This window comes from Polyodon spathula, chromosome 8, assembly GCF_017654505.1.
Source record: "Polyodon spathula isolate WHYD16114869_AA chromosome 8, ASM1765450v1, whole genome shotgun sequence".
NCBI classification, from domain to species: Eukaryota; Metazoa; Chordata; class Actinopteri; order Acipenseriformes; family Polyodontidae; genus Polyodon; species Polyodon spathula.
Genome location: NC_054541.1, coordinates 11,064,382 through 11,208,560, shown reverse-complemented (window position 1 = coordinate 11,208,560; position 144,179 = coordinate 11,064,382). Strand labels below are relative to the sequence as shown.

At 40.0% G+C, this 144,179-nt stretch overlaps 1 protein-coding gene across 4 annotated transcripts; it reads left to right on the top strand.

Moving 5' to 3' along the window:
• The first annotated feature begins 31,756 nt into the window (after positions 1 to 31,756).
• On the top strand, positions 31,757 to 139,856 carry LOC121319376 (disks large-associated protein 4-like). 4 transcript variants are annotated; one of them, XM_041256759.1, is made up of 14 exons: positions 31,757 to 32,065; positions 56,110 to 56,179; positions 90,992 to 91,047; positions 99,149 to 99,356; positions 106,060 to 107,274; positions 107,467 to 107,708; positions 109,984 to 110,137; positions 112,217 to 112,454; positions 131,698 to 132,098; positions 132,776 to 132,864; positions 133,756 to 134,207; positions 135,529 to 135,620; positions 136,532 to 136,684; positions 137,243 to 139,856. In XM_041256759.1, exons 5-14 carry the CDS (start codon positions 106,132 to 106,134, stop codon positions 137,459 to 137,461), a joined length of 3,183 nt encoding a protein of 1,060 aa, XP_041112693.1. In that variant the 5' UTR covers positions 31,757 to 32,065; positions 56,110 to 56,179; positions 90,992 to 91,047; positions 99,149 to 99,356; positions 106,060 to 106,131; the 3' UTR covers positions 137,462 to 139,856. The 4 variants fall into 4 exon arrangements, with proteins under 4 accessions (XP_041112693.1, XP_041112692.1, XP_041112695.1 ...); XM_041256758.1 differs by lacking the exon at positions 99,149 to 99,356; XM_041256761.1 differs by lacking the exon at positions 99,149 to 99,356 and having other exon boundaries at positions 31,758 to 32,065; positions 107,482 to 107,708.
• The last annotated feature ends 4,323 nt before the right edge of the window (positions 139,857 to 144,179 follow it).

The following is a 144,179-nucleotide window of genomic DNA, read 5'->3' as shown; positions in this document are numbered from 1 at the left end:
GCCTGTGACAACAATAGAACTGGTTGCATTAATTTACATTTACCAATAAACATACAAGGGTTGTCGAGATGAATTTTGCTAAAATCAGCTCTTGAGAACCCTCTGCATTTAACAATTTGTGCCTCCACACGTGGAAATGCAGTGTTTAACAAATAGGGTTCAACAAAACAATGGGCTCTACTGTCCCTTAACAACAGTAGGGATATTATAACACACAGACCATTACTGAAGTGTTTGGACGAGTGACCTCATAATTTCTCCCTTTTCAGATCCCAATGATGGAGCCCTTTTCCAAGGCAAAACATAGCTGTTTTGTAAATCTACAGGGCCTTTTTATGACCCAGAGCAGTGGTCCTAGGATCTTGTTGCATGTTATCTGATGCCCCAGTCTGCCATTACCCTGCAGTAAATGCCCCCCACCCTTGGCATACTGTATATAACCAATCATTGCCATTCAATAGTTGCCTGGCAATACCATTTTCAGTGATATGCAATATACATCATGTACACACTCAAAGTACCTCGCTACCACGGTTAGCTAAAACAAGTCTGAATAGGGAGACTGTGGGTTTGAACCCTGGCCAATGTTTTCTCAGACTTCAGTAAGTGTGAATGAGTAACTGTTGCACAAACTCGCTGCGATAATCTTTGGCAGATATTAGATGTGAGTGCCCAGTCTTCTATTTGTGTAAAAAGAAACCTTTAGCAGAGAGAAACCACTGGGAGATAAAACCCCTGGTTTTATCTACTGAGAGAACGGTCAAACTGGCTATAAAACAAACCCTTTTAAAATGTACCCTAGTAAAAGTACAGAGAAGGATAATAAAGCACAGTGAAAGCATGGTAAAGCACAGAGAAGCATTGTAAAGCACAGAGAGGTATGGTAAAGCATATTAAAAACATGGCAAACCAGGGTAAACTCTGTTAAATGCATAGTATAGCTAGGAGATAGGCGTAGTAAAAGTGCAAAAATACGATGCAGAAATACTGTGGTAAACTTTTATAAGGTAAGCTAGCTAATATTTTTACAAGAATCTGCTACTGTATACAGAACAAGCTTCAGAACACAAGGGTCAGGGTCAAGTTCAAAGTTCAAGTCATGATTCTGCTCTTTTCAGTAGAGTTCAAAGCTGGTGAACATATTTACCTTTAACAATAATTTCTACAAACAAATATTTGTCCCAGCACTATAAAAAACAAGACTTGCACAGCAGTGTATGTAAGCATGTCTGTGTCATCAGCTGGAAAGCAATGGAAGAAAGAGTGAGACCCCAAGTCTCAAAACAGCAGTAACCCAGACCACCTTAGATTCACACTGAGAAGAAACTTAAACAACATCTACACTGCCAGAGACATCGAATGTCTGTGTCAGACCATAAAAACACATGGCAGAGGATACTATAAGCTGTTCAGATCACTCTACTGACCAACTGACTCTAACCAAGCAACTGGTTCCACCAATCACTGACATGACTTGAAGCACTGGGTATACTGCAAAACAAAATACACAACAAAACTGAAATACATGTATTTTACATATCCAACATCACACACAAACATGTATCCTAACTTTACCTGTAATACCTTGATGATAGGAATTGGATATAGGAGTACAGATTTCCTATAATGAAGGTTCTTGAATGGAGGGTTTCATTTTAAATAGCATGTGTCATTAAGAAATATAAATACCTGTTTATCATGATGTATGCTTCTCAGTCTCTTTTTTTTCAATTTAGTCATTGCCAATGGTTTTTCCCCCGGTTTTCTCTCCAGTATGGAATGCCCAATTATTATTTTTATCCCGGTTCACCACTGCAACCCCCGGGCGACTCGGGAAACAGAGGCTGAAACATGCATCCTCAGAAACATGTTCCTGCCAATTCATCATGTTTCTCACTGCAGATCCACCACAAAGCGACCAGACCTACAGTGCTGTAGGACAACACAGATCTGAATGGCTCCTCTGCAGACCCGCAGACATCCTATCAGCCACAGGGGCCACAGGGGTCACTGGTGCGCAGTGAACCGTGGCTTGCCCTGTTGACCTAATCCTTCCCTACCAAGGTACAGCAATTGTGTGCCGCCCCCTCAGAACCCCCAGTCACCCTCGGTCATGGTCGGCAATGACAGCCCAGATTCGAACCTGCGATCTCCATCCTGCACTCTATGCGGAGAGCCTTTACTGAATGCGCCACCGGGGAGCCCCCTTCTCAGTCTCTTTGAGAGATCAACTAAAAAAAAAACACAATCTTCTAACCTTGAGGTACAGCAGACCTGCTGCCTGCCAAGACTCCAACATCCGTTTACTGTACTGTATATACAAAATTCATGATTTGCATAATACAATGGAAGAATCGTTCAGCTGTAATTATTGTGCACACATGGACTTTAACCAATCAGTCATCACATCACATCACAACTGGACTGCACTGCAATACATTAGAGCAGAATGGGATTTTCAACCAAGCCAAGAAATGCACACAATAAACTGGAATGGGGAGGCATTGCCAAGGTTACTGCTTGCTTAGACAGGATCATCAATTAGGTAATGTGTTTATTTGAAGAATGATACAGTGTACAATACAGTACATACCCTATATAGAGCATTAAGGACAGCAACCTCAGAGAGTACGACAGCGATGAATAAGAGGCTATGGTTATTATAAAAAGTTTGCAGTATCAGGTCTATATTGAGTCATCCCGCGCAGTGTGTAACAGATATTGCCTGCAGGCTTGGAATGTTGCATTAAGAAATGTGTACACTTGTGGTTAGAGACATGGTGTCTGAAGTAAGCTGCCCTGGGGGAATTTCTTTCATATTATGATAGTCAACGTAAGATACCTTTCAATATTGCTCATTATACATTGTATTATTATTTAACTACAGCTATTCCTCCCAGTCCCACTGAGCTCGGACGTTGTATAAATACGGTCTCAGAAATGTATGATGCTGGTAGAAGCAATTCAGTATGCTTGGGTTCCTCTAGCCCCCCCCCCACCCCCCATCCTATCATTGATTTACATATACTGGTGAACAGTGTCAGAATCTAATACAATGCTGGGCAGTCACACTAAAATTCTGGCTTTTTATACAGCAACTCTTTAGTAATATGGTACCTAACACATTGTTATTTTAAAATGCAACTTACAACGTTAACAGACTGCAAAAAAGCCATTCCATTTACAATGAAGTTTGGGCACTGAGGCACGAACTTAGACATGAAAGAGCTGAGCTATACTTGAGCTGCTCACCACTGTGCTGGTGTAACAAGGATGAGAGATTGAGAACTCAGAATACTGGACACAGACTGGATTTGAAACATTGTTTTAGAGACATTGGTTCTCTCGCACTAAACCATAGAACAATTCCACTGGTGTACTTGTCACATGGACCCTTTGTGAACTTTACTTTTTGTGACATAAGGAAAAACACCACTTTCAACATTACCAGCAGTAGTGAATTTCCCCTGCTTCGGGGTAAACAGGAGATGACAAGAAATAGCAGGCGGCTGTCTAGCTATATCAGATGCCAGTTGTGCATGTAATTTAAAAGCTCTTCAAATCGCTTGCTTTGTAGTGTAGCTGGAGAAAGCACAGACTCTTTGGTTTTACTGACTGAAGAGGTGACTCATTGGTAATTGTGGGTTAGTCTTGTTCATTCCTGCTGTGGAACACATATTTAGCCATTTATCACCTGTGGGCAGGTGGCGAGTCTGCATTAGACAATTCATTTTCAATTTACGTCCCACTGTGAGATAATTTCTGGCCGCTGACTGAACCACCAACTTCCCTGCCCTAAAGCACCAATAATACCCAGCAACCACAGAGACACTTGATTACTACCTGTAAAAAAAAAAAAAATGCCATGTTTTAAAAAACATGAAACAAACACTTAAAATCAAAGTCACGATGCGTCGACAGTCAAGCTTTCTAATTGCAGTAGATTTGACGATGATACGAACGCAATGGTTCATTCCTTGTCAAACTTTTCAGACTTACAATTATCCCCAACCCTAGCATGCAATTATATTTCATCTGGACAATTCATTCACAGCAGAACATTTCCATTGAGAGGGGTTTTCCAAGCATCTCCAAAACCGTAATACTGATTTTCAAATGCTGCTTTGGACATTTAAAATGTTTTAAAGTTGCAGCAAATTGTTGTTATCTGCAAAGAGTCCTGTTGAGTCCACTGAACAAGGCTGGAGTCAATTCCTGCTTTTCAATTCCAGTTTCCATTCCATTTTAATCAATTCCAAGACATCACTGATCAAAATTGCAATTATTATAAATTGCATAATTTTGTTAAAATGACCTTCCCACAGTTGCAACAAATTACTTAAAGTCACTGCTAGTCTCTAAACTATAAATTCAAAGGAATTGGAATTGATTTAAAAAATGAATTGGAATTCAAAAACAGGTTTTGACCGCCCCACCCCTGTGTGTGAAGAAGCTGAAGAAGGGTACAGCTTAGGAGGCACAAACTGTTGTCTGCGTCTCTCCAGGGTGGGGGTCATGACAGATGCAACTCTATGGCTTTGACCTCTTACTGTCCCTCCCAGGCCAGCAGCAAGATAGGTCCTACTCTCCTCAGATAGAAGAGACCCAGGCAGCCCTGCATGGCAGCACCAAAGATTCCATTAGTATCATCGTTGTTATTATACATGCATGTATGAACCCCTTGCAAAGTGGAAAGACACTCTTAAAATGCAAGTGCTTTAGGTATATACTGTAGGTTATAAATGACCACCTAACCTTCCACACTTCCACCTTGTTGTCAGGAAATCACTTTGGCAATGCCTTAAGTTACAGAGTCCATATTATACAGCAATCATGAAATAAAGAAAATGATAGACGTGTAGGCTGTGTGTAATTGTAATGGGTATCCAGCAATGTGTTTTAGTTTACTTAACATGGGGCTGCATTTGAAAACCATTTGCTGTCCAAAGGGAGACAGTAGCTACAATGTAACGCAACAATGTTTTTTTTCCTTAAGTTACGGGCGAACATGTACATTCCTCTGAAGCGAGATGATAATTCCCATTGCAAATGCTGTCAGATTTTCCATGGTATTTACCACCAAAATCCTGTAGACTAATAATTAAAAAAAAAAAAAACCCAGTCGAGACCAAACACCTGCGACAGGGTATGAGATAAGTGTTCTTCTCTCATTCTTGTAGCATGCTCACAATCTGAAGCAACAATGAATGTCTGGATTATGACTCACTTCCGTTACAGGTAGAGCAAACCCTTACCTCCACTCCCACTGCCCTGGAATCTGAGCAGAGGCTATCACTAGACAAAACACAACTAAAACAGTACCAGTAAGCTTTACTTTCACTGTTGCTAATTCAGTTATATCGGTACCTCCAGTCTCTATGAATACTTTAATTTAACCATGTAGTTTTAATAATAGCTACAGCTCCAATACAGTATCTCAGTAAGTAAAGTACCTTGATTAGTGAATAAGGCTACTTGACTATGCAAGTTATAGTCTGTTAAAGCTTTAACAGTGATATATATATATATATATATATATATATATATATATATATATATGTGTGTGTGTGTGTGTGTGTATATATATATACACACATATATATAGCGTATATATAGATATATATATATATATATATATATATATATATATATATATATATATATATATATATAATATATATATATATATATATACTATATATATATATATATATATATATATATTATTTATATATATATTATATATATATATATATATATTTATATTTATTTATATATCCTTTAAAAGGGGCTTCCGAATGTAACTTTCTTTAATGGCACTGTATAATGGCCCCTCCCCCCTTCAATAGATGAACCAATGCACTGAAACTCTACAGTGCATAGGGTGGTGTTATACACTGTACTTTGGACATCAGCACTACAATTATTATTATCAGTATTACATATTCAGTATAACTCAGGATCTTGTTAGTTGTTAAATCTATGTGTACCAAAGATGTTTCTTATTAGTTTAAAAACACAAACAGCTTTTAAATCAACATGAAGGCAGATGGCTCAAACATTGCACTGGAGCAAAATATTGGTATCTGGACCACTGTAGTAAGACATACTGTTTAAAGGATAGATGAATGTTACCTGTGCAACATTTTTTTGTAATTTTTTAAATTTTTTTATTTTTGGCAACTGCTTTACTCATCCCTTCGATTAACTTTGCCGTTCACATTGGTATAAGCCGGGCCCTCTTTTGTAACTAAAAATCAGACGTTGCCAGATAGTATTGCTTTATTGAAACTTGATGGGATAAAGCTGCCTCATGGCTACAGTATTGCTAGTCTCATCTGCATGCCACCCGATTCCCTGTCTGCATGCTCTGGACACAGGCGCACGCTGGGCTGGGTATAGCTAAGCCAGCGCAAGGAATCCACGCAGCACAAGCCGAAGTGACTGAGCCACTCTGTAGGGCGGCACCTCATGTTCAAACCTTGACATAAGCTCCGGGACTCGGGTAAATAAAAGCAGCACTGATTCACAATAAAGCAAACACCCTCAGGTGAGTATAACTGACACCAGGGTGAGTTTCTTTTGTTCCTATTGCACTGCTATTTTTCAGACTGACGTGAATCAAGTTCCTTGGGGTAGAATTACAACCAAAGATGTGCTATGTATCTCACAAATGAAACATGCTGTACGTATGGCAGTGTTTGTACTTTGGCTAGGTTTGTATTGAGCAAATCACTATCATTACAAAAAAAAACCAAGTAAAATAAAATAAATAAAGACGGTTGTCAGAGACACTGGGGCTCCACCGCATTTTGCATGCTTGTTCTCAGTCGCCCTTAACTGCTGTCGGCATCTGTCTGTCACCTCTCAGATAGGAGAGACGCAGGAAGTGGCTAAATCGGGTCCGAGTCAAGATAAGCGTTTATGCAGTTTTGATTCTGAGAACAACCCTGCTTTTAACACGAACGATGCGTCGTCCTTCAAAACTAGATCCACAGCAAAACCACTTCACCATTAAGACCAATCTGCAGTACTAATGTAACAAACTAAAACGAAACACACACACACACACACACACACACACACACACACACATATATATATATATATATATATATATATATATATATATATATATATATATATATATATATATATATATATATATATATAAATATAGATAATGTACAGCATGCATAGGTTACGGTTTTCAATGTACTGATAAATTCAGTTCTTTACACCACAGACCATGGTGGTGTATATCATATATATATGTATATATATATCGGATATATATATATATATATTATATATATATTGTAGTAATGTCCTACATTATCTGGTCATTTATGTCGTACGTATCTAATATATATTCCATGAACTATTTTAAGTCAGTTGATGTTGTGGTGTGTCAGTGGGGTATAATGTATCTGAATTTATATAGATTATATATATACTCCCACACATAAATTATTTGGACGCAGTTGATTGGTGATATTCTGGGTGTGTAAACTAACTAGGGGACTTTCCGGGGAAGACCAATTAAAACGTCTGCAGTATACCCAGTAGCTTTTGTTTTGACAGTCAAATCGGTGCCAGCACAGCTTGAATAGGAAGCAACAGCACTAGTACAAGCCAAGAAACAGCGTTACACAGCTGACAGGAGATCAAGTTCACAATGAACCATGTGCTGTAAGTACAAGGATAAACAGAGAACAATGAGTAAAAAAAAATAACAGTAAACTTACAGGAATTAAAAAACAAAACCAAAAAAAAAATCTGGATTGCCTGCAGTATTCTGTAAAACTCCTTGTAAATACAATAAGTGCACTTCAGTCCACAGGAAGATTCCGTTTACAGTTTGCTGTCTGTCGGACTACTTCGCTTGATTAACTCCTGCCTCCTGAAGAACGCAAGGAGACAGGCAAAAGAGCCCTTTAACAGGTGGGCGGTTTTGGAAGATTAGATAGAACAAGCCCTCCTTTCTTCAGCAGGGGGGAAGGGAGAGCTCCTGCAAACAGCATTATTTAGTTATCATGTTTCTTTTGATGACTTGAACGACTGGGTGGTTTGGAAACAGACAGACAGACCCCGGTAGCCTCCCCCTTTCCTATTTCGGGACTCAAGTGAAGCGAAGGTGTATTGTTTCATGTGCATGTAAAACGCAAGTTTAGGCGTTTCCCTAGCCCCACCGCTTTCTCTCCAAGTGCATGCGACCAGAGCTAATAAAATTAACTGCGGGTAACACATTCTCAGTTGCGTTTTTGATCAAGAGGCAAGTGTCAATCAAACCCTGCTTAACTGTAAAACTGCATTTTTTGGTATCTGTAGCAAAAACGGGTTATTGTTTGCATAATTAATGGGAAATATTTTAGGTATGTGCTGCAAAAGCAATTATCTAAACTAAATGGTTACACTGTTTTTTATCTTATTTTATTGAAAATGTACTGGACAACACAACATGACTCTTACCTGTTTGGGACAGTAACTCGTGACTCTGTTGATTTGTAATTCAAAGATCTGCCCAGGCACAACCGTGCTGTACCAATCTTAGCTTCTGAGATCAGGAATACAGTCTCCAGTAAATACTTTGTTGGACGGCTATTATACTTTAATTAGAAACATTATCATCAATGGATCAAAGTTAGACCAATGTGGACCCAGACCACCTTATAGACAAGTTTGAAAAAATACCTCTAAAACAATAAGAGCCATTAACAAAACCACAAGCAAACCATAGCAGAACCAGCAAAGGGAACACAATAGATTGGGAATAACAGTGGTCCTGATACGTGGTACGTCAATGCATTACTAGTGTCTCTTGGTTCACTGGAATATGAAAATATTAACACTGTTATCCCTGTGCTCGTCTACCTATGAGTACTCTACCATTGCATTGTAGTGTCACTGCTTTAAAGTTAGTTTGGTTATATTAGTTTAACCCACAGGGTAGTCTTCTGTTATGCTGATGAATGGCATAGCAACAAAAAGAGAGGTTATCGTCAAACACCATTGCCCTGTGACATCACAGGTTTACTAAAACAGATATTGACCTCAAAGTGGAAAGCTGTTCTCCTCGGGTTGAAAAAGAGGCCTCCAGTGAGCAATAAAATGTCTTAATTCTCACTATGACTGTCTCACTATTCATTATGAAAGCTACAATAACCCACAATCAAGTGCATGTTTTTCTGTACAATTTATTCAATGTATCTCCCAAAGTTTAGCCTTCTGTCCAGAATCTTGCTGACAGCTAATAGTACATCAAGTGTATTTTTAACTGTCAGGACACATGTTTTTTAACCCTGAACCCCTGCTTGCTGTGACGCCACTTTGGGAGACAAAAAGGCCAGCACTGGCTCAGCCTTGCAGCAGGTGCTGGAACTTTAAATTCACAACAGCATTCTTCCAAGAAACACAATCAGAGCTGATATCTTCAAAATGATTTAAAACAGTCCCAACATTCTTTAATGTGTAATACTTAATGTGTATTCCATTGATCTACAGTACACACGAGATCTATCTATCTATCTATCTATCTATCTATCTATCTATCTATCTATCTATCTATCTATCTAGCTCAAATCAGTAAAATGGAACATCAAGGTTATGAAAAAAGTATTTTGAGCAGCCAATGCTTACATTCCTCGAGCTGCTTAAGTTTAACCTTAGAATGTGTTGATTTATCAGGGGTTCATCACTTCTTTAACATTACAATGACATCAGAAATAACAGTGCTACAGATTTAAAGTTTAAACTGTTGCTTCCTGGTACATAATCACTTCCTGTGCTGTTGGTCACATTTCCTGATCACTTGGGCAAATCTGAACTACAACACAGGAAGTAGTTATTAGGTACCAGGAAGCAATAACCAATGCTAATATTGCCAGAACTAATACAAGGTATGAAATTAATTTTGAAACGACGAAGAATGTCTGCCTTCCCTACGCAAGTGTTTAGGTAAAATGAGTCACAGAGATAGTAGACTGATTCAGCAGTCATCATGTGGGGCCGAGTAATGTCTAAAAATACACTGGAGTGGAAACTTGAAAAGATTCCACAGCAGATTAATAGCAGGAGACAGGGGGTGGTGGTTATTTAAGACTAAACAAAAGATAACGTTGCACGATGGTCACAGTGACTGAGGATAAAAAAAGACAACGCTTTCCAGAGATTTGGCAGAATTACCAACCAAAGGATTTTTTTTTTTTTTTAAAGTAGAGATTAACCTCTTTTCACTCCAAGAGGTGCTATATTGTTAATCAGACATGTGTTCTTAACCACAGACTCTTTTGCATTTAAAAAAAACTATACCTGAATTATACCTAAAATGCAAAGTTTTTGATGGTTTTAAATGTATTATGAATCCATGAACCCTAAGAATGGAATTGGGTTACTTTTGGGGTTCGGTTGGGGGGCTACAGTGAGGTCCCCTGAGGTCTTTCAAGGGTTTATTTAACCTTCCCCTGATGGGAGGGGCTGTAGTGAGAAAGTTACCCAGAAGGGGGCAGTTACACAGGGCATAGAGCTGATCTACAGTAGTTACAGCATATGGACAGGTTCTAAACAATTAGGAAGATGACTGAATGATTGAAAACCTTTTGAATTTCAAATGTGGTCATCACAGTCTGTAACAAAGTATTCATCTGACTCATCTAAGCATGGCGACCCAAGCAAGCAAGCAATTCATGACAATCTACCCATGAACAAAGGCTGTATATTTAAAGTAGCAATATTAACATAACCCCTAATAAACATTAGTTCCTAATTGAGCTATTTTACAATGTGAAGGTAATGGCACCGCAAATAATTCATTAAATAAACTGGTTTGACTGTTTAAAATAGCATGTGTATTGTATACATTGTATACATATATTGTATGGGAGGTAGGTAAAATTGTCCAGGTCCAATGGTCAATTAAATATCAAGGACTAATATTTTATGAAGCCAAAGTAAAAATCAGCTAAAGACTGCTCAGCAGTTGTTGTTGTTGTTATTTTTTTGTTTTGTTTTGTTTTTTTAGGTTTGACACGAAAAACCTATTTTCCTATTTTCCACTGCAGTCACTAATACAACCAGTCAAGCTATCATGGCCCTTATTAAGACAAGGTTTCATGATTGACCACTGCCTTAAATCAGGCACAGACAAAGACTCACCTTTGTAGCACACAACAATACGGCCAAAATATTGACAAGATTTTACAGCAGAACTAGGGGTGATTCATGTTTAAAATTCAAAAAGTGCATTTCCAAAAAAGTTACCCAAGTAATCTGGCAACCACCGATAAGCCTGATTCCATCAAGGATTACAAGGAAATGAACATGTTCAGGGTAGCAGATAAGGCAGCCATAGCATTGCAGTTTAACTAGTTACGTTGCGGCCTATGGAAGTAATTAAACAGGTAGGCAAACAGATTTTAATCCTGTGATTATTATGGGTTGGTTTTGTCTAAAAAAAAAAAAAAGAAAGCTTTCAGTGGTGCACTTCCTATGTGACCCCACTGGATGGCAGTGCCAGGCTTCATTTGGATTTATATGGCTCTGCATTTGCAGTGTCATTCTTTTCCAATTTTTTCTCCAGTCCTGCTATCAAATAATTATTTTTAAGCTATGAATACTGCCTGTTGCCTGGATGCTTTACATGCCAAGTTAATTTAAAAACAGCAATAACCCACTTTTGTCTTATAATATTTCCATAGCTGAAGACGTGTAAGTAGGACAGTCATGAGCTATTTGAATACCACCTTTGTAGAATTTTAAAGATTTGGTTTGCCTTAGTGGTTGACACATTAAATTCAACATCCAGTTTATACAGAAATATCAGATCAGGATGGTTGACAATTAATGGGTTGCCTCTATTCTAAGTCTCCATTCAATCACCTCTGTTCAGATGCTACAATGCTACTTAAGCTACAAATGCTGCCGAGCTACTCGAGGCGAGGCACAGACTGGCAAGTCCCCACCTGGCTTCATCAGACACCTGACAGGTAAACTTTCCCCATCCCGTTGTCCACCCTAACCCACATGAGTGCAAAGGCCAATGCTGTGCTCCCTTTTGGCCCCCAGATTAGAAATTCTAACAGGATTGGAACTGCGATTGCTTGGCTCACCCTGCACTTTAAAACCACTGAGGTCAAACCAGCCAGCCTCAAAATCAATCATAGTGAACATTACAGGCAGAGCTGGAACAATGTCTCCATCTGTGTACAGCCTCCAACTCGTACCATGCCATCTGCCTGCAGTGCTCTTCAGAATGAAGTGTAGCAATTGAGATGCAGAAGGAACAGGTGATTAGCATTTAACACAGAAACTCTCCAGGGCTCACACATTTTCCGGGGCAAATTCATGCAGATCTATTATATAAATCTAAGCGTCTGTTTATACAGATCACTTAACAAACCAGGTTAACAATGGTGAGTGACTGGAGCAGTTCAGACGATACAGCATTCTGTAATTCCGATATTCCTCTTGCCTGCTTTACTGGCATGCTTTGTTGAACTCCAATGTATACCTTCAAATACTCTCATACTCCATCAATACATTAGCCAATGCATTGTCGCCAGCATGGTCAGTATGTTCTACCTGAGGTGAATTTACCATTCTGCATGTTTGCAGGTGCACAGGTTACAGTTTGGATTCAATCTGACTATCACAAACATTTTAAATGAGATGCCTTTCTTTTCAGACAACCCTGGTCATCTTAACAATTATTCACTGCCTGCTGCTTTCAGTAGCTCCCAAAATACTTTGAAAAATGTCTGGATCCTTTAAAAAAGAAATGTAAAAAAATCCAGCAATGACTCACTTTTATGTTATAGCATTTCCATAACTCAGGTCGTTTAGGTAGTCGTGTGTTATTTGAATAAGACCCTTGTAGAATTTTAAAGACTTGGTTCACCTTGGTACAAGCTTTGCTATTGGCTCAATTCAAACCGAGCTGCATATTTGTGTTACATTATTTATTACTTACAACAAATTGAAATGATCAGGAAAAAGAAGACCTACATATTAAATACCGACACAAGTTGGTAAAGTATGGAGCTCAATCCACACAATCATTGCACTGAGTGCAAAGTGCATATATTGTAAATGATAACTACAGTGGGGCTACATTTTAAAGTGTATCCCAAATACTTTTTCTTCCAGTCATGTTCTCCACTTTGTTTTTAAAGGAAGATATCCCTCAAAATATCTTTCAATACCTACATTAAACACATTCATTGTCAAACAAGCATGGTATTTTTCTCTTTAAAAAAAAACAACACTTTTAGAACCCTATGTCCTGCAGTCGAGTTAGAGCAAAGGGACAAAGAGCTAAGGGACCACTGTGGTTCACATCCATAGCCATTTACCTTGAAACTGAGGCCCCATTTCCATCAATGTTGCATTCCTCAAGGGGTTGGCTATAAAGTTAAAAGAGTAATTTCCAACACACATTTCTTTCTTTCAAATACAAAAGAGCACGATTGGTTTCTCTCAATGTTGCCTGCTGCCAGTGCGACATACAGTACCCGCTGGACTTAAATCACTTGGCGTGTGTGTCTGAAGTTCTCCTGGGATTCTGTGTGTGCATTTCGATAAGAAAGAGGGCTTTTATATACAAGAAAGGAACTTACAAGTCAAAAATTCAAACAAGAACAAAAAAATCAATTTATAAATAAGTATAGCTGTTGTTCACACATTTCCCTTACTGCTGTTTTCTGTTCTATTTTTATTGTGTCTCAGTAACTATTGTGTTAAAAAAACACATAATAAAAAACTGTTGAAGGTGCTGTTGTTGCTTATTTGGGATGATGTAATGATGATGATGATGATGATGGTGATGATGATGGTGATGATGATGATGATGATGATGATGGTGATGATGATGGTGATGATGATGAAATTACACTATGTAACACAATTTTTGTTCCTGGGTAGTAAGTGTTATTTCCTGATTGCTTATGCCTCAAAAGTATAGAAAATGGTTATTATTCCCCACAAACTTTGCTTTTGTGACCAGGACAGTGATATTTTGAAATTTACCTATTTCCAATGAGAAAATGGGCGAATTTGTGTCTTTTAGTACACATAAAGTCAGAAAAAAACAACATATGAATCCAAATTGACATGTATTTATACTAAAGTAATACAGAAATGACTACAAAAGATTTAGAAGTGAGTAGTTTTTTGAGTTTTACGATTATACTGTAAATCACTTTCACGAATCAGCCCCCAAATGTAGTCTCCCATCATATTCTCGTTATACTGTCCTTGGTTGCAGCGTTCAAAGTCCAGTATATCCTGGTAGAAGCACTCGCCTTGCTCCTCCGAGTACGCTCCCATGTTCTCCTTGAATTTATCAAGATGAGCATCAAGGATATGGACTTTAAGGGATATCCTACAGCCCACTGTGCTGTAGTTCTTCACCAGAGTCTCAACCAGCTCCACACAGTTTTCAGCCTTGTGATTGCCCAGGAAGCCCCGAACCACTGCAACAAAGCTCTTCCAAGCCGCTTTCTCCTTACTAGTGAGCTTCTTGGGGAATTCATTGCACTCCAGGATCTTCTTTATCTGTGGCCCGACGAAGACACCGGCTTTGACCTTTGCCTCAGACAGCTTAGGGAAGAAGTCTTGAAGGTACTTGAAGGCTGCCGACTCCTTATCTAGAGCTCTGACAAATTGTTTCATAAGGCCCAGTTTGATGTGCAGTGGTGGCATCAGCACCTTCCGGGGGTCCACCAGTGGCTCCCACTTGACGTTGTTCCTCCCCACAGAGAACAGAGAAATCTCGGTCCGCTGTGGCCAGTCCCTCCTGTGGTAGTGCGCCTTGGTGTCCCTGCTGTCCCAAAGGCAAAGATAGCAGGGAAACTTGGTAAAACCGCCTTGGAGACCCATCAGGAATGCCACCATTGCAGCCTCTTGATGCCATCTCAGAAAAATGCAGATATGTATCCACTTAGGCAGCTGGAACTCAACTGAACTGGTGGGCTTAAGGCTCCTGTATTTATACTACTATTTATATTACTGGAAAGTTCTAGAAAGTTCTAGAAGTTACTCCAAGTTTACTCAGCACTGAATCTATCTGGAATGTTCTGGAAAATAGATAAATTTCAAAATATCACTGTCCTGGTTACAAAAGCAAAGTTTGTGGGGAATAATAGCCATTTTCTATACTTTTGGGGCATAAGCAATTAGGAAATAACCCTTACTACCCAGGAACCAAAAAAAAAAAAAAAAAAATGTTACACGGTGTTATTATTATTATTATTATTATTATTTTTTATTATTATTATTATTATTATTATTATTATTATTATTATTATTATTGCTGCTTTTGCAGTACAAGTGGAGCAAGCACTACAATGTATACATTTCACTCAACGTATATGCTTCAAAACGTGTCATTGTGTATGTTATTTATAGAGCAATGCCCAGATGTATGAACCCCAAACTCCCACAAAAGCAGAAGCTGAACTTGGTGCCACATTATTTGGGTCATCACAGCAGGGCTGCATGTAAGAAAAGAGAAACTGACAGATTCAATCCTCTCAACAGGGGTGCTCTAGCAGGGGTGCATGATGGCAGCATTTCACACCGAGAGATGCACTGTGCAAAGATATTGCACACCGAGAGATGCACTGTGCAAAGATATTGCACACCGAGAGATGTACTGTGCAAAGATATTGCACACCGAGAGATGCACTGTAGATTTCCTATTGATGTATTTTCAATATCCAGCCCTGGTGTTTTGTTAGGATCCCCATGGTCAACCGCACCAGAGGTTGCCCCTGCTATACGACTAGCAACAGGCTAATCACTGTGTAAACACGAGATTTGTGTCAACTGTCCCTGATTGTGAGGGATCAGTCAGTTTCACACACCTCTCAACTGTTCCTGATTGTGAGGGATCAGACTCAGTCACACACACCTCTTTTACAGTCATGTAATTCTATTTTAAAGCATAATAAGCTAGAAAGTTATAAAACCACTGCAAGTATGCCATTGGGAACATCAGACAGCCCAACACACACATAGCCTTAGTCTTTCATCTGTGGTTTTTAATTGCCACATACAGGGGTGTGTATGTGTGATCTCGTTAATGATTATGACTTTTACTCTTTTAATGGACAGAAAGATTACCTTCCTCTGACAACCTTGACAACATTGCATCTCACATCTCATCCTTACATGGTTTGCATGTAGAAGATGAATGAGATCAGGATCAACTGTATTCAGTAATCTTGAAATTCTATACAAAACACATAAAGGGCCATATGAGATGTAAGCTAGGACAATGTACACAGTAATAACATTTTCTCTTTTCTCTGTATGCCATCCTAATTTAAAAAAGGTCCAACCAAACAAATCATAACACAAAAGAAAAACATTGCTGTCTTAATTAGTGCTATGTATCTTGCTCATGAAGTGTGATTTATTATAAAGTGGGTTGCACTTTGTACTTCATGGTGTTTGCTGCTTGTACACTTCATGTTGCTTGTGAGTCATTCAGTTTATTGCTGATTCTGGCTCTGTCTGTCTCTTGGGGATCATTGGAAAAGGGAAACACATCTCAAACGATGTATCCTGGTTTTGAGAAAGCGTTTTGAATAGAATTGGATTCAATAATGATATGCTCTCACAGAGGAGACAAGGCAACAAGACAAGGAATCACAAAACTTGTCAGTCTAGCCATGCAAATAGACCAGGCTGCTGTAATTAGCAGCAGCTAGGAGAGTATAGCAGAGAGTGGGTTGAGCCCCACAGCTGAAAGGCCACGGATACACATGATATTTTGAAATGACTAGCAATCAGATCCCTTGATTTTACTGAGCGGTTCTTTAGTTGCCATGCCATCAACAACCTATAAATACAGGCAAGGTTTTGTTTAGAGTGACCAATTATTATTTTTTATTTATTTTAGTTTTTCCTCAATTGTGTTTTTTGAGTCCCCACACAAGTTTGGGTTGTACAGCCCTCTCTTGCTCAGTCCTTGTCACGGTATGTTAATCAATGCCTGTGAGAGTGTTCTTTAAGTACTCTATGATATTCTGAGTTGACAATGAGAGGCTGGAAGATGGAGCCTGCTGAATACTGAAGACGTGCTCTCTTCAGAGATATCTATGTAAACGCAAAACTGTTGTGTCCTGGGTCAACAGAGGCCACACAGGAGAAGCACTGAGTCAGACTTTAAGGGCAAGGAAGGAAATGATGCTGCAGAGCTAAGGATATTTAGACTGCAGCTCATTATTCATTCTTTCAGCACTAGGGCAACCCTTCTATTGTATGGTGGCTTACCCAAGGGGAGGGTGGTCTACTTTGTAGAGAGGAGTGATGTGGCCCAGACTGCTGTAGTGTTTTATGATGCTGAACCAGTTAAGCTGCTGAGGATGCATCGTACCCCAGACAGATTTCACGCTAATGTCAAAACTTATATAACCCTAGGAATGAATCCAATGACCTTGCAAATGAAGATTATCTCTAGAAAACTGTGACCCAGTCAACGATGTGGAGCATACGAAGATCATCTCTAGAAAACTGTCACCCAGTCAACAATGAGGATTTTTAGCATTGTTTCGATTATAAGACTGGAAATCTGGTGAAGACCAAGGGAGAACCAGAACATACTAATCCAGCTCTTGTTACTTGGCAATCTCACGGTGGATTTGCAGCAAGATTGTCTGTCACAAAATGACACGTCTGTCTGCTTGTAATTATAATATATAGCATTATTGAAAGGCATGTCGTGAAGGGGAAATTACCCATTTGTAGAATTGGAAAAGGTCACATGCTGTGTCTGAAGCAGAACTGCTGTGGAAGCTTTGATTCCTAACTGCAGAAAATCTGGACCTGTTCCATATTCTGTACTATCATCCCTGCGGGCAGGTTTGACTAAATCCATACAGTTTATTTGTTTGGAACTAAATGCACAGATACTGAACGATGAGCAGCACAAATTGCATATTGCATTTAAATAACATGTGGCAAAGTGTTGAATACGTGCAGGTGAGTGCAGTGCATTGTGGATTAATCAAACTAATGATTCACAGGTGCAAGGGTGTTTATTAATGATTATAATGTCCAGAGCCTTATGGCAAAACCTGTAAATAATAATAATGATGGAAGTGGTACAGAGGCGTGTATCACTTCTGTTTTTGTAAATCCCACGGGTTTGACCCACAACTAAAAGTCCCGTTCTTTTTCACCCACACAAAACACAAACACAGACAGCTCCTACAGTGTGTGAATTATGTGCTTGTGGTGAAAAGAGAAAAAGTGAGTGCTGGTGTCCAGGTTTGATGCTGGCCTGCGGATGCAGCTCCGGATCATGTTAGTAATCTTGAAACAGACAATAGAAGACAAACAGCGTTACAAGACAAACAAACAAACACTCACGGTTACTTTCACAATTCACAATACTCCTTCTAGGTTGTTTTTCTAACCATATACAAAGGTAAAGATCACTTTCACTACGCCCCCTATTTATACTCTCGCTCATGACCCCTAGGTTAACAAGAGCACCTGCTCCTCCAATCCTCGGACGCCATGTTGTCTCCCGTCCGATTCATTGCACTTGGGTGGCGTAGCTTAGCACCCTTCCTAAATGACCGACTTCCACCTACCCTAAGGAATACATTGTCGTGCCATTTAGTTAAGGGTACTCTGTTCCTTTTACATAGTGCCCTCACAGGTTGGGAAGGAGATCTAGCACCAAGAATTATTCGATCTCTGTCACACATGTGCACACATACACACACACGGAAACACTCACACACTGACCAATGCTAGTTTATGTTCAGCTAGAGGCCCACATGCGTGCTATTAAGATGCACATGTGAGCTACCAAATCACAATTACTTAATGGGCTGGGAGAGCACAGAATGGGTCTCGTCTTGCACAAAAATCCTCAGCAAATCCTCTCTTTATCCCCAGCTAATCCGATGTCGATTAATGACGGCAAACACTATTGTAATAAAATTTCAAATTTTAAAAAAAGTTTTTGATCATTTTCTCTCCAGCTTATGACAGCACAGTTAGAGCAGGACAAGGATTAGGTCATCATTCCAGCCAGAGCAGCACTTTACATAATGACTTTACTGAGCAACCTTTTCATTTATTTATTTATTCTTTTCTTTTTTGTCATTGACATTTTGTCCCAAATTTCATCTAATTTGTGAATATTTTTTGTCATTAATTTGAGCAGTGGATATGCATGCCTGCCTCTGGTGGCCCCAGGCCTAACAGATTGAAGTAGTTTTTAAAAAGAAGTGTCACCAGTGTCGAACTGAGAGATCCAGACTGGGGATTTAAAATAGGCTTTTACTGAAGTTAAGCCTGTGATTGATATACGACAAGGTTTCACATGGATCTCCTATAATGTTTCTCTTACCATCTCTTAAAATTGGCATACATAGTTCTCTTGAACCATTTTACAAGATCAAACCACTATTTGTCAAAGATTTAAGATGTAAGGATATATTGATTGTTTATATATTATAAACAATCAATAACACATATATAACACATCTATAATTGTGTTATAATAGATGCATAAGTCCTTACTTGATAATAACAACATGCTATAACAATACTGTGTTATGAATACATCTACCTAAGGCAGTTACAAGAAACCCGATAATTGTTTATGATATGAAACTTTGCAATCTTAATGTGTTTTTAAAATGATGTCATAATAAACTATCATACCCTGATAATAAGAAATAATTGCAATTCAATTCAGGGTTTAACCGAGGTAAATGCAGCCATTGCTCTCTCTCTCTCTCTCTCTCTCTCTCTCTCTCTCTCTCTCTCTCTCTCTCTCTCTCTCTCTCTCTCTCCTCTCTTGTAATCAGTTTAAAGGCAGTGCCATTTCATCCTGTTTGAAAGTAATTGAAGTGAGTTCGTGGAAGGGGGTGGACACTTCCTTCTTCAACACCTTGTATTTCAAAGGTATCCTCAGTTCACAAAAACTCATAGACAGAATCTTCTAATTAGACTGCATCTGTACAGAGCAAGGGAAAGACAATGCAAAAATTTGTCATATTAACAGGTGTTTTTCTCCATCCAAAATATAGAAGTAAATTAAACTGGAGTAAACGCTATGAAAAGAAATCCCAAGTGTACTCAAAATGCCATTATGCAGGCCAGAGTTTGGAATTTTCACCAAGTCTCGAGGGCATGAGCACTTTTTTATTTCCCCAAACACTCTACTCTGCATTCATTCTTTCAAAAATAAATAAGCTAATGAATAAGGTGAACTCTGGTTCAGCAAGGAAACCGTGTTTATTTTTTTTTCTCAGAAGTGCAGTTTTGAGACTCCCATAAGTAACAGAAAGCTATTTGAACAATGCACTTGGTGCATTGGTAAAATATGTTTAGCGGAACAAAACGCCATGACAAAACTGTGCTGCTGGCAATGGAAGGGAATTAAAAAATAAGTAGGTCATTGGGATCTGGGTCATGTGACAGTGATGTCATGTGGCTGCGGTGCAATGAGTGCCTTCAAATTAGTCAAGGACGTTTTTCTGACATGCCTTGAGTCATCTGACCTAACTCTGGACCTTTCTGCATGGAACATTTCAATCCTGTAAATAAGAATGGAATACTCCAAAAAATCTTGTAAGGGTTGCCTATTAAAAGGGACATCTCTATAAATACATTGACTTCCTCACCCCGACTCCATGGGAAGCCTGTAGAAATATCTTGCTCTCACAACCCAGCAACATTTCACTCTACACACCACAGCACCAACATAATAAGACATGATGGAGGGTAGAGAAGCAGCCAAATTCCCCAGGTTCATTAACATTCAAGATCCAGCTTTGAGTCACTGGTGTTCCTAGAATTTCGGTGCCCATAATTTGGTGTCTCAACCTATCAATTTTAATTGCTCTTGCGTGATTTTTAGCAGCATTGTAAAGTTCTACCAAATGCATTTCACAAATGACCTAAGTCTATTTAAATCTAGCCCAGCATTAACTAAAATCAGAGTGACAGCAGGGTAACTGTATGGCAAAGCAATGTAGGAAACAAAGTTAGATATAGTAAATGCATGCAAGCATGGGAAAAATGCTAATTTCTACATGAATTAATTTCTACATGCACTAACCCCCTGACTCAGCATGTTCCCTTGTTCCATTTGTATTAGTCAGCGTATTATCTCTGGCTGCCGTACCTTCCCCCAGGGATCAGTCTGAATTCAATCTTCATAAACAAATGAAATAATTAATCCCACATTCAAAATACCCTGAGTGTTATCACTTAATTGCCTAATACAATAACAATCTAATTTCGAGGCCGAATATCCACTAATAGTCATCATAATGCAACTTTAGAAACCCCCAATTAGTAAACAGATCAAATGAATGAAGACAATGCATGTACTGAACGGCAAGTCAGTAAAAAGAAACATGGAAAGCAGTCACGTTACAGAACGTCAAAACTAATTGTTCAGACATGACCCCGTTTTTGTCTCATCTGCATTTTTACAATATGCTCATTTTTTTCCCATTGCCGCAAACCATGACCATCAATGTTTATTAGGTTGATATTGACTTATAATTAGTAAACTAATATTATTTAGTATTCATTTTATGAGGTCAGGCTATTTTTTCTGAAGAAGGTTTTTACTATTTCAGATAGTTATTATACCTATGTTGCCTGCACCTGCTGTAAGTGGTTTCTACCTAGTGGTTTCACACCGGTATACTTGCAAGCAGCGTGGTTTGGCTGGGCTAGTCGCTTCAGCATCAGGGACTAGTTCTTCTGATGCATTGCGTATGCTTACATGGTCAGCAGGAGGAATGCATTCACTTGTCAAATCTGGGAGATGCCCCTGCTAAACTGAATGTCATTTGGGTTTCTTATTAGACTTACTTTGGGTCTATGATTAGGGATGGGTGCCGTGGGTGGTAAGGATTGGTTGCTCGAGCGTGATTGAGAGGGTGGTGTTTCAGGCTAGCACAAACCCTAGAGCAGAGTGGATATAGGGGGTGTTAAATATGACAACATGGTAGGCCTCCAGAAAGAGAACTACAGGGAAAGTGTACAGAATTAGGCCTCTTGTTCTGGGGCTTTGTATTAAGCCTGCAAAAATAAACTGTCTTTGAACAAGAGCCCTTAGAGTATCGCTACCACCCTGTCATGAATACTGCATATCCAGGACCAGTACATTTTTTATTCCTTGATGTGTTTCTACAGTTGGCCAATGGCAGATGGCTCTGATATAAGGACAAAACTACACATAACAAAACGTCCAGTGCCCATCAATGGTGGTCCATGGACAACCAACTTCATAAAAGCAGTGAAGTTTGCAGAAGTGCTTGTAAAAAGTCAACATGCCCTTCACACCTCTTTTGTCACATTTCCTCATGAAAATAGAATTCTTTCCACATGGTTATTAAAAACGTCAGCTTCTAAGGATAGAACATTGCAGCTCTTAATGCTAAGAAATGAGTGATAATTAGCTAAATTAACCAAATGCTTTCTTGCTTCTCTAAGGCGTTGATTGGGAACCAGTTTTTAGGAACAGGGAAAGAGACGAGAACAGAAAAACTGGTCCATTTTTAGCTCTCCAACAACACCAGCACTAAATTAGAACACACAGGTTTTATGATGTGTCACATGTTTCAATTGTGTTGCATCCCAGACTAAAATCAACTGATCTTCATCACTATCAACCTCAACTTTAAAATGAGCACTAGTCAAAGCACTCCATTCACAGCTGTCCAGCACTCTCTCCCAGCATCTAATATATCTGCTATACAGCTACTCATAAGAAAAAGAGGATTCAACATAACAAGCACTGCCATATATCATTGAGACAAAAAGAGATGCTAATAAGAATTCAATTTCTTAAACTGTACGAAGGCATGTGCTTTGACATTGCTACAAGATCCAACTCAAACACTGACATTTAGGCAGAATATTGAATACCTTCTCTACAGAGAGTCAGGTTTTTTTCCTCAGTTCATGTTAGCTCTGACAGGGACCTTATTAAAACTGGAATAGCCTTGCATTAAATTCAGCTTGAAATGAACAACCTGTCTACCAAGGACAAGTCAATCTGATCTACCTCAAGGCTACGCCTAGTAGTTGACATAAGCTCAGATTTCCACTGCTGCTATCCAGTCCTGGAGACAAGATGGATGAGTGTCTGGGATCATTGCAAATGAAACACCCCCCTTTCAGAATTTTTGATTTAGTAGATGTCAGTTATTTACCTTTATCCAAGCTTACCACATTTCACATTTCATTACATATACATTTTGTCAAGACTTCACTATTGCTATCATATACAGCAGTAAAGGTATACAATGCATTTACAGTGTCTTACTTCACTGTGGGGAAAGGGTGGAAGAGTTTGGGTATGAGATCAGAGAAGAGACCAGGTGGCGGTCTTCAGGACCAGAATAGGCAGGATTATAGGAGCTGGTAGACCTGATCACAAACAGAGACATAGAAGCCGTTGAACCTGAACTGAAGAAGAACAGTGGAATAATGTATTACACAGTCAGGCAGACTGGATCGCAAGGGGGTCAGGCTGGAGGGTGGTAGAGAAAAGGGTGCAAGGGGGGTAATAGCAGCAGACATATCTGATCTCAGGGCAGAAGAGTAGATTTCTTAATGATATTTCTGGGCCACATTAAGAAGACGCAGAGCTGCTCCTATTCAGAATCATGTTTTAAGATTTGTCTGGAGCCTTTTCCTGAGGTGGGAATGGCAGCCTTATTACACAGTACATGGCTCAGTTGGTCAATGTGAAAGTTGTTCAACAGCCTAAAGGTTTTACACATTTTTTAAAGAGCTGAAAGTGTCCCAGACCTGATACACTGTCTGACAGGCAAGCCCCACCGCTCAGTTTATTTTATTTGTTTTATTTTATAGCCAGTCATAAAATCCACTGGCTGTAACAGGGATATCAACATGAAATATAAATTTAATTCACTGACCAGCACACACAAATCTCTGTACCTTTGTGCAGTGGTCTTGTAAGTATCTGTCTTAGAGTTAATGGGTCCTCTGATGCTGGACACTCGGTGGATCCTCCATCCTTCACTAGGTGAAAGAGTAAATCAGGTTGATATAGCCTGTGGGATACTCCATGCTTGCAATGTTAGGTATTGTACAGATGTACTGGGTTTGCACAAATGGTGTAAAGGGTTGTACATTGCACATCCATGTTTGCATTGGACAATTACATTTTGGTTTATTTATGTACTGCATTAAAAGATTGACTACGTGCATCTTGAGCTTAGATGATGTCAGCCTCCTTTGCTGTGGTAATAACTTCATTTGAGAATATACTTCAATTTATAAGATTTGAAAATATGCTATTTACTTAAACTATGGTTCTTTCCAATATACTATTTTCCTAGCTTTACTGTGCATTATAATAAAACTGTCAGAGTTAAACTACGTGCAAGTGGTCTATTTCACCCCAAAACAAAAAAAGTAATTAGGCCAATAATAAAGGACTAAGACTATGATTTATTTATTCCTAAAGAAACATTTCATTATTTGATCCCATTTCATTGTATAAAATAGATGTGTCCTGAACCTAAAAACAAGGAGAATTTTGAAATTGTATTTTTGCTTATTTAATTAAAAATAGCATGTTTCTATCAGTGTGCTTTTTTGTAAACTTTCTAATAATTATAAAAAGGCGGAAGACATTTTGCTAAAAACCCATTCCCTGTTTCAGTATTTAACTTTTAGTTCAAAGAACTTAATCTAACTCTATTAATATCCATAATATCTTGTGCAGTATATGCAAAAATTATTGCTGTCCCTGGAACAAAATAACTACACAGAGAGACAAACACACACGTATGCACACACACACACACACACACACAAACATATACACATGCACACTCATGCACACACATGCACACACACGCACACACACGCACACACGCACACAGACACACAGACACACACACAAGCACAGATCCTTGTTCTACCCTGGGACTTCATAGCCCCTGCCTTGCTCACTGAGAATGATTGCATTTGCATAATCTGAGTAATTTCCTGAAATCAATGGTGTAATTGCTTAATACACGGCCTCAATTACACTCACTCTCAGAATCTGCACCAGAAATTGTTACTATTACCTTAATGAACTTGTGGATTTTGTGAGCATCACGCAGTGGAGAGCAAGTTCAGACCTCTGTGGCTGTGTTAGTACGTTAGCACACTGTTGACCATGTGATTGTGGGTTTAAATATAAAAGGCAATAACTCAAGCACGCGGTAACTAGAGGACACATCAAGTGTCCAAGGTGATAACAGTCTACAAAGTAAATACATGGTTATACAATAGGAGTGAGTAAGACTGTTGGCTTCAGACACATTATATGAGCACAGTACTACTAGCTATTACATTCTAAGTTTGGGCAGTTCCTTTTTTAAGTAAGTTATGTGCAACAGACTGCTGTTGCTTTGGATATTTTGTGTTCTGTGTTTATCCAAACTGTACCGTTTTTTGTTTTTGTTTTTTTGTTTTTTTACATGGGCAGTGATATATTGTAGTTAGTGTGTTGGAGAGTTTTATCCATTTCTAAATAAAAAAATAAAGTCTTTAAAACAACACCACACAAGTCAGAGTTTAAACAATCAGAAATAAAACAAAATTTTGTCTGCTAGAAATGCGATGTTGATTTTTGAACACTGCATTTTTACTGTGTGGAGTCTTTTTCGTTAAATTTGCCTGCAGCAGTAGAGTCTGTGTAAGTGCACTGCTGAATCAGTAACAGTAATTGCAACAAACGTCAGACCACTGAACACTTTAGCATTCTGCTCAATACCCACGACATTAAATGGAGACACACTTGCCAAGACAAGTTAGTCAAGGACATCAGGCAAACCATCAAGCATCAATGAATGCAAAACATTTGCAGATACTTTGTGTCATTTTCTTAGTTTGATTTGAAACACACAAATCCTCTGTGAGACTTCTGCAGGAAAGTTCAAACTAAGTCATCTCGCAGAGCATGGTTATCCTGTTGTTTTCTTCGAGCTCTTGTGGCAGCTGCCTGTTTTGTATTCATTTGATCTTTCAGCTCTATTTGCCCGTTGAAATTCCAATTCACCCTTTGCTTGAGCTGTTAATGTATCAATAGCAGTTCTGAAATAAACTTCAATCCCTCTGCCACTGCAGTGCCAAGCGCCCCATCAGAAACACCAGTGTCAACGTCTTTATTGCATTATTATTATTATTATTATTATTATTATTATTATTATTATTATTATTATTATTATTATTTAAATTTATGTGGTGGAAAAACTTGATAACCAACAAACGTTTCAGTTATCCGAAATTGTATTTGGTAACAGGGTGCAAGGTTATCTAAAAAGAAAATTGTGTCCTGTCAAATTTTTCCAGGGCACCCTGCTATTAATTATTTTAATCATTTGATTTATTTTATTTTTCCCTCATACCATACCAGGCTTTCCAATGTGAATACCCCTTTAAAAGGTTCACTACTTTTATAAGGGACATCATGCGAGGAGTACGGAGTGGCCATTTCACATAATCATATATTATACTGGTACTGTATAGTAATTTTTCATTGCACAAGTTAAGTATATCTAGAGTTATTTTCTGCAACAAAGCAACACGAAAAAGTACCTGATCTGGTATCTGGTGCAACCCAGCCCTGGTTATAAGGATGGTTAATAAATGACATTGATTATTAAACCGAAACGATTAAAAAGTATGTACCTGCATGTAGCCTGTCTGTGTACCTGCTTGCAGATACGATAGCACACATGAAAGTTCACTAAATCTCCCTCAGTCAAATTCCTGCACTGCCACAGACAGCTACAGTCTCTGCACCACCTGGTCCAATCAGTAGAAAACACAGCTTCCAAAACCACAGCGCACCTGACTTCACGTGAGTGCAGATTCATTAACAGACTTCATGAAGCTGTTTGCTCTAAACTAATTAGGCATACGCTGCTTGGAGTCTGATGTGTTATGAAAAATGTTTTCTAACAAACTAGCATTGCCAGCAAATTTTAAAAAGTGAATGCAGGCTCTTCATTTATGAAAAATAAGTTTTCATAAAGGATTTATCTGTGATTTCCACATCGATGGGGTGCAGAGTTTAATAGAAACAGATTTCAGTTAATTGTTAGTAGCCAGTCCAGGTGGAGGTGGGAAACAGGACAGTCAGTTAGACAGATCTGTGATATATTCCATGTTTTGATTGGCTTAAATATTTGTATCTAGCACATGTTTATATCCATATCTAAAAAACATAAACACAAATGCTAGTTATCAACAAAATAAATATACTATGTGTTTATATATGTGTATTATATTATGATATATATATATATATTATACTATATATATATATAATATATATATATATATATATAATATATATATCTATTATATATATATAACCATATAGTGCATCACAGAAACTCAAGACCTGGAATGTCTATGTATTTTTCAAAAAAAAAAAAAAAAATGTGGATAAAGAAACAGGTGATATGGGAAAAGACATTTGTTAAATATTGAAGAACTGTGACACTTAGAGCTCTCCCAGTTTATCAGTCAACAATATGACCAATATTGATTATGAAGACTGAAATAATAAATTTTCATGCCACACAGTGCATGCTCCATTTGAATAATGAAAATGCAAACACCAAAGGAAAACGTGGCTGTGCTTCAAAATAAATCAGCAGCAACGCAAGTGCAAGCACTTAGACTGCGGCAGAGAGATAGGAGTTCAGCCATGTGTGTGGAGTCCAAGAGCTTTCCCTGCAGACTTATAGTCAAAAACACACCAGCATATTTCAAAGGCATTTATTTAAACCAGTGGTTCTCAACCCTGGTCCTGGGGGAACACTGCCCTGCTGGTTTTTGTTCTTAAGTGAATTAATTATTTGCCTAATCTGATCTTTTTAAATAGAGTAGCTTACTAGAAGTTTAAGAATTTATGTTCATTATACAATTTTATACCTAAAGTGAATTCTCCATCTGTATAAAATAATTTAAAAGCTCAGATTAGGCAAATTATTAGTTCAATTAAGGGTTCAATTATGTAATTGAGTGCTTGGTTGGAACAAAAACCAGCAGGACAGTGTTCCCCCAGGACCAGGGTTGAGAACCACTGCTTTAAAAAACTCTTTTGAGACAACTTGTTTACATGACAAACAGAGATGTTTTTACAATTTAAACCCAAAGACCTAACAGGTTGGTTACTGTTAGATTCTTATACTTCTTTCTTTCTTTCTTTCTTTCTTTCTTTCTTTCTTTTTCTTTCTTTCTTTCTTTCTGGCCCATCACTATGCTGTAAATTCAGCTCTAGAAAACTTAATTCTATTTCGCAGAGCTGGTTTGTGTCTTGCCAGACCCATGGGATGATAATAAGATAACTGCAATTAGTGCCCCAAAGCTATTAATGATCTTGCTGCTCTCCACTGGAATATCAGCTTGGTTAGAGCTTATTGATCCCAGCCTTGACTCATCAATCACTTCTGACAGCTCTCTTAAGGCACTCAATATTGTGAAAGGCAGCTTAGCACCCAGGTGTCAATTAGGTTCAATAGCTCATACAGTTCTTCAAATGGGCTCAATGTGAGGTTCAAAATATGCCTTCATTTGTTATAATATTGTTGACACATGTATTAAATGGAAAGCAAGAAGCCCTGTGATTGTTTTATTTATTTATTTATTTATTTGGTCTTGAAATCAATTCAATATTTGATACTAATTCATGCAAACTGATTGTATTCTGTATGTAAAACCCACTACAACTTGCTTTCTATAGGTCTTTTCATCAAACTAATTTCTTTGTCTCTCATGCCATTTTGTACTGCCAGTTTCACTTTGGTGTTCAAAACGTACAAGATGATACTTCTTATACAATAAGAGAAACCCATAATGGAAGGCAAATACTGTATATCAAAACTGAGATTTAATTGCCTTCTCTACATTGTATTAACTGGCTTTGAGTTTTATAGGTGAATCCTTTTTGTCTGACCATTGTCTGTGCTGATTTCAGAATAATAATAGTCCTATGTAATCTACCTATACAGCACCACAGATAGGATTTTTGTTTGTTTGTTTGTTTGTTTGCTTTTTTTACTTTTTTGTATTGGATCAGGAAGCACAAGCTATAGCCAGGTGGAAAGACATCACCAAGCAAGCTCAATGCCAGGGATATCTATAAAGAACCATTCAGAATTATTGCAGGTATCAGGGAAATGATAATATGACATTTCAACAATTTAAACGATGCATTTAATCTGTAACCTAGACCATTTAAAAATTATCTCATTTTTAAATATTACAGTCCATGCTTGAAATGTTTAGGGTTTCGCTGCCTACTAGTTCACTAAATGGTGACTATTTGAATAGTATTTGGCTACAGTTAGTAAAATGTTGCTGATTTGCACATTATAATGCTGAGCTTTTTTCTATTTTATTTCTGTTGTTTTTTCGTTGATTCTTGGAACTTACCAAAAGCATTGACTAAACAGGTTTATTTAATTTTGAGTTTCAAGCCACTTAGTATGTGTTGTATTTGTTAATGGGTGTAATTGATTAGTTATGGAGCCAACCATTGCTAGAAGAGGGGTGTCTTGTTCAATCTGACCCTTTTATTCTTTTCAGTGTGCACCAGTGATGCAAATACAGTTGTGTGTCAGAATATGTGTTGTTTTGGTCTTTGTATTTGGTAATCTATTGTATTGTAGTTGAAAACAATTAAAAAGAGAACAGCAATGTAAATCAACTAAACCCTTTGTAAATATCACAGGACTCTGAGCACACTGTTCTGAAACCATTAAAATGGCATTTCCATCCTCCTTGCTCTTTGAGTGCTGTTGACACAATGGTGTAAGGAAATTACATTGCTCACCGCACGCTGCACGTTACATTACGAGGTAGCTAATAGCATCGCTGTGCTATTTAATGCAGTACCTAAACTATTGTTAATATTTAAAGATGACTCTGTCTCCAATGGTGCAGTAAGACTGTACTTGTATGTGCTGTTGTGTGTGTGTATGTGCTATATATATATATATATATATATATAATAATATATATATATATATAGATAGATAGATAGATAGATAGATAGATAGATAGATAGATAGATAGATAGATAGATAGATAGATAGATAGACATATTGGAGTCTCCACTGTATTTTAAACCTAATATTATAAACATTGGCTATTCCCGTTGAAAAAATAAAATAAAGAAGCCTCTTACTGCAGTATTAATAAAGATGAATTGCCTTCTTAAAGATATGACATTCATGTAAATGGATGGGGAATATTATATATGTTGTCTAAAAGACTGTGTCCAAACTGACACTTGGTTGTCCTGTAGAAGCAACTGGAAAATCCTAACAACAGTGTTCTGTTCTTTGCTAGAATGAAACACAGGTGACTTTCCGGGGGGGGGGGGGGGGGGGGGGGGGGGGGGGGGGGGGGGGGGGGGGGGGGGGGGGGGGGGGGGTGGGGGCAGACAGTTGCAGCAGAGAAGTTGCATGACTACAAGAGCGCAGCAGCCCTCCACCCACAGTTCTGCAACAAAATGAAATACAACAAATCGAATGCAGCCAGCAAAGCATCGAGATCCACACACCAAAAAATCGCAAACATGCCAAACAAGCCAGACTAATCAACTGATCAGGCCCACTTCCAGAGATCGACACATTTAGACACCGGTGCCCCTGCTTATTTTTGCTGGAGCCTGCGCACTTACTTTGCCCCGTTGTAGTAGGCAAAATAAAATTTCGTATTTATTGATTGAGGCCCCCCCCCCCACACAAAAAACACAAGAAAGAGAAAAAAAGTAAATTGTTTAAAGCCTAACTTGGGTGCGTTTAATCTGTAATTCATTCATTGATTTGCTTCATGTGTTAATGATTATATTGAATGTGATGTAGGCACTAGCCAACACTAAAAAGACCATCTCAGTTATGATACAAACAAATAGCTACAACAAAACAAACTAAAAGACTCACAATGTCATAAATTATACCCAATTGAGATTAAGACCGGTGCCTGCTATTTTTCTGATCTGGTCATATGCAGTTGTAGTAGGCAAATAAAATTTCGTTATAACTGAAAAAGAAATGATGGATACATAATTTGAGTTAGGCAGCAGCCTCCTGTATTATAACCGCTAACCTCTTTAACCCACTAGCTGCCTGGCTAGTTAAGTTTATTAAAACTGGATTGTGAATGGCATTATATATCATTATAAAGTAACAGTTACACATCTGTTAAGTCACGTATATTACAATACAAGATCATAGTGATTTTCGAAAGGGCAGTATGGAAATAGCAGTGTCTGAATTAGTCCACGTGTACTGCTTAAATAAAAAATACGCAACACGCTGTTCTTCTAATGGTAACTTTATTGTGTACTGAACACAATCTGTTAAAGCTACACTGCTGCATTATGCAATTTTACAGAATGTATTAACAGTGTGGATACAGATTATTTCGGATCTACAAAAAAAAAAAAAAAAAAAAAAAAACATACATGAAGTAGCCATAATTATAAAATAAGATATCAAATGAAATTACGACGTAGCAGTTGCTCTTCGGTTTTGAAAAGCGTGCGTGTGTTTTTCGTCGCTGTCCAGGGTCCTGAAAGATCCGGCTCCAGTCCTTCAGTGTAACGCCGTCCCGTTTTTTGCGTGCAGCCCCGTTTTCCTGCATCTCTCCTCCACGCTGCTCACTCTATAGGGATCCCAGGAGACCGCTGCGTGCTGCAGCATCACAACCTGCCTGCCTCCCTGCTTCACATAGCTCTGTCTGGTCGCCGCAAATCTGAATGAGCCGCACAGCGATGGGGATCACTATGGACCGGGGCTCAAATATCTCTCAACAAGGCGTTTGACAGAGACAGAGAAAGAGAGAAAAACAACAGAGCACGGAAAACAACAAAACGCACTGAGCCTGTTTTTATTATTTTTTTTTTTTTTTTTTTTTTTTTTGTATGATTGTTATTTATTTTTAAAAACTAAACATATTTGGGACGCACTGATAACCGTTATAGGATAACAACAAACGCCTGGTTTAAATTTGCATCTTTGATTCGGAAACCAAGGTAAGCATTTAGTTATTTCGTTTAAAACTGGTTATATTTCTGTATTTGCTACATTTGTACATTTTGCGAAACGTAATGGTCTGCTCGGGTTATATAGCCAGACCCTGTTCTCTGTACAGGTGATGCTCAGCTGTTCGTGGTTTAACATTTGTTTTGCTTCTTCAACTTAATGCAGTACATTTTATAGAAACTGATCAAGGGAAACAGCAATGCGATACAAACAGCCGGCTCGCATACTTGCAAAAGAGACGGGCGCGCGGATTGCATTTATATATCTATGTGTTTATTTATTTGTATTCCTAGAGCGTGCCAGAAAGGGGAGGGGAGACGACAAAGGCAGTTACATTAGAAATGCACCGGATCTCGTCGTCTGAGTCAGGATTTTGTTTTTGACTTAGTTGAAAATTATTTGAAGACTGGGGGAGCTGGGGGTAGGGGTTGGGTTAGGGAGTCCCATGACAGATGGCCGTTTTAACATCATCCATGGGTAAAGAGGTTGAGGAGGTGTTGGTCCCAAACGCTGTCCATTGGCATAAAATTGCCATAAACTGGACTAATCCACTATAATGACGAGAGAAGAGGGTCGGTAGCCTGGGTTTTGGAATTCACCCAAATTAGAATAGTTTTTGATTAATATTACCAAAATATGATAACATTGGTGAGGGAGATGGCTGTTCTTTCAATGTGGTTGCAGTGCCGCGGTTGCATGATGCACTTGAAGAGGATGAGAGAGGGAAGCAGTCTGCATTGGCTCTTGCACCTACAGATGTCAAAGTAAACACGGCCAGGCCGGGAGGGGGCGTCGGCTATAGCCTGCGAAGAGCGGGATAAAAAAAAAAAAAAAGGTCGCTTTTGATCTTGCTTGTATAGTTAACAAAGAGCGAACGTATTGTATGCAAATATAAGGTTATATTAGATTCTTTCTTTTTTTCTTTCTTAATCTTGTTCTTTCTGCCTCCCTCCCTCCCTGTCCTCTCATCCATTCATTCTTTCATTCATTCAACAGCACAGCATTGATTATTCGGTTTCTTTTCGTCGTTTACGTCATACCGTTTCCCCCTGTCATCACTGTTCAAGAGGTAAACTGACAGCAATATACCTACTGCATGTGACATAACATATTGTGCCAAACCTGATGCTGAATATGCCTATATGCCAGCAATATACCTACTGCATGTGACATAACATATTGTGCCAAACCTGATGCTGAATATGCCTATATGCCAACCTAATGGCCCGATTGCCATTTATATAAAATAAGAGTTGTATACCATATATATTTGAATTTATATTGCCCATTAGAAGGAATGCGGTTTTGGAATTGTTTCCAGTTTTATGTAATTAAAGCTTATTTATTTATTTATACAGTGCATTGACCGATTCTTATTATTTATACAGTTGAGATTGACCCCTTCATTTCATGATACAGAACACCCTCCGCCGAACCAAAAAAAAAACAAAAAAAAAAACAGTCTTCGTGAGATTTGCTCATGTTGAATAACATCACAGATGGGAATCACAGTCAGTGCTGTGCCTTTCTCTGGAACGGTACAAGCCTATTGTATTATTCTACAATGATTTGGGTGCACAGTATACCCATACCCTTGAATAGGTCAGAAACAGAACTAGAATATAATGAAAACATTTTGAGAGATAATGGATATGCAGAGCAAAATAACAAGGAAACAATGTTTGCAATTTATAAGAACTAGGTCGTGAAAATGTGTTCGCAGTCTGAATTAGGTCTTTAATCACTGCATGGAAACAGGGGAAATAAACAACATGTTAATAATTTCACCCTTTTGAAATGGATCCTGCTAGTGACCTAGGACAATATTGTAATGTGTGCCATACATGTTCTTTCAAGCTCAAGCAGATGCAGATTCATTCATCTTAGTTTTGCCCTTGCAAGAGCCTTGATGTCAGTCTTTGAGGAAGGAAGTCTTTAATCTATTGAGGGAAATTAGAACAAACAATGGTTCTGAAAAGCTGTTTTCTTTCTGAACAATCTCCCAAACGTGTAGCTCACTGTTGCAAAGGACATGTGGGAAGAATTAAAGATTCAATCCTGGGGCTGGAAGGTGGGGATATTAGGGGCTGGTGAATGTCATACCGTAATCTGGCCAATTCAAGGTGTGTCTCAGTGTTGCGATGATAAATGCTGGCTCTCCTACAGTCCTTCAGGTGGCGCAAGCAGTAGAATATTATATGATAGATCTATTACAGTATTTAAAGCTACACAATTAGGGAGAGTTGGAGGTATAGGGAGAGTATAGAGGGGTACAGATTGAGAGAAAGTATAGGGCGTTTTACCGTGAGGTTTTCGGGTACAGATTGAGGGCGAGTAGTGTTTTTTTTTTTTTACAGTGAGGCTTGGGGGTACAGATTGAGGGAGAGTAGTGTTTTTTTACACTGAGGTTTGGGGGTACAGATTGATGGAGAGTACTTTTTTTTACACTGAGGTTTGGGGGTACAGATTGAGGGAGAGTAGTGGGTTTTTTACACAGAGGTTTTGGGGTACAGATTGAGGGAGATTAATGGGGTTTTACAGTGAGGTTTGGGGGTACAGATTGAGGGAGATTAATGGGGTTTTACAGTGAGATTTGGGGGTACAGATTGAGGGAGAGTAGTGGGGTTTTTAGAGTGAGGTTTGGGGGAACAGATTTAGAGTCAGGCTGTGTTACAGGTGTAGAGGATTTAGGGAACATACAGACTGAAGGAGGGTGAGGTGCTGAGAGCCAATGGGTCTTTGTGGAATACTTGAGTACTTTTGCCTTTGTGTAATTGATTGTATTAATAGTACAGTATATATTTCCATAAATACATACATATTGTTATTGAGTTTTTTTTTTTTTTTACTTCATCAGGATTCATGTAGGAGGAGAGATAATATCCTCAGCTAAGTGTCCCCACTCTTCCTGTTGTGAAATTGCTAACATGCAGTAAACACATCTGAAATTACTTTTAGGTCAAAATTGATGGAAGACTTTGACAAGAGCATGTCCGGTAATTGAAACATCTTAATGTGCTGAATAGACATTCTGTCCGGGTAGCTGTGCTTTGTCTCTGTTAGCAGTATGGGAAAAGTCAATCCAGATACCAGGGATCAATGCTAATTCAAATTGTAAAATTCAGTGACTTGCAAGGCAAGGCCACTTAAGTCTGTACATTGTGCATCGCAGTGTCTGAAAGAGAAGTTGCACTGGAATGGTATTGCTTTTCTCTGCCTTTAGTGTCAGAGTTTAACAAACAGACTGAATATCTTGCAGAATAGAAGCTGGGGTTTGCATTAGCATGATAAGTTATGCAGTAAATTCAAAACAAAATAAAAAAATGTAACATTAAAACTATGCATTTTACATTTTATTTTAAGTGGCATTAGTAACATTATAATTACCTGCAGCACACATCTTTTGTGCTGAATGTCCCTCACATGATTTTTTCAACCTTTGACAGAAATGTTGTTGTATTTAAAAGCTTTTGCAAGTGTTGTCACAATGGACAAGAAAATGGAATAATAACAAAAGAAACTACTACACAGTACATTTCTACAGCGATCATTATTAAACTTTATCATGGTGTGGAAACGAATGCTGCTCTGTAGATACTGAGTAGCATCTGACTGTAAAGCATTTATCCGAATTGTGTAACAACACAGCATAATGTCTCGTAATAAATCCAAAAACAAACACATCCAGCACCTACATAAAACAATACATACAGTACCTGTCATGTACAAACATATAAGCATATAAGCATAAATATATACATTTATATAAACAGTGTTGTTTAATTCTGAAGGAGCTTGATATCGCCAAGCCTTTTAGATTTTCTAAATTTGGCTTTGTTCTGCTAGAAGTGTAACAGATTTTTTTGAAAGCCGGAAACACTACAAATGTACTGGGAGAGCTCTTGTCAGTGTAATCTTCGATTATTCAGATCTATCAGTATGATTTTATCCCAACCTACCAGACCATTAGTAATGAAGGGAACAGATGCAGACAAAGGCAGACACACAGAGAGGGGCTAATAAAGAATTTCAAATGGAATGAACCTCAATTGAATTAGCAGAACATACTTTAGAATGGCTCTGGTATGTGTCCTGGAAATCCAGTTAATTTGCTAAACATTATTTCTTTTTTTTGGTCTTCTGCTGCAGTTTGTGAGTTTAATATAATGATCTAACTTTAGCTGCTTTAAAAGACTAATGAAACAATTCTGTGGATCTTACTTGTTGTGCTGATGGCAAGACAATGCTAATGGGAACAGAACACAATAAAATAAGCAATGCAAACTAAGAGCTTTCCTTAACCTATGATGTTACTATATATATCTATATATATATATATATATATATATATATATATATATATATATATATATATATAAATTAAAATATGAAAATAGGTGGCTTGTCGTTTTCAGAACGGTAAGTATGAGACCTACCCTATGTTGAAGTAGACTACACATTTACAGAATGAACTGCTGCCCCTGATCTAGGTTATTGTATGCACAACCCAAGCTGTGTAGTCAAAGTTATTTGGTTTAATCGTGTGCATTAATATGAGCCACTGCAATTACTGTACAAAAGGCTTTTGATTTAGAATTCCTTTTGAGTGAGTGCATGAATTCAATGGGCTTGGTTTTCAAACAGATACAATGGCATGCTTGCTCAAAGGACTTGCCCTGGTCCATTCATTCAGTTTGAACATATAGCCCCGTGTGTAGAAATGAGTTATTGATTTAGATCTCTCCCTCCTTGGAATTCAAAACAACAAAACTCCCAAATGGCATGCTCTTGGCCATAAAAGGTATTTGTCTTTGTCGCCATTCATAATATCGTGTGCTGTAGGAAACACAAATTCAAGCTGGGGCGCTTTTTTTTCTGTGAACAATGTCTACCCTTTCTATTGAAGTTCTTGTTTTCTGTCAACCACTGATATCCCATAGTCACAATTGAAACAGATTTCTACCCCTGTGGGGCTCACCTGGTAAAGGCATGATCGCTTGACGTGCAGGGTGAGTCATGCAGTCAGGGGTGGCAGGTTTGAATGCTGGCTGTGAAAAGTTGCCATTCTTCCCTGAGGATTCCACAAGGTGATTTTATCTGCTCTTGCGTTCCACAGGATAAGTAGTCAAAGTTGACTGTTTCATCATGTGCCAATGGATCTCACGGGCTAGAAACCATCCTTGCTCAGTGAGTCTGAGTGCAGAACCACACTGCTGTTTCTGAAATATAATTAGAAATGACAGGATTTTCTAAGATGTATTAGAGGCACTACTTCAAGTTAAATGGCCACGGAAGATGACTATGGATCATAACCATGGAACACGACCACAGAACATGACCACGGAACATGACCAGGGAACACGACCACGGAACATAACCACGGAACACGACCACGGAACATGATCACAGAACACAACCACAACAACAGAAATTGTATTTTCTTCTGTTCAGTTGGAACCTATATAAAAAAAGAAACCAAAAACAGGCATGTCTGATGCAGGGAGGAAATAACCAATATGGGCATTTTAAAATAATTATCCACTCTTTCCTGTAAGCTGGCTTCTGTCTGTCTGCCTTCCTGCACATCTATCTGTCTATGTCTATCGCCAAATAGATCGTCAGATCAGCAATCCACACTGCAACACAGAAAGAATTGCTTTTTTCACGAATAACAAATGCCAAAACCCAGATGTAAGTGAAAACAATTCCGATCCATTATTTATGGGTAGCAAATGGTGCATGAAATAGTTTTCAAATGATTTATATGGAATCTGTACAGCGTGCACGAAAAACAACAAGAGAGAGAGCCTGGGCTAATCAAGGTGTTTTACTGTCAGCAGTTTGTCCTGTGGAAGCTGAACCCTGCAGCACATTCCTCAGTCTCGCTCTTACAGCATCACCTTGACACACTGATGAGTCTCCTGTAGGAACAGACCAGGATCAAGCACACACAGACAGATTCTCAAAGCTTCTCACGCCAAATCGTTATTAGCGCTTTTTCAGAAAGGAAAACTTAAATTCCAAAACAAATAAGAAAATAGTTCCACACATTCTTCACTGCAGCCATTCATTATTATATAGGTAAGTATGTATATACATATATATATATATATATATATAATATATATATATATATATTATATATATATCCAAATAAAAGTATAATATTATATACACGTCATAGTACCAAAAAAAATTTTAAAATGAAAATACAGGATATGTTTGCGATATCATGTGTTTCTTTCAAAACTGTGAGATCCTTGTGGCCCAAACTAACCACTCCAGGTATTTTGGAATAAAGATATTTGAGAATGTAGCCCAAAGTGACAATTATTAAAAAAACAGTTATTATTATTAGAATACAGAAAATGTGGTCCTTTTATTAAATTAGATTTTAAAATGTAGATTTACCCAGCCGAATTGAATGAAAAGCAGTGGTATTACTGCCAGAAAGGGATAACAATTACATGCAGCAATCATTTATACAATGTGTACTTTTCTGTAATGAATAGAAAAGATAACTGATTTGGAAAAGGCTACTTTTAATATCTGTAAACAAGCAGTTAGGGTATAAGATCATTCTTTTAGTGCAGTACCTTTGAACTGCTCTGTTACAGATGCAATCTTGCCAAATAAAAGTCTAAAAAAAAAAAAAAAAAAAAAAGTGTAAAAGGAACCGAAGAGCATCTTCCTCGTAAATGAAATGCCTTTGATTTCCTGCTGCTTCCAGAATGAGTTTTTCTTCACAGATTTTTAGAGAAGGTCTGTGCGGTTGGCCGTGGGTGTTTGGAGTTTTTAAAAAGAGTTGCTCAGAGTGCAGTGATTTTAAAAGTATTTCCTTCAGCAAAGCAGGGAATACTTCTTGAAGTTCGTACTGGACAGGATCTGCAGTGTCCCAGAGCATTAGATTTTAATGGAGTTTTGAGCCTAAATCTCTTGAAAATGTTATAATTTTCTAATCGCTCTGGGTGGGTTCTTTTTTTAACTTGAGATCCTATCAATTTAACTTGCATCATTAGACCCAATCAGTGATACTCTAGTATAAGTTAATGCATCCTTTGTAGTATCATCTCATGCAACTTAGTCCTGGCTGCTCATCTGCACAAAATGATTTCTGTTATAATAAAAGACACTCTGCACACAACATCTAACTTATTATAAATCACAGTAATAGTTATGCCTTTGATTACTATTAAACACTACTGTGCTGTATGTTCTACGCATGGGGTCATGGGATTACTCCTGTGCACTACATAAGATGGGCTGGAATTCGGACAGATCCTTACGTATGATTGGTTGATATGCAAACGCAATCATACCAGCATCCATAAATGTTTACTTTACTAAGTTTAGATGACATTATAAAGCCTCTAATGGGATTGTGTTATAACAAGCCCTTTCAAAGCTTTTGTTTTTCACTTAACAAGTTTGAACAGGCCTTGTTGAAATTATCAGGAGCTTTCAAGAGGTTTTTAAAGGGCAGGGTGCCATCCAAAAGTGTGTATATTACAGTCAGAGACTTATTAAATTACTATAAACCCACCTGAACACTTGTTTGCATTTTATGAGTTTTCTAAATCGGAATTGCAATACAATTGAGCAGTGTTTGGAGAACACTCAAATGCATTTTACAAAGTCGTTATTTCCGAGTTTCTCTGTGGACGTGTTCAGTATATAACTGATTTGGACATCCATCATTCACAAAGAAATACATCCTGTCCCAATAACAACCAGAGGCTTATTGCAAGACTTGGCTTAAATGATCTATCCAGGCCATAACAGTAATGCTGGATCCTTTTCAGGTTGATCACAAAGTATTTTCGCAGAACATTTAAACTGTCAGAGTTAGCAATTATCAGGAGACTCTGGAGAGTAGATTCTTCTTTCTGACCATCATGAGCTTTTATTTTTTTTTTTCTTAAGCCTAAAAAGAGAAAACATTTGAGTCTCAAAATTACCCAGGATAATTCTAAACCTCGCCAAGGTAGATCAAACTGTAGGACTCCCGTTAAAATGTAATTGTAGCACTACTTAATCTTCAGTAATGAGTCTAGTTAGTGCCCTGAGTAAGGTCAAGGTGGCCCAATCTTTGTTGTAATCATGAATCTTCCTGTGGCAGGTTGTATTTTTTTTTAAATTATTTTTTGTATGTGTCTCTGCTAACTGTCTCTGCTTTGCAGCCCAGCTCCAGCAGAGAGGTCAATTTGCAAATGTTATCTTCATCAGGGTAAATGAGAAATCCCCAATTTGTTCTATCCGCCACAGAGAGAGAGAGGAATAAGCTGATACCATGCACTGAGGTTAGCTCTCGTTTGAGTGTCCTAATTACCTGTAAACCATCAGATGAATTAATAAATACAGGGCAGTATTGCCTGTGCTCAAATGAAATACGGTAGGGAGTAAAGGGAGAAAAGCACTGCCTTGTGCAGACATCTGAAGTGGTGAAGCCATACAGCCACCTAGACCTCCTAGCTGGAGGGAATGTATAATTCACACACATCTCTCCCCACAGATACCCAGCATATCTGACCCCCTGGCTAGGTAAACTGGGTGTTACAAAGTAAATTGCTGTAAAGGTTATTAATGACACATTGCACATGTTCCTCTGTGAACTCCAGACTCAGCAAGCTGTTCTCACAGTCTGCTATTGCCGGCCACACAACTCTCTTTAGACCTGTCTTTAGAGCACTTGACCAGGTTTCAGTTTACTACACATTCACTCCCATGGCTTCACAAGCAGGGGCACAGACAGTCGCTAAGGCAGCATCCATCCCGCATGCCTTGGATAGTTTTGGGTTTATTAGAGTTTCAGTAGAGTAGAACAGGACAGTTTTAGTTGTCAATATTTAAGAAAGAATTAAAAGGTGCAAAAAAGCCACCTGACTAGTTCACACAAGGGACGTTGCAACACATGTTCTCATGAAATCATGAAATCTCTTTCCCTGTTCTTCTCCTTATGTCACTTCATATTGAGCCCTCAAACATCTTGCTGTTTCTGTCTGACAGCAGGTCACTTTGAGTTCATTGTACTTTCACACAGCAAGATTGGGATACCCAAGTTTACAAATCAGTCATCAATTCAAATATACATCCCCTCTGGGTTATGTATTGTAAGTGACCAGAGATTAGGAAGATGGGATTGGTGGAGTGGGCATATGTTTCAAATATGATCAAATACATATTCATATTTGTAAATTGTAATGCAATGGTAGGCTGCCTTGGCTAGTACAACTTGTGTCAACTTATTTCTCATTCTAAGTAAATAAAGAAATAAGGAAACAGTTATTGCTGTGGACCTCAGACCTGTACAGTAAGATATGAGACCCGTGACCTATCCTCTGTTTAGACCACAGCTGTGGATATGGTGACAGTGTTATAACTAAGGGACAAACCACAGCCTTCAGATCCATAGCAATGGTATAACTAGCGATGCCTGTCGCATGCCTGTGATCGCTGGCAGCTGTTAGATCAGGGTACCCTGCTGTTGTACTCATCTCTGTCAGTTTGATCTCCTGGTGTTTCAGCTCTCAGTGATCGTCTCCCTCTCTGCTCTTTCTCAAGGCTTCCTGTTGTGTGCTGCTTGCCACTTATTTCAATATCAACCCGATTGGTTTTGAAATACAATAGCAATACAGTGTCAGTTTACATGACCAGTATATAGCAAATGTAGGAAGTTAGTATCCAATTCCTCTAAACAGTTCAAATGATCCAAACTCTTCCTTTGTTTTGTTTGTATGCAATTCAATCAAACTTGCAGCGATAGGTGGACACACCTCAAACACACAATTGCATTAGTCAAATTAAGCCTTTGAATTAAAATACTCCCTACAGTTTAATTGAATACCAGACATTGAACAAGTTATTTTATGAGTATTGGATTTCATATGAATCCTTTGGGGGGCTGGCTGCAGATGGTATGTCTGGAAAAAGCATTTGTGTGTGTGTGTGTCGTTTCTTTACCATATGTTAAATTTTTTATTTGCTGTTGGATATTTATTTTTGTGTGTATAGATAACAAGCATGCCTGGGACTGAGGGCAGATTATAAGAATGAGAACTGCAATGGCAATTATGCACATTATCTAGCGTTTTTATGAAGTCAATCTCTTGTCATTTCATAAGCATTATCATTGTGTGGGGAGTAGTTTTAACTCAAATGAAGGGGCTGCGAGATGTTTGAGACAGGCTTAAATTAGTTAATTATTCAAAAAGGGTTCAGTATTATTTTTCACATTAAGAAGACAATAAAGAGGCTTTCATCAAAAAGATGGCTTTCCATGTAAAACGCTCTACAGAATCTCCTCAGCCATCTGGTTTATTATCTTTACCTGAGCTAGGAAAATAGATAGCTAAGAAAAATCACAGCATTGGCAAATTAATTTGATCAGCATGTGCTTCACAGCATTCCACAGCAAGCGAGGATTTTATATAGTTAGCCGGCAGCAGTAGCACCTTTCATGCCAATCTTGTCACATCTCAGAGCTAAGCAAGATTGGGCTTGGCCAGGACTTGGATTGGGGCCCTCTATGAGATCAATCCACACCTACAGCCATGCTTTTATAACCCGGCACTACCCTATTCTATCAAACATCTAGACCAATAAAGTAATTCTGTTCACACCATCGTGTAAACAATCATACAAAAACTCAAAATGATATCCGATTAGCTTTTAATCCAAAGCGCACACATGCCACGCCTTGCAGATGCTGTCTATTTTGTTCATTTGTTTGTTTAGGATATATTTTATTTAGTCATTTTTCGGCCCAATTTGAAACACAGTTTGCTGATCAAGGGTCCTTGAAGACCAACAAGCAACCTTGCCACTTTTCAAGCTCATGGCCTCTTTTCAGGCCAATCCCCTCTTTTCTCCTGCTCAACATAAATAAGAGATGCTACGAAAGCAACTGAACCCTGGACGAAAAGACTAGCAGTTTCAGAAGCACAGCTAAGCAAGTTATTCCCTGCTCATTTTAAACTCCAGCCCATGTGTGGGCAGCCAAGATTGCAGCTCAGCAATGCTAGGATTCACGCTAGAGAGCTTCTGATCTTCTTACCCTATACCCAGCCCAGTAGTGCCTGTGCTGGTTGAGTCACTGGGGATTTACATCACTGCAGTGCCACCCTTCCAATAGCTCATACCTCTTGGTGCAGCATACCATTGCAGTGCGGCTTCATTAAACATTGTTTTGTAAGAGAAGTATCCTCAGTAACAGTCTCTCATATCTGGCTGCATCTCAAACAAAAGTGCCAGGCATTGCAGTTCAAAATAAACATAATAGATAAAAAAAAGCATGGCAGAATATGTCATAGTGTGCTATACAGACGGCACACAAAAGGGTATTAAACAGGTAGGAATCAAAAGATTAGGAATATGCACATGCTATAAACAATCTTCAATATGGACTACAGTGCTTTCCAGCTGGGATAACTCTGCATGCAAAAAGCCAACTGTAATGTGAAGTCTTGATATGAGGAAAGCTTGATGCCGATCTGAAAGCGATCAAGCAGCAGGAGCCCTCAGAATGCCCAGCCCGGAAATGACATTCTGAGTGTGAAAATTGAGCAGAGCGCTGTGATGGTAGCATGGTTTGTGTCTGTAAGGAGCTGTTCACTTTCCTTTAGTCTCGATAGTCTCCACGTACATTCCCATGAAGACGAAGCAGTGCTGCCTGAATATAAATTACTGCCAAAGCTGATTGTTCTCTTCTTGGTATTGGCAGTCACCATGTCAGAAATCCATTTACATTCTGTAATTATCTGTGTAGTTTATCTTGCTAAACTGTAATACCTTTATAAAAACATGGGATTTTTGCACTTTTTCCCATGGTTTTCCTGTGCTTATACTACGCATTTACATACATAGCTTACCCTGGTTTGCCATTTTTTTTTATGTGCTTTACCCTACCTTTCTGTGCTTTAAATTGTGGCCCTATGCCTTCTTTCACTATGCTTTATTATAATTTACTATGGGTAACCTTTATAAGGGAAGGCAGAAAATATCGGTCCAGTAATAGCCACTCAGATGGAATGGACACTGCGGCAGGTCTACTCAAGATAAATAACATTTATTTCTGACTGGGCTGTTGGAGCACTTTTTTCTGTGTGAGTTTGCGTTCTCTTGCCGCAGTCAAGTCCAGGAAGCTCGTTTTCCCTGAGCTAGACATTTTACAGACGAAATCTCCCAGCTGTTTCCGTTTTATATTTTTGAACCATTTTAAAATCACATTGAAAAAAACAAAAACAGACATCTACAAAGCCATCTTGGATTTAACTTGCTGTTCTAGTAGTCAGTGCATGTGGGTCACGAGGATCTAGCACACAAAATAATAACAAGCCAAGCAAAATAATAATAATAATAATAATAATAATAATAATAATAATAATAATAATAATAATAATAATAATAATAATAATAACAATATTTTTGTGTTCATTCATTCTCAGTGCTCTACTACTACTACACAATTCCCCACTTGAATAACATGATACAAATATTCAAAATGACAAAACTGCTGTCAGACCACAACATTTTTCTTTTTCTTCACTGATCTGTGGGTGACATGTTTTCTTGTGTCAATCTAGTTCTATCTTGCACCACTGTTGCATTGTTCTTTACTCTAAATTCCCTTCTCCACAAGCACTCCTAATTTCCCTGACTGGGGTTTTTTGATTATGCCACTCCCTGGTGTTTCTGTTCTCTGCCTCTCTGATCATCGCCTCCTGTGTGTCAGCTCTGTGGCCTCCAGCTGATCCATGCTGTTGGTTTTCACTCATCCTTGCGGGTCACATTCAGACCGCTCTGCTGTGTTTGCACGCCACAGCCCCGTGCACATGACATTTTATAAGGCTGTTAACCCTCTCATTCCTGAATTATGTTTGTCAAGCTGAGTATACACACAGGACAACATTTTTTTTATATAAATGTATTTATACAATACCTCAGACTGGGATCTTAGGAATCCCTGTGAGGGGCGAGGCTAGTTTCCAAGTGAGGAAAGGACCTAGGGTTTATGAAATGTGGTACACCTTTTTGTAATATCATTCCCATTTCTGATACTGAGATTTTTTTCAGTTGAGTCTTACTCAGCTTAAAGAAATGTATATCTTAGGAATCAGTCACCTCCATGTAATTATACGTTGCATATGCATTTGTTAGGCATGCGTTCATCAAATTGAGGTACAAGTGTATATACCCATGGGAATGTGTCACTAATCCAAATGCTGTTATTTGTAAGCTCTTAAAATAGACTTGTTTCATCCTTAATTATAATTGCATTAGCCTTCATTCTGATGAGCATTGACAGCTAGATTAGACACAACTGAATAAAAGGAAAAATGTGTTAATCATTTTTTATTCAAAAGCAGGATATGTAAGTTGAAAATGAATTCATTTCCAAAGGATAATATTAATATTTTTAGTATTATCACTTGAAATCTTAAAGAGCAAGCCAATGTCCGGTATGCTAGTTTTGAAATGTAATGTACTGTGCTTATGTGTGATGGAATAACGTACCAATGCCTATGTTTAATGGCAGCAGTCATAAATGTGATTCATTTATTATAAAATCTATTACCATGTTGCACTCTTTTAGCGCCTACTAATGTTTGAAAAACAGAAATAAATCATAAGCATTACATACTAATGTTCTTCCTAATCTCGTATTACCTTAATCTATAGATTTTTTTTAAATGTTTTTTTTTTTTTAAAAAAACAACAGTTTGGGTACCTTAATGGAATCAGAAAGGTCAAGGGGTCGATGATAATTGTTTGCAGAAGGTTTGTGAAAACTGAAGCCAGTTTTCAAGCAGAGAGATGGACACATTTAGGGTCCATATCTTTAACAAATCATTAAATACAGTTCAGTGTTCATCCGCAGCTTTAAACATTTCATTATAACATTTACAGTTAAGCTTTAAAATAAAAACTAAATTGAACACCCACTAACATTCCGTTCTCCTGAGGGAATGTAATTGGCCATCATAAATTGGGCAGAAAATAATTGGGCACTCTAAATAAAAAAAAATAAAACAACAAACAAAAACAGTGGTCTGATACAGAAAGAAATGCCAGTATAAGAAATGCTAAATGCTTGTTTCATCCAGTACTCTAATTATCTGTATCTCCCCATGTGAAATAGCTTATTTAAAGGAGTGCCTGCAACACCTGGCAACCCGATGCAGCCCACATTGAAATAATCTGTCTCCGGTATAATGAATTTTATTAAAAGATCTCAAGTGTTCTTGAAGGATGTTAATTCAATGGGCCCTGTGAACTGTACAATACTGCTGAGCCTCAAGCTGCAATGGCTAGCTCCTGTAATATAAACAGGCTAAACATAAACCGGCTAATTAGGGATTTATATATATATACTATATATATAGTTATATATATATATATATATATATATATATATATATATATTATATATATATATATTATAGATTGCTTCTGATACTATCGAGCTTCATTACATAGGACTCTTTATGTTTCTAGTCCTGGATTTCTATTGATGGTGCTCAGAAATACAGGATAATCAATGCAGTGTGCTTGTGTCTCTCACACAGACAGCAGCAAGCCGTAGTGCTGGAGAGACCAAAGTGAGGCTGCAGGGTGTGCATTCCGCGGCACTGTTTGATTGATTAGGGTAAGGCGGGTATAATTAGTTTTGTATTGATTAGGGTGTCGGGTATAATTAGTTCCTCCTCACGGAGACAGTAATTAACTTAAAATGATGGGCGTGCGCAAGTGCGCGTTCAGACACTGCCATTAATTAGCTCATTAATACCAGCATTCAGAGCAGAGACTGCACACCTTGCATCCCTCGCATGGTTTAGGTGGCAGGGCATTCCACAGTGTATATAATGCTGGAGTTCATCATGCAATGTAGAGTTAGAGGGTAAAGTAGGCACACATATTTCTTTATTTAATTACTGTATGCATTTATTAATTTATTTATTTATCTATTTATTTATTTGTGTTTATTACATTTTTCTCTACTGCCACAATCTCCAAAGTTCCCAGGTAGTCCAGTGTATGTTTTTACACCAAGGTCCATAGTGTTCTATAAATGCCGTGAATTTTCACAGATTTTTTTCCAGACTTGCTCTCATTGCCTCCTATAGGCCTTTATCTGTGTATAATCTGATATGCTGTTGCTTTTATAAAAATGTTTAACCTTATATGAATGTTATTTAGAAAATGGGCTTTTTATTTCCTGGCATGTCATTGGCTAATACCCTGGGCTTTGGACGGACATCAATTTACAATAGAGAACCAGGAAATAAAAAGTACTGGTGCCTTTTCGCCTGGACAGATATCCTTGAGCCACCTAATGTTCAAGTTTAAGACCACAAAACATGGGTCTGTCTTTTTTTTTTTTTTTTTGTAATAGTTTGCCCATTTTCTAAGCTCAGTAAGAGCCTCCTGTCGGGTCTTATTGCTTACGTGTCACAATTAATTTTGTGTCATACTGATTAGAGCCGTGTAGGACCTACTTCTGAAATCTCCCTCCCTCCTCAAAATAAACAAACAAATAAATGGTCAAATAGACCACTAATGTGGGTTACGTTGTGACTACTGTAGAAAACAGAAAGTACTGATTAGAGGAAAAACCTCAGAATGGAGTGTGGTAACCAGTGGAGTACCACAGGGATCAGTAATAGGTCCTCTGCTATTCCTGATCTACATTAATGATTTAGATTCTGGTATAGTAAGCAAACTTGTTAAATTTGCAGACGACACAAAAATAGGAGGAGTGGCAAACACTGTTGCAGCAGCAAAGGTCATTCAAAATGATCTAGACAAGATTCAGAACTGGGTAGACACATGGCAAATGACATTTAATAGAGAAAAGTGTAAGGTACTGCACGCAGGAAGTAAAAATGTACATTATAAATATCATATGGGAGATACTGAAATTGGAGAAGGAATCTATGAAAAAGACCTAGGAGTTTTTGTTGACTCAGAAATGTCTTCATCTAGACAATGTGGGGAAGCTATAAAAAAGGCTAACAAGATGCTTGGATACATTGTGAAAAGTGTTGAATTTAAATCAAGGGAAGTAATGTTAAAACTGTACAATGCACTAGTAAGACCTCATCTTGAATATTGTGCTCAGTTCTGGTTACCTCGCTATAAAAAAAGATATTGCTGCTCTAGAAAGAGTGCAAAGAAGAGTGACCAGAATTATTCCGGGCTTAAAAGGCATGTCATATGCAGACAGGCTAAAATAATTGAATCTGTTCAGTCTTGAACAAAGAAGACTACGCGGCGACCTAATTCAAGCATTCAAAATTCTAAAAGGTATTGACAATGTCAACCCAAGGGGCTTTTTCGACCTGAAAAAAGAAACAAGGACCAGGGGTCACAAATGGAGATTAGACAAAGGGGCATTCAGAACATAAAATAGGAGGTACTTTTTTACACAGAGAATCATGAGTGTCTGGAACCAACTCCCCAGTAATGTTGTTGAAGCTGACACCCTGGGATCCTTCAAGAAGCTGCTTGATGAGATTCTGGGATCAATAAGCTACTAACAACCAAACAAGCAAGATGGGCCGAATGTCCTCCTCTCGTTTGTAAACTTTCTTATGTTCTTATGTTCTTATGTTTCAAACAGCATCACAAGCTTTCTTTTAAGGAATGTCAGAACAAGTGTGTTCTTTAGCAGATAACTGATAGAACTAAGATTTCAGTTCTTGTTTAGCCAGTGCATAAATGAAATAGACAATAGGACTCACCATTTTCAATTATCACTCACGTAAACGCAAAGCAGACGCAATGACACTTGGCATGTCATTAATATTAACAAGTCAGAAGGACAGGATCATTTGTATTTTGATATAGATGCGGAGCAGAGCTTGAATCAATGAATTAGTCTGCTGGAATGGAATGGACAGCTAATAATTTCATGCATACGTGTATTAAACGCATAGTCTGCATTACGTCCAATGTAGCTGTGGAGATGAAGATTGTCGTAATTGAAAGCATTGTGTGCATATTCGTGTCTTTTCTAAGGTTCGTGCCCCCTAGCCTCTACCGATTGTATGGAGTGCTTTACTGTTAGTGCAATTAAGTACAAACTTCGTTACCAGACGTCTATCTCACAGTGCAGTAGTTTAGACTTCAGGTGATTACTGCCTTTCAAATGCATCATTTTTCCTTGAGTGTAATGCTTTCTTTTTAGCTCAGGTGGACGATGTTTTATAAAGGTTCTCATTCGTGCAAATCTGTTTATTTTTTAATTGATTCTAATAAGAGGGCGCTGAGAATGTTAGCTGCTTGGAATGCAATTAATCGTAACCGTTGTTTCCAGCAGACATCTAATTGCGTTTCTCGCGCAGCCCACGAGACGGGCACGGTGATGGCTTTTCATGTTCTCATTAGTATTAGTGTCACTTCGTCTCGTTTATCTGAACCTCAGCGTCTGTTGCCGGGTCTCCGTTTGCATTTGTCATTTTCAAGGTTGTCAGTGTCGCAGGTGCAAGAGAAATGTTTACGAGGATTGCAGCTCTAGAGATACTGCCCTCCGCAATTCACTCTATAAATAACACGCTAGCTCTGAGGTGCTGTTGATTTGCAAACTGGCAAGGTTTTATTTTTTATTTTTTAATCACTTTACACGTAATCTCCCCTGTGGAAAGCAATTAAATAAGAAGGAAGTCATGAAATAATGAACTTGTAACACAGGCTTGGTAGAGCTGCATGTAACTTTTTTCACCACAATGGCGCTGATGCATTGTACAGCTGTGATAAGTAATAATTGGGCACAGTTTTCAAATTCAGTTCTGCTCTGGGGACAGGCTGCTTTGTAATTTTTTGGAGCGTTTTTATGTGTTATCTTTCATTTTCTCTATATTGTTATGATAACTTTAATTTTGCTAACCACAAGAGTCTAAATATAATGTATCAAGTTACATCAATACAGCAGGTGTTCTTATTTTTCCAAAAACAAAATGATTTGGAGAATGGAGTGTATAGTCATTAAGACTCTTGATCACAGCCCTTATATTTTAATCTCTGGATGTTTTGCAATGCATCCGCAGAGTGTTTAGACTAGTGATAGTGCTACTTTTTCATAGTGTCTGTTTTTGTTTCATGCAAGTTTTTCAAGTTTTATAATCTTTGCATGGAAAGTGGAGCAATGCGAGCTGGTGGCAAGGAGGGTCACCCAGTGGGTCTTAGTATATAAAGATTTCTATCTAGAGTGAGAGACTCTCTGACCCCTGGGGTGGGGTGGGGGGGGACAGGGAGGGGGGCAACCCCCCGTCCCCCAGGGTCCTAGGTTCCACTTTGCCCCAGGTCTGGATTTCCAGACACTGTTTTAAAATCCTTTTTCCAGCTCACTGGCTCCTTCGGTAACCTGCACAGGGCTAGCTCTGTGTCTTTTACTGTCTCTTGTCTTCAGGGTACTGTAGAGTGAGAAAAGGCATTACTGTTAGAATAATTCTACAGGGCTTGTGGTATGGATTAATTAAGTAACATTTTGAATGCACATAACTTATATCAACAAGAATCTAGAATAGTTTCAGGACTATTCTTTCAAAATTGAAGTAAAAGCTCCATGAATAGGTCATATGAACAGTTTGTTTTTCACATACAATGGGGTAAATCTTATTTCCCTTTGTATGACCAATAATAATCTTAATACATCTGTTACAGTAAAATGTATTATTGGTAACCTGATTCTCATAGTACCAATACACACACACATACACTCACAGACAGACAGACACACACACACACACACACACACACACACACACACACACACACACACACACACACACACACACACACACACACACACACACCTGTCACCTGTAGAAAGGAATCAATTACCACTAACTGCTGACATTCCCATTGCAATTAACAGCAGAACACTTCTAGATTGAATGCTGGATTTTAATTTCAGCACCAGGGACAGCACCTCATTCCAACCGAATCTGCTGCAGCTGAACTCTTCAACGGGCAATGCTAAGGCTGCTGTTCTCTGCACTCAGACACTGCAGCATTGCCTTCAGTGGGCATGCATTTTATATCACTGGATCGTGACATACAAAGAAACTATCACTACGGGCCTTTTTTGGAAGAGTATAGGAAAAGGGCCAGTTGCAACAGTAAAAAGAACTGCAACAAATAACCATTTTGCATGAAGAGTTACTGTATCTTAGGAACTTTTTTATTCTGGGTTTATACTATATATTATTTTAGTCCACGCTGAAAAATGCCCAAGAATAAGAATAAGAATAATTTAGGTCCACTAAGGTTTTAGATATTTTCCACTAAGGAAAACAAAGGTTATCACACCTGTTGATTGTGCAGCTCTCACATTCATCAAAGTTGCTCCTTACAGATTACAAACATATTGAAGAAAAATAACTAAATAAATAAATATTAAACCTGTTTCCAAACCTCACAATTTCTTAAAATGCCCATTTTTGGATGGCTGAATAAATTCTGTGACCTTTGAGAGATGCTGGTCTGTCATTTCAGTGAAGCAGAAATCCAGTTTGAAACAGTGTAGCTTTTTGCTTTGTGGCCAGCCTCCATCAGCACTGCCTCTTGTCCAGAGCAGAATACATTGATTATAGTCCTAGAACAGAAGATAGGCAGAGACAGGGTCATTTGGGTGAGAAATTTGAAAGAAGACTGGGTACCAGTTTTTTTTTTTTTTTTTTGAGCTACACATTTTGCCTTATACTGATTTAGTAGAAGAAAAAACATCTTAATAGTGGAAACATGTACTTCCATATTCGCAATGCTTACTGTATGTGTGTGTATCAAGAATTATTACCCTTCACAATGAAATGTGTTGGGAGGTCATTATCCCTCCAACTCATTTATGGGTAATTCTCACTACACATTGAAGACTCAGAACTTAACTTCTATATCATTTACTTTTTCAGTGTGCTAATGGGGTTTGATATTAATGTTTTTTGTGCATATTTGCAGAACAAGACCTGCAGATTAAAGCAATTGAAAAAGCCATTGCTTTTATTAAAAGTACAGTATTCCAGTCAGCTCTCACATTAGTGCTAAAATGCTGATTTGTCCTTTCTTGACATTGATGAATAAAATATGAACCCACGCTATATTGTAATAATGTAGTGTGAAGCTGCACAATTGAAAAAATGTATACATTCAGTGCAAAAAAACACAAATGGGTGACCAGTTTAATTCAAAATATCAAATTTACAGGGATATTTAAATCTATCTAGCTATCCATTTATCTATCTTTCTACAATCTATCTATCTACACTAACACTTACATATAGAGATATAGATACAGAGCTATTTGATTCTGTACACAAACACATACACATGCATATATAAATACATGCTCTCAAATGCGCTCGCACACACACACTGAAACACAGAACTATATGTGACGTGCTGTAGCTAGACGGAGGGAATGTGTTTAGTGGGCAGGCTAGTCTGCATTTGCACAGATTCCTTGAACACACACACACACGTAATCCCACAGGATACAAACACACACACACACACACACACACACACACACACACACACACACACACACACACACACACACACACCGAGCCATGTATCTTTGCATGGACTGAGCAGAGCATGTTTAATAATGGAGGGAGCCAGGAGCCAGGCTTGTTGACTCACCCACAGGAGCGGATCTTTAGCACACCACAGCACTCCCATCTCTGCTTATGTAGGCTAAGTTAAGTGAAAGTAGCTCAAGTAGAAAGAGTAACGATGCAGTGGGCAAGCAACACCAGTGACTGTGAGAATACAGGAAGTGACAACATTGGATACTGAAGGCTTGTACTGTATTGAGAGCACATGTGTACATTGCAGGACATATACAATCGCCATGATTAGTCTGGACTAGAGGAACACAAGGTTGCCCTAAAGCATCTGAACTCTATTGAATTTGTATCGCAACATGTGAACATTAGCACAGTTTCTTCTCATCCACCCGATGACCAATGATGTCTTGAAAGCTTATATTTTTATAAAACTGATTTAGTCACCTTGTTGTCTAGATTCACTTTCTTGGGTCCTTGTGACGACACTGAATGCATTACAACAACTATTCAATTAACTGTTTATTCCGTTTGCATTTATACTGAAAGAAATCCTTGCTTTACTTTAAAGTGCCTGCAGCTGAAATGTTGTTTTTTTATGCCTGGTTATGCTAGATTGACCTGAGCAACATTACTAATCGATCCCTGATCATACACAAAGCCAGATGTAGAATGGTACAGTATCTACCAGTATTGCAGAATGGCCACCATGTTTGCAAGTGATTTGCAAAGAGCCAGGGAATATTAAATATAGGCATGGTTGTTTTTTTTTTTTATGTTTCAGCTAGTTTGCACTGTACAGAAATATGCAAATCAGGTCGCAATGTTCAGTTGACCTCATTCCTTTTAGGGATTCAAATACATTAAATTAACAATGATGTGAATACCAAAGATACTGTAGGAAGTAAAGATGCTATTTGTGTTTGTTACTATTTTTGCTGGACAATTTGAATGAAGAACTATTATCTCCCTTCAGTTCAGTGCATATCCTTGTGTGTTTGTGTGTGTGTCAAGAAAACCACTTGCAGAAAGAAAGTGTGGGGTTGTTTCTGTTTTTAAATGATATAAGCCTTAATAAATCCCTTGCCCTTTTCTATGCACTGTAGATTAAGGTAGTGCACTTCACTGTGACACACTCACTCTCTTTGTGGTTTGAGAAGTCTGTTTAATAAACTGTATAGAACTTAACCTAAGCATGACTGGGGTTATACAGCCAGCAAAGGGAGCACAGCACACACCGGGCTAGAAGGAGAACTTACCTCTCGCCCCCTAAGAAAAAAAAAACCTTCCCCAAATGAGGGGCAAACATGGAGTGTACACTTCCACTGACATCAAACACAGGACTTGACCACTCATTACAGTATAATAATAGTGAACACCATAGATCTAACATGCAGCTCTTATTACAGTATAATAATAGTGAACACCATTGATCTAACATGCAGCTCTTATTACAGTATAATAATAGTGAACACCATTGATCTAACATGCAGCTCTTATTACAGTATAATAATAGTGAACACCATAGAGCTAACATGCAGCTCTTATTACAGTATAATAATAGTGAACACCACAGATTTAACATGCAGCTCTTATTACAGTATAATAATAGTGAACACCATAGATCTAACATGCAGCTCTTATTACAGTATAATAATAGTGAACACCATTGATCTAACATGCAGCTCTTATTACAGTATAATAATAGTGAACACCATTGATCTAACATGCAGCTCTTATTACAGTATAATAATAGTGAACACCATAGAGCTAACATGCAGCTCTTATTACAGTATAATAATAGTGAACACCACAGATTTAACATGCAGCTCTTATTACAGTATAATAATAGTGAACACCATTGATCTAACATGCAGCTCTTATTACAGTATAATAATAGTGAACACCATTGATCTAACATGCAGCTCTTATTACAGTATAATAATAGTGAACACCATAGAGCTAACATGCAGCTCTTATTACAGTATAATAATAGTGAACACCATTGATCTAACATGCAGCTCTTATTACAGTATAATAATAGTGAACACCATTGATCTAACATGCAGCTCTTATTACAGTATAATAATAGTGAACACCATAGATCTAACATACAGCTCTGGCCAAAAGTTTTGCATCACCTAGACTGATTAGACATAATTTAAAAAAAAAGAAAAAAAAGTTTTATTTAACATCATGTGATCAAAGAAACTACTAATTGAGATTGCAAAAGTGTACCAGAAGCCATAATAGTAGCATAGTATTTCATGTTAAATTTTTCCATTTTTGTCAGTTTTTTGTTAAGTATATGGAAAACTACAAAGCGGTATATAATTCAATAAGTTAATGTATTCAGCAGGTTTCATTCAACTTTATTCAACTAAATTTGTTAATTCTATAGAGTGATGCAAAACTGTTGGCCATAGCTGTAGATGATAGCTTTTTAATTTTAATTTATTTGAGTATCTCTTAATCGAGTCCTTTGGATTGTTTCATATTTGTGGATGATAATTTTACATTGTCACCGTCATTTAATTACATGTGTCTAGCCAAGTCAGCAGTGACAATATGAAAATATGTTTCCTCCGTTTCTCCCTGTAATGAATTAATAAATGAATGAATTCCTAATTAAACCTGCTGTTTGTGGTAAACATCTGATTTCTGACTCTGAATCTTTCACAACACTATATTCAGCATTCAACTGTGGATAAATAAACTTGCATAGCAGATAGGAGATTTTATACATACACCCAGAGAATAGGGGAATTTAGAGAATGGATTTATGTTCCTGATGCCCAAAACTTGAATATCCGTCCGGCGTTTGGCTCAGGGATTTTGGAACAGAGACATTTGACACCAAATGTAAAAAAAAAATAAAATTTTGAAAAAAGTATAACCCCACAATAATACCTTTAAAAAAAATTGGGTTTTAGTTTTAGCAAGTATTTCGCTTCTAAATAAGAGACAAAGAGTAGTTTCAATGAAAACCCCCTTTTTTATAGCTTAAATATCTACATTTCAGCACCCAAGCAGCAGGAGAGCTCCACTGTGTAAACAGTAACCCTTGCTCCCTACCCTTGTAGTGCTGAAGGGTTATGCTGTTGCTAACTACAAGTACCTTTGCATTCATACCCGTTCTAGCATCCCAGCAGCTAGTACAATCATTTTTCAGCTCATGTGTACCAGAAAGGCGTGTGGTAAAACTGTACCATTAATCGAATAAACACATTTGATTGCCAGAGTGAATAAATATTGGCTGGCAATGCGTTATTATTTCTGCTCATATATTATTCCAAAAATATAAACTGCACCATTATTATTATTTATTTATTTATTTATTTTACGAGATGAGAAAAATACCTGGTAAATTTTGTTTGCCTAGTTTTGCATTGGTTTCTCCTTGTGTAAGCTTTGAAAGGGTCTCTGTTCATGCCAGTTCTAGAGCGTTAATTCCTTGGTTTCTTGTGTTACAGGGGAGCCTGTGTTTAGGGATTACTGTGCACTCTTTCTGAAGACGGATTACCTTGTCACACTAACAGCCGGGTAAGTGTTCTTGTTCTTTCTTCATTTCTGCTGTGTTCTAGTGGCTTCTTTCCTTCAAGGACATTCCAACCTTGGATGTACTCCTTGCTGGTGGCAGAGACTACAATTCCCAGCATCCCCTGTCTACATGCCCCCCCTCCCCTCCCTTTAAAGAACATCGGAGTTCTGTGAAAAAAGGATCCTGGGATTTGTGGTTGATTGCTGTTGGAAATTTTGCACCGCTTGAAGCACTGGGAATTTGGTTGCTACTTGGTGCAGTGATTTAAGATTCTGGAGACTTTTGTCAGTGTTAGCTGAGCCCATTGGAACTGTGACAGGTTTGATAAGTATTGTGCCCATTATTTACTGCATTAGGTACACTTCTGTTAAACAGTTTGTGTGCTACCAGAGACTGTTGGGTGAAGCTGTCCTACTCCAATCAAAAGTTCATCGCTTGAAGGACTGATGAAATATATCCAGTCTGTAAGGCTTTTATTATGCTGTAGAGTCATTGCACCTCTTTTGAAAATGTCAGCACTACAGCCAGTTACAAGACAAAAAAAAAGAATCTGCATAAAAGCACTTTGAATAAAAAAAAGCCTTTTCAAGAGTGATATTCTGCTGATCTCAATGCACATCTCATAAACCACAGAGTGTTGGTTGCCGTGTTCTGCTTATTGATCTGTTTTTTTGCTGCATGGTTTATATTTTAATCTCAGTACATTTTAACCCGTCACAGGGGTTTACAGAGGTTCACTGCCCGTTGAGCTGAGCCGGGACATCATGTTGCACGGAACAGATCTCTCCTTGCAACATAGTCTCCTGGCTGTTGAGACCCATGTGGGTTTGGTGAGCACTCAGACAGGACAAGTTTGTGAAACTATTGAAAAATATGGTAGAAATCTCACCCTTGATTAAACCGCGTGGCAAAATTGGTTTGCACATGGCTTTGTCACTATGACACACACACACACACACACACACACACACACACACACACACACACACACACACACACAGATTCATCATAAAACAGAGTTCTGCTTTGTGTATCTTTGCCCTGCTCAGCACCTGACAATGCAGACCAGTTTGGATGATCTTTGTTGGCTTGTGCTTGTCGGTGTGGCAAAAAAAAAGTAAAAAGAGCAAAATTACATTTTATTTTTATTTTTTTTTGTTGTTTAAGCATCCTTCTCATCCTGAGACATTTCTAGCGATTCTTGGTGTTTTTTATTCTGTTTTTTTCAGGATCCCTCTATCTGGAATATTTTATTCCTAAATAATCTAAAGAGGCCATGTGCTGTTTCTAGAAAGACTTTTCATGCTACCTTCATTGGCAAAGGATCAGCACAATGCATAACAACAACACACAGTAACTTTGTATCTGCTCATCCTGACCACCGACGCTATAGTAGAGAAATCATTGTCCAGCATTAAAAAAAAACCTTCAAGAAAGAAAAAGTCACAGCCCGATCTACTGGACTCTGCTGTTTTTTGGACTGCTGAATCACTTGTATTGAATAACAGGGAGAATGTGGTACTGGTATCAGCCACAGAGGGCGCTCTGCCAGCTGCACTGCTTGCTTGTGCTCAGTCTGTGTAGATATTACATTAACATGCTTTAATCTGTTGAGGGCAGATTGGAAACAAATCCCAGGCAAAGCTTTTAAACCCTCTCAGTCCTGTCCTTTTAATTTTGCCACACGGTCTGTGTGTGCCAGGCTTGGAGGCAGCGAGGCTGTCTGTATGACCAGTGGGACGAGGGTTGATCTGGGGTAAATTGGAGCTTAGTCTAATCTGCCAGGGGAGATACTTTATTTTCTATTAAAACAGATTAAATGTCAGATGATTTGACACTTTTGGTGAGCTTCGGTCGATGCTTTCAATTTGTCCATGAGATAGACTGAGAAATCCAGTCCTGGTTTCCACAACTCCTTCAGAGATACAACAGGGTAGCTGCACTGGCCACATAGAGAATCCATTCCCAAAGTGATGAGATATTGTACAGGTTTTGCAGATCTCAACCAACAGGCTGGTCTGTGTACAGGGCATATTTGAAATGTTTCTGTATCTGTTCTGTAGATATTCTCTGTAAAATGTTATAAGCATAACAAAAACACCATCTGTTTACATGGCTGTTTCTTCCCCTAAGTGAGCAGAGCCTGCAGATTATATTCATTACCAGGCAGTTGTTGTGATATGTCTCATTAGTTGACAGACTGACATGAAAAACTCAAGGATAGAGAAAGCATGTGGTGTTGGAATTCAAGCTACCTTTAAACTGGAAGTGGAGTTTGACTGTAGACAAATCTAGTAAACAGCCTCCACAAAATCCTTTGCTAGTGCAAAATTGATCACTGATTGTTGGGGCATGCAGATGTGTGTTAATGACACCTGCATAATTATGTTTATACATAATGACTATTTATTGCCAGAATGAATAATATCCCAAAACACCTAAAAAGTTGATAGGATAGAGCCCTTGAAGATTGAAAAAAGAACCTTCAGCAGTTGTGCAGGGAATCCAGTTCCAGTGGATAAAACTCTAGTCCATGTTTTCACTGCAACTCTTGCCGTGTGCTGATGTGGCAGAACAGACCGATGGGGTTCCGATCCACTGCGCAATGAGGTGGTTTGAACATGTTTACATGCAGCACATGAACTAGTGAAATAGAAATCCAGGTGCTGGGAGTAGAGGTATGTGTGTGTCAGGCAGAAGTGTACTGCCACAAAAGCAGGTTTAAACCATTCTGTGCTACAGAGTTTAATCCATTCATTTTAGTTCCCAGAAGATTAAATCGCTGCCCTGTATCCATTGCCCAGCTGGTTCAGAACCCTGGACAGCAGGGTGTGTGTGCGTGTGTGTGTGTGTGTGTGTGCGTGTGTGTGTGTGTGTGTGTGTGTGTGTGTGTGTGTGTGTGCGTGTGTGTGTGCGCGCGGGTGCGCGTGTGTGTGTGTGTGTGTGTGTGTGTGTGTGTGTGTGTGTGTGTGCGCGTGCGTGCATGTGTGTGTGTGTGTGTGTGTGTGTGTGTGTGCGGGCACGCTCGTGCGTGCGTGCATGTGTGTGCGTGCATATTTTTTTAGCGTGGCATGAATTCAGGTCCTGAACATTGCTCTCAATCAGGGACAGTTGGGAGCTGTAGCTGGCTGGCTGTACTGTATGTGAAGTTTATGTGGCTCCGGGGAGCTAGGAGCTAAGGGATCTGCTCTACTTCAAGCCAGTAACCTATATATATATATCAGAGCATGCAATTATCTGATAGCTGAGATGCAGTGGGACTGTAGTTCTGTTTTAAATGGTGGCCCATTTTCAGCTCAGGTTTTTGGAAAACGCACACACAAAGACAAACACACCCCTGTAGCTAGCCGCTGGTAAAATGACTTTTAATATTTGTATTTTCCTGCCTTTGCAGACCTTTAGCTTCCAAGTATTAGGTTGCATATCGTAGAATAGTAGCTACAGTGCAACAGAGCCCCAAACTATATGTATCTCTCTGTACCTCACTGTAGAATTTTACCTGTGCAACACGTTTCGAGTCAAGTGTATCACTTCCTCCTTCTACGAATCAGGCCTCAGTATAAAAACAATGGCAGCCTGATGGCAATTCAGTGAAAAACAAGACAGGCTGCAAAACAGCATTCCATTAAATTAAAATAATATTCAGCTACATAAATGAAAAAGAAAGTAGCCCTAGGTTTATTGAAAATAAATAAACTTTGTTTCTAGTAGCATTACTAAATAATACAAAACAGCTTGAAAACATGAGGAGAAAAGCACTGCATGTTAATTTAGCACACTGCAGTCCTTGGAACATACTTTCATTTTAATTTAAGTGCACAGCTTTATGACTAAGTGCTGGAGAGTGGTGTGTGTGTCGTTTGAGTCACAGATGAATTCAGGCTATATACCATACCCCCTTGTATTTCTTTTTAAGCCTTCCTTTCTGCTTCATGAGCCTCAAATGTCTCTTTTTTTTGTTGAAAGTACCTGACTTTGGATCATGGTGTCTTGGGCTTGCCTCCCGTCACTGTTGCTTAAATAGAATTTAATAAGTTGAGTTTTCAGCAAGCCAACCCCTAGCTCACTTGACAGCTGTTTTCTGAAGCAGTCAAGATTGCCTGACTGTAATCAGACCTTAAACCTTGTCACTTTACCCTTTATGCAGTAAATGCAGTGTTGTTCTCTCTGTTTAAAATTCTTGGTTATGAGAGAACCACACCACGGGAAAGCAATATTCTAAAGCAACAAGAATTTCACTAAAATATACAACCTGCTTAGCTTCATTGATTCTGGAGCCACTGGATAATCAACAAGCAATCACTGTGTCCACAGTGAGCTACCTGTAAATTACTCTCCTATCCCACATGTGTGTGTTGTTAACACCATAGGTATATAGAAGAGACCATTCAAAAACAGCAAGCAGCACTATAGCCAAGGAGAACTCCAAAATGAAAAAAAAATAATTTGATAAACAGACCACTCCATATTAGTTAACTATTACGTTTGGACGTCTGCCACAGCACAGATGAAATTAGACAAATTGGTATGGAAGGACAGAGAGACAGATTGAGGAAGAGAGAGCGAGAGCTGGCTGTATATTAATGTAATGTGATCTGTAAACAGTAAGACAGGGTGTAAATAAATAAATCCAGTATTGTATCTGCAGGTAGACGATGGAGGGCTGTAATCACCAGACTGGTTTGTTGTGTAAACTACTGTTCGTGTGTATGCAGCTTCCTCAATGTGTTCCACTCTGGTGTCTATCACATCTGACACAGAGATGTTGAATTCCAAGTCCAGAAAAAGCAGCTCTCATTGAATCACTGGAGCTCTGGGCTGCCATTTCACTCCCCTCCACCCACTTCTCTCCTTTCCTCTTCCTCCCAACTTATCCACACCCTCTCCCCCTTTCTCTCCCTCACTCCCTTGTTCATGCATTTCATCATTTCTTGTATGACCTTTAGAAAAGTTGCTTGAACATTGAAATCTAAGCTATTGGCAGGTGAAATTTGCTTCGTTTTGAACAGATAATATGGACTTTGCTTGCTTTTGAACAGACAATATGTCAGAAATAGCTAAAGAGTTGAATATTCGGTGCAATATGGTAGGTTTAAAAGTGTGTTGGCGACTCAGTATAGATATACACAGATAAAAAAATTAAAGAAGAAGTGAATATTAATGCTGAGATTTACTCTCCACTACATTAGACTTAGAACAAATAAACCCTGTTACTAGGAAACCTGAATCCTTCCCACTTTAGCAGCAGATCAGCAGCATTGTGCAGTGTTTAATGATCAGAATTAAACGAGGGAAATTATGAGATTTTGTTTTAACGATTGATTACGTCTCCAATTAAACCTAGTCTCACATGCTCTGTCCCTTATATACATGTCCTGCAGGTTAGTATACCATATTAATGGAAATAGCATTACAGCTATGGGCAAAAGTCAAAAGTTTTGCAACACCCTATAGAATTAACTAATTTTGCTTCATGAAGTCAAATGAAACCAGCTGAATAATATTAAGTTAACTTATTGTTAGATTGTCGCATTTAAAAAAGTTTGTCACTTTTTCGTTAAGTACAGTATATGGAAAACTACAAAATGGTACATAATACAATATGTTAACATAACGTTATTCACAAGGTTTCATTCGACTTTATGAAGCAAAATGTGTGAGTGATGTAAAACCATTGGCTATAGCTGTAAATATATAAACTTTATATACTATATATGTAAAAATAAACAAATCCCCCTCTTCTGTCTAAGTCTTTAGTCTCTGAAGCAATGTAGTTACAAAAAAAAAACAACATTTTCTTTATTTTCTAAATACATACACCCCCCTGCTTGGAGTTTAGCCAGGGTTACTCAGCGGCTAAAAATGTATTTTGGGTGTGAGAAAGAGAGAGAGAGAGAGAGAGAGAGAGAGAGAGAGAGAGAGAGAGAGAGAGAGAGAGAGAGAGAGAGAGAGAGAGAGAGGTCACAGTATCTCACTGAGAGGGGAGTCTGTAGGAAACAGTTTACTGGTCTGCTGGCTGAGCCTGGCTGAGGGCTGCGCTGGACTGGCATTACCAAGATCTCAACAACAGCAAGTGGGCACCAAGCCAACAGGAGAGCAGGGGGGAGGATGAGAGAGAGGGGAGTGGTGTGAACTGCTGAGTCAAGAAAGGGCAGGGAAGAATACCAGTGGAATAGTGAGGACAGGAGAGAGACGTAGATGATTTGTAATTTGTAGCGGCTTGTAAAATATTTAAAAACAAACCCCAAACTCCAAACTTAACCAGTCTCTAATCCCTTTCTTTTAATTTCTATTTGTTTGTCCATGCATTTAAAAACACAAGATTACATCCTGTATTATGCATGCATCTGACCTTTATTCTATTAATCTGAGAACATGTACAGTATATACAGTGCTGCTCTTTTAAAACGCATGCTCATTTCCAAAGAGGCCCCACCCCCCAAGCAGGTCTGCATTTCCACAGGGTAAATCCTCAAAGCTGAGGCTCTCTCCCATGCTTTTCCCGTTGGATCTCTGTGATCTCACATTACACAGTAACACTTGAAATGTATTTATAAAGCTCTTGCTTGTGTAAAGTCTTCTTCTTTTTTAAGCATTATTTGGGCCCACTTATATAATATTTGTTGCTTGGAAACCATACCTCATAGTAAAGAGGATCTTTTAAAAAATGTACCTAAATGAGGAACAATTGTTTAGACACCAATAATGATGTATGCTAGCTATTGGACTTGATAGATTTATTAAAGTATAATTAAATCATAACTAATCAAAACAGGATTTAGATAAACAGTGGAGGCTGGGCATAAACAGGAGACCATGCACACCAGAAACATCTTAACTGCTATGCAAAAGAGCCAGGCTCCTCTGCATGTGTGGTTACAGAGCTTTTAACTTCACGAAAGGGCACCACACAACAACGCCCATGCATACAGTATGACAGTACCTAGAGATATTTGTAAATAAATAGTCAAATGGTTCACAGGATCAAAAGCATATGCCATAGTAAATCTGGATGATAACTGACATCACAGTGCTGTTTCAAAGCAGTACATTTACAAAACACTATATTTCCAGGTTTGTATCCAGACAGTGACATCAACCTTTCAGCAATTCATTGTTCAAAGCCTGTGCTAGAATTCTAACCTTTAAACCATAAAGGGCAGCCAACACCAATGTCACTCCACATTGGATGCCAAGAGTTTTCTGGTTCTTATCTTTTTTTTAAATGTATTTCAATGAGCTTTTTCTATTAGTCTGTCACACCATGTCTACTAATGATATTTCTGGGACGACCTAATCTTGGTTTGTATAATTGAACCCAGATCCCTGCTTGCAGTCCAGAGGTCTTCTACTTAAGCTGCTTAATAAGACTAAAGATTTTGCAGGCTGTCCAGCCTTCACCTTGTTCTGTTGGGTACACTTCTAATTTAATTGGATGTGTTTTATATTTGATTTAAATGATTTTGTTTTGTTGTAGCTTGCTCATCCAGCCTGGCTTTTTTTTGGTACTTTAATAGGAGCCCTTTGCATATCTCCTGGGAGAGGGCAATTTATTAAAAACAGTGTTTGCGTCTGCATAAGTTTTATTTGTTTACTGAGCCAGGCTTTTTGCTTTATTACAACATCCCAGTGCTGTCTGTCTCAATTGGTGCCGAGAGGAAGGCAGAGGGTTGTGAGGACGCCGTCCAAGCTCTTCCCACACAATCTCAATTGGATTGAGAACCAGGGATTGCAGATGCCATGCTTCTCAAATCATTCACACGCGATGCTGTTGGCACGGCGGACGTGTACAGTTTCATGTGGAAAGTAGCCAGCACCATTACAGTTCAGCATTGTTGGGTTGATCTGCATCGATGCTTAAGCAAACAATGGCATCAAGGGAACCAAAGACTATACATGTCCCACACCAGGGTGTTGTGGGCAGACAGGTCCCAGTAACTTGGATAGACAGTGTTAAAAGTACAGCAAAGTGTTTTTTTCTTGTTAATTCTTCTTTGATTGTGCTGCTCTCTATTATATTGATTGCTGTTGTTGTGTTTATTGTTCCGGGGGACATTGTTTCTTTATACAAGACTGAGACATGTGCGCGGCCTGCAGGGTTGTCTTGTGCAAACGTTGGGAGTGCTGGTGTGGATTACATCACTCTGTCTACAGCTCTGTAGTCCAGCATCTGGGGCAAGACGAAAGCGCCTCCAACAAGCCAGTGTGATTTTACGAGTTACAACCCAGCTGGAGAGGCAATGCACGGCAGACAAGTAGGGAGGGACGTCATTTATGAAATGGTATTCTGTATACCAAGGATTAATTGTATTAATCTCTCTTTCTCTAGGAAAATCTCATGCTTTATAACATCATTGGGGATTGTAAATAACCTTAAAAGAATCACTAAGAACAGGTCTGAAATAGTTGCTGTTTAAGTTAGAATGAAATACATTACTGTTGTGTTCATTTCAACATGCAGTGTACATTTGTCTCAGTCACTTATTTTTGGAGCTTTTACCCCGTTACTTCATGTGACCGATGTGTGCTTTACGAACTGTCACTGCCTGTTGCACAAGACTGTTTAATCTCTTCCTACTGGCTGAAAAATGAAGATTTAGCAAACACGTTAAAGTCAACTTGATTTATCTTCATGTTGGGTGAGTGGTCTGTGGCCTCTGTTGACTTTAGATTAGTCTGGGTGGCTGTGCTTAGCCGCTCCTTCATGTGGCCTGACAGGGTGCATCACGAAGAAATCCATATTAATACACCCTCCAGATCCCTTCATTCCTTCCACTCATTCTGCCAGCTTGACATCATATGCAGCGTGTCAGAATCACAGACAGCGTTGCAAATTTTGATGTCTGGAAATCACAGTCTCTCTGAGGATAAACTTCCAATCCTCTCTAAAAAAAAAAAAAAAAAGAACCATATAGTCTAGCTGAGGAACAGCTGAGGGCTGGGTCTAATGCTTGATTCCCTATCGCACCAAATGTGGAAATAAATTAAACCTGAATATGAGCAAAACACAAGTGTAAATAAGAGACTTTCTAACACTCTTCACAGCCACTGAATCCAGGCCTGTTCTGTACCTGCCTGCTGGACTTACAGACAGACAGGCAGCGCAATCTGGTCTTACTTGTCCCTCACCTGTAAACAGGACTCTGACAAACTGCACACTCACTTAGTGGAGCACAGCTGTGGCTTTGCATCCCAGATAAATGGATTAAATGGATTAGCCGCGACTGCAATACAGTTGAAAGCTGCTTCCAGGCAAGCCAGGGAACAGCGAAATCTTCCCTGCTGTCTCTCCCTATGCTCTGTAATTCACTTAGCCAGGCATGATGTTGCCTAATTACACCAGTGTTTCCAGGGCGGGTAGGCAGGGAGCAAACACAGGCTGGTCAGTCACCACACCCTGAGGGCTAGTCCTGGGCTAGTGTGTCTGCTGAGCACCCACAGCAGCATATCTCATCCAACTCCTCTTTTTACAGGAGAGCATTTTTCAAGTTCATGCTGAGAGATGCTGGATAATCCACAGGGCTCCAAACAAGCCTCTCCCTAGAAGATCAAAGAAGAACAAAACAACGAAGACTGCAGGACAGTATCTTCATGTACAAGAATGGGTTTTTGTTTTGTAGAGTCAAGCAGATGAGACAATCAAGCCTTCATTATCCTGGTGTGTAAATTGTTTTCTGCTGAAGTAGGGATAAAGAAATTTAGGACCAAAACGTTAAACTTGGTGGTTCTCATTTGAGGACCACGTTGATGAAATCATTTGAACCCTTGCTCATTCTGCTTAGCTCAATATACGTTAGGTCATACATGATGTATTATAAAGTATCACCATGCTTCATATGAACTGCAGTTCTAAGTGGGGAAAAAGATCGGTGGAGAGTTGGAACTGCAGTAGTTTTGCTGCCTGTGGGCAGTGAGGGGCGCGCCCTCTTCTGGAGCTCTGCGGGTATTGTAGGGCCTCATGCGAGGCACAACTGCACTAATGAAGACTGCCAGAGCTTGGTGTGCCTGAACATATGGAGTTGCTTAGCAGGGAGTTCCTTACTAGAAAGCATGGCTGCAGGCTGCATTGCTGTTCTCTGCTATGTGTAGCCACTCATTCGTAAAAGATGAGTGGCTGTCACCACCTCACAGCCCCTGTCACCACCCCACAGCCTAACCCCTGACCTCTGGCCTCTGGCCCTGACAAAGCACTCTCTCCTTTCATCCTGCCTTCCTTCAACAAACTAGTTGCGCATGAAGCACAATGTCATCATATCATGCAAGCCAAGTGATGCAATATTAAAAGACCAGGCATTAACCCACTAATTGATTATTATTGGGTGCCCCCAAAATAATGATTACATTATTATTATTATTATTATTATTATTATTATTATTATTATTATTATTATTATTATTATTATTATTATAGGGAAGCGGCTGTAATATGTAGCACACACTGCTGTGTCCCTTGTTTGGTTGATTTGTTTGTTAGGCAAACAGAATCCCTAGCATGTGTACCTGTAGCAAGTCATATTCAGTCACAATGGACAATACAGCGGGAGTAATTTTCCGGTTGCCATGGTTTCCTGAAAAAACTCTTCTAAAAGTCTTGTACAGTAATGATTCCAAAGCAGGTCCATGCAAAACCCCTCTAGCAGAACTGCATCACTACACCAGGGCATACAACCATAAAACATGGAGAAAAAACAAAACAGAAAATGATTGCTGACATTCACTATAAAACATTGGTTTCTCTTTAGTTTCTTTTTAGATTTTCTGTGATGAAGTATAACTGTTTTCCTGACTGCTGGAGAACAGAAAGGTAGTTTATTAAACCCTTTCAGAATGCAGTTTCCTTCCAGCCCGAATGCATGGGGGATGAACTCAGACAAACACTCAAATTACTGCCTTCTCGTTTTACAGATAACAAGCGCTGGCAAGTTTAGTACTGCAAAAAGGGTGGAATTCATGAAAATTTAGGATCGGTGCATGCGCCCTGATTTGAATATGTATTGATGTGGTGATCCGCAGTGCACCCCTAAAGTGCATACTGCACAGCACGCAGAGCGTCGCTGATTTGATCCGTTTTTCATGTTCTACTAGAGCAGCACTTGTCTGTGTCGAGTGCCTTTCTCATCACATTAACTCCCTCTTTCAATGCGGTTATCGTATTTTAATACGAGACGGCAAAGTGGCTTATTCTCAATTCTGTGTTCTGCGAGAACCCTTCCCACTGCAACAGCACTAATTAGTAACTTTCCCGTGTCTCTGTCCCTCTCTCACACACAGCATATCAATCAGTTTAATAAGAGCAGCGGAAAATATAGAGAAAAATAACAAAACAAGTATGTTAGCTCCACTACAGCAAATACAAAAGCAAAGCAAAGTGTGTGACAAATGTATGTAGACAGAGGGACTGAAGGACATGTTTATAGAACCCCAGATTCAGATATGCTCAAAAACTATAGCAGTAATCCAATTGCATCACAGATAAGAGGTTCTAAATACATGCAGAACTTAACAGTGCGACGATTCTCTAGATACAAGTATAATGTGACATACATACGTATTGAAAGTCTAACAGATAGGCACCTCCTCCTATCCCTAGCTTCTGAAAATGTGTGCTACAGAATATAGTACCCAAGTTTCGGCACTATTGGATAAGTGGTTTTCTAGATTTATGTTAAACTGCAAAGAGGGATGTCCAAACCTTACGTATGTGCGTTTTCACTACATTCCCACCTTAGATCATTTTTCCATCTACTCTAAAACCAACTTTATCCATTAGCTTATTCTCCAGGAATAATATTGCACAGTCCCACTGGGCAAAGGGTATCCATCATTTGTTTGTTAATATTCCATGTTTGAATGGAAGGCCATCAGACTCATCAATTTCAATTGAATTGACAATGCCTGCTTGGAAAATAATTTGTGAAGCCTGGGGACGAGAAGAACTGACTGGGTGAATAATCGTAATGCTTTGAAACAGAGTGATTACGCTGGACAGCCTTCATAAAATGAGTGACATTATGAGGATGGATGCTGAAGGAATTCTATTACTGGAATAAAAAGTATATTATAGATTTGAATAATTAGATTCCCCTTTTGCTTTGGGCCACATGCCTCTCTCTCTCTCTCTCTCTCTCTCTCTCTCTCTCTCTCTCTCTCTCTCTCTCTCTCTCTCTCTCTCATTTAGCTGTGAGGGTTAGATCCACTTTATCTCCGTTTATGATAATAACTGTTGCAATTAAAAAAATAACAAAGAAGCATGGATGGCCTTTTATTGTAAAGCTAAGCCTCTCCTGGTTAGAAAATAGCTGAGCAAGAGATTTCTGTCACAGCTTCAGTACCCCCCCTCCCCCCCGCCCCAATGCTGTTTGTTTTAGTCTCATCTGCACAATATGTACTGTCCTTTAAGCTGCAAATGTCTGCTAAGCAGACGCAGTCCTTGTTAAATAATCTTTCTGGGAAATTATAGAGCTTGCTGTTTTTTTGGTTCACTCTCTGTTCTCTCTGTACTATATGACAGCTGTTAGTGAATTTGGTGTGCAATGCAGTATGGTTAGGTCCTATATATCACACGATTGCTTTGTTCAAACCCAGCGTTTTAAATCTAGATGTCTGCATGCCAATTCTCCTGATAATGTTGGCTTTCATCACCGGTATTTTGTTTTTTATATAAAGGGTCTGGATGCAGGTGGAATTGATTCAATTAAACAATTTAGAACAGGGCTCGAACAAAGACCAGGAGTGGAAGGGGCAGCTTTGGTCACTCCTGGTTGATATTATTATTTTAAAGTTGTGTTGAACTAAATAAATCCAACTTTCAAATCATTACTTAGCCAGAACACTACAAGACACAGCTTGTAATTTTAAAGCCTCTCCAATGAATACATAAAACAAATGCATCTAATAATTTGAAAAGGAAGCAGCATTTAACCCTTTGAAATCATGAGAAACGGACCTGCAGGACACAGAGAGAAAGTGTTTGCTTTAAAGAGACTCTGTTTGTTAGAATGGGCCTGGTAGACATTTTCTGTACATTATATTACTGTGTAATTAGAAATACAAACAATAAAGCTATGTGTAAAAGTAATCTTCAAAATGATAGATTTTTTTTATTGAGAAAACAGATTTGTAATAAACTGACTGATTTCTTTGTGAACTATATAAAGGCGCTCTCTCATATGAGTTGACCTTGTAGCTATATGTGAAGCAATAAATGTTTTTTTCTTATTTCACAAGTATTTTTTTTTCTTGCAACAATGAACAAAACGTGTATATAAACAATAATGAATCTAATGTGTTGTTATTGTGTTTTTAAAGGTGTTATACCACATTATATCAATACATTGTTATAAGAACATGTCACTAAGGAATGTATAACATCGCTATGGGCTAGTAATGAGTAATTTATATTATTCCATGTTAACAACTGCTTTATAAATTCAGTGTGACCAAGATGTATTGTGCATAGCACATATTGTTTGTGTTTGTTTATAGCATAAGAGAAGCATGGTCTCCTCCCCTTCATAGTATGCCAATATATAAAGAACCTTCTGACATTCTTCACAAACTTGCACGGAAATGTTTCCGTAGTTACTCCAATCTCACATTTCCAGAACACTAGACAGCAGTCTCACATTTCCAGAACACCAGGCAGCAGTCTCGCATTTCCAGAACACCAGGCAGCAGTCTCACATTTCCAGAACACCAGGCAGCAGTCTCGCATTTCCAGAACACCAGACAGCAGTCTCGCATTTCCAGAACACCAGGCAGCAGTCTTGCATTTCCAGAACACCAGACAGCAGTCTCGCATTTCCAGAACACCAGACAGCAGTCTCACATTTCCAGAACACCAGGCAGCAGTCTTGTATTTCCAGAACACCAAGCAGCAGTCTCGCATTTCCAGAACACCAGGCAGCAAACTTGCATTTCCAGAACACCAGACAACAGACTTGCATTTCCAGAACATCAGGCAACAGACTTGCATTTCTAGAACACCAGACAGCAGTCTCGCATTTCCAGAACACCAGACAGCAGTCTCGCATTTCCAGAACACCAGGCAGCAGTCTTGCATTTCCAGAACACCAGGCAGCAGTCTTGCATTTCCAGAACACCAGGCAGCAGTCTCGTATTTTCCTTTCTGACCTCATTAGCGCTTGACGAGTCACTTTATATCTGTTGCTTCCCTTTTTTTCATTTTGTTGTGACAGGATGATATTTACAAAAGGCCAAACCGTTTGTAAAACTGTCGGCCCCTTCAAGCCAAACGAGACATTTTTGTCAGTTGTGAGCCACTCCTTACATCATAGCGGAAAGGTCACTGGCACCAGCAAGCTGCGCAGCACGGCTTACTTAGAGGAAGATGTTGTGTGCTTTTATTTAAATAGAGCAGGGTTTAAGAGAAGGCCATGACATGCATTCAAGTTTATTTATTTGCTTCTAATCTTTTTTTTATTATACACTTCCATTCAGGGCTAGGCTATGTTGACAGTAAATTATACCATGAAGTTTATTGAATCTTATCCCATCATATTTTTTTTTTATTTGCAGCAAGGGACCACTTTAATGTTGAAGTAATATAATGACAAGACAACTAAACAAGTTTGCATGATGGGCCTTCAGCTATATCCACAGTGACTTCCAGTCTCTCAGCTCTAACTACAAGAGCACACTGCCCCCCAGTCCCTCAGCTCTAACTACAAGAGCACACTGCCCCCCAGTCCCTCAGCTCTAACTACAAGAGCACACTGCCCCCCAGTCCCTCAGCTCTAACTCAAGAGCACACTAACTAGTCCCTCAGCTCTAACTACACACACTGCCCCCCAGTCCCTCAGCTCTAACTACAAGAGCACACTGCCCCCCAGTCCCTCAGCTCTAACTACAAGAGCACACTGCCTCCCAGTCCTACAAGAGCACACTGCCCCCCAGCTCAGCTCTAACCACTAGAGCACACTAACCCCCAGTCCCTCAGCTCTAACTACAAGAGCACACTGCCCCCCAGTCCCTCAGCTCTAACTACAAGAGCACACTGCCCCCCAGTCCCTCAGCTCTAAGGGTTGGTTCATATTTTTGTTGCAGATTAATGTGATATGTCAGGTGCAGACAGCTGTGCAGATTCACTCCAGCCTTGAAATAACAATATGCGATTTCAGGTCACAGAAGCATGAGAAAAGGCAGTATGACTTTTCAAAAAAGGCACACATCACAAGAGTGTGGATGACGTGATTCCGACCTGTCATGCAGGGTCGAAGACTCTTGACTCCGACCACAAATTATGTCAGAGTCTGAAGTATGAACCAACCTTAACTATAAGATCACAATGCCTCCCAGATTTAATTTGCATTCAACACAATGTTGTTATTCATCAAACTACTACGTATTTGGAGTACAATAGCCTTCAACACCATTGTGAATTGTTTTATACGCAAATTTACCAGGAATGTTGTTCAATGTAAGTGGATCACAGTATTGTTCAGTACCGTGTAGAAACTCAGTTGTGCATTATTGTAAGCTCATGATTATTTTGTTAATGGAAAATGTGTATGCACTAATAAATATATTGAACAACATTAATGTTTTTTGTTAATGGAACATTTGTATGTAGAAATACATATATACATCAACGTTTTTATTAATGGAAAATGTGAATGCAGAAATAAAAATATTCTTTGACACTAATGTTTGTTTGGTTTTTTTTGTTAATTGACTGTTTATATGCAGGAATAAATACATTATTGGATGAAATGCCTGCATTTACCAATATGCTTCAGTAAATCATAAGATTGAATGGTAAATGTCCAGAAAGCTATTTATTTCTTCATAATTTTGAACATGTACCACCTTTTTTGGTAAATTTTGACATTTACTGGTAAAACTTAAGATTGACCAAATTCTGACTTTTACCGTAATGCAGAAACCGTTTAAGAAACATACTGGCACTGATAATTACATTGGGTGAAGGAATCCAATGACAGTGAGATACTAATATTAGTGTTAATGGCAATGCTTGTTCACATTAATAGATCTAAGAAGCAGTTCTGAGATAATTGGTTTTGGTATGACCTGTCAGCTAGTACAGCATCACCTGATCAATCACATAAGCTGGTAAAACAATTACCACCAAACCCTTATTATAGGTCTGGACGATGCCCAGTCACTATTCAGGCATTGAAAGAATGTGTTACAGTCTGGTGATAACTTAGCTGTGACGTGCATATGACATGCTGCCTGGACACCACTCACCCAATCCGCTTACTCTTCACCCTTCCCGCTCCTTCCTTCTCTTCCCATTCTTTTTCTTCCCTGTGTTTTCCCTTGCCCCTCCATTTATCTTTTCCTTACCATTAAAAATACCATTCCCTCCATCCCTTTTCTCCTCTCTCCTCCATTCCCACTCCCTCCCACTTTGGAGTAAGTGCAGTGCTGATGTCAGCCCTGCCGAGGGCTGGCAGATGTGCCTGTGCTATAACTAGCTGTGCAGATGTGACCAGTGTGCTGATAAAGGCTGAAGAATCATTTAATTAGGAGGGTGCCACTCTCACAGAGTTATAGTGCAGGGCCTGACAGAAACACACCAGGAAATCACTCCACTCGGCTGGGCTGTTTGGTGTCTTCACCATGAAAGCAAGATAGGATTCTTACATTTTCTGCTGTGAACGTATCTAGGTAGAGAAGAACCATTAACGCTTGGGTTTTCTGTTAATGTGCTCTGAGACAATATCTTTTAAGGAATGTGACATCCGCCTAACCAGCTCGAAGAGAAGTTAGAATGAAGGGACCTTTCGCTAATGTGAAAAGTTTATAGTAAGAACAGCCTTTTATAATCCACTGCTGATATATCTAAAGATCTGCTTATAAATCGTAGTTAATCGATTAAACAGTATCAACTCTTCAAAACTACCATCACGATTACCTTGATTAACACAGCAACAAAAAAATATATATTTTAGCAATATCATATTAATGATACAGGTGTTTGTGTTATAAAGTAGGCAAAAAGCTAAATAAATAACAGATTATTCCACAGCAGCTGCGATGCAGATTTGTTTACATCACGTCTCTTGAATTCAGAATTCACATTCAGCTCTCTGAAACATTTGTGTGAAAATATACAATCTGCAGGGGAAGTGGTTTTCTAGACCTACCCACTGAATCCTAGTTTTTTAAACTGTTCTTCATCAGACAGCAGAAATCCACACAGGCTTGGATATCGAAGCCAACAGTCAATTAACTGCCCAGGTCTGGCTTACATACTGTGAAAAAGACTGATTGTAACAGGGAGATAATACAGAATACATGTCAGGAATTCAAGTTGCATCTACATCAGTCAGGAAGGTCACAAAAGTACTACACTGCTCACGGGTTTGGCCGCTTTTCCTATATTGTTTAATCTGGGCTGGCGTCTCACACTGGCGTCCTTACTTTACAAGCCAATATGTAAGCTTATCGCATCCAGCAGGGGCAGAGAAAAGAGCTCCACTGCACAGCCTGATGATGTCCAATTCCTCTGCTAAACTTTCCAGTGCTGTTTAAGCTGTATTGTTAACAGTGACTCACCACCGATAATATTGACTGTATGGGGCTTGAGTATTGTATGCAAACTTCCTTGTACTGTGACTGGGTGTGACTCTATGCAGAACTTATACAGTGTCATAGGGGTTCAAACTGAACTTCAAATCCAGAACACATTAAACCATTCAGCCGATCACAATGTTAGTTTGTCAGTTATTTGTTAATAGCAATTATGTTTGTGCTGGACTTTCCAATGGGATTGTATGGTATTTGAGCAATGCAACTTCATTTGATTAATTAATAATCATTCCACGAATTATATATTTTTTTTTTATAGAGAACTCTGGTTCAGAAATTGTGGTACAAGTCTCTGTGTTCAGCTTTCAGTTAGTCCCCTCTATGAATGGCTAAACAGCTTTGTTTATTCACACAGATGCTGTCCTTCAATCTCAAATTGGCTGGATTTACGTCACAAGGACATCTGTTTGAGCCTCGGAAAGCAGGTCTGTCCTGAGGCCTGTTTGTAGATCAGCCTCCTCCTGAGGCACCATGAGACAATTTCTTGGAAATTATCTAGCATAGAAATAGGTTTTACTGCTTGGGAATGGGTGAAAATCACACAATATTCAACATGTTAGCAGCATAATATGTTCAAGGTATGTGAACTCTTATGGTCTAATACAGTAGCAGTCTGGGGAGGGGTGTTCTATTCAAGCCTTTCAAAAGTCATTTGATTTTAAAATCTGTATTTAAACCCGACATTGACAGAATAAATACCTCATACTACCTAAAGTCCCCAAACACTACTTTCTTGTTTATGGGAAATAGTTTTTAATTGAATCTTGAAGACTTAGGCGTAAATCATACATAACGCGATTTGCATTTTCGTTCTGACAATTTTCAAAGTATACATTTTGTTGTATGTCCTAAGAGAAAATATGTTAATGAAGAGAGCCGCAATATACTAATTTAAATATTTGTTGCGTCATCTTAGCGAGCTCTCTAGTGTTAAGTGAGTTTTTCAAATAAATAATGAAAGGCAGTTTAATCCCATCAGATTCTATAGTGGGGCCCCCACCTTCACCCCCAAATAAAAAATGTGTTTCTATCAAAAAGATTTTCATAATCGTACACGTCTGTCTGACATTTAAAAAGAAATAAAATCGCACACACATACATTTATTGTTCTCAATGTATTTTAAATGCATAAATCGTTGAGCTGAAATAACACTAATGTGTTTTGGGTAGGCTACACATTACATTATGTAAAAATATAAACCTGTACAGTAATCCAATACAGTATACAGTACAGTAGTAAATACCTAAATAAATAGTGAATACCTTGCACATTTTCCTTTTAATTTAGCCTGTAGGCTACCGGTAACACCAAATAAATCATGCTGCTGCATTGTACACATTGGTGTCAAATACGAATAAAAGATTATTTTAAATTGAAACTAAATTATTTTAGCTTTTTTTTTAACTATTATTATTTTTAACTTGGCCTACTTGGTAGACTAGACAATTAGCACATGACTAGACAAAATAGATCATGGTGCCACATTGACAAGTTATAATACTTGCAGGAGGACGGTCAATTCTTGTTAATACGAACTTCAAGGTACCAGTCATCTTTTAAATCAGACAGCAGCTTGAGAATTTTGTGCTTGCTGAGTCTACCTGTGCTTAATTTGGTCTTCATTTAAATCAAAGAGGGTAATGGGGGTACGAAATATTCTTTCTCTTCTCATCCTACAAATCTCTTATTCTTGCTGAAGACAAAGTCTCCTTCTCACAGTGGCCATGGTGAAGGGCTAATATTTTCCATACTACTGCCTTTTGAAGGTTGCTAATTGCGTTTAAAACTTGCTTTCAAAAGTTCTTAACAAATTGATGCAATTGTCACAATTGTCGACAGCTTTAGTACATTTCATTATAACACTGAAACCTCATCTCCACCCCATTTTTTCCCATTTTTTACATATGCAGACAGGCTAAAAGAATTGAATCTGTTCAATCTTGAACAAAGAAGACTACGTGGCAACCTAATTCAAGCATTCAAAATTCCAAAAGGTATTGACAGTGTCGACCCAAGGGACTTTTTCGACCTGAAAAAAGAAACAAGGACCAGGGGTCACAAATGGAGATTAGACAAAGGGACATTCAGAACAGAAAATAGGAGGCACTTTTTTACACAGAGAATTGTGAGGGTCTGGAATCAACTCCCCAGTAATGTTGTTGAAGCTGACACCCTGGGATCCTTCAAGAAGCTGCTTGATGAGATTCTGGGATCAATAAGCTACTAACAACCAAACAAGCAAGATGGGCCGAATGGCCTCCTCTCGTTTGTAAACTTTCTTATGTTCTTATGTTCTTATGAATATATGCAGGAATGCCCATAATTATATTAATCTAAGGCTGAACCGCAAAGAAAAACTGCTGACACAAAGCAATCCCTAAAAAGTACATTTCACTTCAGACTTCAGACTCGTTTGCAACTGGTTTGCGACTACTGCGACAGCCGCAACACTTTAGTACATCTACCCCTTAGTTTCATCAGGAGTCTGTGTTAATGGCCCTCGAGAGCTGAGCTGAACCCTCTTGTAATGCTGCAGCCCATCCAGCTCTCCTGTAATGATTCAGTTCTTTTAGTTTCTCTGGGTCCCCACACACCTTATTCAGATGATTTTCCCTTGCCTTGTTGTTTTATGGCACTGGGGATGGGTTTTGACTGCGTCGTGTCTGTTGAGCGACTCTAACACAGTTTTCTTATCATTTTCTCTTGACCTTTTTGTCCTCTACCTAAATTACTGCTTTGCTTCCCTCCACTGGCTGCATCTGATTAACTGGCTTCAAATAACAGACATCCAACATCCGTCTCTGAGTAAGGAGAGGAGGGGGGTAGTGGAGGAGGGAAAGAAGGAGAGGGAGGGGGATGTGAGCGATGGGGTAAAGGAGAGATAGAGGGGGAAGGGACAGAGAAAGAGTAAGCAGAGACTGAGAGAGGGGAAGGAGAAAAGGAGAGAGGGAGGGAGAGAGATTGAAGAAGGAAGAAGAAAGAAAGAGAGGAGAAGGGGAAAAGGAAAACAAGAGATGAAAGAGAGGATATTAAATGATCAATATTTAGGACATTGGGATCATCAGTACTTGGTTTTAAAGCCTCAATACTTGGACCTGGTTCTTCTATCTGATGGACTTGAATCAGGTCTTGAAAAAGGTACCAGACGTGAGTGTCTTTCTGGAGCATCGTTGGGCAGTATTGAGTGAAACAAGGCTCAACATTGCACAAGAACACAGTCTAAGCACTCTCCCTCCTGTCAGCACTGCAGGGATCAAAAGGGCTGAGGTGGTTTTGCAAAAGGTGGGTTATACATTAATTTAGATAAAAGAGTTCAAGCAAATAATAAGAGCGCTTTGCTTATCGTTTGCAGGAAAGGTCGTGGGAGTGTGCCAGCAAATTGGACAGTAATACTACTTTGACATCCAGTATAAATATGCATCTAACAGTCATTGCTTCAAACAAACAGTATGCTAGTCATATAGTCAAGTGTTAATAGGGTTAAATTGCCAATGAAAAGTGTTGAAAACGAATCAGCTTGGAGATTTCTATGCCACGTATCCTCAGTGAAGAAGCACATTTCTTTTCCAAGTAATCCCTACACTAAAGAGCCCTCCACCCCCAGGCATCGTGACAGAGGGCTTGAGATTGCAGCAGGTCCAGGTTATTCTCTGGAAGTATTTGATCCGCATGCTTCTTGTGAGAATCTGGAAAGTACTGCCTACTCAGCCTCCAATTACCCACCATCACCAGGATTGATATCCTCAGTTTACATGGCCTGTCATCGGCTCAGGAGACGCTGGCACATTGCCTACAGCTAGTCAAGTCTTCAAAGGCTGCTTGTTTGGTGTAAAAAGCTTTGTAGATTTGTTTTGCCGCAATATGTTTTTAAACTTTGTCAATGTACTTAGTATGCTGATTCAGGCTGCTAAAATGTGTCTTCTAAAAAGGTTATTTTAGCTTGTACCTCTCTTGTGTTTAACTTTCAGTCTTAATTAGTTACATCTGTGAGGAGAGACCAAGTCAAAGACAAGATAAACTGATACTCATTAGGGTCCAATGCATTAACTGTGCTTTCCTATGCTTTATCATGCTTTCACTGTGCTTTATTACACATTGCTATGCTTTCACTATGGGAAACTTTTATGAGGGTACTGGCAAACTGAAACTTGAGTTCCATGGGTTTTGATTTATTTTTATTGAGCTGGGAAAATCCTGGTGTGTTTGACATATTATTGGCTGCTAATCAGGGTTTTATTGCACACTATTGACAATGTTAAGGCAGGTACCGTATCTGAGCCTCTGTGTGTTGTTAGTAGAATTCTGTACATTGCCAAGATTTAGTGTAGTTTTTAAGCAGTCAAAAGTGCAACCACAGAAGCAGTATGGAATAGCACCCAGCAAAGTAAAGTACACAGGTATGTAGAAAAAGCCTCTTCATTCAAACAAAACAACACACAAGCCCATGTATTTCATTGTAATGATGCTGCATAGTGCAGCACTCTATTTATTTTTTGCATTTATATAGCGCTTTTTATACAAAAGATGTTGTAAAGCACTGTACAGTACATAGCAGAAAAAAAGAACAAACCAAAATGCATTTGTATAGCATGTCACAAATACAACTGCCACAGTCAGACCATTTAAGTAACAGTATACACATAATACAATAGCAGCAATTTTAAAGTTACATTAAAACCCACTAAGATAAGAAAGCCATTTTATAAAAGTGCGTTTTTAGTCTTGACTTGAAAACTGGAACAGTCCCAGCTTCCCTGACAAAGGAAGGCAGAACATTCCATAATTTAGGAGCTCTACAGGAAAAAGCCCTGCCTCCTGTGTTGCTTTTGTTGACCCGAGGAATAACCAGCAGCCCCACATCCTGTGATCTCAGAGTGCTGTTTGGAAGATACTAGACTATGGGACTTTGACCAATCAATAACCTACAGCATTGATTTATTTTACTGATGACAGATACTGTGCATCTTGTAGTTCACAAATCCCCAGAGGACCATATAGTTATTGCAGCGCTTAAAAAACAAAAACAAAAAAAAAAGTATTACTTGTTGATTTAGTACTATTCGCCTTAGAGAAGACATCAGCGCTATAAAACAAAGAACCACGCTATGGAAACGTTAACCAGGGATGCTGTCACTGTAACTGTTAACCTATTGAGCTCATTGTTTAAATCTGAGCCTGTTTGTGTTTTTTTTCCCATTTAATGGTAAATAAAGCATTATATTTTTTAGAAGACCCTGGGCTTCTCGTACATAAAGGGCTCTCTACAAGGAAGACATATGTTCTATGTTATGGTATTCTATGGATGTACAGTGAAATTCCATTATCAATTGGGAGTGTAGGCATTAAATGAAATTACAGTTATTTATATGACATTTCCAGGACTGAAATATTTACAAATCCTCTAGATTTAAATATCCTATAAGAGACCAGCAGGTTCTTTAAAAATAAAATGTTTAAAATCATTTTGAAATGTTTTTGTTTTTGTACACTGCAGTTATAATTCCTTTCAAACATAGATAGATAGATAGATAGATAGATAGATAGATAGATAGATAGATAGATAGATAGATAGATAGATAGACACTTATGATTAATTATCATAATTTTATAGGTTATGAATTTGTTTAAAAAATAATAACAAAATAAATTAGGTACTAGCTATGCAGATCCCAGGATGCATAATCTGGAACTCGGCCACGAAATCTTCATTAAAAATAAAAGACAAACTTTGTTCAGATCATGTTTTGATTTATTTATTGAAATGCTTGTCAGTTGTAATAAGCAACAATGGCATCAAAACCAAAACCAAACAGACCCAGTGTTTTCCGATGTTTCAAGTGAGTACAGCAAGTTGTTTATTTCTAGTTTTGAGCGGTCCTCATATGCAGCTAGTAATAAGCACATGCACTAGCACACTCTATTGACTCTTGAGTAGAATACCATAACTGGGGATTTTGATTCAATGTTTTAACGCTCTTGCTCCATAGCCCATATTGCCCCCAGTTCTGAAAAAAAAACAGCACCATCTAGTGTGTGAGTGGTAGAAGTGCTTCTTTTTTTTTAACACAAAGCTGTTTTTATTTTGCATGCAGCCCGGGCTGTAGTGATGAGAACGTGCTTCAGTCCAGTCTCGCTGCAGGAGAGCAGGGGAAGTGCAATGTTTTCTCATCTGTGATTGAAAGGCAGCTTGAGAGCCTGGTCTGGGCAGATGCCTTCCTTTAGCAGTGCGCACTGTGGTTTTAATGAGAAGTGATTGCAGAGCTACGGGATCACGCTCAATACCTGTAACTCTCGTCCTCTCTGTACCTGACATCGGGTAACGGGAGATGGCGTAGGTTTGACAAAGTGTCTGCTCTGCAAAAACAAGCTGCTTCAAATACAGGCCCCACAGGCCACTGATGTGTGACATTTAGCTCTTTCACGCACAGTACACAGTACTCAGGACACAGTAACTGCTGTCTTGCTCTGACACCGATAGGTAAGAGGCTACAACAGTGGCGGAGCCATTTAAGGACTGCTACACACCACAGGGCCTGTCGGACTTAGAGGAGATATTTGTGTATCTATTCAAATTTTCAGGGGGCTAGTTGTTTCATGCAATCACTGTGTATGTTATATAATTGTGATGAAGGCCAGCTGCCAGGAATCGAACTGCTTGAGTTGCAGAAGCTGTTCACGTACCTCAACTCGTGTGATATTCTATTAACTCTAACCTGGATCTGCTTCGAATTGGTACGGTGTGCTTTCGAGATAACTCAGCTTGAAGAACGATTAACAAAGCACAGCAATGTGAAAAACAGTGAAAGCACAGTGAAGGATAGCGGTCAGCTTTGCAGAGTACATCCTTTTTGAAGGGTTAAAGGAATATATCAAGTCACGATCAGCACAGGCGAGAAGAAGTGTGAAGAGAGTTAGGAAAATGAATGTGATCAAAGCCGTCTATGTGCAAAAGAATAGAGCTTTCATGCAGAAGCACCAGCTGGCCCGGGACTTGTACAATCTGAAGATAAACAGAAATAGATCACAGTGTATCTGGGCTCTGCTTAGCGTTTCTGTGTTGGTCCATACTCACTAGGTAGAAATCTAAAGACACTCTGGAGCATATTCTACTGATCTAAAACAACAGCAGATTGTCTGAAGCAGTATTGTACTCTTTGCTGTATTCCTGCAGCAACTTCAGTTCCAAACTTGGACTGTTCTTGAGACACACACACACACACACACACACACACACACACACACACACACACACACACACACACACATATAGTCAGTTTTGGATTGCTTCCTACATTGATTTATAAGCAATGATAATTCGGCCACATAAGAATGATAATGCCCTTTAATTAAGGCCAATCAGTGGTAAGTGAATGTGTTTAATAATAAGGCAGTGATTAATGCTCGATCACTACACCCCATTCGACAAAATAGATTTCCACCAGCATTGTAGGTACTATAGGTAGGCATGCTGCAAAATTGCTAAAAGTTACTGTGCACAAAATGAAGCAATGTAACTGTGTATAAAATACAAGCTAGATAAAGCCATGGTAATCTTTTTGAAGAGGACTGCAATTTACCAACCATCACGAATGGTGGAATGATTTTGCTAATGATTTGACAGCAAGGGATGTTTGTACAGAGAGCAGGTGGTGAGATTTTGTTTAACACTTATGCAAAGACATTGAAGATCCTTCTTTGATAAGAAAGAATGAGGCTGTTTCAGGATCTTGCATTGTTTTTTACAGAGCAGTGGAGCTGACTAGTAAATATCTTTAAAAATCAATGTTCTTTAAAAAAAAAAAAAAAAATAAATATCATACCTGAAAAATGCTCTCAATTTGATGGGTGCACAAACACGTGTTCATGCACCAGTGTTTTAAAAAGAGATAAAAACCAGTGCGATGCAGATAGCAGAAACACAAATGGCAAATAGAGAGAGGAGTCTAAATGGGCAATTACTGATACAGCCAGAAGGTCTCTAGTCTGAATGGAAAAAAAGCACATGAAATTCAGTGCAAAGGTGATGCCGCTGAACACTTTGGATGATGTAACTCTGCTCAGTGGTTCTGTTAAGTTATGTGAGAGCCCGTGGTTTTAAGTAATAGGTTTGTTTTTAAACTAAGCTGTATTCTGTAAGACTTTAAGACCAAATTTAAAATCCTAGTGCGATCCCATTGTAATAGTACTGGGAAATCATATGGTTGAGTGTCATGTTTTATTACATGTTGCTAATAATGTAATTTTGGATTTTGTGCTTGTAAGGATCAATATACAGTGTAACTACACAACAGGCTCACCTCTTATTAGTATTATCAAAATGATTTCTGCTTCCCATTTATTGTGTTAAATAATTGTTTTGTACAATGCTGCTGATAATAAAAAAATATTTTTAAAAAATGAAACATTTTTTCCTGTTTTTTTTTTTTTTTTTTTTAACTGCTAAACTGGTTGCTCTCCATCTTTACAGGGCTGTGAACACAACTAACCTTCTGCACTTAAATACACAGAGCCTGCTGTTTATATATATTGTAAGTACATTTCACAACTGCTCCACACTGAAAAACAAGTCAATTAAAATCGTTTGGAATGGTTTAGCGTGTCGTTTTTCTGACCTCCTTTTCCAGCGTAAACCAGTCTGATCAGAAGGTCCAGACCTCAAGATCACACCTTTTGTTTTTGCAGTTAACAGGTCTTTACATGACTGATGTTATTGAATGGCACCCAAATATAAAAAAAATGACAGTAATATACATTAGATTGTCCTTAACTAAATATGCAGCTGATATTTACGGCTGACTCGGCCTTGTATTTGTATAATGCTCATACAACCTCAACTGCAAATAGTTTCCATGGAAACATTATATGTAAACAGAAGTGGTACAGTAAGGAGGGCCAATCAGAGAAGTAGATTCAAATATGTCACTTTTTTAACTTGCTAATTAACTTTGGTTTAGGGAACTATAGGATACATAAATGTTAAAGACATCAGCAATTTCTCAATGGCACATATGTCCTATAAGAAGGTGTTAAAGCTGTACATATAGGTGCTGACAGAGTCACATGTGTGTCATGTGACTTTACCCTGCCCTTGTATGGCTAATCCAATATAACAAGGCCTGTTGGCCAACGGGTTGCCAGCCGATTGGCTGTATGCTGTTCATTCTTACGGGATGCTTTGGATATGTAGTGCAGAAGTAATGTTCTAGCTCTGTTCATTTCTCAGTGTTGAATTACCATCACAGCGCAACATTGTAGCCTGGGGACTGGTCTGTGTAAGGGATAGCCAATTCCAATGTAGTTCCACTTACATTAACAACATTGCCTTTGGCCCATAGTTTCTGCAAGTGATAGCTATTCCCAGTATACTGCCGGTGCATTTGAACTTTTTGCCTGGCTGATGCACATTGCCATTGATCGAGGGCTTTAACTCTCTGTCTGAGTCTTGTTTGAAACCTAATCTGTAAAAGCCTTGATATTACTAGCAATGTTTAGGGCTGTGCTTACTGGAAATGGTATTGACTCCACCACCTGCTATCTCCATGAATTGCACTGCAAAGTTCTGGTCAAGACAAATCGCAATTTGCCCCATATAAATACATAGGATACCCACCTCCAATCAGACCCCAGGAAAAGGTCACCTGGGAACTTATTTATTCAGTAGCAAAGGACTGTGGAAGCTGTAGTTCGAACCCACAGTCTGGTTAAGTATCATAATTCAAATGGAATTATTATACACTTTACTAATACATTCCCTATTGAATGGAATTCAGGATACATTCTTCACTTTCTCCCTACACTTTAGTTTTAATATAATTGATTTACAATTGATTGCTAGTTTGAAAGGACCACCATGAAAATAATATGCAATCATAGATCACGTGTTGAAAGTTTTAACCTTGAATAACTTTTTGTTTATATTCAATGCTAATTCAATGTTACCTTGGATTCATTCATTGTTAAACATACGCGGAGCTTGATTTAAGGAAAGCGATTCCCTGAATTCATCCATGCAGTGCGCTTGTTCTATGCGCTTGTTCTGACTTTTGCTTATTCAGTGCATCCGGGTAAGAAGAAATTCTAACAGATCAACCCTGTTTTGATAGTAAAGCTCGTTTATAAGACAGATACTGTAAAAAGGTAAGGAGGACTGTTGTTTAATTCTGCGTCATCGTTAGCTGGAGTTTTGTCAGTCAGCTAGGGTAGCAGCTTTTCTTTCTGTTCAGGTGTGTTGGAAGGTGAATCTTGGATTGAGCTGTAGGCGGTGATTAGACAAGGTCTGCTGGACCCATCTCTTGTCCTGTCCTGGTGTTCTCTGAACAAAACGTCCAGCGAGCAGGAGCTGAGCAGGAGCCGAGCGACCGTGTAATAGCGCAGCTGCGTCACAGAAAGGTCTTTCTAGAGTGATATTGATTTATTACTACGTATACCGACTGCTTAGAGTATCAGAGTATTACTGGAACATAGTTAAATTCAGGATTGAGCAGAGCCATTTTATTCAGCACACAGCAAGGTGCCTCTTTGGGGGTCACACGACCAGCGATGTTAGACCAAGTCAAGTGGGAAATTAGTGTACAGAGGCATTTCACAAGGCAATCATGTGGAGGAACACAGGCCCTGTGACTTGCAGCTTGAAACATGTGCCTGCTGTGTTCTAGAGCAACCATAGTACTTTCATGACAACTTCTCTTCCTGAACGTTATGGAAGCTACCAAAACACCAGTGAAGGTTTTCGCTGGTGTCTACTCGACATAATACAGCAAGGCTGTACAATGTTCCAGACTCTGAAGTAGTTCATTATATAACTGTACCTGTTCAACCTGGAGTGCAATGGCCCTCCAGGACCAAGACTGGACACCCCTGTATGTTCGGACTGTATGCTTCCTGGGCACTGCATCCATCCAGTTCACCCATCTCCCTCACGTCTTGTTCTACTGGGTGTGGCACCATTTCCCAGGAGAAATGGGCAGATCTATATGGAAAGTTGTCATCGTCCCGTGGAGCCCTTTCCCTCTCCCACAGCAGTAATCAAACATGAGGTATTTGTATCTCTGTAGCATTTAGTGGTTGCAGGGCAGGGTTTGTGCCCCTCCTCCGTGTCTGATGCAGGCATTGGAATCTGTGCCCCATGAGCATGGCTCTCCTGCTGGCGTCTCAACTGCCGCTGCCAGCTGTATTTCTAAGTCGGCTCAGATTCTGCTTGCTGGATATCAGGCTATCGGCTTAGAGGATGTCTTAATTTTTTTTATGAAAAATAAAAGATGTCTTATGCATCTGGGCTGCCTATACCAGATGTTGAATACATTTCTCACTCTGTAATCCAATGTTCTTTTGCAGCTGTGGGGCTTAGCGCCAGGGAGTCTATATAATACAGTCAAACCTGTATGTAACGCAACCGACCAATCAAAGGACTATCTGAAATATGCCAGATTTATTAAGGTCTTTACGTCATGTTTTCACCATGTTTGTTGTTTTTGTATAAAGAGGAGTTCATATATGTATATGTTTTTACTATGGGAAACTTGTTAAAGGGGAGTTGCTAAAGCAATTCATACCAACTATATAATAAATGCTCTGTATATTAGACAAACAGCCAGACAGCCTAATGGCTTTCTTATTGCGCATATAAAATGAATTGGATAAGGAATTAAGAAATTGAATTGATGTCATGCAACCAGTGCTCCAACTGTGTTTCCGCGGGCAGCAAATGTAATCAGACTGTCTAGTTACATTTCTTTGTAACTAAACTGTATGAGTTACTGTGCAAAGTTTAGAACCCGTTTACCTGTTTGGAACCTACTTCTACCAAATGGAAGACAAAAGGAATACAGAGTTTCTCTTACAAGCAATGACAAAGTAGACCCACAATCACAAGCTAGGATATGAGGATTCTCAGCCAGGAGCAGTGCTTTCAGAGGGCGGCGCGTTGTCATGCATTGCTGCTTTTTTCATCTGTGTCCTGTTTGCATCCCGCAGCATAACCATCAACTTGTTTTCATTTAACTGCTGAAAATGTGCCTTTTCATTAATCACTTCCCCCTTAGCACGCTCTATTGCTAATTTCAAACTGGAAGGTACCATCTCAACCACACGGGGGGGGGGGGGGGGGGGGTTAAAATTGGAGAATTGCTTTGATGCCTGTAATCTCTTTAATTTCCCATGTGGAAAGTATTATTGCAAATAAAATCAATTGAAGTATGTCATATTAAATAACTGCTTTATTTTGTTGTTTCAGATGCATTTAGGATTGTGAGTTCCTTTGTTCTTCTTGTTGCTCAGGTATTATACTTCGGTCTCGTGGTGATGGGTTCTCAGGCTGGTTATGAAGTCTCAAATCAGCCAGCATGTTGGCTTTCGAGCCTGCTGAAGCCTATCTGGGTGAAACTTTGCTTTGTTTTTATCTTTGTTATAATAATAATAATAATAATAATAATAATAATAATAATAATACAGAATGGAAATGTGATCTATGATCTAGGGGCATGGTGTTGCATCTCTATTTTCATCAATTGTGATTAATGTTGGGATATCTGGTGAACTGATCCCAGAGGTAGCACCCAATAATGGAAATTATTGTATTATAAAATAGTCTGTGTGTGATATTAGCTTCATGATCTGGGCTTTCCAGCCACTGAAATCACATGGAATTGAATTGCTTCCCTGTGTCGGTGAAGGATTTGGTGCTCTGGATTGATAATGGCAGGGGAAAGATCAGGGTTGTGCTGTACAGCTACAGCAATCAATATCAATATTACAGATCCTCACACACTCTGCCAGGGCCAAGATCAGAAATAACTGAAGCAGGCCCCAGTACTTGCTTTGTTGTTTTCCTTCACCTGCAGCATTTGATACTGTCGATCGTACCATTTTAATGGCTCGAACTGTGCTAAACTGCTTTAAATCATCTTATTAATAGATGGGATTTTGTTTCCTTGGGAGGTTCAGGATTATCTGCAATTACCTGGGTTTCCATTCTTGGTCCCATATTATTCTCTTTATACATTCTGCCTCTGGGGGAGACATTTCGTAAACACAGTGTACATTTTCACAGCTATGCTGATGACACACAGCTTTATATTTCTGTGAAACCTGGGGCTCCTTCTGCGGTCTATGATTTAATTGAGTCTCAATGATGTAAACATCTGGATGTCTCGAGATTTTTTGCAGTTAAACTCAGATGAGACAGAAGTTTTGATTCTAAGTTCTCAGGCAGCAACAATTGGAATTGGCCAATTCTCTAAAAAACAGAGCTGAGTAATTTTAATTCCACCATCAAAATCAGAGGCCAGAAATGTGGGGTTTATATTTGATTCTGATTTATGTTTTGAGGCTCATATTTGTAATGTGTATCATCTACGAAATATACCGACATGATTTAAGGTCGTCTGATTCTGGTCTTCTGTCCCTCCCAAAGATTAAGACAAAAAGGAAAAAAGACAGAGCTTTTCCTTATGAATCTCCCAGATTATGCAATAAACTGACATCTGACTTTAGCAATGCAGAGTCACATCATATTTTTAAATCAAGATTAAAAACAAAATGTGCCTCTCTTTTTATCGCTCTACAAATATTGATGCTTTTTTTTTGGTGTTTTGATTTATTTTACTTTAACCTTTTCATGCTCATCGTTTTTTTATTGTTTTAATTTATTTTATTGTAATTTATTTTGTTTTGATTGACTTGTAAAGCACTTTGAGATACTGTTGTATGAAAGGCGCTATATAAATAAATAAACGTATTTACTTACTTACTGCTTCTTCTCTGAAACTAGAGCGTGTCTGTTATAAATTGGGGCACAGCCGTGACACAGTTATACAGATACATTATGTAGGACAGAGGAAGTTAGCCTCATTTTGTCTTTTGTGAGCTGTATTTATTTTTATACTTTGTGGAGAGTCTGTTGAGAATTAAGAGCTCTGCTGACCTCAATTGGAAGAGCTGCTCCACTAGTTTAGTGGTAGAATTCTCATTCTAGTGTGCAGAATTCAAGCCACAGTAGCAGGTACAATCTGTGGTTTCATTACTGGTTATGCTGTTATCTATTTCCATCAATCTGGTGGACTTTCTTCACTCCTGAGAATGAGTTGCATTTCAGTCATCTAAATTTCTTCAGTTAAACATCTATTGCCATTCTCTGCCATGTGTATTAATGTGTTAGTTGATGTTCACTGTTCAGTGCTTAGAGCCAAGCAAGTCCCAACTTCGTTCCTGGGTGTTTGTAATTCTCATAATAGCTTTATATAAATAATTTTATAAATGTAATCCCCACTGCTGCCAAAACAGGACAGCGCTGTGAATGCAATGTTTCATCTCAGCAGGGCCTTCTGTTAACAGTGTCTAAATGCACTAAATCAACGAGTGCATTAATAGGCTGTACTGAAAAGCAATGCATGAATAATCAACCAGCTTTACTGTAAATAACTGTGGAAATGCTATGCTTGATACGTTGTTTCTACAAGGCGATGTGAGCACATTGAAATAAATCAGTACCTTTTTTTGGTTTATTAATTTATTTTTTTTATTAATAATGCATGAAAAGGGCCAGTTGTAAGATATTTGCCAGTCTTTTGTCTTATGGCCATAGACATGTCATTGTTTGGGATGATGATTCTCTGAATTGAAAAGGGCTTTCATTCTCAATGTTCCCCTTATTCTTATAGTATTCAAAACATGATACAAAACAGTTACAAAATCTCCTCCATGCTTTCATTGCTGGACTAAGTCCCTGTCCAGATGTAACTCCACACCCTGTATAGTTGACGATAGGCACATTACGTTACTGGTTCTGTGTCCCGTGTTGTCGGTATAGCAGTGTTATATTTTTAAACACAACGCTGACTCTTTTGCCATTTTGACGAACCACATCCGTGGTCGTAAATCAACTGGACAGTCCCTTTCTCATTATTTACTCAGGAGCGTTCGTCAGTTTCTGTCAGAGCACCAACATTGCTGCAATATTCGAACAAAATGAATCCCTAGCTGATATACCTATGATGTGTGAATAGAAGTCTTCAAACAAAAAAGAATAACTGCTGCGATGATGACTATATTGGACACAGCAACGCTAAAGTAATGTGTTTCTTGTAAACTTTGCATGGGGTTCTGTAACACTTTTACACATGCTGTGTGACTGCAGAGCTCCTATAAATATTGATCGATCAATAAAAAAGGAACACTGGCCATCTCTTCAAGGATATGAAAGACCCTGCTGTCCAATTTAGACACTCAGGGGTTTGCTGCACACACCTGAAATTGTTTTGATTAAGAAAATTGGAAGTGAAAATCGCTTACCTAAAAATGTTAATTTGCAAGCAGAAGACATCTGAATCGAGTTATTACTTGTGTTCCATAAATGTGGGGGGCTAGTATTCCATTTGTACTGTGGGGTCTCAAACTCCACAACTCCACCGCCCTCACCCTCAAACCTTACCTTTCCTGCAAACCCTCACTAACAATAGGTTGTATTAGCAAAGCCAGAACAGCTTTTTGGGCCCAAGCTATATTACCCTACAAAGCACACCTGCGTTGCATTCTCACAAGGGTAACCCTGTGCAAAGTTTTTAAAATTAAATAAAGCATTTTCCGTAAAATAGCCAATAAATGAGGACAATGCTTTATATAAATGAAGCCCATAGATAACTGAGGTTGTGCAAGAGAGATTCATTCGAAAATATTTCCAGCAAATACCCCCTGGCTCTGAGGCGGACCCCTGTGTATTCACTCCTAAATCAGGATAGATTTTAGAATCAATGCTTTCTCCATTGCGCTGCACTGCCTGTCAGAAGAAATATTTATGGGCTCAAACGACGTTAATTTAGAGCCAGAGATATAATGGTATTTATCACAGCAATACACAGCACCACACAGGGTTTAAAACCATTTTAATAAGGGTTATCAATATGAAGAGCCTTTTTAGAGTTAAAAGATTATAACAGGAGCAAGCAGTGTTAAGAGGACCCTGCACCCTGTCTCTTAAAGAGCTGTTCAGTCTCCTTGACCTTTCTTTTCTGGCTGAATGCAAAGGTACCAATTGAGCTAAACTTTATGTTGTTTCAGTCCACCAGGATTCCAGAGGTGAAAATGCATTACCCATTTCCTTATATAAATATTGCCATATGACATGGTAAAAGTATACCAAAGTGTAATAAACATGGTAAACCATAGAAAAACAGGTGGTTATATATCATGTCACATCAACCAATCACTGTTAAGAATATATTATTGTGGAAGCATGATACATTTTAAATTATTTTACAAATGTACCCATGTGCTGTGGCTGATGCCAGTTTCTGTTTTTTAAGTTCTTCTTCTTTGTGAACAGTTATTTTCCAGGGTACTGTATTGTACATCTTCAGAGTTTCCAGAGTAATAAGCTGGCAAGTGTGCAATATGATAGCAATTCTATCTCAGGAGAGTCCAGTTTACTCATCAAAAAACACTGTGTAATTGGCGCTCCATTAACCTTGAACAATTCACTCTTCCCCTTAGTACGTGCTGTTTTGTAAAATGCAATTGCATTTAGTTTACATATTTGAGAGCTTGCATTCAAAGCCTGCTAGAATCAAGGCAAAATGATCTGCAGTGTACCGGTAAGGTGTATCATCCTGGTTCAATAGACAAGCTGAACTGAATAATATATACTTAAACCTGGACTCCCTCCAAGGAAATTCTTACACTAGCTTGTATAATTAGGTCTTATTTATTATATGCTACTGTGGCCTGTGCTGTTTAAGACAGACACGTCTGTGTTAAAAGCCTCAAAGGTAAAATGAGTCAAGGCTTTCAGCGTTCTGCAATGTTAAACAGCTGCATGCTGTCTTAAATCCTGAATGAAAGAAATCAACAGATAATGGGTCCTGTTCCCACTTTGTTTAACCCTTTCTTGTATATTGACCTCATATTGGGATGTATAAAAAAAATATCTTCTAGTCTTTATATCTGGACATATAGAAAATACAAACGCATGAGGATCTCACATGAGGATGCAGTTTTTTCCCCAAATGGAAAAAAAAAAACAGCTTAATTAAAATTATGTTTATTATGTGTCCAAAACAACGTTCCAATATTTTATGCATGAAAGGATAAAGACATGTCTATGGTTTTATAAGGAGAACAAGCTCCAAACAGATGTTATGAATGTCAAACCTTGGACAGGTTACAAAAACAGACTTGCATATGATAATATTGGTGCGAAGATAATTATTTTCATATGCTTTATTTATTTCTTTATATTTTGCAGAACATCGAACTCGGAGGTCTCTTCAACAACTCCTCACCACAACATGTGCTGTCAATGTGAGTTTTTCACTGCGCCTCTGGTTCCTGGACAGGTCATTTTTTATACGTTGTGTTTCTTTGTGAATGCAGCAGAGATGTGCAGCTATGACTCTTATAAATGTTTACTACTGTAAATGTGCATGGAATTGTGCTGTTTCCCATGGCTGTACTACAGATTACCATGGTTTGCCTTTTTTTTTTATTGTGCTTTGCTATGCGCGCCTCGGCTTTTACAATGCTTAACTATGCTTTACAATGCTTTCGCTATGCTGTATTACACTTTGCTATGATTTTACTATGGGGAACCTTTATAAGGGGTAGGTATGTAGGGGCAGGTATTGACTTGCTTATTAAGGTACTGGGGAGAATGGAGTGTTTGGACTGGTGGTTATTTAAAGTTACGGGAGACAGTGCTGAAGAGCTGAGCATGGACTGTTTAGATTAGCACTCATTGCTGGGGTGCAGGGTGACAGCGCAGGAGAGCTGAGAATGGACTGTTTAGATTAGCGCTCATTGCTGGGGTGCAGGGTGACAGCTGAGAATGGACTGTTTTAGTACTTATGATGTGGCGTGAACGTGTCACCAATGTGTTGTATGTAAACAGACAGATGGCTTTAATCTCCAGTACTGACAGTAACTCCATATTCTTTTCCAGCAATATTTAATCCTTTTCCTTTCCTGTGGAAAACAAAATCTTGGAAAACAACATTAAAAATGGATTAAGGAGTCATTAAAAAAATAACTAACTCATTTAGTTCTCTGAATCCATGTGCAGTGGGTTGTGATAAAGTGTGGGTGGGAGAAGGGGGTCTCATGGAAATTGAAGCCAGGGAGAGGAGCATTTTCAAGCAGCTTAGGCATTATTATCCCACTTGAAAAACCTGACTTTTCAGTTTACAGCATAATTAGGTTTTCTGGTTATTCCATTGTACAGAAACTCTAGTGTTGAATTTCATTATTGTGTCAACCTTTTCCTTCATATAATATATATATAACTGTTTAAAGCTAATTAAGTGGCTCGTTAAGTTGAGTTGGTACAATGCAGTTACTATTGATACAAGCTTCAAATACAAACCAAGTGACATACAGTGCCATTGCAGTAGCACTACAAAGACAACACAGTGGTTATTTATCCAAAGGCAATGGTATTAGCCATTGCTACTATATGAACACAGGGAGCCACTGACACAAGGGTATGAACCAAAACATGCTGCTAATCTGTTATCAGTGATCCTGTTCTTTCTAGCTTGTCCCTCCAGCTGCTGTTGTCATTTTGCTTGACCTGGTGGCACCACTGTTATCTGTCGTGCACATTTAGTTGCATTGAAAGTGCAGAACATAGGCCTGCTAAGTGTTGTTACACTCCAATACCATAACAATGTGCTGTTCCTCTTACTTGGCTGTTTAGGGGTTATGTGTGAACACCAACGTCTACAGAAATGGTATCTCTTTGTGTAATGAAACCTGGTATGGATATCTATGGTTGTTTCCGTTCTTTCCAGTGGACAAATTGGAAGGGTGCTTTTGAGAGATTATGCTGTGGCACCTTGGCACTGGGTATTCTATGGTAAAGGCTAAGAAATGTGTAGTAGAGCAAACAAAAAGAATGGTAAAACACATAAGCAAAGTAAAAAAACAAAAAAAAACAGTGGTAAACTTTCATAAGAGTGGCATAATTCTATTTGTGTCCATCTAGGATCTGAAATACTCCAGAGTGTTCAGCTCCACTCGCTGTCTCAGTGTCCCTGTACTATCAATTATTTCAAAGCTGCGGGCCAGGGGACTGGGATTTTTATAGCTCTGCTGCCATTCGTCCAATCAGTTCTGCGTTAGCCGCGGTAAGACAGCCAAACAGCCAGGAGGCAGTGTGGCATCACTCTCCCTGATAGAAACCTTTAATGAGAGAAGTCATCCCCGCTCATTCCCTTCCACTGCTGGAGGGTTTGCTCGGAATCTTGAACCAGGAAAGAATTGTCCTCTGGCTAGGAAGAAGCTGTAAAGCATTAATACTAACGATTCTTCCTACTCAATGCGCTTACAAAACAGGAGCCAGTTAGTGAGAAGATAGAACCTATTGTGAACATCATTGCTGTTACAATATTATCACTCTGGTTGTGTACAGTCTCAGCAGTCTAGGACTCCTAGCTACAGGTTAAAGTATTGCCCTTGACCCACGCAAGGTAACAGCATTTGCAATATTTTTTGTGGGTGCATTAACATTGTCTATCTGTCCAAAAATTTACACAGCATGTTCACGCTGCTGCCCTGACAACTCCACATCAAATTCCATATTAAACTGTAGCACCTCTTCTATTGCTTCGTTACAGTTAGTTTTTAAGATTGGAAAATTACTGTACACTGCTTAAATATAAATGGGCATGAGGGCTGACTTGGACTGCAGGGTCTGTTTATGCACATATTTGAGGGAGGGGGAAGAACGAGAGGAGATGAGAAAGGCTTTGAGGAACGCTCAAACTTTTCTTTGAAGCTGGGAGTGGAACAGGGTCTGTACCAGGGAGCCTGCCTGCTGCTGAAGCTCTGCTTGCTGGGTTAGTTCAGACCGGCGCTCCCTTAGGAATGCACTGCTGGAGTTCAGTTTTCATTTAGTTTTATTTTTTTATATAGTAATACAAAAATATATATTTCTCTTAAATGAGGCTTAGAGCGCACCTTAAAGATTGGTGGTTAAAAGAGAGCATTGCTAATGGCCTACTAAATAGCCAATTCAAAGAGCTTTTAGCTGCACATGGGGGAAAATCGTATCATGCAATAAACACATCTGATTACACGTCATCAACAGTGAATACAGATCAAAAGTCCAGATTTGTTCTTTTGATTCGTACAATTGTATTTTCTAAAACCCTTTTTTCCCCCCTCAGCTAAAACTTAATTGAATTGGGACATAGTGGTTGTGGCTGAGGGACTTTAAGGTAGTGAGGCCTGGTGGTTAAACCTGGGACTGGCAGGCCTAGTCATTAGTTATCTGAGTTCATTTAGCCACCCAATGTAATAGCTATCTCTCGATAAAGTTAGCCACCCCCTCCCATTAAGGCAGCGAGCACCCCAGCATTACAGTGTAGACTCTCTGAGTCAGAAAGATGGATAGCAAAGGCAGTGACTGGAGACATGCAGAAGCTGTTATATAGTGTGGCTTACTATTGACTTGGCTTCTGTATCAATCCCCAAAGATGCTGGGTATGCTTAATGAGGCACTGGGACCGAGGCTGGCTCCTCTGTATGGCTGCCAATCTTTTCCTGTTCGGGATCACAGCTTCTGTCTCGGAGACACAGGCCTGTTGTATAAAAGTCTTATCAAGACATGTATCCGGTTGCCTTGGCAACTGCCATCCCATTGACAAACCTCTCATGGAGGTGGGGGAGGGATTGCCAGGACTGTGCAGTGAGCACCTTACCCACTTTTAGTGGATATTAGCTTCCATACAACACACATATGACAATTATTTGAGTCGATTTGTGGGCCCTGTAATTTGGAGAAAATTTCTTAATGGTTATGATCCTTTGTGGGGCTGAGGGGGTCCTGGACAAAACAAACAAACTTTGATTTCCTGCAATTTTTAATATTGCTATCAAAAACTGTTTGAGAAAAATGAAAGCAGATGTAGTGGATGAACTCAGTTGCCCACTAATGTTACAGGTTTTAGAAGATTGCATTATCTGGGTTATCTAAAGAGAATTAAATAGCTTTTCTGTAGTCCGTAGGCTCTGTAAATTGCAGTTCCATGTTGAAAACAGTTATCAGCATGTTACTGTTGTAGCTGGCCGTCATTCAGTTTGCATTGGTATGTAAATTGGTTGCTGTTTTTGAGCTTCATAATAATAACTATGAAAAAGATACAGGAGATTTCTGTACACCAAATTTGAAATAAAAGTGCAGCTTTGCCTCTTTCTTAATATATCAGTTTAGCACACATGGAAGTATTATAAATGGAAATATACAGTAAGTGAAATCCAAAATTGCCTACTAGGTACTACAGTTCACTGCTGAAATTCCAATTATATCATAATGGGCACAGTTTTCATTTCTGGTTGCAGCCATGCAAAGTGGCTCCAGTAGAACGTAGCATTTAGTTTCGCACGGTCTTGACTTGCAGAGAATAGAAAAGCGTGGGAAGTTTCCTTTTCTTTAAAGCGGGTCATGCCAGGGCTGTGCGGGTACTCCTAATAGGGATTGCCTTTCAGGAGTATTTATTATTTATTAAATGATATAATTATTAATCATTTTAAAATAATACTTGCATTGGTCAGTTTACGGCCTTGTATGGCAGTACAGCGGTAAAAATGTCCGTCCGTCTGTCCTCACGGCACTCTGCCAGCGCAAGCGGAGTCTCATTACAGTTTGAAGGCATGACAAGTTATAAAAATGAGTGCATCCTAACTAGAGCACCAAAACAATGAGATAGGAAACTCAGGAGGAATAAGAACTAAATACAACGAGCTCTCCATTATCCTGCCATGCTTTTCAAGGAAATATTTTCTAATGGAGACGAAATGACTGTGAGTGAAGATGGATATTTGGGCCAGTGTATAAATCTAGTACCAAGTCTCCGAATGATACAGCGCTCTCCAGTTGGGATAATTTTTCCAAGTGTATAGGAAACTCATGTATTACAGAACCACATTTGTGTAACCGGGGGATATTAAAAAAATATACAAATGTTACCCTAAAATATAAAGAAGTGTGCAAATCCATAAAAAAGGGTAACAGATAACTAATTGAATATGTATTTAGCAATAGCATATCTTTATATAACCTTGTATGTGTAAAGTCGTGTTCCACTGTGTACTGCCTTATTCCTCTAGGGTTTTGCTCCAATAAAAATCCTGACCATGCACACACAGTTTGAACTTCACAAGCACAAAGCATGAATCAACTTCAAAACAGGAAAGCATAGAAATGTATTCCCTTTCAGTCCCTCGCCCCCTTTGCCATCCCTCTCCCCTCCTCACTGTTGTCTGCTAGGTTCTAGATGATGCTGAGCAGAGAGGAGAGGGAGGGGAAGAAGGCAGAAGGGTTTGATTATTAAACAGTGAATTAGCTGTTTAAAGAGAAAATCACAAAATCAATCCAGGAACAAACAAAAGAAAAGAGCAACAAGAAACAGCACAGCTTTGAGATTAATAAAAAAAAAAAGTGTGTTTAAATTAGTAAGCACTAGCGCCATCTAGTGAACAGCAGTGTATTACCAGCAAACACAAAGCAATTGTTCACTAGGAGGCGCTGGTTCTTACTTCTCTAAAGATGCTAAAGAGCACAGTATTGGAGTAATTGCTATAGACACCACCCTGAATGATTCCAAACACCATATGCATGTTAGGTGACATTACAAATTCATAGATTTAATGTAGCTTCAAAATAGCAACACACTACAGCTGAATACAAAATCCTTCAGACTGAGAAATGTCACATAATACAGAGGGAGAGAGAGAGAGAGAGAGAGAGAGAGAGAGAGAGAGAGAGAGAGAGAGAGAGAGAGAGAGAGAGAGAGAGAGCGAGTGTGTCCTCTTATGTAGGTCAAGGTTACAGTGAGTGAGGGAGTCTGTAGGAAATTGAGTTCACAGAATGAAGAATACAGGAAACACACTGCTGGACTGGAATGAAAAGTAAATCAAGTAGTAAACGGGGCTTAGTTTGAGACATGCTATTCATTTAGCTGCTGCTAGGGCACTATAGGGCACACTTTAAAGGTGTGCTCTTTGTATACAAGGCTGTAGCCTTTTATTGTCTAAGCTGATTGCTTCTTGTGCTCCTGCCTTTCGCTCGATGGATGTTGACTATGCCATGGATCTGACTGTGCAACATGGAGAGCAAAAGAGCTTTCATTATTAAGATGTGTCACTCACTGCCTTGCAGTATTAAGCACCGTGAAAGTTTTTAAATCCAGATGGGAAATGAACCTGTTTGAATCAGCGTGCATTGTTTTAGATTGTAGATACTGGGTTTACAAAACATTAAGGTGGTCTGAAATTAGCATTTCACTTAATGTTTGAAACGGCAAATGCATAGTGAATCTCGCGTGATCACTTTTATGTTCTTGCAGTATTACCTGGTAAAGGCTTAGGAAAATGTAGTCTAATGCAATAATCAGTGTTTACAATGAATGCAGACCTTTGCTGGAGCCTGAGCTGTCTGTATCACAGCGATACACATCATAAATCAGCAAGGGAATTCATTCTCAACTTTTCCTGGTGATTGTCTTGTATCCAGATCACATTCCCTCCTCCACCTGTGCTGGTGCTCTGATTGAAATGAGTGGGGTATTGTGGGAATAGAAAACCAGAATTATTGCAGGAAGAAACAGGATTTGTATACACTGACGTGTTAAAGAGAACCTTTCTCCTGGGGAATGCTGAGAAATGTATTCCTCATGTGATTTATGTGTAAATAAAAAACAATTGGGACTAAGCTAAAAAAAAAATATGCTATGCGATGTGGACAGCGCGGGATACAGCAAAGGTAAAATAATGTGTTTCTTATTCACACTGCAGGTTGTTTTCTGTAACACCTTAAGCATGGGACTGTATTGCATTGGCGAGGAGGGACACACTGTTTAGTCATGTGTGGGTTGCTTATTCAGAATCAATGTGCATCCTCTAGTTATCAAACACCTCCAGAATGCTTTGAAATATTCAGAGATCTCCGAGCCCCTGTCTCTAGTCTAGCTTTCACACAGACAAGCCTGCACAAGACTTGACATATGAAATTATATGATGGGTATTTATGAGAGTCTCCATTATCACATGTTCTGCATAAGGTGAAATATTTGTCCTGCTGTCAGTCATTTATGAATGAATCACGCATTACTTTTTCAAAGCTGTCGAGTGGCTGTGTGAATTCCAAATAAAGCTTGAGTATTTGAAAAACAAGTCAGACTATTCTATTCTCCAGCACTGTCACAGAGCACCGTAATAATGAACATTATTCTAAACACTCCATTCTCAGCTCTCCAGCACTGTCAATATCCTGTACCGTAATAATGAACATTATTCTAAACACTCCATACCCTGTACTCAGGCGTTATTGAACATTCTCAGCTCTCCAGCACTGTCAATATCCTGTACCGTAATAATGAACATTATTCTAAACACTCCATTCTCAGCTCTCCAGCACTGTCAATACCCTGTACCGTAATAATGAACATTATTCTAAACACTCCATTCTCAGCTCTCCAGCACTGTCAATACCCTGTACCGTAATAATGAACATTATTCTAAACACTCCATTCTCAGCTCTCCAGCACTGTCAATACCCTGTACCGTAATAATGAACATTATTCTAAACACTGCATTCTCAGCTCTCCAGCACTGTCAATACCCTGTACCGTAATAATGAACATTATTCTAAACACTCCATTCTCAGCTCTCCAGCACTGTCAATATCCTGTACCGTAATAATGAACATTATTCTAAACACTGCATTCTCAGCTCTCCAGAAATGTGATTGTGAACCAGTTCTCTCCGTTCTCAGCTCTCCAGCATTGTCACTCAGCACCGTGACATTGATACTTTCCAGCAATGTCTGTGAACCAAATTTCTCCATTCTCAGCTCTCCAGCACTGTCATTACCTTCACCTTAACAATGACAATAAGTCTAATCTATCCATTCTCAGCTCTCCAGCACTGTCCCCCTGTGCGATAATGAGCACAGCAACACTATTCAAACTTTAACTTGAGTAGAATAACACCATCAAAGGAAAAAAGAGTGTGGAAAGTTCTCCTTTCCCCCTGTGTCCTCAGTGCTAAGCTGCTGATTTCGTTAAATAACTTATATTTCATGTTTTTTTTTCTTTAAATCTATGGAGATTGATTAAAACGAGGAGCCATCCATCTCTACAGAAACACAGTAAATTTATAGCAGCAAATATAGGGCAGAGGCAGACAGTAGCAGGCATTGAAGAGAGTAATTAGGACAAGGTTAGTGCAAGACATCCCGTCTTGTTAGATTCAGACACTACAGCAATTATATGCATGGTCACAAGTCAATTAGTCTGGGGTGCTGCTGGCGAGCTGCAGTGAAAAAAACTTTTAGAAACGGACGGATGCCATTCTGTGTTTTGTGTCCCTGTAAAAATGTACATTTCTTTTATTTCCATCTATAAAGCTTTTTCTAGATGGAGGTAGCCCCGCTGAGCGCTCCATCGCCCTTGTCGATCCACGTGGCTGTCCTAGAACCATGCTGTGACCTTTGTTTGATGTCTTCATTGCTCTAGTTACTGACACACTTTGCAGCCAGTGACAGGCTTTGACCCTGAAGCTTTGACATTGCTGTAGTAAAATGGCCTCGGAGGTGCAGGTGACCTGAAAGTAAGGTATGTGACCTGGGAGCTTTCTTAAACCTAGTATGGTACCATCATTTATTCAAATAAACAGTTTCTTCAATACAGTATAAGCAGAAGTACTTTGCAAGGTTATGTACGCCATGTAATCTGAATTGCTACTGAAAAATACTGTAGCTTCCAACTACAGTGATAGACAGAAAGAGATATTACTATAGTTTTGGCTCGTAAAAAAATAACCTTTTTGTTCTACCTTATTTTTCCTGGATGGGCACAGCCTCTGAAATTACTTCCAGTTTCTGCTGAGGATTTCACACAGGTAACCAGGGATTCAAACTAGTTTTTTTTAGAACGTGCAGGTTTTTTAGCTCGTTGATTTATATCTGACCTTTGGTCGTGCCTGTTTTTAACACACTCCCCTTGAAAGTAGTAAAAGGCTTTTTAAAAGAGTGATCATCTCAACTCACAAGCTGTAGGATTGATTACATTCAACAATGAATGAATAATGACTTCATTAGGGTCTCTTTAGTGGGTCCCCTAAAAACATCAACACACCCACTCAGAGTTCAATAAAGGGACATCAAATGTTCTATAGTCTTTCGTGCAACAGTAGCTTGAAAAGAAACACCATTGTGTATTATATATGTCTATTCATGTAATTATTCCTGGTAGATTGCATGTTTCAAAAGCATGCCATCAACACTGAGAATGTACCAGCCCTGAAGATAAACACTGCAAGACTAATTTCTCTGTTGAGAAAACAAACTCGACCCAAGAATGTTCTGTGGTGAATTGCAATCATGCAAAAGGATGCTTCATAAGTAAATGCATCTTCAATCAGTGTGCATGTAGAAGCTCTTATATAGTCCAAAGTTCTTTCTTACGGTAATAGTTTTGTAATATATATATATATATTTCTTTCTTTCTAGAAAATAACAGTGAAAAATTTGCATCTGGTTAATGTTGTTTTTGGATTACTCTTTGTGTGTCAATGATGCCCCTTGGTGGCTGCATTGGAGATTGTTGCTCCCTGCTTCCCCAGAGGCTGCCTCTCTGGCAAATACACTATGTCAGGTCACCCCCTGCACTGAACTGACAGATGGCAGCTCCCTTATAAACTCTGCCCAGCAGGCAAACCTACTTCATCGATCGATCAGGAGACAGGAAAACACAAAGAATCAATCAGGACAGTTTTCTATGTTATAGAAGGCTATTGCCTTTTCCACTGTTTGGAAATGATACCTTTAAAGGAGCAGAAAGAAGCGCTCTTTCTGTGAAAGTCTAAGGCTAATCTTCCTGCTTGCAGAAACCTACTCATTTTAATCTCGTGTTTGACTCATTTTAATCTCGTGTTTGATAAAGTATTCAGTACTGGGAAATGCTAGTGGTGGTATATTTGATATACTCGCCCAGCTTTTAGCATTTTGTGACCCCCATATAGAATATTGAAGTGGGTTCAAATGAAGATTTGTGGTGTTTTATAATTTGAAGGTCATTAATGAATACCTTCAAATTATAAGCCTGAGACCATAGGGCATTATTTGTTTTATTATTACTGAAGAACACACCCCAGCAATGCCATTATCACAATTATAACTGGATAGTTTTCCATCATTTATTACAGTAGATGTGTTGTACTGCAATCCACAACTTTAAATGCATTACTGCTGTGAGTTTTGGGGACCAGTTTTAAGGAGTTGACTATGAAATGATTATGATAAAAAAAGAAAATGTTGCAGAGCGTGTATAAAACATGCTAAAGCTCAAAGAGGTTTGGTAAAGTAATAATAATAATAATAATAATAATAATAATAATAATAATAATAATAATAATAATAAATGCATCATTACCAGGCAAATATATCATGGAAAACTGGTTGAAGAAATGAGGCATCCTCCTAGCCTTTATACATTAAAACTGGCAATAATGTGCATTCTTGTGTAGTGTGAATCCATTCCAGTTTTTTCAGCCAGCCCAGAGCAAGGCATAAAATGATACAGGGGGGGGGGTGGCTCCATAGCGAGGAATGAGACAGGCTCTTAAAAAACAGGACAACTGCCGTAAGCAGGAAGGAATTGAATGTCCTCTTTGGGTGTAGTACAGCCTGCTTTTTGGCTTTGACAGCAAACGATGGAACACGGTGGGACACACGTGCAGGTACACAGCAACAAGTGGCCATGCCATCTTACCATCCATCTGATCAATAAAAACAACTCTGTTCTGTCATTGTATGATACGCTGGGGGAATCTGAAGAGCAGTCCTCAAAGCAAAGGTACCAAGATTATTATTATAAACGAATTCGACATTCGTCTTAAGATGTGCTTAATATTTAACACAGGGCGTCTATGCACAGGTTTGTTTGTCAATCGTTATTTAAAGGAGTTAATCATACGTTATTTAATTTAATTTGGTATTTGTTACACAGTTCTCAGCAACATTCTAGTGACAGTGTCAGGAACATTAAATTGTTTTGAAAAACAGAATTATTTAAAAGGGATCAGTATTAATATGATGATGCCTACGGAGAACTGTGTCAGAAATGCAAATTACTTTTAACTGGTGATTAAAGAAAGATAAATCGCTATGCAATTAAACTGCATTTAATAAACATGCAGGTGAAGACTTTTTAATTAAAAAGCCATGTTGAAAATGCTATCCACCCATTGCATATTAATGACTGTTGACTGATTTTTTAGGCTGCTAATTAAATGTCATTAACTGCATTACTCCTACAGTATGCTGTTTGGGGGTTTTGACTGAATTATTTTAGACTCTGTTAATCGTCTAACAAACAACTCCACATCATCTGTGGATTACACTGAAGCAGCGTTCCAAAACAAGTAGCACTGAAATAAAACTGGTACCCCTGTACACCTGCTCGTGACAGCATGTAGTATGATGCTGAGCACTGTTTCCTACTCTGGCAATTTATTTCACATTGTAAGACAATGGGATATTTATTTGTTTTTATTTTTATTTATTTTTTAATTTACACTGTTAACAATCGTTAACAACTAGCTTACTAACATATTAATGAAGCTTGTTCATGTTTTTGTTAATGGTTGTTTAATATATAGCTGTAAACGAATCGATCATTGAATTGGGGTTAAATTTGCATTAAAGATGCTTCTTTAGTAAAGCAAATAAGATCATGTTTTATTATACCTTTACGAATACATTTAAAAAGGGCCATTAAAAAATAAAATGTGACTGATAATTGAACAATAGTGCAATTACAATAAGCCACCAGGTCGTGCTTAGTAAAAATATCCTGTTCAGAATTATACTTCAAGTGTATTTAGCCACAGTGTTTCCTTGGTGTAAATGGTGCTTTCTGTAAGTAAGTAAATAAATAAATTAACATAAATAAAGATTATTTATAGATTACCAATACATTACTAACAGGCAGGCTGTATTACACATCAAGGTTTTTGTTTTCATCTAACTAGCGGTTTTATTGAAAAGCTACATCATTCGTTTAATGGGGTCATAAAAAGAAAGCTCTCCCGCTGATCAGATCCGCGAGGCATGAAGCTTTGAACAGCCTGGGGTAAATCGATCAGTCCTTCTCCTCCCCTGCTAGAAGTCAGTCTCAGCCTCCTGTTCAAATCGCTCCCTCGGCCACTCTGAAAGATCAAGGACTTGTCAGCCCTTTGACGGCTGCTTTGTGCCACCCTTGTGGACATGCTCTTTGAATGGCACATACAGGACATCACACCATTCTCAGCTCTACAGCGCTGTTACAGTGTAGATTAACGAGGAGAACTATTCTGAATATCCCATTCTCGGCTCTCCATTACACTGCATATTAATATGAGCTCTAGTCTAAACACCCCATTCTCAGTTTTTTAACACAGTCCCCTGAAATAATGATCTGTAGTCTCCACACTCCATTCTCAACTGTCTGTCGTTGTCACCGAGCACCTTGTTAATACTTCTCCCTCTGAAGTCCCTTAGACAGTCCTCACATAGCTCCAGATGAATTAGCTCCAGAGACTCTGTGCTGATGTTCATCACTAAATTACATATTGCCCCAGTACAACACAGACCTGCAGTGAAGACTGACAGCCCTGGTGACACAGGTAGGCAGGTAGATGGCAAGACAGCTAGACCTACAGGCTATGAATAAATACTGCATCGCCTCAGATTTTTCAGACATTTTTCTTAAAAACTATTACCGTAAAAATACAGTTGAACTGTCACAGCTTCTTCTTTCCAATATTGTGTAGAAAACAGTGGGATGTCACAATGTGTTTAATCTATTGCAGAGACTTGCACCAGAGACCTTACCAGCTAGGCCCCCGGTGAACTCAGGCAGACACCTGCAGAGCTGGCAGGCTGGTAGCTCACTGACATCCACTCTCGAGTCCCTGGCTGTAAAAGAGAAAACAGGCTCATCGTGGGATCGGAGGGTTAGGGTTGTGGGATTGGAGGACACCCACTGAACCTTCAGTTTTCTTGAGCTGTGTGTGCGGAAAAATGGGGAGAAAATCGGGTAAATTAATTAAGCACACTAAATTAAAAAAAAAATAATAATAATTTGTTCAGGAACACATATTTGGGTCGCTGCTTGTTTTACTGTAGGGTCTTCTAGGAGAGTTGTGAGGTCTTTGGATTCTGTAGCCCCCCTCAATTAAACCTGCAAATCCTTTCATACACTTGCCCTTAAATTAGCTGTGAATAGAAAGTGGTTGAGGATCTGCCTGGGGAAGTGTGTGTGTTTCGGTTTATCCTGCAAGAGGCTCTGAATAAGACAGCTATCGGACAGCCTGAGCCCCGCGTTTGTGACAGCTGATGTTAACTCCGTCAGACAGAAACGCTAAATACAGAAGTCATTGGGTTTTTGAGGAAGGAACCCTGTTATCGCTTCAGGAGATTTGTTTCAAAATCACGAAAGCCATTCGAGTCTGGGTGGCAGTCAGAGAAGTGATGTTTCCGTCTCGCGTCTCCACTGATCGAAGTATTATGCTTTGCCTCAAGTGTAGATTTCAAAAGGATGCTTTTACATCGCCAGATCCAGTCTGATTGCAGAAATTAAACTTTATAGTTCAAGGGAATAAGAACAATAAGTCATCCTCCACTGCTGTCAGTTCCACAATTTTCCCAGTTATTTATGATTTTATCCCTGTGCTGCACCTGCCTTGTGGACGGATGGTCAGAAAGACAGACAGACAGACACAGACGACTCCAGTCTCCAGCTGTTAGTTGCTCCTATCCTTCTCTGGCACTGAATCCATCCATCAAAGTCTCCCTCTAGATGCAGCACTTTGCCTCTCTGGTGCTGGTGACACTTTGAATCAAATCCTCAACAGCAGATGGGAGCCTTTGGAAAGTGGTTGCCAGGGAAAAATTCCCTTCAAGGAAAGCTCAGCACAAGTTGCTGAGCTGGAAGTAAGAGTAATTATCTGCCTCGGCTGGGTATAGGAGTCAAAGAGAAGTAGGTTGTGTGTGTGCTTGTGTGGTGCACTGCAGTCTGCAACTGCCCCTGATCTGATCACTATTGATCATTATACAGTACCCTGCTCCGAACCTGCTTCCAGCCAGCTTTGGTCATTATACAGTACCCTGCTCCGAACCTGCTTCCAGCCAGGGTTGGTCATTCTTGCCAGTAGCCATAGCCAGTAGATGGGCTGGAGACCAAGTATGACGCATTTAGACTAGGGTTCATTATTAAGGTGCAGGTGGCAATGCTGCAGTGCTGAGAATGGAAAGTGCTCATTATTATTACAGCGCAAGGTGACAGAGCCAGAACAGATAATGGAGTTTTAAGGTGCAGGGTGACAGTAACAGAGACCTGACGGTAACACTCTGCTGTTAGGCTGTTTAGAAACTTAACTAATAACTCTCTCTGGACAGCAGTTTGCAATGGCTCTGTTCTGTCAATGGATATTCATCTACTCCAATAACTCTGCGACAACTGTCCTCGGAATTCTCCAGATCAAAGCCCTACAGGGGATACTCCAGCTGGAATCTGTAAAAGAAGAGATACAAGCATCACAGATGGAAAACATTTCTGGAGATACAGCATGTTATATAAATATCATGCTTCTATTTCACTCTTACGCTGAATGATTACCAGCCCTATTTTGATTAGTTTGAGGGATCTGCCATAATATAGTGTCAGTCAACATTTTTGTTATGCTGAAAAATGAAACACTACAGGATGATATATTCCGAGTATCTGTATAAATTGAACAAATATGCATATTCATATATTTTAATACAATCAGCCCATTGTACATATGAGTATGCATTAGTTTTCAACACTGAGCTTGTGTCATGTAAATGTATGTATATGGCAAAATACCAATTACCTGCATTAAATTATTAAAAGAGGAGAGGCCCCTGGGGCTTTCATAGTTAAACTGGGAGAGTTTTATGTTGAGATCATAGCAATTGCTGGTGGCCTAGTTCCATTGTAGAGTGTTTTATGAAAAGATTATGGAGATACCTCTCTGCTGTTTAAGGGTATATTAAACTTTGACAGGCATGATCAATATTACCATCAACTCCCTGCAGGCTGCTGGAGGAGCAGAATGCCAGTCAGCCACAGAGTGAGACAGACCATAACTCTCTCCTCCTGGTCAATGTGGAACAAACACATCAGACCTCTCCATGATTGAAATGCATGATGACGACATTTGTTTAAATGGGTTGCTAGGTTTCTTTTCCAGTCTACTCTGTAACTGTAGGGCTGTTGGTGCTATCATTCCCTCTCTGTTCCTTTCTTTCAGGATTAGCCCATCCCGGCTCTATTCTCTTCCGTGGCTGGGACCATGGTGTTTTAAAAGGGATTCTCGTCGACCATGAAAGGGTTAGGAGCCAACCGCAGCCGCCACCTGTCCGACAGCTGCGATCCGTCCGCGGGCCACCAGGAACTCATGTACCCCTCATCAGCGGACCCTCGCAGCCCCTACCTGCTGAGCCCGAACATGGACCACTATGGGGGATTGGATGCCTCACACCACTTCCCCCCTCCCACCCCCAGCTCCCTGACATCAGACTACCTGCTGCCTCTCAACAACCAGCTCTCCAACAGCAGCACCTTCCCACGGATCCACTACAACCCCCACTTTGACACTCGGCAGCCAGACCTGACCCCGGGAGGAGGCAGCATCGGAGGCATCAGCACCGGCACAACTCTGGCCACCTCCATGTCTATGGGCATGGCCGGGAGAGGCACGGCTGGTAGAAGCATGATCACCAGTGGCTCGGCGACCATCTCGGCAGGGAGCAAGATGAACCGGCTGCCAGCCAACCTGTTGGACCAGTTTGAGAAGCAGCTACCCATCCACCGGGATGGCTTCAGCACACTACAGTTCCACCGTGGAGCGGCTTCCAAGCAGCGCAGCGACAGCCCGGGCCGCATCCGCTACCTGGTGAACTCTGTCCAAAAGCTGTTCGCCAAGTCTCAGTCCCTGGAAGGCTCTGCCAAGGGCAGCGTCAATGGGCGCTTCTCCAACAGCAGTGGCAGCGAGGACCCCAAACATAACCGGCGCAGCAAGAGCAAGGACCGGGCCAAGACGGAGAGCAGCAAGCAGCGGGTGAGCTCCAACATATCAGGCTTCTGGAGCTCCGACGATAACCTCGACGGGGACGCCAGCAGCTACCGCCATCCCACAGCACCTATGACTCTTGGAAGGTGCCAGACGGACAACCAGGGGCCGTCCAAGTACTTCATGCATGCTTACAACACCATCAGTGAGCACACGCTCAAGACCTCCAAGAGCAGCAATGACCTCAAGTTCCAAGCCTGCCCTACCCTGCCGGGGCCTGGAGAAGGTGGAGGTGGGGGAGTGGAGGACAGCAAGCATATGAAGCGTGGCTCATGGTCCACACTTACACTCAGCCAGGCACAGCAGGTCTGCCAAAAGGGCTCGGCCACCATCGACAGAACCCGGCTCAAGTCCAAGTCCTGTCACCAAGACCTGGCCTGTCAATACCTGAAGGTAAGTCAGAGGACCTGTGTGTGGTGCTCACTGGTGTATGTCCAAGTACAGAGTGCAGATGATTATTTCATTTCTCTGTCATCAACATGGTCACAGATCAAAGACATTCATGTTTCGTGTTGTAGTACTGAGAGAGTGACCTGCCATGGTAACTGTCTGAGAGATTGACCTGACATGGTAACTGTGATTTAGTTGGCATCCTCACAGGTGCCTGCAGGGCTGCTGAACAGCACACTATCACGGGACCGGGCCGGTGGCTCCAGCCAGATCCCCTGCCGACGGATGCGCAGCGGCAGCTATATCAAGGCAATGGCGGACGAAGACAGTGAGGACTCTGAGGGGAGCCCCAAGCCCTCCCCAAAAACCGCTGCCCGCAGACAGAGCTATCTGAAGGCTACGCAGCAGTCCCTGAGCGAGCAGCTCCCCCCACGCAAGTACGAACCTTTATTTTGATTACTCCACACGAGACACACAGACATGCACTCAATCTTTCCGAGACACACACTGACAGGCATGCACTCACTCTCATGAGACACACACTGCGATGCACATGCAGACACCTCCACACTCTCTAGTACCCAACATCACGGGTTCTCAAACCCGGTTCTGGGGACCCCCTGTGTTTGCTGGTTTTCATTCCAACTGAGCTCTCAATTACTTAACTAAACCCTTCAATGAACTAATAACTCACTTAATTAGACATTTTAAATTGTTTTCAGCTCTTAAACAGTTGGAGAGTTCAAGTTACTTATAAAATGTTATAGCTAACTTGAAATCTGCAGGTGTTTAAAACAAGAAATAAGGTCTAGTTAAGCAAATAATCTGTTTAATTAAGGGTATAGTTAAGTGACTGAGAGCTCAGTTGGAATGAAAACCAGCAGACACAGGGGGTTCCCAGGACCAGGTTTGAGAAGCCCTGCTTTACATGCTCAATGACACCCACATGCACACAGATACCCATGCATACTGACTTGGGCCCACACACTCACACTCCCGCAGAAATACAGAGACACATTTTTGCCTCTGATCGACGCCTTGCCCTTCTAAATTTCATGAATGTTTTTATTCCACACAAGCAGCACAAAGTGATCAACTGTTCTATATGGAGACTCCTTACTTTTTGGTGATTTTATTATTGATTATGAAAGGCGAGGGTGATGAAGACCACTGGTGTTATGTAAGCTTCTTCAAAAAGTTACACCAAATTCCTGGGCTGGTCAGACCACCGCTCTGTGCTCCTGCTTTTTATTGCTGCGAACCAATGTGTTCTAGAACATGGTAGGGTACTGAAGTGTGATGGTCTTTGCTGCCCTTTCAAATTTATATTGAGAGTTCACTCACTAGATGGCAGTGTTTACTCAAGAACTTGCCAGCTTACCTGGCAGCTCCCAGACTCGCCACAGCTCCGGAGGAAATTGCACGATCTATAACTGGGTATATCTTCCCAACAAGCTTTCCGTGGCGTCTCACAGCCAAACATGTGTCTCTCCGCAAAACAAAACGTGTGTCCCCACAGATCCCTGGGCAGCATGTGCTTACAAAGGGATATCGAGGTGCTGTGGTCACCCCAACAGAGCGGGATCTTGCTCTACAGCAGGTCAGTGGCCACTGGGGGGTCTCTAGCTTGATAAGGCTCTGTCACTTCACAAAATGGATGTCAACTTACACCAATCTCTCACTTGCTTAAAGCTAAAACATTCAGCCACCCGACTCTTCCATTGTTTGATTGCTGTCCTGCTTTCATTGAGCCTAGGCTGATTTTGTATGTTGCCATATGTACTGATCACACGTATGCATAGATGCACATTAAGAACTTGTAAAAGGAATCTAGGAATCAAGGATTCGGTTCCCTTTATATAGAATCAACCCAATGCTTTTGGAAAGATCTGTGCATTAAGATCATTTGTAGCAGTGTTGAAAACGTGTTGTTTTATTTACTAGTATGTATCCTTTTATGTAAGTGAAATGTGAAAGGAGTGCTTTGTATTTGAAAAAATACACACAGTGCAATCTGGCCAAAAATGTCAGTTCCAAAAAAACACTTTTTGTGCAAAATGTGCATTGCATGTGTTTCAGAAAATCAAGGGGTTATCTTGAATGATGTAAACTGTAGCGGATCCTAATGCTGCCACCACTTAAGTCTGTATTAATTCCAATTGATTTATCAGCCCCCCCCCCCCTGAACAATACAAATACGATGAAAATAGGTTCATGATAGAGCAGTGTATTATAATCTGCTATTGTTTAGACCATAAAAATAACCCAAGTCCCGTCTGTGTAATACTTTGTGTTTAAATTACAGGTTTCTTATATTTATATTACAGGTACTTTAACTGCAATGAGCACAGTGGAATGGAAATAATTGAAACTCATGCTGATCTACCGCTTGATAAAGAAACTAGCATATGTATAGTATTTTCTAGTGTACTGTAGAATTTTTATCATTACTGTAATAGCAAACACTTGACTAGCTGAAAAACAGTGCTAGATTTCTTAATATAGTATTTTTGGAAGCAGAAGGCAAAACAATCAAGTCCGAGGGAGATTGAGCAAACGCTGGGAGTTGGACAGTGCTAGTTATGGCAGGTTGTGGCACAAAGCTTTTTCCCAGTTCTATGGCGACAATCAACTTTCCAGAAGTCCAGTCTGCATAGTATGAGTTTTAAAGCAAAAGCTTATGAAATGTTCACACTCTCCGTCTCCCCACAGCTGTCTCCCTTCTCTGAGGGAGATGTCAAACAATCGCAGCCTGGATAACCTGGACTGTATCGGGGTCCCATCAGGATCCACCTACCAGTGCTGGGAAGATGAGGATTTCAGCCAGGCCAGCAACACTTTGGGCAAGAACAGCTGCATCAGCCAGGTGTGTGTCGCAGAGAGCATGGATGCTGCCATGTACTGAGCACTATAATGAGCAACGAAGCATTCCCAGCTCCCCTACAATAGGAGAGACACGCAGACAGGGCTTCAATAAGCCTCTGCTGTATCAATGTTATACTGGTACTAAGTCATTCACTGAAAATAGATAGCAGGGAATGAGTTCCTGGGATTAGGAGTGGTGGGAGGAGCAGAAAACTGGAGCAGTTACTCATTTGAATGCCAATTATTTCATTCTAAAAGTTATTTAAAATGAAACATGCACATACATTATCAGGTATAGGTATAGTCTGATACTGCTATGAGCTGGCATGGGCACATTTCAGGCTCAGTACGCACATGTTGGCAACTCTGGTGTACATTGCGGCTGCTTCATATGAACTCATTTCCTGCAGTTATGATAAAATAACTTATTTTTTTCAGAGCTATAATATTTCTGTATCTATTTTTAATGGATGATTTAGTACCATTTAAACATTGATTGAACGGACTGTTTGTGTGTCTGATCACCTACTATACAGCAGTGTGTGATCGGATTCCTACTAAAGACATTTTTTTACCTCCTAAGTTCTCTTATTGGTCAGTGCAGTGAGCCAATAAGGAGCCATATGGTCTAATTAATAGGTTTCACAACTTGACAATGGCAGGATATTGACTAGCCAACTATTGCTGGTTAGTTCAATTCAGTACACCCCAATACATTGTTTCTGGAAGTTGTGATCAGGCAAGGCTTTTGGTGTTTCATCAGAACCTGTTGGAACCTCAAAACCTGTTGCTGCTCTCCCATCCTGATGGACCTAAAGAGTTAGATTGTGAAGGGTGCGTTGAAATTAAATCTGGAGGGAGTGTTTTAACACTTCACTTACTGAGCCACTCTGCTCCAGATAGACCATTCCTCACATTTTCATCATCTTCATCCACCCTGCTTGGCAAACAGTCAACACTGCCATGAGAACGAAAGTAAATTGTGATCCTAGGGCACAGATCTGCTAGCTGGATCGATAACGGAGCACCCTGATCAAAAGATTATGTCGATGTTTTCCTCACAGGGAGAATTATGTGAATCAATATCATTGCTGTGAGTAAACCTTCCCACTGACCACTCTAAAGCTACTACTGAGGACAATGATGTCAATCTACTTTAAATGACCTCACACCTTTCTTTTTAAAGCCTACTCTTCTGCCTCAGAGAGGAGGTTGGTTACCCCAAGCAGTAAACGCCCTGCAGTAACTCAGAGATAGCCATTTGTTTCCGATAGCTGTCCTTCCTGCTGTAGTGTATACAACTCTTGTACTGCTGGGGAGTGGCTACAGAAATAGATCATATTCTGTATTGCTTTTATTATACAAGCTCTCAATATTAGTGGTTATTTTATTATAGTGTGTCCTACCCAAGCTGTAGACCGTATTACAGCCAGCGTACTTAATTATGCATTCAAGTACAGTAGGCAAGCATTTTCCAGCTAATCCCCTCAACTGTGTTGCGTGTCTGCTGCTTCTTGTGTTGAGTGGCTCTTGTGATAACACTGGCTACATTGAGCTGCAGAATCATTCACCTACTTAACTTTCTTACCCTTTTATCCCACTTCTTATTCACCATGCTAAGATCCACTTTCTGCACCTTCTTGTATGGCCTCAAAAAAGGGTGTTTATTCAGCTGGGGTGTGACAAAAGGGGGACAACTTTCTCAAGGACCCACATGACAGTTCAATGTGTCAATCTCAAGCTGTTTTACTCAGATGTATTGGCCTGCTTGGAGAGGGTCAGTGTGGGCGAGAAGTGTCGAGCAGCCAGCACTGAAGACTGAAGTCCTCAATTTACCTACAGAAAAGATACAGTAAAGAGTGACATACTGTTAGTGTGAATGTGTATGACAGTTCAGATTCTAAGGGTTTTGTTCGTGTGTGTGTGTGAAGATAACTGGCATTCGAATGGCCCTGTGGTGTATGTATTGGCTGAACAATCCTCCCTATCCAGTAACGTTGGTTGCAGCAGGAAAGATCAGAAAGGTTTGAGTGTTGGATGGTCCCCAAGTTCTGATCTGAACCTGCGTTGTGTGTTGCAGGTGCAGCAGCTGGAGGTCCACAGTCAATACGAAGAAATGTGTGAGTCAGTCTTCAGTGAAATGGACTCCCAGGCAGTGCAGGTCCTGGACTTGCCCCTGCCCACCTGTTTCCGATCCCGGAGCCACAGCTACCTGCGTGCCATCCAGGCAGGCTGCTCCCAGGATGATGACATGACCTCCATCAGCTCCGAGTCGCCCCCGCCCATCTCCACTGTCCGCACCTTCAGCACCAGCACCAGTGAGTACCAGGGCGTGAGCTCCGGGGAGGGAGGGGCGCTGTAATCCCAATACAGCTCATCAATGATCTGTCTGTTTACTCCTTTTTACTGCTTGTTGGATTTCGGACACTTTTGAGAACTGACAGTTTGTCTTAAAGGTTTTTCTTTCTGGTACAAAAAAAAAATTGCTTTGGAGACACTTCAAAATACAGGTCCATTGTTAAATGCCATTACCATTTCCAAATATTTACTACATGCACTCGATTCTGAGTATGGAACTTCATAGTTTGACAACATATATATATATATTATATTTTTTTTTTTTTTTTTCCTGATCAGATCACTTTGCATGTACATGTATTAAATAACGCAAAAATAGTGCATGTATAGTGTAGCTGCAGTGTAGTTAATGTACCTGTATTTTGAAGTATAACTTCTTTAGAGCAATTTAAAAGTCTGTGCTGTGGTGTAAAATGCAAATGGTAGCACTTAAAGTCCAAGCAGACCTGCAGGGAAATTTTACATAAATCTGAGGATACATGTTCTGATTGTGTTTGAAAATGCTAACTTGTACCCTTAAAAGCCTTTCTCATTCACTGAAACGTGTTTGTCTTGTAAAATGTTCCTTAAAATTAAAGACTCACTGCTTGAGATGTTGTTATTTATTTGTTTGTTTAATTAAAGTAGCATGTCACTGTGGGTATTTGGATTTAAAATAGGATTTATCTCTGAAAACGTATGTTGAGCCTTAATTGTAAAGCTTATTATTCTTTTGATTGGTGTTCAAAGATAATAACGACTAATATTCATACAGTGCTCTTTATTTCGCTGACTTCCACATCACAAAATCTTTAAGTATCTTGAACTGAATTACTGAAGTGCCCTCAAAATACTTGTACCAACATGGCCTTATGCAAATTAACTGAATACGCAAATTATGAAATCATGAAATAACCAGGGAGACCTCTATATGTTTTGGGTCTGTAATCAACTGGGGCATTATCCCCAAACACATTTATCACACCTCACTATTCTTATTGCCAGCAGTCTTCTTAGGTAAATGAACCAGTTTGATTTTCCTTTCCACAAAAAAAGCGTGCATATTCCACTTTGGAGACATGCATTTATTTCTTTTGAATTGTTTTCCGGCTGTGTGGGGACATTGGCTACAGTCAGGCATGATTTGATGTCATCATTTAGTCCTTGGCTGTGTCTGGGAGTCCTTGGGCCTCTCTCAAGCAGAGATTGGTCAGAAATGTTTAGTGGTTTTAGAATAAAGGGGTTAAGTTGAGACCACCAGGCTCAAACTCAGGTGTCCAGAGATCAAAGTAGAAGGCATGAGTAAATGCATCTGTTGCATCAACTAGCACCTTGTGTATCTGTAGTGCTCATGTTTATGCAAATGGTGAAGGTAAGTGATCTGGTTGAGTAGCAGTTTGCGATCCTATTTTAAACCTTGATGCTGAACACCTGCAGAGAGGAAGCGATGGATTGAGCAGGTGTGTGACATCACCAGGGAAAGTGCTCCAGCGCTGCCTAATGTGTTGTGACAGTTTCCCACTGAGATATTCCTCTCTGCACACACTGACCTAGATTCCTTTAGCAGAATGACTTTTCTGTGAGTGAGAGGGCAAACATAGATCCAGCTTGTCAGAGCCAGCCTGTTAAAAAAAAAAATAAAAACCCAACGATTTAAAAACAGGCAGAGACTGCCCTCACACAAGGTTACCATGGGGAATTTGCATGGCAGTTCTGGAGTTTACTATACTGTTACCGTGGTTTTAATTTGATCAAATATGCTAAAGTGTCTTAAACTCCAGAGGTTATGGGGTTACAAAGGAAACATGGCATTTTAATAGGACTAGCTTTTAAATACATAACAAAAATATTCTCTAGCACTAAAGTAATCATCAGCGAGTTCAGTTTTGCCTCTGGCTGTATGCTTTGAAAGAGATGGCAGGCAAAGTTAGGGTAATGGTGCAATGTTCATGCTTTAAGCTAACCAGTCCACTGCAATTAAAATACATTTTCACTGTCCCTAGTGGGAAAGTCCTTGTTTAACGAGCTTGTCTACAATTGGGATCACTGTTTGAAAAAAGGGTCTTCCTCTCAATGTTTCAGTTAACTATTTATTCACTATTTTTCAAACAAAATTATTTTTTAGCTGTCATATATCTTACATATATTTTAACCGGTGGATTCAGTAATTTGTGCTTAATAGCTGATGCAAAGAGTTAGTGGAACAAAACCTCCAGCATCAAATTCCTTTCATTACACCATATTAGGGCCCGAGTGATGGAGCCATGCTTCTGAATTGCTACTTCATTGAAGGGTGCTCCTTTAACAGTTTTTGTGCTTGAAAGCTCTTCCCGTCCCGCTTGGCTATTGCAGCCAGAGTCAACGAGTAGCTTAGTCTCCTGCCCTTGAACAGAGGCAGGAACCGAAGGGGTTTGAAGAGGAGGCTCAGACTTGGTTGTAAATTGGAACAGTGAGTTTGAATCCAAGGAAACCTTTCTGTTTGTTTGTACAGGTCTTTGAAAACAGTCACAGGGTGGGGAGGCTAGCTTTGTGTGTGTGTGTGAGCATGTGTGAATGGGGTTCCGTGTTTATGAATGGAGAATGGTGGATCCCTGTGTTTGCTTATTCCTGCTGTAGTTTCTTTGTGGTAAAGGGACAGAAGGCTCTGTCAGCTGCTGGTGTGAGAGCCAGGTGCTCTGTTCTTTCGCCTGCTTCTTATTCATCAGGGGGAAGTTGAAGTTAGTGCTTTAGTACCTAGTAAGCATGCTGTGTGTTTTTGTTTCTTTTGGCATCTTTGTTGTCTACGACGGGGGGAAGTGAAAGCTTACTCTTTTGTTTGTGGCTTACACGTATGTGCTGTTTTTTTGTGTCCAGCATCTCTGCTTATATTTCTTAATTTCCATTTTATTGTTTTGCTACAACATGCCTTTCTTTGATTTTTCTGTGTGCAAAATCTAATTCTCTGTCCAGCTGTCTTGTTTGTGTTTGTGTTGATTTATTTTATTTCGGGTAACAAAAAAAAAAAAAAAAATTATCTTGCATGACAGTAAAAGAAATTTGAATATATGTAAATCAAGTACTGTTCCTATTCATTATTCCAAGCTTGGGTTTGTGTTAAGTAATTTCCATAAACAGGATTATTCCGTGTTTTTACCACTCCTTTAGCATGCATTTGTTGCTTTAACTGGGTGCTACACTACAGCAAGCTTATATGAGGGTAGCATTACATTTACAGTATTTTTTGGATGAATGCGACAAATCAACATTGTCTTTTTCATTCATGCATGTATAAGTGAACAATGTTGTCAGTTAGGCTAATGACATTTTGATGAGGCTAATAGCCATTACAAGGTACTTTGCAGTAAATCTGTAAAACATTCTAGACAGCAGTGGTCTCCTTTCAAAAAGCATAGAGCAGATGTGCAACACAGGACGCTCTTTGTTCTCATTGTGGTAGCTTGTTGGATAGCCCTAAATCAGGAGAAACTAAACAAGGAATATGTGTACCTATCTTGTAGGGACTAGAAAATCATAGTTAGACACTTAGTAAAGTGGCGCAGTTGGATACAGTAAGTATACATCGTGTTGCCTTACAAAAAAAAAAAAAATCCTTTCTTACACTGTCGGCTTCACTTTCCTAGTGAGTACAATGGACACGCCCATCTCACGTTACTGAATTCCTATATAAATCTGCGGTTTAATTCATAATTTATGTGCTATACTGGTTATTCATTTATGTTGCTTCCATCAGCAAAATATCGGAATAAATTAATTTGAAAGCAAGCCCTTTGGTTCTAACGTCCACATTGCCTTTTTGACAAAGGAATGGTGTGTACCGTGGTCCCGTAGACTCTCGTGCACGAGCATTCACTCAAACGGAATATTTTAGCTTTATTTTGTTCTCAATGTACTCGTTAAAATAATTCTCAATTTGCACGTTAGGGAACAAAGTTGAGGGAGTTGTTTATTCTAATTATATTATCTCAATTCAGCCCGTTATTTTTCGACTCACCACGCCACTACTGCGAGCAGTCCTGGTAACCACCGCCCATCGAGAGAGTGACAGCGTCGAAGGCCAATGATATTTGCTCTCGACCTGCCGGTCTGGTAACTTCAGCTTTTAAAGAGGAGAACTCTATCCAATAGAAATGAGGGAGAGGGCGGGAGGAAAGCGATGTCTCTCAATATGAAGCTTTAAGCGGGGATGGGTGGAACGCGAATGAAAGCGTGAGAAGAAGGGCGGGATAAGAATCAATTATATCCAATAGAATGAAAGATAGTAAGACTATAGCCAATAGTTTGAGAGAGGTGGATTTCAGCATACGGATTTTACCAATGCACTGGAAAGTAAGGTAGGAACCCCGGCAAAATACATCCAATTGCATCTAAAATAAGGCGGGGCTTAAATGATTGGTTCTCCAATAGCGATAGGTGGAAGGTGAGTTTGTGACAGAATTCCCCAAATAGGGGCGGGTCGTTCTGGCGCCTTTCTATTAGCGACGTGGAGACGCGAGTTAAGATGGAAATTGAGACTTGAGCAAATTATGGAGAAATTGACATTTACCAGGGAGTGTTGTGTGGTTAGGTCGTCACAATAGTAAGTCGTTATTACGGGGGATAACGGGATGTGCAAGGAGTTGAATCAAAGGTCGATCATCACAAGAAGAGACGATTCGGGAGACTGCACCCGGTAATTTAAAATATGGACACAGTAGCTTATTTTATTGATTGCGTGTGGTGTCTGGTGATGCCTGTTGAAATGATTTCAGCATATCAGACATCGTCTTTATGTAACAGTTATGTAACGTTATGCGGGTGCGGCGTTGATGTAGATTTTGTAGAGATTTAATAATTAAAACAACGGGGGACAAACTTGATAGAAATATAGCTGTTAAGATTTTTCATAAAGCTAGTGCTTACTAAAATAATGTGCAGACAGAAGAAATGTGTGCGCTGACGTGTATACTCCCATCTGTCTACCCGGGTAGTGGAAATACAAACAACAAGGGCTTCGGTATTTAATTGGGGCATCTGCTATTCTATCAGCTATACTGGAAACACCGTTGTCTGAAATGAAATGAGATCGTACATTGAAATATGTACAGTAATTGCTCATTTGATATTTGAAATAAATCTCGATGTGTGTGGGTGAGCGGAGTTGAAATGGCACGTTGCTGTGGTCTCATCATCTGGGGAGACCGCTTTTCGGTTTTTGGGGCGTGTGATGTCAGGATATAGAAATTATGAGTGTGGGTTTACACTTAGCAAGGCTATATATGGACTCGGCAACTTAACGGAAAGCAGGGGTGTGCATAATGGCTCACGTTGCAGACTGTTTAGCTGTGGTGATGGTTATACAGATACTGTGTAGCTATGTTATTCAAAGCAAAACGGTACAGGACCTATAGCCTGCCGCCAGGATGCATCGGGGTGCGCTCGCGGCTCGTTTCTTCGAAAGGCTAATCTATTGCAGTTCGGTTCAAGAACGACACGAGTGTTTTTTCAGACTGTTTTGCGATGGTTTTTGACCCTGGATTGGTAGTCCCCTAAATTATTATGCATAGTGGCTTGATAATGATAGGTCAAGTCGTGACAATATCAGCTTCCCCATTTTCCTCAAAACTCCCAGTGGGTGAGGAAGCAGTTCAGCGGTGTGTCAAACTTAATGTAAAGAGTAACATTGCTTTAAACTGTACCGCGCCACCTATCAGTTTGTCAGTGGTACCTTAGCATACGTTTACTATCTCTCCTTGTGTGCGTCTCCATGTGTTTGTGAATCACATTTCATCCTATCTTTCTATGTGGTCGTGTTTGACATTTATCCAGTTATGTCAATGATATATATATATATATATATATATATATATATATATATATATATATATATATATATATATATATACACACACACACACACACACACACACATCATACACACACTGTGTGGACAACTGTTTCATACCTCTGCTTCTATCTTATATAATCTGAACAGTATCGCTTTCAGTCACAAAAAATGGCAAAGTCCAATTAAAGGCTGAATGAAGTGTTCGTGCTAAACAGTCTCCGTATATTTCCTGCCACAGGGCGGCGCCCTGGCCCCGCTCGCCACGCCTCTTCCCCTAGTATTCAAGGTCGGTTTAAAGGGATCGTTTCCTGGGCAGGCACAGAAAGAAAGCCGGAGTTTGTGTCCCACAGTGCAGGAACCTCTACAGTCGTCCCTTTGTTTCAGTTTTGTGCTGACTGCGGTGCCACAGTACGAGGTAAACCCGCCCTGGCTTGGGTAGTGAGAAGAGTGCCACACAGACAGACAGACCGGCTGACCACGGTTTGGTTCTGGTTATGAGGTGAGCAGTTTAAGGACATAAAGCAGATGGTGATAATGTAGCCAAGTTCCAGTGCAGCTTGCTTGGAGGAAGGATCGGGCTAGGAAAAAAAAAAAAAAAGAAACTTTCTTAGGAGACAATGTGTTATACTATTATGATTTAGTGTTGTTGTGCCTTTATTCTTAAGCTGTTGTGTTATAACACCACCCTATCTCATTGAGTGAGACTGAGTTGTACAGGATGTTGTCCGTGGTTTATCGATGTGGTAACCAAGCTACTGCCTGTCGTTTATAGAAATATTATATTGCAGTTACGGAGATCGCCATAATGAAACTTATATATAAAGTTCTGGTTTTGAGAAATAATCCGTGTCTTTTAGACATTTCTCTTTTAAAACGTTGCTGTTTCAAAGTAACTGATCTGGAATTGCTGACAGATTTTTGTGTGTGTGTGTTATTGCTATCAACAATAGAGCGAGTGTTAGCTTAAAAAAAACGACCCCCCTACTGAGTCCCAGACGCAGGAGTAAATGTTATTTAGCGTGGGTGCGTCGGCCGTGCAGCCATTCTTTCCAATGTTAAAGTACAGTAATTAGATGTGACTTTTAAATAAACAATATAGTCGCTGAGTCTTAAACGCGATGTCATTAAATACCCTGCTGATAGAGTACACTTCCACAATGAACGCAGTCTGGCGTGAGATTTTACAAATGTAAATTGTTTTGTAGGTCACAACTGGATCTCATAATGCCAGTAACCTAGCGACCCAAGACTGGATAAAACACAGCGAAATGTGAATCCAAACAGGAACCTACATCTAAAACAATTTGACAAAATAGCTTGTTTGTAAAAGTGACTTTTTTGTTTAGTTTTTTCGGGTGCATTGGCGAGTTAGATACACTTCTTTATGTTGAATGTATGATTAGAAAAAAAAAAACTTTTTATATTTTAAAATTAGTTAAATATCCGCTGTGCAGGTGTTCTCTGTAAAAAAAAAAAAAAAAAAAAAAAAAATGCTGTCAGCATAACACACTTTTTTCTTTTTTAAATTTGTGGAGGTTTACATTTTGTAGCAGGGATGGCAATAAGACTACTATTGCTTTGAAGTTTCACCCATTCCAGGCTTTACTACCAGCTTGATTAGCCACAGTGAATAGTTAACAAGCTCAGGTGTGTCTTATTAGACTCCTAGCAAAACCAGGAATGGCTCAAACTGCTATGCGGTGGGAGTCTTATTGCCATGCCTGTGTAGTCTGCCAAGTTGCTTAAAAGACGGAAACATCATTTTGTTATGCTCCATTAATTCTCCTTAAACAGTGGCCTTTTCTGTGATTTACATGCTGTAAAATCTCTGCTTCAACTCTCTTCTGTGATTTTACATGCTATAAAATCTCTGTTCTGTGATTTACATGCTATAAAACCTCTGTTTTTTCAGCTCTTTTTCTTTGTCCCTTTCTGATTCACAGCCAGACCTCTGTACCCGAGTGCTGCTGTCTTTGTGCTTGGATGGCGCTGTGCTTGTTTTTAATGCTTAAATGCCTGGATAAATAATTGAGACGCCTCCTGCCTGCTCTGTTTTTTTTTTGTTTTGTTTTTTTGGTTAAGTGCTGCGTGCAGCAACGGTGGCTCATCTTTTGAAAGCTCCACGATGTGCTCGATTCACTCGGAGTGCTCGTCCCCCCAGATCTGACTGTGAGCCAGGCAGACGATCCTGACACGCCCTGCTGATCGCTGGAGTTCTAACCCAGCCTAACCTTTGGCACTTGCAGTCGAGCTCTGATTAGAAATATTATACAGTAGAGTCACGGGGGGGCTGAAATAATTGCCAGCTGCGCTTTAATTAGAATATAATGTTCCGAAAACCAAAAGTTAACTTTTAATGCTTTTTTTTTATGTCAGCAATTCATTATTCATTGACACGCCTTGCACTTCTACCATGAGTTTACAGTGTCATTTTTTTTTTACCTTTTTGAAATGTATTATTTAATTCGGGCATCCTACAGTCTATGTAGGATATGAATTGATATTTAGAATAGGGTGCAGTTGGCACAGTAGCACAGCCGTGACCAGTCTTCTGCAGTAGAAGTACTCTGTTATCGTGGGTGCCTCTAGCAGTCCTGTTTGTAATGCAGGCTGAATGCAGACAGATTCACCTTTGCATACAGACTTCAAAATCAGTTGCTCCAGGCTGTCCCCAAGCAATCTCATATAACTGCGAGTTAAAAAAAAAAAAAAAAAAAAAAAAAAAAAAAAAAGGATTTTACTGCAGCTCCATATAAATGTCTTTCTGAACACAGTTAAAAAGAAACAGGAAGCATCACTGATAGATTATTTAAACAATATACATCTTGTGCTTTTGAATAAAGTAGTGACTTGTTTTTTTTTTTGCATTCACACTCCTGGTAGTGTAGCTGAGTCCTGCTTTAGATCTTGTCTTGTATCCTGTTTACATGTATTTGGTGTTAGCATCTTGCTGTACTTTATCGGAGACCAAATCTAATGGGCTGGTTAGACATTTAATTTGTTAGCACCTTACAAGACTTCACTTTAACATCATTGCTCTAAGGATTGTCGGCTGTTAGTAAACGCAGCTGAGCAGTTTCATCCTGATTACAAAAGGAGAGGTTGATGTGCAAGTCCTCAGTTTTAATTACAAGGCCACTCTGCCTCCCAGTCCCTCTGCTCTGATTACAAGGCTTCACGCTGTAATCATAAAGCCAGATTAATAGTGCGCTGCTGACTGTGAAAAGGCTTGCTTTGTGCTCTGACTATGGGAAGGGCAGCTCTGGTATTCAACAGCTTCCCTATTCTAATATTGAACATTCAAATGCAATGGGTGAGCAGGGAGTAGTGCAGAATGTGATTTGCAGAGCCCAGGGAGAGTAAGGCAGTGCTTTAAACAGTCTCAGTTTATGGAAACCGTGCAGGCTTAAATGACAAATCAAGCGACTAAATGGCAGAGTCTCTGTTGAGCACAGCGCACAGACTGTACATTCTCTATATACTGTGGTGTTCCAGGGATGGAAATAAGACTCCTTATCTAGCAGTTTCAACCATTCCAGGTTTTACTAGTAGCTTGATTAGCCATGTTATAAGTAACATGCTCAGGTGTATCTTATTAAAGTCGTAGTAAAACCAGGATTGGATCCAGCTGCTTTGCAGTGGAAGTCCTATTTGCATCCATGTGTTTTATTTATACCTGTGCTGTGTTAAAACAGGTATATGCTAGCCTAGAGAGGTGCAGAAATTCAGATGAGACGTTTCCTTTAAGAGAAACCTTCTCTGCTACAAAAAACTAAAACACTAGTATTCATTAGTATTAAAGGTAACTAACACTTTAGAGGTTTTTTTTTTTGTTAACACAGACATGATGAGATTCAAACACATGTGGTCCCAGACGCTCTCGGGTCCAGACATACTTGCAGTTATGTGCTGACGTACACACCATGCAAATACGCAAGCTGAGACCTAGACCCTGACGGTCCTTTGCAGCTGAGAGGGCTGGGTCTGTAGGAGGAAATCCCTGTAGCCTTGCTCTTTGAGGATGTGGTTTCCTCCACAGCGACGAGGAATGTTCTGACACAAAGCCGGGTGGAAGGAGACAGCAGAGCTCGTCCTGCGTGCATATGATTGTTTTCTTGCACATCGCTTTTTGGCTGCTGTAATCTTTTTCAAAGCACGGGCAACACTGAGACGTTCAGAGGTAAAACTGATCTAGTGTATTTGAGAAAAGAATACCTAGAAGTAAGCAGATTGCAGCGTTCCAGGGTATGGTTCTGATATGCTACCACCATGGCGACAGTATTGGTTTGTCAAAACGTAGCACTGTGGTATCATTGTACTGTGTGACTGTAGTGCCACAGAAGATCGATTGTTAAAGGTAGGCACTAGGAAGGGTTTTAAGCTCCACATTCATGATGTAATGTTATCTCTATGTATTTAGATTGGAAAAGAAAAGATGTTGGATGGATTTGGAAATCCGGCAAATGATGTGTGAAAAGGGCCGCTTCATTAGCCCGATGTTAACCATGGCTTGGAGCTGAGAAGACAGGATTAAAGGGGGCACTGTTCAGGGGTGGGGTTTGGGCAGAGTTCACTTTGTGCTACTCTCGACCCCAGAGCAGCCAATTGCAGCCAGGGTCCTGAATGTCTTGGACAGGTCATCTAAGAAGCGTAATGGGATCAAAACATTGGGCAGCTTTTCCAAAATGCAAGACATTTGCCTGTTGGTAAACTGAGAGCGTATGCTCCTGAATTCGTCTGGGTGACAGCTGATGCTAATGTGATTAGTTACCCAATAGCTTTCACAGAAAATAAATCGGTAGACCGTAATAGAGATCCAAAAAGAGTTTAGGGTATCATTACTTGGTTACCTTGCCACCTAGAAGTCTCTGGGACTTCTATTGAGAAACCTGGCTAAATCTCGCAGGGTCTGCAGTTTCACGTACAAATCGGTGACCAATGAAACTGCTAGGTAGAGGGGACTCGCACCCTGAGCAACAGATTGATAATTGCAGACATAACTGCTGTCACTGAGGTGTTTTCTGGGTGTTGACGTGTAAAAGGATGTGCTAATCTCTTTGGAATTGCCTCTTTCCAGTTCCTGCACAAGCCCCTGCATGACACCATTTCAGGCCGTGCCTGGTTTTACCATAAGCTTAGTTTGTGTGTGTACAGGTTATATAAGATTGTGTGCATCTAAACAAATCAAATGTAAATCCTGGAATGGATCAAGTGTCTGTGCACTTGGAGCTATCAGAAATCAACTGTAATTTAGAATAAAATGTCTATATGACAGATCTGTTCTTGAGAACCAGGACTGCTCAGGTATTGCCTTGTCGGAGAGCTGTGCTGAAGCAGGAGATGACCTCAGCTTGGACTGTGACGGGTGTATATGGAACGTCGCAGATCCTTCTCTGCACAGGCAGTGGAGGAATGGGTTTGGTTGGTTGAGTGAGAGATTGCTGTAGCAGTCAGAACACAACAGTGCAGAAGGGCCATTTCCCAATGACAGGCAAGATCCAGACATGAATACAACCAGACAGCCTCAATGAGAATAGCTCAGCCAGGATGTCACATAGACAGACATAGTTTTTTTTATATCTATGTGTATATTTAAAATATACAGTACATTAACTAAATTCATCACGTGGGTCAGTGAGCAGCTCAAATAAACCTATTTTCTGTCAAATTGCTGTTTTTAGTAATAAAGCCAATCTGATTTGCATCAGAGAGAAGCCACAATAAACGAACAAACCAAACCAATTCTGCTGCCTTGCAAGTTTAATTACCGAAACCAGTCAATTTACAGAGTTTTTATTTTTCTATTGTTATTTTCAATAAAGAGGATTAACCACAATTGTAAACCAGTTCCAGGTGTTTTAGGCGGACGGTGTGAACAACCCAAAAGTGTTGCATGATTGCTGAAGCACATGAACCCACTGTCTGAGTGCCGTGTTTTTTTGTTTTTATTCCCCTTGCAAAGACAAGCTCAGACGATGAATGCTGGATTACGGTGAATTCAAGCTGTGTCATCTAACCTGTGCACACACACAGTTGTGTAATAACCTGAAAGCGTACCAATATTTGTACAAAGTGAAGTTCATCGGATTATATCTCATATGCATTTCAGAACAGCCACTGGAAGCTGGGGCAGACTAACGCTAAAACCTTTCATATTGGGGTATCTGTAGACTGCCATAATCAAGTCTCAACTGTTTTTCACTTACAGTAGCTATAAAATTAGACAAGTTTGTGTCTGTCGTTTGTGTTACTCTTGTGTTTAATCTTAATATTCCTGATTTGTCTTATGGTTCAGTGTTTTAAGATATGGATGAAGCATTCCGATTGCTCATATGACCGCGCCCATTGAGAAACACATATCAAACTAGACTGCATCTGCTATATACATTTCTGATTACTCCTCCTGTTTGTTGTAGAGGTTGATTGAAATAGCCAAGCAATTAAAGTGTGATTGAACTGCCTTTTAAATATGGGTTGGCTGCAGCCTGCCTAGTTACACCTTGTAACAAATTTTTTTTTTTTTTTTTGGTTCCTGGGTAGTAAGTGTTATTTCCTAATTGCTTATGCCTCAAAAGTATAGAAAATGTTGTTATTCCCCACAAACTTTGCTTTTGTGACCAGGACAGTGATATTTTGAAATGTACCTATTTTCCTGAACATTCCAGATAGATTCAGTGCTGCGTAAACTTGGAGTAACTTCTAGAACTTTCCAGTAATATAAATAAAGGGGCCTTAAGCCCACCAGTTCAGTTTAGTTCCAGTTGCCTAAGTGGATACATATCTGCATTTTTCTGAGATGGCATCAAGAGGCTGCAAGCATCGGGCAGACGCATTTTGCTATGTCTGCGGCCAATTTATCAAGACAAGAGAAAAAAAGTACTCCGTGGAAGCATCTGCTAAGATGAGGCCTACAAGGCATATTTCGGCATGCCTGCTGGGGATCAAGACAAACCCTGGGCACCTCATTTCACCTGCGAGCACTGCAAAAAAATTTCTGGAAGGTAAGATGGACAATTGTTGCTCGGAATTTTATGTTATAAAATTTGTTAATTTTTAAATTTGTAAAAGTTTTTAATTTTAAAATGTTTTACAATTTTCAATGTTATTGAAAAAATATCATATGAAAAATGTTGCGAGAATCTCTTACATATTAATCATGGGTGAAATAAATGTATTTTTGTAGGATGGTACAGAGGGGAAAAGAGAGCCATGAAGTTCGCTATCCCGAGAATTTGGCGGGAACCCACTGACCACTCAAGCAACTGCTACTTCTGCATGGTGGACCCTTCCAAACGTCGGACTGGCAAGAATGCACCTGCTGTCACGTATCCAAACCTTCCTTCATCCATCGCCCCGATGCCACACTGCCGTACACACGTACCCACTCCTCCTCCGGAGAGCAGCCGTCTTTAGATGAGAGCAGCAAGTCAGAGAGCGAGGAAGACGTTGTAGATCCAGATGACAATTTCAGAGGTGGAGCTGAGGAGAGAAACCCATACTACCCCAACCAAAAAGACTTCAACGACTTGATTAGAGATCTTGGTCTCACCAAGTCCAATGCCGAGCTTTTGACATGGCTCAAGCAGTGGAACTTGTTGGATGAAAGTGTGCAAGTCGCAGGTCAGAGGAAGCGTCACCAACCTTTTTCCAGCTTCTTCACCCGTCAAGATGGGCTCTGCTTCTGCCACAATATGATCAGTCTGTTCGAGGCAATCGGAATCGCCTGTAACCAGAATGAGTGACGCCTCTTCATTGACAGCTCATCCAGGAGCCTCAAAGCCGTGCTGCTCCATAATGGTAACAAGTACCCGTCTCTTCCCCTGGCTCACTCGGTGCACCTCAAAGAGGATTACAACAGCATCAAGACCTTGCTGGATTTCTTGAAGTATGATGAGTACGGCTGGGAGGTCATAGGAGACTTCAAAATGGTGGCATTCCTGATGGGTCTCCAAGGCAGTTTTACCAAGTTTCCCTGCTATCTTTGCCTTTGGGACAGCAGGGACACCAAGGCGCACTACCACAGGCGGGACTGGCCACAGCGGACCAAGTTCTCTGTGGGGAGGAACAACGTCAAGTGGGAGCCACTGGTGGACCCCCGGAAGGTGCTGATGCCACCACTGCACATCAAATTGGGCCTTATGAAACAATTTGTCAGAGCTCTAGATAAGGAGTCGGCAGCCTTCAAGTACCTTCAAGACTTCTTCCCTAAGCTGTCTGAGGCAAAGGTCAAAGCCGGTGTCTTCGTCGGACCACAGATAAAGAAGATCCTGGAGTGCAATGAATTCCCCAAGAAGCTCACTAGTAAGGAGAAAGCGGCTTGGAACAGCTTTGTCGCAGTGGTTCGGGGCTTCCTGGGCAATCACAAGGCCGAAAACTATGTGGAGCTGGTTGAGACTCTGGTGAAGAACTACGGCACAATGGGCTGTAGGATGTCCCTCAGAGTCCATATCCTTGATGCTCATCTTGATAAATTCAAGGAGAACATGGGAGCGTACTCGGAGGAGCAGGGCGAGCGCTTCCACCAGGATATACTGGACCTTGAACGCCGCTACCAAGGACAGTATAACGAGAACATGATGGGAGACTACATTTGGGGGCTGATTCATGAAAGTGATTTACACTATAATCGTAAATCTCGAAAAACTACTCTCTTCTAAATCTTTTGTAGTCATTTTTGTATTACTTTAGTATAAATACATGTTAATTTGGATTCATATGTTGTTTTTTTCTGACTTTATGTGAACGAAAAGACACCCATTCACCCGTTTTCTCATTGGAAATATGTACATTTCAAAATATCACTGTCCTGGTCACAAAAGCAAAGTTTGTGGGGAATAATAGCCATGTTCTATACTTTTGAGGCATAAGCAATTAGGAAATAACACTTACTACCCAGGAACAAAAATTGTGTTACATAGTGTTATCTGTGTGCCAGTAATCCAGTAAGAATGGGTTTGGGTTATGGAGTTGAAACAGTCCAGCAAAATTTTGTACTCTTTCATAAAAAAAAAAAAGAGCCCAGTGTTCATTTACTACATTCCACCATGGTTCTGGACCTTCAGCATTGTCAGATGGCAGATCATCTCTGCATTGCTGCATGTTTGAACCCCTTAAGGTGTATCTTGGGACGCAGAGAAATATATAGTAAGGGATTGATTTATGGTGTTTTTTGCAATTAGACCCGAGTGATTTTTCTGAGTTACTGTAGGTTAGACCCCCAGCAGTTCAGTTTCTTCTTGTTAGTGTTCAAGTTAGACCAGCCAGCTGACACAAAGAGTTAATACAGTAGCAGCACTTATCCCTGTTGACAGGGGCTAAACTCCAGGCATATAATAGTACGCTAATGTCACAAGTCCAGCTGGCTAACAAGCCTTGATTTAATGGTTTTCACAAGACAGCATTTAGTCAGTTATACCCTGTTATATATAGCTTGCCCAGAATAAGCAGCATTTATTTTGTACAGCCAACAGGATTGGTTTCATTTAAAGAGTTTCAAGTGGAGCTGATTGTTAGCATTCTGGTAAGCTGAGTTCTGCAGATTGTTGCAAATGAACTTTGCCCTTTAAAACACGCTCGAGTTTCTTCATGCAGCTTTATAAAACGAGAGAGAGCTGATAATGATGGTCTTGTTCTAATCGCAGCTTTTCAATCCAGTTAAAGGTTTTATAAATGTAATCGAACTTACAGTAACCAGATCTCCTGGCAAGATTTCCTCAATTCACAGCCCTGTGCACTTCGCTCGGGATATCGTCCAGCTCCCCGCTGTGTGCAAGCTGCTGTAGCTGTAAGGTGGGGCTCTCATTAGCTGCTGATGGTGATAAATAGACAGTGTCGTGTGTTTCTACAGAGATGCGGGCCATGCAAAATCTGATCTGTGATGTACATTTTTGTAGCATCTGCAGACTGCTGACTTGCACTGTGAGGGTGGGGGGTCAAGTTTATCAGACAAAGGTATTGTGAAGGTAACTTACTGCATCAGCTGAACGTATCCTCCAACTTATTAAAAAGCAATTCAAATCAAACCTCTAATGTACCTGCAGTGCTGTTCTTTTATGAGTTAGGTGACAGCTGTATTTTGATCCATTTGATTGAATGTTTTCTTTGTGCTGAATTTCAAAGGGTAGCAGGTCAGGTCTTTTTATAGTAAAAGCAATATGGCTTGTCGGACTGAACTGCCCAGTTTCATTAAAACACCTCTGCAGGCGTGTAGACCTTCAGACTGTTCCACTTTATCAGGTGTAAAGCCTGTTTGAGTGTCTGGGGTCTGTCAGGCTTGTTCCGTGTCTCATGCTGGGTCTGCTGTACGCACAGTGAGCCTTCTGAACAGTCTAACCTTGCAGTGGATTCCTTCTAGTCTGTGTCTGTAGGCGTACCAGCAGTATAATCTGAGTGGGATATTATACAGTTCCTATTTAATGTAGTGATAAATTGATTATAGTACCTGCCAGTCTCTTCAGCCCGTACTGTGTACCGCCAAGCTGCAGGCGGGAGGAAATTGTTTCAAACCCCCGCGTTAACTTTCAGGCCATTTTTATTTTAAATGTCTGCATTTTCTGCTTCATTTTCTACGTTGTGACTTCCAAGTATTTTTATGCAGGGCAGCAACTGCTAGAAAATGTCTGCAAAGCCAGCTTTATTTACCACGCAGGGTTCTATTCAGATTAAGAGGCTGTGTGGTCCGGTGGTTGAAGACAAGGGCTTGTAACCAGGAGGTCCCGGGTTCAAATCCCAGCTCACTCACTGAATCACTGTGTGACCCTGAGCATGTCACTGAACCTCCTTGTGCTCTGTCTGTCGGGTGAGGCGTTGTTGTGAGTGACTCTGCAGCTGACACATAGTTCACACACCCTGGTCTCTCTGTAAGTCGCTTTGGATAAAGGCGTCTGCTAAATAAACAAATAAATAATAATAAAAAAAAAAAAAAAAAAAAAACATGTTATTTTTTTTTTTAAATCCTCAATTCCGAGTATCCGCTCACCCCCATACAGAGGTTATGAGGTTTCTTGGTTAGTACAGCTGCACGGTTCCAATAGTAATTGATTGTGGTGGCTCTTCACAAGCCAGACAGAGGCAGCAATAGATCCAGAAATTTAAACAGTCATTCCAGCACTGCAGTATAGGAGCCAGAAATGTCAGTACACTTGGACTCGGAGCCAAATTATAAATAGAGAACCCAGTACTACGGGTCTCCCAGCCAGCAAATCTGCGGGTTAGCGTATGCAGTACAGTATATGCTATAGAGTATAGACAGCTCTGGGGATCTCAGAGTCTGCATATCCAATATATAGAGAGCCTTGTATTGGGGTCTTTCTGGCAGCAAACTCAGTACGATTTTGACACCCCACGCTGGAGAATCTGTGAAATCGGTACAGTCCAGATAACTTGGTACCCAGGCATCTCGGGAATTCTGCTTGTTCTGAGTGAATGTTTCTCTTTGTCGCTGGTTGGCTGCATGCCCAGAGAAGAGGTTCTGAGGTATTTGAAATGTGCGAGGCGGCCCTCTTGTGTTTGGCACAGTGGATCTGAATGTCAGTTCTATAGCAGTGACTCTGCTGGGCTGGCTTTTAAATCTCAATAAACTGTCTTTGTTGGGTGGGGTGGGGTGGTTCCCCTCCTCGTTTTACACAGATTTTTTTCCCCTAAGTTTTGGTTCGAGTGATTGTGCTTCCATAGACCAAACACAGTGCAGTTGTTATGTTAGTTTCTGCAATTTATCTGTCAATTCTTCTACAATTTGTGCAGCTCCCAGTGGAGACTCACTTGAGGATCTAGAGGTCATGTTAGGTAAGCACGGTACTGGCCGCACAAGCCTATTGCATTCCAATGGCAACTGGTCCAGTTTGCTGAGACAGCTGCCTCCCCCGCCCAAAAATGTGTTACTGTTTTGAAAGTCACAGATTTCAATGCTTTGCAGAAGTGGGTCCTAGCCTTGGATCACTAAAAATTTAACTTTTTCAAGGAAAAGATTTGGATAAGTTCCATATGATTGTCTTCAAATATACGCTGAAAGAGCATACTGTAATTTCATCTGAGAGTGGCATTCCTTTAATAGCATGAAAAATGTGTGTAGTTTCAGCTGGATCTGTCCTGATGTGTCCAGGCTGTGTTTACACGGTCTCTCATTAGCCAGCACTGATATGTTGAATAGTTACAGTAGTTTGTACATGTTCGCAATCAAACAGGCCACACTTGCTCAGAAAGTAGCTGACCCAGTTATTCTAAAATGGTTTGCTATTCAGGCGATGGGGGTTTCCAAAGCTGGGCTGGAGAATAGTCTTCTTTGTTTCAGATTGTTGCTGGTAGTCAGGTAGGGCAGAGCTTTAAAGATAATGAGGCTGTCCGGAATGAACTTTTCCCCGTACACCTTGTTTTTGAATGCACTTCGGTACTCGAGGGAACAAAGTGCTCTGTTTCTAACGCATCTTTATAAAATGAATCGCAGTGATCGTCCTGCTTTGCATGGTTCCCGTTCGGAGGCCGGTACACAGTTTGCTTTGAGTTTCCGGAACACGGAGAATCATTCTAAATGGGTGCCCGGTAGGTTAGCCTTTCACCTCTGGAATCCAATCTGGCTCAGGTGGCTGTGCTGCGCTGCACTAGCAATCCAGTCTCTGCATGCAAGGTACCTTGCCTTGTCAACAAGAACGAGACCAAACATTCCAGCCTGCTAAAATCTAATGAGAAACTTGGCTTCCTTTCTCCAGCGGAAGCATTGCTTGTCTCATTTTCTTGCAGAGCAGTTTTAAGTCATGCAGCTGGCACCATTTGGTTCAACCCTCTTATTGCGATCCCTCTCTTACGATGAAAGCTGGCAGCAGCAAGCTTGATTCCTCTCGTAATCAGGTTGTCGGAAGCACTCACTCAGCTGGGCTATTTCAGTCCCTCATTATTAGACAACAGGGAGGAAATTAAAGACAGCCTTATTGACTGCTCTTCCTGTCTCCCAGAGAGTTGAGCTGGTGTAATAGAAGCTTGGTAGTCTTTTACTCTGATCTCTGCATAGTGTGTATAAATGTAAAAAAAATCTTGGTCTTCTGCGAAGGCAAGGGGCATTTTCAAGAACATCTGATACAGGAGGTTGTGGCTTTAGTATTTCTACACCTTCAGTGTTGGCTTATGAGAATAGAAAGGTGGTGGTGTTTTTTTTAGGGGGTTTAAAATACACTTCACACAAGCCCCCATTATTTTTATTGGGCTTGTTTTAAAAGCAAGAAAACCTGATGTAAACCAGCTGATTTTAATCCCTGGAAATGAACACTATTGCTTGTACTGAATAACGGTTTTAATGCGGATGCTTCCCAATGGTTTGTAATGTTTAGATTCAGTTTGCCCTTTGAAGCAGGAGGAACTCATTTTGTACCCTTCTGACGTTTCCTCCTCCTCTCTGTCTCTTCTCCCAGGCTCCACATGTATAACGACCTATAAGAAGACGCCCCCTCCCGTGCCCCCTCGCACCACCTCCAAACCTTTCATTGCGGTGACAGTGCAGAGCAGTACCGAGTCAGCTCAGGACATCTACCTGGACAACCAGGACCGCAAGAGTGAGGCCAACAGCCAATCAGGGCTCAGCAACTCGTCAGACAGCCTCAACAGCACCCGGGCTAACAGCCTGGCTAAGGGCAGGCAGGCCACTCCCCCTGTCGCCACCCCCCGAGAGGTCCCGCCCCACAACAACCCCGCCCTCACGGCCCCCAGAGACACCCAGTATGACACTCTAAAGACTGACAAGGGGACCGTGACCACTGAGGAACCCAGAGCAGAGCTCGTTCCCAAGAGGAAGCTCTCCTCCATCGGCATACAGGTGCATTGCCCCCCCCCCCCCCCCCCCCCCAACAGCTATACGCATCACATGTTTGTTCGGTTCAGCATTAAAGGGTTCGCATAGGAAAATGTACAGTAACAGGTTCCTGGTTTTCAGGGTGTAGTGGTGTCTTTGACAGGAGAGATGTCTTGGCTGCTCTTTGTCTGATATTGCATGCAATTTTAAACGCAGTGCTGCACAACTCAGACAATAAGCTTGTTTCATTGATTCTCCTCCCTCCCTGGTCTTGTCTTTCCACCCTGCAGCTAAAGCCTTTGTTTACCACACACAGAAAATCAAGGACACGGGCATATTTAAAAAAGTTATGAGGACAGAGTGTGCTGTTCATGCTGCCTTGCTCTTATTTTCCATTTACAGAGATTTCTCTCGAGACCATGAGCTAGAAAAGATGGTATAATTACAACTATTAGACCTCAATGTGGGTGTTTTTGAATGGTTGATCGGGAATAGAAAAAGCTGACTGACTTACTGGGACTTGTTGTTTTACAGTGACACTAAACCATGAAGTTCTCATATTTTAGTATGCTTGCTATTCGATACTGTCCTGTGATTAATGATCATATACTAGTTTGGTTTCCACAGGCACTAATCCATCACTGTGCTATACCTGCCTTGTGGTTAGATAAAGATGGCTAATTCTGCTCATCGATTGACAGGTGGACTGCATTCAGCAAGTCCAGAGAGAGGAACTCCCACCCTTAACCAGGTTCCAGTCAATCGGAGTGCAGGTGGAAGACAGCTGGCAGTGAGTGACATCCCTTCAATCTCTATCTGTGGGGTCACGTCCCAGTATATGCGTTCATATGTACCTACTAAGTTCCATAGCCAGGGTGGGGCTCAGGCTAAAGAAGTCAAGATGACTGTCAAGGTCACACACAGGCAATCGGCGTGAGCCCGTGAGGGAGCCCCGCTTAGTCTTTTCTCAGACCAGTAGCCTGCACCTCCGTTTTGTGTCGTGTAGGTAACGTGTGCACTCTGCATCGATTCCAAAGCATTGTTTCTATTGATTGCTGTTGAAACTGGATCAGGACTTTGATAAATGTTATTTGCTGATTTGCTGATATTGTCCGAGATGCACTTCAATTGCAATACAATTCCATGAGGTTCCCAGGATTTACAGAGATATGTATTTACATGTCATCTCTGAACCAGTCCCTCACTTTCTCTGCGGCCTGTTGGACTGCACTGTTCCCACTCATCTTTCTCGTGGAGGGAGGTGAAGTCAGGTCTGCATGCTACAAACTGTTTCCTGACATCCTTACCCAGTGAAAGGGTATCGTCTTGATATCAAACCGTTTTTGAAGCATTAGCTGATATCTTAGGTAGCCTGGCTATTTGACATGAGAAGTGGAATAGGGATTAAGTGGCGTAGTCTCTAGTGGCCGGGGATATAGCAGAGCTTTATGCACCCTGATGTTTCGACGTTCCGACATCTTTGTAAAGTCCCATTGCTACAAAAAAAAATATTATGGTTTGTATTCAATGAAACCTAGCTCAGGAAATTTGAAACTGGGGAGCCATTTCATGTTGCCATTATCTTGTCTTTTTTAGTTCTAATCCCCTGTCAGAATATGCTATTACATGGAGGGCTCCATAACAACACAATGAAGTCCCTCCAACTGTTTGTTTTTCACAGGCAAAGCCGCTCCAGCAGCATGACATCCAAGCAGGAGACAGACTCCAACATGCAAAACCTCAGCAATTGCAAGTCCTCTGACAAAGGGACGGGCACCAGCAGCCAATCGGTGGAGTGTTCCACGCAAGGCAGTGGCGATGGTGAGGGCGGGGGCAAGGGCAAGGCTGGGCCCACGCGGCAACTGTCCAATTGTATGGGCACGCGGAGCAGCAGCTCCTCCTTCTCGGAGAGTCTGGACCCTGCCCTAGATCCATCATCCCTGCCCCCGCCGGACCCCTGGCTGGAGACGGGGAGCAGCGGCGCCCCCAGCGGGCCGGCTCAGCCCGGCGCACCCACCTGCCGCCGAGATGGCTACTGGTTCCTCAAGCTGCTGCAGGCAGAGGCTGAGCGCATGGAGGGGTGGTGCCAGCAGATGAACCAGGAGACTAAAGAGAACCAGCTCTCCGAGGAAGGTAAGAACTGAGAGCAAACTGACAGACAGGGTTGAAGTCACGGCTGAACCTCGGGGACTAATCAGATGGCTGGTCAGTGAAGTTAGTTAGTACTAGTGTATAGTATAATTGTGATCTTCAGATTAACCCTTAAATGTGGTGGAAGGAGGGTATGATTATTCTGTTCCCAGTCTTAGCCCAGGGCGTTTTATTTAGTTAATATTTTTACTATTCTTGTAACATTGCTTATTTTGAATTGGCAAGTTACACACTGGACGTGCAAAGCTTTCATGTATTCTGTAGCATCTCCACCCCACCCCCACCCCAGGAAAATCAAGCTTTTAATGTGTGAAAACTAGGAACAAGCTAGCAGGTACACAATCGGTTTTTGACAAGTTTTGTAGCATTAACTGTTTTTTAGCTTTTCACCAAAAAAACAAAAAAAAAAAGATTTTTGCTCCTTACTAAAATGTCTTAAGTTGTTGGCCTCTTTGTGACTCTGAACTGAGAAAGTTCTTGGTTTATTTGGGGGCCTCCTTTTGACTAACCAGAGCCAGCATTACAATGGTTGGCGGCACAGAACGAGTCAGGCCATTGTACGTTTCCATAGCAACCAGTGTATAAGCATATACAGAAGACCAATTCTGTTACTGGACAGCAGCTCTGAGCCAGCATTACTCCGTGTTAATGGATGTCACATGGGTTCTGGCAGTGGCTAGGTGGAGTCTGTACAACTGACTGAGCCCAGTGCTGTTTTTGCTTGAGCATTGTATATAGCAACAGTTGCTATCCCCATGTTCAATCAAGCAGCTTGCAGTCTGTGAAGGACAGTTGATCTCATTTACAGTGGGGGCAGGGCAATTGAGAAAACAATCGAAGGAGCAGGGGAAAGCCAGCTCTTGCCAGCTTGACTTGACAGTGTGGTCAATGGAAGACTGTCTGTGTTAAGAGCCTAGCATGAGTCTGCATTGTTCTGTGGGTTGCGTCATTCTAAATAACTGTGTGATTGTCTGGCAGGCAGGGTGAGGGAATGGAGTAAGATCTATGGCCTGGGAGTCACTGTGACATTCTGCCCTACACTCCCAAGCTTCAATGTCTGGGTGTTTGTTATTCTATGTCAAGTCCTCTGTTTGTGATAGGGTTGTGATCCATTTATTTCATGCAGTATTTATTGTGGATTCTGCCATGGTGCATTGTGTAAATAAATCAAGGAAGCCAGTGAATGCAGCTGAAGTTCCTGGGTCAGACTGGGATGAGTTTATTCCACCAGTGTTTAGGTGGGGTGTAAGGTTCCAGCATTGTGGCTTATCTACTCATCCACCTGTCTGCTGTCTGTTCACAGTCCTGGGGAAGATCCGCAGCGCAGTGGGCAGTGCACAGCTTCTCATATCGAAGAAATTCCAGCAGTTCAGAGGGCTGTGTGAACAAAACATGGTGAGTAGCTGCATCTCCCAACATGAAGCCATGTGTAACCATCCACCCTGTGACCGCTGTCTGTCAAACTATAAACTTCAATTGAATGCAGCTCTTGATCTCTATGGAGTTGCCTAGGTTCACATAAGGTGGACCCCCATCCCTGACTTCAAAACACAGGTGTCTGCTGCATGCTTTTTGCGACTGTCTGCAGGTTCAGCCAGACTTTTTAGGATCTAATCCTTCGGGAGACAGACAGGATTACAAGAGTATACAACCTGGCTGCTCCCTCAGGCGCAAAATGCTTCTCTCTAACTCCATAGGAGAACCATCTTCTCCATTTTACTCTTACTTCTGCTCTGCAGTTAGCTAGTTCAGTCACAATTTTAAAACAGTCCCACTGCCTTTATTTGTCTTCAAATAAAGTAAGTTCTCTTAAACCTACCAGAAGCGAAGGCAGCATTTTTAATGTCTCTAGATAAAGCATTCCAGCTACATGCAGAGCAAGGTTGGGTCAGTTTCAGTTTTTCAGTTCCAATTCCTATTCCCATTTGAATCAGTTCCAACACGGCATTGATCAGAATTGCAATTACCAGCATTCTGTTTTTAAAATGAGCTTCTCACAGTAGCAACACATTATTTCAATTGAAGTCACTGCTAGTCAATTCAGTTGGCTTTCAATGAAAGCAGTTGCACAATCACAACCGTTATTGTCACTAAAATATCCATTGGTATTGGGAGTTGATTTTTAAAAAGGAATTGACCCCAACCCTACAGGTAAGATATGGAGTATGGTGAAAAGGTAGTGGCTGAACGAGCCAGAACGTTAGTCTTCTGGATGGACTTGGTCTGATCTTTATTGATCAAGTGTTTTTGAAGTGAAGGTGCAGAGTAAGTTCTGATTGTGTTTGCTGCCTCTCCCCTCCTGGCAGAATGCGAACGCAAACCCGCGGCCCACTGCACAGGACCTGGCAGGCTTCTGGGACCTGCTCCAGCTCTCCATCGAGGACATCAGCATGAAGTTCGACGAGCTCTACCACCTGAAGACCAACGACTGGCAGCTTGTCGAGTCGCCGGACAGGAAGGTACTGCAGCGCACTGAGGCCCTGTCCCCCGGCCGGGGTAGGGAACTCAACATACTTCTACTGCCCGGGTAGCATCCCTTCCCATCCGCTCCTGGAGAAGCGGAGAAATTTATTCGAGGGAGTCCCTTTGAGCATGCATGACCATTACCAAAGAGGCCCTGTCAGTGTTAGATAGATAGATATAGATATAAAGGAAAGATCTGTCTATCTATCTATATCTCTATCCCTCTCTCACCCCTTGTTGGGTGCAAACCTAACAATAAGCATGATTGTGACTGATAAAGTGATTTGCGGTTTGATGTTTGATTTGTGTTTTAAATTGAATCTGTGTTTGGGAGTTATGTGTTTTTTTTTTTCAGTTTTATCAGTAATGGTTTAAAAAAAAAAAGATGTTATAATGTTTTAAAAACTGGAAAATAAATCTCCATAAAGATTTCTAAATCTAGACTATCTGCTATCGATACAAAATTAACTAAACTGAGCATGGCGCGTGCATTAACTTTAACCAGCCTGGCTGTAATATGTGTCCTATCTGCCCTCCCCTTCCCACTGTCTCAGGAAGGGAAAAAGCAGCCCCCCCCAGTGCCAAAGAAACCCTCCAAGCCGAAGCCAGCAGCTAGCCGAGAGAAGGGAGACTCGTCGGTGGACAAGCAGAGGCAGGAGGCTCGCAAGCGGCTGATGGCAGCCAAGCGGGCAGCATCGGTGCGGCAGAACTCTGCTACGGAGAGCGCCGACAGCATCGAGATCTACGTTCCAGAGGCACAGACCCGTCTCTGAGCCCCGCCCCTGCCACGTGAACCCACCACCGAGCCAACGATCGGCAGCGTTACCCATGGAACCGAGGAGGAGGCTGGACCTCGTGGCAGCAAAAAAATAATAATTCTACAGAGGACATTTAAAAACAGATTGTGGCTCTCCTGTCATGAAGCTGCCATGAAAACCTCAACAGACTTCATTATTATATCTGCTAAACTAAACTACGATATCAAACTGTCTTAATGTTATAATATCTCGGATAAGAGTTCCTCTACCGCTCAGACTTAAGCATCAATGCCCCCCTCACATCTGTGCACGCCTGTACCTGTTGACACCCCCCCCCACACAGACAAACACACACACACACACTCCTCCACCACTAACCGCAGTCTACTCCAGGTCTTTCCATTACTTTGTGTTTCCGCATGACAGTCTTTAGGCACACCTTCTGGTCACCTGCAAACCTGGATCAGGTAGTTTTTTAGTTTCTTTAAAGCGTTTTGGGTTTTTTTTGAGTGGGACTGAAAGAGGTCAGGAATAGCAGAAATGTCTGACAGACTTGTGGGACATACAAGATCATACGTACAAGATGTGAGCTTTGGTCGCTCCTGGTTTTTATATTTGTTATGGACATAGCCAGTTATGTATACAGAATGCGCTGTACGTGTGTTTTGCAACGTGTAGAAAACGCATTTTCTATGCATGTGTGGCTTTCTGTCGTATTGCCACACCTGCTCTTTTCACATCACCCACCCACCCCCCAGGTCATAAATTGCAGTTTGGCAAGAATGGAATTTTCGCTGGAGTATAGAGTGAATAAGGGTTATTACAAGTGTGCTAAATTAATGTGGGGAGGATAAAAACAGCTTTGGCAAGAGCAGATTTGGTACACATGTCTGAGAGAAGGGCATCAATACATGCAGTCAAATCAAGGGATATTTGTTTGAGGATGATCCTTGCCTGGCAGGTTTTGTGTGGTTATTTGATTTCCGGGACAGTTTCTTCTCTTTCTCTGGCTGTCTTAATAGAAACCGTATTAAACATTCAGGAACAAACTGCAACGTCGTCATGAGGCACAAACTCATCGTTCAATGCTAGACTAAACTTGTCCTCTTCATGAGTGTGTATGTGGGCTGAAAAATACACCGTTTAATTAGACCGCTGCTTTAAGAATACACATTTAAATATACAATATGAATGTCTGTACATACAATATTTAAAATGTTCCCATTTTCAATCCTGCGCCAGATGAAATCCTTTGGAAATATACAAGACTTTGCCAGCCAGGAATAATCTTCAAGGACTAAGACACACCTGTCTCTCTGTGAGTTTGCATACTGTATGCTGATAGTATTTTTATGAATGTGTAATGTGACCACTAGTCAAGCCTAGCTGGAGTTTCCTGTGGAGATTGCTCCCCTGCTGGCTATCCGTCAGCACTGTGTTGGAACCTCCCTGTTCTGTGCTGAAATTCTCAATAAAGGGGAAACACTATAGGCTTTTTAATCCTTTTAATGCATGGCGACCTCGTATGTGGATGGATTTAAAAAAAAAAAATTAAATTCTAGCCTTTATGTGGGAAACGAATGCTTTGAGGATGACATTTTTTGCCCATATAAAGCTAAATATATTGTTATTATTATCGAGGACTGAAAGAATCAACAACAGCCTCCCCCTCCCCCCGACAATGGCAGCAGCTTCAATGAGCCACTGGAAGTCATTACTGAGGCGTTGAGCACAGTGCATGGGAGGCTTTTTGATGTATCATTCCTATTGGTTTCTTACAATGGATAGTCCTTGTGATGTTCAAATGAGACAGATTGTACACACTTGTGGAAACCCAGCAGCTTTATCTTGAAGCAGAAGGGGGGGGGGCCAGAACAGTTTTTTGCACTAGCCAGATCCTAATATAACCGGACCCATGAACTAAGTCCGCTGTAACCCCATGCCGTGAGCCCTGAAGATCATTATATATAATTCCAGTGCCAATGTTTGATTGTTCACACCTACCCCAAAACATGATTCCTGGAATGCAGACAGCCAATAGTACAGCCCTAGTGGCTTGTGTATGCTGGAAATCAATGCAGATTTAAAAAACATGACGTGTGAACATTGTGACAACAAAAATATGAACTGGATTAGCGCCTAGGATATGAATTGAGAAAGTGCTGTAAAGCAGTGCTTGGTTATAAATGAACAGGACCTGGTTAGAACAAAGACCTAAGTTGGCCTCTGGGAGGTGATGTTTTACATATTGGTTCTCTCCATTTTTATTATGTAGTGAAGGCCATATTCCAGCTTCCATTCAAACAGTAGGGAGGAGATTGTCTATGTGATGTACATGTCCACCTGTGAATTAAAGGGTTAAATGAATAGCCAACCCAGAGTACTTTTGAAGTCTGCTGAAAAAATGAAACAAATGGTGTCCTGAAAGCCTGTGTCTTTACAATATTAGTCTATATAGATGTGAAGTTGCTGGGTTTAGTTTAAAATGTGCTGGAGAGAAAGGGACAGACAGATCTAGAGTGAGGTGCATTGAATATTTTACAGGGAGTGGCACCCACACTGTTCCACTTCATCAGAACATCATTACACATCATTGCTGCAGCTCCTGCATCTGTTCACATTGAAGGAAACTCCGCTGATTTTATTGCAGCACTGAACAACACTCTAAACACAGTTCAAAAGGGACAAGAGGTATTAGCCTAGATAGCAACTGGTAATACCATGTCCTTCAAAAAAAACAATGCAACTTTTTTCAGCTGGTGGACTGTCTGACTTTTTGACTTTTCCATTCCCTTCCTGTGTTTCCATTGGAATTTGTTTTCAGTATATTGCTCCCACTATACTTGAAAAAGCTGGTACGACACCCCTGCCTCTTGGTCTCACTGTACAGGGAGGGGTAAAGTGCCACACATACACTGACAGAGAACTCCAGCCTGGTCTCTCCTGACTGCTTCAGAACAAAGCACTTGTATTTAATTATAATGCGTAAACTGCAAGGGGGGACGGGATAGTATACAGACTGTTGCACTGAAGAAATTAATCCCAGGCTTAATCAAATAGCAGTCATTGGCTTCCTCACAAGTGCCTGTATGACAGGTATTTTTATTGGATAGTGAACTACCCTGCAGCATGTCAACACCTATTAAATCATTATTTCCATTATGCTAGAGAGGAACAACAGAGCCGCCTAGTGGCTACACTTGTAAAGTGACAGGCAGCAGTCAATGTATTTATTGCTTCATGCAAGAGTACTTGCTTTTTGATGTTCCTTAACTGCCTGCCTGCCTGCCTTTCCTAGGTGGTTGCTGTGATTCCATGCCAGTCAGGAGAGATCTGCGCTGGGTGTGTCCGAGTGCGAGCGTGCGCACAAACACGTGTGTAAATGTTCAAGTAAAGGTGCTGACAGGTGGCAGCTTGGCTGTCTGTGCAGGATGAGTTGTGATTGAGACAGGGGAGGGAATCCCTTCATTTTAAATGTAAAACGGCACAGGCTTTACACCGGAGGTTTGCTTTTAAAGCAGAGCTTTGCATATATATATATATATATCTATAATATATAATATAGGCTATATATATTATATATCTATATATATTATATATATATTGTCAGTAGTTTTAGTGCTTGCAGTGGATATTTATATGTTGCAGTCTGGAAATAACAATCAGGACAGGCAAGCTGTGGTTTGTTTGTTTGTTTGTTTTTATTTATTTATTTATTTATTTATTTTCCTCCACTATGGTGTGACCTTGATATATGAATATCCACAACATCCAAGGCTTTGTTTTTTTTTGTTTGTTTTTTTTTTTGTTTGTTTTTTTTAATAAAAGGAACTACAAGAAGAAAACAGATTGCACAATGGAGCAATGCAAAACTGGTGTGTTTTTCAAGAAAGGTTCTGTGGCACTTCGACTTGCAGGTTATAGAAGAGTGACCTATACAAGGTAGTCTTTGTGTGCTGTGTGCACCAGTCTGGGTTGAAACTGAAGTCATAAACTGACCTGTTTAGTAAGAACCTGAACTGGGTCTGTCCAGGTTATAATAATACAATACCAAACCAGATAAAAAAAAAAAAAACAACCATTTGACTTCATTATTGTTAATGTTCAACTGTGGACCTCTTCATGTGTTGTGTGTGTGTGTGTGTTGAATTTTAAGGTGTATTTAATAGCGAGAAGTCTACATTTAGTTATTTTGTCACAGTAGAATTTTATGTAGTGAGTTGTCAGGGAGTTTGTTGCCACGGTGCCTGTAATCTTGCATTGTATACAAGGGGGCTGAATGAATGAAAAAAAAGCTTTTTTTTTATCATACATTGTGTGCTGTTATATGTTCTGTTTCCTTTTCTATGAGGGATATTAATGGACACACTCCGAGTTCTTACTAAAGAGGTTCAGTAAAGGAGGGAAAGTATTCAGTAGTCCTTGTTGTGGATTTGTGGTCTTATTGGGGCCATGCATTGGCAAAGGGGCGTGGTATGTAGCGTTTAAGGGACTTCACTGGAATAAGACCGATAGGGCGCAGTTTGGTAGTCCAGCTTCCATGGAAATCTATTGTGCCAGCCAGTCTGCCACCCTGTCATAGCTGCTGCTGTAGAACACCTGTCCAACTTTCCTGATGCTTTTGCACTCCCGCCTGTAAACCAGAGCAATAGAAAATGACGCGCTCCCTTTTCTTTCATTCTTTCATTTATTTCTTCTCTGTTGGGTTGTCATTGACATGCAGCGAGCAAATTAACACTCTTATTGCGAAATTTTAAATAATCATCATAATTTTACAAAACAAGCACGTTTGTATTGACTAAGGTTTGTTCAATATCTCTAATGCTATCCTAGTTAGTCTGTGTCAGGGTTTTTTTTTGTTTTGTTTTTTTGGGGTTTTTTTGGTAAAAGAAATTGTAAAACTTCAGCGAGCAGATATTTTCGGGTCGCAGCCGTAGTGAAACAATTGTAATAAATTTGCTGGTGAAGCCAGGTCCAGTGAAGCAGATGGGTTCTCACGACTTGGTTCTTTCTTCTTTAGCAAGCAGCTGAGTTTGTTTGTTTGTTTATTTTATATTATTTATTCCGAGTATATATTGAAGGTAGGGGTATGGTTTGGCATGCAAAAATAAGGATCCCTACATTTCTATTGCATAATCTGGACTTTTAAAATGTCTGTCCTGGCGAATGTTTTACAGAATTGCCTTCTTCAAATGAAAACTGGTCTCTGCTTGGAACCCAGCTCCGTGGCAAATGTTTGGGGCAAGTAGAGTTGATACCTGCAGTGCCAACTCTTAGCTCGCCCTGCTTCTTCGCTCTGGGGCCAACGTGCAGCTGCTGCTCCTGCTGGTCACAGCTTGGAAAAAGGGAAGGGTGTAGAACAATTGCTGAAAATTGTAAGGCTGCAGACAAACACATTTTGTATATCTGAGAAGTTTATAATCTTAGGTTCCAACTCCTGTTATAGTTCTGAAATGCATTTTTATACAAGTAGAACTATCAAAAGGGAAATAAATCAAGGCTAGAATGAGGAGGGGAGGTGTGGTGTTTGTTACAAAAGTTGCAGCTTATCATGCAGGTATATGGAAGATAAAAAGGATTAACGTTATAGACGAGCAATCAGGGTTAGAACACACACTTTGTATAGGGCTTGTTTTCAGTACAGCTCTCTTTGCACAGAAGAATCCCTGTCTAGCATGTATAAAGAATTCTATAGGGAAGCCTCATATATATAATATTGAAAAATGAGAAAGAGTTTAACTGGGTGAAGCTGATCTGCTCTGTGGAGCTCATCCTATGTAGAAATAAACTGCATTGCATAAGTGAGAGTCCTGCCGACTCAAGCTAGAATGTAACCACACTTGACTAAGAATGGAATGCTGTCTGCAGTGTCTGTACTCCAATTGTTCTGAGCCATCTGTCCCTCTGTAACAAGCTGGACTGCACTCCTAATAAACACAGGGACAAAATCGAGAGGAGCTCTGTTAAAGTGCACGGTAAAAATGGTCCCGTATACTCCACACGAAAAAATATATAAGCACAGGGAGGTTCCGAGGTAACTGCACCAGGGCAATTCCAGTTTATAATGAGTGTACAAGTTGCAGATGACGCTTCAGTCTTTGAGTGTAGACTTTATGTACACAGAGCAAGCACAGTTTAAAGTGTCAGTGTCTGAGTTTTTTTTTTACGAGTTGTAATGTGCACTGGAAAGCAATGCAGATTGAAAATAAATATTTAGTTCCCAAAGCTGGACTTCTGGGGCTATTGGAGGCCTGCAGTCTGGGACCATTGGTTCACACATTTGATTTTAGGAATATTACATCTGCATACAAGTTCAGGATTTCCTTTTTTAAATAACGTTTATGATTAAACTGCAGCTATCATGCCTGTGCACAAATAGAAACACCATAACGATAGATAACTAGAATGGTGTGCATGCAAGATTTTGATGTAAGCAGTAGTTCTGAAGTTTTAAGGTCTACCCTTATAGTCCATGCGCATAGATTAGCCTTTCCTGTTACTAAAGCCAGTCTGGAGAGCCTGTGTTAATTATTCTGTAAACATGTGGATAAATGCAATGTGTGCCAGGAAAGACGCATACAATTAAACCCCCCTGGCAGACAAACAAAACCTCACAAGCTGATGTTAAAGTGTAGACGTCCTTTCTGAAGCCAATGTTTGTACTGCAGCGTTTCAAAGTGTATACCTCTGTATATTCACAACAGTCTGGAACAGCAACAGTAAAGCTATCCGC

What these genes read in the sequence shown, in the direction of transcription:
- LOC121319376 (XM_041256758.1), top strand. Translation starts at nt 106,132, where the DNA reads ATGAAAGGGTTAGGAGCCAACCGCAGCCGCCACCTGTCCGACAGCTGC. An exon ending in TGGCCTGTCAATACCTGAAG is followed by an intron (nt 107,275 to 107,466) that starts GTAAGTCAGAGG and finishes ACTGTGATTTAG; the next exon opens with TTGGCATCCTCACAGGTGCC. An exon ending in GGCTGTGTGAACAAAACATG is followed by an intron (nt 135,621 to 136,531) that starts GTGAGTAGCTGC and finishes CCCTCCTGGCAG; the next exon opens with AATGCGAACGCAAACCCGCG.